The sequence below is a fragment of the Mytilus edulis genome, chromosome 7 (assembly GCF_963676685.1).
Source record: "Mytilus edulis chromosome 7, xbMytEdul2.2, whole genome shotgun sequence".
NCBI lineage: Eukaryota > Metazoa > Mollusca > Bivalvia > Mytilida > Mytilidae > Mytilus > Mytilus edulis.
In genome coordinates, this window is record NC_092350.1 from 4,712,713 (window position 1) to 4,856,891 (window position 144,179).

Here is a 144,179-nt window from a genome sequence, read left to right on the forward strand (position 1 = left end):
CAAGCAATGACAAACAACTGCAAGTGTCAAATGATTGGAACAGTCCTTTCTGGTCTCGGTAACTACGTCTAGTGAGCTAATGCAAGCAATGAAAAACAACTGCAAGTGTCAAATGATTGGAACAGTCCTGTCTGGTCTCGCTGACCAAGTGAGCTTATGCAAGCAAATAAAACAACTACACGCGTCAAGTGATAGGAATAGCCCATGCTGGTATCACTGATCTTGTAGACTTATTGAAGCAAAGAAAACAACCGCATTGATACACCAGTGTTAGTAAACAACAGAACGACTCCTATATAAATTACTGGAAAAGAAAGGCAAAAGATACCAAACTCATTGGTCGAAAATAAACTGATAGTGCCATGGCAAGAAACGGGGGTGTTGTCAGGTTATTCGGAAGGGTAAGCATATCCTACCTACATGTGGTACTTGTCGTGTTGATCATGTAAGTACATATAGGTGCTTAAGTATTTCAGTGGGTCACATCCGGGGGAAAGTGGACGTGATTGTGGTAACGACTTACTTTTAAAAAAAAGTTTTGAATTGTATGATCAATACATCATTGTGACATATAAAATGTATCATATTCATCGATTACATGACATATCATATTTCCCGATTACATGACATATCATATTTCCCGATTACATGACATATCATTTTAAATTACATGTAATTCATGTATTGCATGCTTTACCATTCATATATAAATGTAAAAGTACAGTTTTGCCAACATCTTTTCAGCACACATACAAATAATAACAAAGTTAACAATATGGAGGTATAGTAATATTTAATTGTTAACTACAAATTGTATTGTCGCAATGTTTGTTTATCTATTGTAAAACAGTGCACGTGTAACGTTGAAATGTATAATAGAAAACTTAATTTTATTCAATACAGATGGACTTTAAAAATGCTTTGTCCTTATTAATGGCAGTCTTAACCAATAGCAATGACTGCTTGTAACCAAAAGCCAAACGACTGACAGAGAAGTTTCCCCATTTCTGTGCCGGTTATTTTGAGTTCAATTTTGTTCCTGATGGTAATGCCTCTGTCTCTGTCTGACTTCTGTTTGGCAATTATGTTAACCTTAAACAGTGATTTTGCAGTGAATTATATAGATTTCCAGTATATCGGAAACATTTTGGTGATAATCTATTTGCATCCTGCGACTTAGTATATGTAGTTGACGTTGTAGTCGTAAATCTCTATCGCTAATAATTTTGCTTTTTTCATTTAACATTTTCACATCAGAAGTAAATTTTCAATCGTGAGAATTTAATTCAACAGAGTACTCAGCGATCACATTTTTATAGTAAATACCATTTATAAAGTGAATGTATTTAGGAACTTTTACAGAAAACAAACACATTGTATCATAGAATCAACTTTCAAACAAGGACCGAAGCTCGAAACTCGAATATAAACGTAGTTACAAGAACTGACGAAATTGTTTTAGTTAAGTGATAATGATAAAACATTAGAAGTGCCCACGTATGATCATTTTTACTTTGACATGCAAATGTTAGTAAGAAAAGCTACAAGTATTATTGTTCTTAATTCCAGGGTTTCACATACGTGGTGTTCCTTGCTTTGTTTCCTTTGTTCTGGTCTCCTGCTCAATCAAAGAAGTGTTGTAGTAACAACAAATTGATGAGGAGTATAAAATACCAGTTTAATCTCATGAATCCTGATGAATGCGGAGGTGAAACAAGCGGTAAGATATTTTAATTTATCAGTAAAAAGTAACAAGCGGGTTAATGTATGTGAAGAAAAACCTAATATGGTATATATTCAGCTATAATGAACTAGAAAACTGGTATGCTATAACAATTGGCAGATACCGGATAGCCAAGTGAACTCTTTACTCTGTACTTTAATTACGGAATTGCTCTGTACATCACAAAGTCAAATGATTACATTAAAAAAGATGTTCAATGCTGAATAGTAATTAAAAATTAGTTAAGATAATAGTTAAGATTTTCTTTACCAATGAATACACGTCGTGCATGCGAAGAAATGTTGCAACATTAATAGAATTGAGAATGAAAACGGGCATTGTATCCAAGAGACGATAACCAAGAAGCATGTTTTTGCTATTGGTCTTTACCACCGTGGGCATTAGATTTTTTGCATCGCATATCATTGCAATTTTACACACTTTGCATTGTGTTTATTTTTATTCAATATTTCATATTTGATGCCATACCATAAGTAATCTACTCCACTGATCAGGGAACTTTATAATATGATGCATGTAATGTCATCATTATTTTGATATGAATTTTAATATTTGTTTAATGTTTTAAAGCATTCAATGATATTCAATGATTTTTTTCTATAGATCGTGTAAAGTCAGCTTTCTCAGCCAATTTACACAAACATCTGTCAAAGGTAACACAGCATACAAAAATTATTTTTGGCACCGTTATAACAAACACTGGGGACGCGTATGATAAAGCAACAGGCGTGTTCACCAGCCCACGTGATGGTACATTTTACTTTTCCTGGACAATGTTTACAAACCCTGGTGGAAGCTGTCCTACTGAACTTGTGAAGAATGGCAATTCTGTTGGGTTAGCAAATCATACTTGGAATGATGGTAGTAAATGGAACCATTCATCAACACAGTCGGGTGTCCTTTCTTTAAAGAAACATGACAGCATTTGGATTAGAATGATAGCAACTGGTGAAGGATACTGCTACAGCGGGGTATGGACTTCATTTAATGGATTCGAAATTTAAATTTAAATCAATAAATCCATTTCAATATGAATTCTCGTTACTATTAAAATGTGTGTGGTAATTATTTTTTAAATTGTTTCTCAAACTGAATACAGAAATATGTATAAAGGTATTTTGTGGTCTTTGATATTCCGGTTATTTAAGAAAATGTTGTACTTTTTGGTGATTCTTTATTTCTTGATGTATGATTTTTGATTGCTACCTTGGAATCCACTTACGACATATGTGCTATTATTTTTCTTATCTATTATAGCAAGTACCTTTTATAAGTTGATATACTTTTATAGAAAAACAATCCACTTTCTTTTAAAATTAAAGATTAATTCATAAACGACAATCATTCTAATTTCGTTTTATCATAGATGTTCTTTCCGTTGTTGTTTTTAATATGAACTTTCAAGTACAGATTCTACCAAGCCATCCCGTTCACCACACAACTTGTATCTGATAAGTGTTTGCATGCGCATTGTAGTTAAAAAACACTAGTTTCAATTGGAAAGTTCAGATTATACAATATCCAAACATCTGATAGAAAAAAAACTAGATTCAACAAAATGTATGCAAAGTCTGGGACTAGTATACATATAGTCACAGACAAAGGCAAAACGAAAAGAGGAAGGAGATACCAAAATCGTAAGTCAATTAAAAACAAACAACACCATGGGCAAGAGGCGAACTATACCAAAGATCCTTTTAAATTCAGTGACACGTGATCTGTACATTGATCCTTTCAAATTCAGTGACACGTGATCAGTACATTGATCCTTTCAAATTTAGTGACACGTGATCAGTACATTATATATTTTGAATGCAGTTATAGAAGATAATGTGCTAATTCTCAATCTTTTGAATAATCCTTTTGTGAAGTTTTCATCATACCAGTAAAGTAATAATTGTGGGTTTTGTTTTTTTGCTGTTTTTCATATTTGTTTTTATTTTGTATTGTTGTGCATTGTTTTTTCGACTGTCGTGCCGTCACACCAATGTCCCAAGTAAGCGGAGGGTTGGTATCTTTCATGATGGTTTATCCCGCAAGATTCAACATGTGCCCATCCCAAGTCAAGAGCCTACATTTCATTGGTTGACGTTGGTGCATGTTTGTTATATTTGTTTTTCGTAATTGTTTCGTTACAAAATTAAAAAAAAATTTAATTACTTTGAGAGATGTATTATTGTTAACGTTTCGAGATTCTTTTCTGCGAACCCGTCTTCAACTGAATGTGTGATTTCAATATTACTACGCAGGCCTCAAAGGATTTTGGTTAGAAAATAATTGCATTAAATGTGTGTTTTTCTGTATTTTATAGCAAAAACAATATCCAAAATTATTTGGAGGATAAACTGTAGTAATCAACGTGGTCACCGCCTAACCTCTTAACTTAATTTGAAAAAAAATGATTGACTAATATGGTTACATGTAAAAACGATTTTGGATAAAAAAAAAAAAAAAAACGTGCAGAAAATCACCCCCCCCCCCAGTATTTGATTTTAAGTGTTTTTATTCTACATTTATCTTTTGATGTCGTCCCTTAGGCCGTTACTTTTCGATTCTCAATTGCATTTTGTCTTCTTTTTCATGTCGGGGTCTTTTATAAAGCCAACTATACGGTAAGGGTTTCTCTCATTATTGAAGGGTGTACGGTTGCCTTTAATTGCTTACATCCACTTCATTTGAACTTTGTGTGATAGTTGTCTTATCAACAATCATACTACACCTCATAATTCTCATATCTTGGATAAATATTTTTATAATTGTCTTTATTTGGTCAAGATAATAACATGAAAACAAAAATAATCAGAAAAAATGTGTATACATAAATATTAAGATAAGTAATATAGCAATAGTTGGGTAAGATGTATGCAGCATGCTTGTTCAAAGACATCATGATTTATTATGATTTTAATATTTCAATAAATTGATTATATTAAAAACACCGTAGCAAAATATAAGGGGCAAATGCAAATAATTTACTTGCAGATTCGTTCAATAGACAAGACGTATAGTGTTGTGTCATCGTGTTTTCACACTATAGACGTATTAATATTTGTCAAACAAAGCATTGCATGTTATGAAAGATTTGCAAAGTTTGGCAGACAAAAAATATGAATTACTGGTCAATAGGCTGAATCTGTTCCTCTCGATTGGACCTTTGTCTATTGTCATTCTATCGACAAGTCGTCGGTATAACATTTTAAATCATTTAGCAAATTTAGCAAATAAAACTCATTTAGCAACTAAATTTCACAATCAAACCGTTAGATGAATTCTTTTCAGTTATCATATTTTTTACTTCGTGTCATCCTTATTATTTTGAAATATGGAACGCAATTATCAATGCGGTTATCTTATCAATATTTACAGTAAACAATCATAAAAAGTTATTGTAAAATAAAACCTGGTTATACAAAATAGAATCTTTTAATTCTTAACAAAGATCTGTAACTCTGTTTCAAATACAACAATTTCTGTAAAACATCTATGATTGTGGCGTGCAGCGAAAGTTAAGTTTAACCTTTCGTACAATCGCATAGCACAATGCATGGTTCTTTTCTTGGAAAGATATGTTACAAATCGTGAAGTTACCACCAACATGTAGCTGTAACTGTCTGTAAGCTGGTTCTCGAATGACTCCTACATTTTGTTTACATAAGCGATGTGTTAAAAGTTAATTCAATAATAATTACATTAGATGTATGTTTCATTAAAATACGTTATTCTGAGTGGCTAACTGTACACCACGTGTAATTCCGTAAGCAATTGCATTACACAATACAACTTATCATTCATGGTAAAACGAGGTCCCACAATAAAGTACACAGGTGAATAGAATAAAGAAAAATGATAAAATTCGTGTTTTCATGATCCTAGCTAAAAATTATGTAATTATAAGTATTGAATGCTTCTTTTTGTAACTTCATAGGGTTGTAAAAGCGTTGACCATGAGCCCATTTTTAGACATACAAAAAGTACTTCGGCCAACGCTTTTATACCCTAATGAAGTTACAAAAAGAAGCGTTCAATCTTAAATACTATCGCTACTGACGGGACTAATAGATATATAAGATAAAACTCAAAATGTGTAATAAATTGATAAAAATAAATCATAAAGGAGATAACAGGAATCATACAAAATAAAGATCAGGATGATTACACAGGACAACAAAAATCACATCTGTAGAGTTAAAAATTGATGAACATTAATACAAGTCATTTACATTTTCATTTATTCCTATTACCAAAGTTTAATGTTAAGCCAGAATTAAGATGTGATTAAAAATAAACTCATCTTAGATACTGGACTAAATTTTGCATATACGCCAGACGCGCGTTTCGTCTTCAAAAGACTCATCAGTGACGCTAACAGAATGAAAACAAACGCAAAAATTATTAACAACCAAAAACATGAACAAGTGCAAAATTGAAAAGCAACAAAAAACAAAAAACAAAACAGAAAAAATGCAAATGTGACAAGAAACGTAAAACACGAACAAGTGCAAAAGAGACTCTTAATTAAAGGGGCACTAGCTGTCAAATTCATGGTCACCGATTTGACTCAAATTCTCATATTTGATTTATAACAATCTAAAACATTTATCCAAACTATCAAAAGTCTAAAATAAACTGTTTACAGAGCATGGGGTAGATAATATATGGGTCGTTTCGTGTGTATTTAAGCCCAGACGCCATCTAATTAACTATCGACCTCAGATGACCATATAAGCGATGTAAACATAAATAAAGATATGAATAGATTAAACCAACACGTGCAATGGATTGTTTTAGGTCTGTTTGATTTATTTTATAGATTAAAAATAATTGCTAAATTAACCGTATAAGAATGATTTTATGTGCATCGAATTAGTAATCAAATGATTTACCGTAGTTTCACTTTCATTGTTGACATTCTTTTTCTTTAAATAACCAGTACAGGTACAATGCATGCGTTGTCAATCTCTAGCTAGTGGTGAAATTGAAGTTCACATGAATACGGATTTAAAGAGGTCGACTCATTCACTTGCAAGTGAACAACTAATTATCAATGTTTCTTAGCGTAATTTGACAAAATTGAACCTTTTTGGCTGCAAAAAGCGAATTGTTATTTAAAACTATTTCACTTTCATTATTGATTGAACAAAAGTGACAGAAATATCCAGTTTGATAAAAACATAAAAAAAGAGTAATCTTGTCAAAGACAGGATGAAAATGTATATTATGCGCCTCGGATAACGCAAAAAAATCGAGAAAGAGTAGAAAAACGACACCAAATATTTGGACGTAAAAATAGTCTTCAACAATAAAAATGTGTCAACATAATGTTGATACTTATGTGCTACTTGGCTGACGCTACCCCACTAAATCTTTATATCTTGCATTGTGAAGTTGTAACTATCTATGAAGATAACACAAAAAAAATGAAATCCCTTACAATCCCTCTACCTCAGACTATAAATATACAATGAACATGTTTGTGTATATGCACTTAAATTTATCGATAGCTAGCTTAGTCCGGTTATAATCAGAGTTGGCGGCCACTAGTGGATGATAATACACGAATATTTCATTTTCGTACAAATCTTTATCTTTTTCGTTTTTCAAATGCAGCTGCACTTTTATCATCAGAATAGACATACATTAAAGGCCTGATATATCAAATCGATTGGTTGACATAGCTTTATCTATTTATAGATTACCGAAGAATGTAAATTGTTATATAATCTCATTTAGAAAAACAATAACTAAGTCACTTCGAAGGAGATATGGGATAAATAACATGTATATATGACAGTTTTTTTGAAGAACCTTAAGTTAGAAATGTTTGCAGTCATACAAATTTGTTGTTTATCATCAAATGCTTCACATGAATAAATTAGGGATTAATTGAGTAGGCAGCAACCATTTGATATTCGGGGGGGGGGGGGGGGGGCTACGGTTTTTTTTGGAAAAAAAAGTTTGTTTCCAGTTTTTGGAGAAAAAAATAGTTTGTTTTTGATTCTGAGAAAAAAAATTTGTTTGTTTCACCCTCAGCTGCCACTATATGTAATGCTAAAATTGAAAGTAAAAAATTGTTTTTGACTTGTCGCGAAAAAAATAGATTGTCCAGAAAAAAAAACCATAGCCCCCCCGCCCCCCCCCCCCCCGAAAATCAAATGGTTGCTGCCTTAGGACTTGTCGACAACCGCACAAGTTCTTATTTAGAAATTCAAGCATATTACTACTATACAGTAACACAGTAATACATTGCTTGGTCGAATTTTTATAAATAAAAAGGTTAAAGTCAACCAAAAGTATATCCTAAAACTATTTCTATTGGAATTATTTTGCATTCAGAGTTGTCTTTCCTTCATCAAGATTTTATTACAACTAAATCGATTCGAAAAATATCAGCTTTACTTCCGAAAGGTGGTGTCGTCAGTGCACTCTAGTTCCCTTCGTCAATAAAAGCTGGCCGCCATGAAAAAGCAAAACACCAATAAAAAACAAAACAAATCTGAAGTTTTATGTTAGCGGAATATACAGGAGTTGTAAAAGGTGTTCACAAATTTTTCATGGAAAGCTTTGTCCCTTATAGAGTTATTTGATTAGCTTAGTACCAATATCAAAGGCTCGGACCAAAGGTTTTGCATAACTGAATAATTGGTTAACATTCAGTGGGAAAATATAGGCACTGCAATGTGCTGAATCGCTAATTTAAGACGACGAATTTTTACTGCACAACAACAAATGTTTTGGATAGGAGAAGCTATATAGGTCACTTACAGGCTCCTCGATGAGTTGTTTCAATGATTTCTTTCAATGGCAGGCCTACACGCACCATTGGATTGAGAGAAAAAACAGGACAAAGATAGTGCAACAAGAATGTGATTTAAATCGCTGTTATATCTGGTCCCAATTACTAGCAGATTGTTACTGTCTTTTTCGTGCTTGTTAGATATTTTAATCTAGCATTCTGAGGACACAATTCTCAATGGGTCCTCAATGCAGCGCGAAACTCCCGCAACTGGAGGCGTGCTTCAGCTTGTCCCTAAAAAAATATGTATACCAGTTCAGTGATAATGGACGTCATACTAAACTCCAAAATATATTCAAGAAACTAAAATTTAAATTCATACAAGACTAACAGAGGCCAGAGGCTCCTGACTTGGGACAGGCGCAAATATGCGGCGGGGTTAAACATAAACTTATATTATGTTGACACTATCTTGACGTGGAAAACGTACCGAAACTTAAAATACACGCACTAAAGTTTAAAGCTGCATTATTCTAAATAAAATGTAAAAACGTTACAATTAAGATTATTTCAACTTACAATTTGATTATGTTATAAAATTAAGGCCTTTGGTTTGTCTGTGCTTTACTTTTTAAATACCCAAACTCAATTTAAAGATTGCTGTATCGTCTCTTTAATAAAAAAAAAAACGGCAACAGTAGTATACCGATGTTCGAAATTCATAAAGCGATTGAGACAAAAACTAGAGGCTCTCAAGAGCCTGTGTCGCTCACCTTGGTCTATGTGCATATTAACAATGGACACAGATAAATTCATGACAAAATTGTGTTTTGGTGATGGTGATGTGTTTGTAGATCTTTCTTTACTGAACATTCTTGTTGCTACAATTATCTCTATCTATAATGAACTTGGCCCAGTAATTACAGTGGAAAATATTTCCTAAAAATTTACAAAAATTAACAAAAAATTATGAAAATTGTTAACAATTGACTATAAAGAGCAATAACTCCTTAAGGGAACAGTTGACCATTTTGGTCATGTTGACTTATTTGTAGATCGTATTTTGCTGAACATTATTGCTGTTTACAGTTTATCTATAATACTATTCAAGATAATAACCACAATCTGCAAAATTTCCTTAAAATTACTAATTCGGGGGCAGCAACCCAACAACAGGTTGTCCGATTTGTCTGAAAATTTAAGGGCAGATAGATCTTGACCTGATAATTAATTTTATCCCATGTTCTATTTTTAGCCATGGCAGCTATTTTGGTAGGTTGGCAGGGTCACGCCACACATTTTCTAAACAAGATACCCTAATAATATTTGTGGCTAAGTTTGGTTAAGTTTGGCCAAGTAGTTTCAGAGGAGAAGATTTTTGTAAAAGATTACAAAAATTTACGAAAAATTGGTCAAAATTGACTATAAAGGGCAATAACTCCTTAAGGGATCAACTGACCATTTTAGTCATATTACCTTATTTGTATATCTTACTTTGCTGAACATTATTGTTGATTACATTTCATCTCTTTCTATAATAATATTCAAGATAATAACCAAAATCTGCAAAATTTCCTTCAAATTACTTATTTCAGGGCAGCAACCCAACAACCCGTTGTCCGATTCATTTTAAAGTTTCAGGGCAGATAGATTTTCACTTGATGAACAATTTTACTTCATGTCAGATTTGCTCTAAATGCTTTGGTTTTTGATTATAAGCCAAAAACTGCATTTTACTCCTATGTTCTATTTTTAGCCATGGCAGCTATCTTGGTAGGTTGGCTGGGTCACGCCACACATTTTCTAAACAAGATACCCTAATAATATTTGTGGCTAAGTTGGTTAAGTTTGGCCCAGTAGTTTCAGAGGAGAAGATTTTTGTAAAAGATTACAAAAATTTACGAAAAATTGGTCAAAATTGACTATAAAGGGCAATAACTCCTTAAGGGATCAACTGACCATTTTAGTCATATTACCTTATTTGTATATCTTACTTTGCTGAACATTATTGTTGATTACATTTCATCTCTTTCTATAATAATATTCAAGATAATAACCAAAATCTGCAAAATTTCCTTCAAATTACTTATTTCAGGGCAGCAACCTAACAACCCTATGTCCGATTCATTTGAAAGTTTCAGGGCAGATAGATTTTCACTTGATGAACAATTTTACTTCATGTCAGATTTGCTCTAAATGCTTTGGTTTCAGAGATATAAGCCAAAATCTACATTTCACCCCTATGTTCTATTTTTAGCCATGGCGGCCATCTTGGTTGGTTGGCCGGATCGCGCCACACATTTTTTAAACTAGATATCCCAAAGATGATTGTGGCCAAGTTTGGATTAATTTGGCCCAGTAGTTTCAGAGGAGAAAATTTTTGTAATAGATTACTAAGATTTACGAAAAATGGTTAAAAATTGACCATAAAGGACAATAACTCCTAAAGTCCCAGTCCCACTAGACCACGATCGCACCACGCTCACCGCGATCTAAAATAAATTTAGATCGTGGTGAGGTCGCGGTATGAGCGGCATGAAAATGTAAATTTTCGTTGCTTTCACGATCCTGCTACGTTCTCATTACGCTTCTACAACGATCCCACTACGATAATACCACGTTCTCACCGCGCTTATTCTGCGACCTCACTACGCTTGTCAAGATCTTTCTACGCTCATCACGTTCTCACTACGACCATTCCACGAGTTATCCGATTGCAACACGATCTTACCACGCTTCTACTGCGATTATAGCACGTTCTTACCACGATTATACTACGTTCATACCGCGATCTTACTACGTTCTCAGCAATAACGTCAATATCAATACCGTTCCATTCCTTCTATTTCTGATTAATACGTAGATTTCTCGGAAACAATACAGTCATTCCACCAAAATCTACCAGAACACGTGGGCGTGGAGGTAGGGGTTGATGTAGAGCCAGAGGGAGCTCTGATAGTAACGAATCCTTGGGTTAAAGTGATAAAAAAATGCTCAGTGCTCGGAGCACAAAAATCATGCTCGAAACATGAAATCCAGTTTTTTGATTGGTTGATTTTTGAGTACAAAAACTGACTCGAAAGTTTTATGACTTCAAGACCTGATCAAGCAGAGATGACCATGTCGGACCGAACAATCCAACCTAAATTACAACCTGTTGCTAGTCCATAAAGCTCAAATGACGATATTTCAGTGAACGATAGCAGAGATGACACAGATGTGTCAATAGATATAGGAAGATGTGGTATGAGTGCCAATGAGACAACTCTCCATCCAAGAAACAATCTATAAAAGTAAACCATTATAGTCCCAGGTACGGGCTTCAACACCGAACAGCAAGCTACAAAGGCCACCAAAAATTACTAATGTAAAATCATTCAATCATGGGAAAACCAACAGTATAATCTATATAAAAAAAGAGAATTATGGTTGAACTATTAGAGAAAATGAAAAAGAAGTTCTAATTACATACAAACAAACAAAACCTTGAGAGATTTAATATATGTTATGTGAAAATGACAATGAGAATGATGGTCGTAGTATGAACGTAGTCCGGTCGTAAGAGGAGCGTGATGAGGACGGAAAGGGCGTGTTAGAATCATACTATGGGCGCGAACAGCGTGGTATAGTCGTAGTGGGAGCGTAGTTGGGTCGCGGTGAGAACGTGATGGTAGTAGTGAGGTCGTAATAACGTCGCTGTGAGATCGTAGCGCAGTTTTTCCGAATAGATTCATGCTGTCGCTACGCTCTCGCTACGATGGTACAGCGACCTTCGCCATCTTACTACGATCCTAGTGCGCTCTCACTACGCTTCTATTACGACCTGATTTCGCCATGACCGCACCACGATTGTTTTTAACATGTTCAAAGTTGGCCACGCTCATCACGATCTTGAAGACCTCACCACGACCGTGATACGACCTTACTGCGATCTACATGATCGTACTACGATCATCAAAATTGTCATTTTTTTTACAGATCGTAGTGCGATCGTGGCCTTGTGGGACTGGGGTATAAAGGGGTCAACTGACCATTTCTGTCATGTTGACTTATTTGTAAATCTTACTTTGCTGAACATTATTGCTGTTTACAGTTTATCTCTATCTGCAATAATATTCAAGATAATAACCAAAAACAGCAAAATATCCTTAAAATTACCAATTCAGGGGCAGCAACCCAACAACCGGTTGTCCGATTCATCTGAAACTTTCAGGGCAGAGAGATCTTGACCTGATAAACAATTTTACCCCTGTCAGATTTGCTCTAAATGCTTTGGTTTTTGAGTTATAAGCCAAAAACTGCATTTTACCCCTATGTTCTATTTTTAGCCATGACAGCCATCTTGGTTGGTTTGTGGGTTCACGCCACACATTTTTTTTAAACTAGATACCCCAATGATGATTGTGGCCAAGTTTGGTTAAATTTGGCTCAGTAGTGTCAGAGGAGAAGATTTTTATAAAAGTTAACGACGACGTACGATGACGACGACGAACGCCGGACGCCAAGTGATGGGAAAAGCTCACTTGGCCCTTTGGGCGAGGTGAGCTAAAAAAAAATCCGGGTTACAAACTAAAACTGAGGGAAACACATCAAATATAAGAGGAGAAATACGACACAACAGAATCACAACACTAAAATGTAACACACACAGAAACGAACTATAATATAACAATGGCCATTTTCGTAATTTGGTATAAGACATTTTAAGAAAAAAATGGTGGGTTGTACCTGGTTTTGCGGCTACCCAAATCTCGCACTTTCATGGCAATGTTTACTTAAACTTGAAAATGACAACATTACATGACACGACTACAGAACAAATAAATGCAAGAATATTCAGGACAAAGAAATACACAAATAAACATCACAATAGGACAATAATATTAAAGTTTTTCCTATTCCAAAAAAAGTATATGTAGTTGATACTAGTTCCTTATTTCAGGTCAAGAAAAATCTTACTTTGTGAAGAACTACAGTGGTTACTAAAGCAATACACCAAACATGACACCATGGTAATGATGGACTTTTTGATTGAAAGTATATTTGTTGAGTTTGCTGGATTGATATTGCAACTGACAGCCGGTATTCCAAATTGTACTTATTGTGCACCTGTACCATCCGATCTGTGTTTTGTGGTTGTCATCATGAATAAGTTGACCGATACGATATGTATGTGTCCAAACCCACTACAGCGGCATGTTTTCGCAGTCTAATGAAATTAACGGTACTAATTTTGTTGCACCAGATGCGCATTTCGACAATACATGTCTCTTCAGTGATGCTCGTGGCCAAAATATTTGAAATCCAAAGCTTATATAAAAGACGAAGAGCTTTAATCCAAAAGGTCCAAAAAGTATAGCCAAATCCGTGAAAGGAATCAGAGCTTTGCATGAGGGAGATACATTCCTTAATTTATAATAATTTCCATCATTTTGTAGCAGCAAATTTTAATAACACAAAAAATCCGTATTTTCATGCCAGTACCGAAGTACTGGCTACTGGGCTTGTGATACCCTCGGGGACAAATAGTCCACCAGCAGAGGCATCGACCCAGTGGTAGTAATAAAATTAACGGTACCAATTGTGTTTCACCAGATGCGCATTTCGACAATACATGTCTCTGCAGTGATGCTCGTGGCCAAAATATTTGAAATCCAAAGCTTATATAAAAGATGAAGAGCTTTAATCCAAAAGGTCCAAAAAGTATAGCCAAATCCGTGAAAGGAATCAGAGCTTTGCATGAGGGAGATACATTCCTAGATTTATAATAATTTCCATCATTTTGTAACAGCAAATTTTGATAACACAAAAAATCCGTATTTTCATGCCAGTACCGAAGTACTGGCTACTGGGCTGGTGATACCCTCGGGGACTAATAGTCCACCAGCAGAGGCATCGACCCAGTGGTAGTAATAAAATTAACGGTACCAATTTTGTTGCACCAGATGCGCATTTCGACAATACATGTCTCTTCAGTGATGATCATGGCCAAAATATTTGAAATCCAAAGCTTATATAAAAGATGAAGAGCTTTAATCCAAAAGGTCCAAAAAGTATATATAAGATATTTAGACATTAATGTGGAGTGTAGAGTTGCATAGCAACAGATGCTAACGTTGCCGTCTCGTCTCTTTTGTGGAGCTTTTTTTATTTTTAGATGTAACATTGGAAAATTACGTTTTCTTCTAATTCATCCTCTGTTGAAACTGTCTAAGTTATAATCTAGATCACTGAGAGATAAGTAGAAAGGCATTAATTCTAAATTTCATAAGATTTATTTCCCTATTTAACACTTATAATACCGCACAAAGCTGCATTGTGCATACAAATTTTATACATAAGAATAAATTTTGATTAAAAATTAACCAAGATATCTTTGAAAAAACTCGACATTTCTATATTTCGAGACTTCATTCTATTCGAACGTTTATACGCATGTTTTAGTATAATGATATTAATCTTTTTCCGCAATATGAAAAACAATATTTTACAGTGTATTATTGAATTTCGAACAGCGGTATATGTATATATATATAACATGTTCTTTTATAGTTTTGTTTTTGTCTTAAATGTGTATTTTATTCTTTAATTTTCTATGCTGTGTTTGGTGGACTATTTTTGTTTGTCTTTCTTTCTTTCTAATTTTTAGCTGACCTGACCTGAAAGGCCAAGTGAGCTTTTCTCACCACTTAGCATCCATCGTCTGTCGTCGTCGTCGTCCGTCGTCGTTAACTTTTTTCTTCTCCACTTAAACTACTGTGTCAAACTTGACCACAATCATCATTGGGATATCTAGTTTTTAAAATGTGTCCGTTGACCCAGCCAACCAACCAAGATGGCCGCCATGGCTTAAAATAGAACATAGGAATAAAATGTAGATTCTGGCTTATATCTCTAAAACTAAAGCATTTAGAGCAAATCTGTTTATCAGGTATAAATCTATCTGCCCTGGAATTTTCAGATGAATGGGAAAAACCGTTATTCGGTTTCTGCCCCTGAATTGGTAGTTTTAATAAAATTTTCCGCTTTAGTTATTAACTTGAATATTATTATAGATAGAGATAAACTGTACACAGCAATAATGTTCATCAAATAAGATCTACAAATAAGTCAATATGACCATAATGGGCAGTTGACCCCTTAAGGAACTATTGCCCTTAATAGTCAATTTTTATCAATTTTAAAAAGTTTAGTAATTTTTTGTAAATTTTTAAAAACTATTTTCCATTTTTACTTCTGGGTCAAGTTCATAAACGATAGAGAAAATTGTAAGCAGCAAATATGTTCAGTAAAGCAAGGAAAAAAATCAAAGCACCAAAGGCGCTGTAGGCAGTTAAATAAAAAAAATCAGAGGCAAACTTGGCAGAAGTTAAGACCAATATTGGAAAAAATGATGAAAATATTTATCTCAGATATTTCTAGAGTATTGAAAAATGTTTGTACCCTGAAGTTTTCACTATCCAATCCTGCCACTTTCAAAAGTTTTGTCCAATTATTTTTTTAAATATTCAATATCTGCGATTATGCACATACTGTACACTGTCCCATGTAAGGGGAGAGTTTTTGCTTGTCCATATTGAGGACATTTTCTCATTTGAATTGTTTTACATTGTCATTTCGGGGCCTTTTATAGCTGACTATGCGTTATGGAATTTGCTCATTGTTTAAGACCGTACGGTGACCTTTAGTTATTAATGTCTGTGTCAATTTGATCTTATTTGGACGGTTGTCTCATTGGCAATCATACCACATTCTTTTTTATATATAATTATAATAATCACAAACGAATTCAAGTAAACTATAGTTCAAAGTCAATAGATCATGCATATGACTGAGGGGTAAGGACCAAATATCCTCTATGGAACTGAGATGTACAAATGCTTCTTCACCTGCATGGCAATCATCATTGATTTAAGACGATTGGTTTCCTTTATATTATAATCAAAAGCTTTATGAAATTTCCAAGTGACATAAGTTTCTAAGTAAAAATAGAATAACTGAGGGAGAAGGGACAAAATATCCTCAATAGAAATTGAAAGTGACAAAGTTTATACAACTGCACACCAAATATCATTGACCGTTCACTAGTGGTTCCCTAATACCTGACCTAATCAAAAACTAATACATGTAAACCAAGATCCAGAGTCAATATTAGACCATGACTAAGGGAGTATGGCTAAATATTCTGGTAATGCTATATTCTTATGCTTACACAACTGCTTACCAAATATCATTGACCTCCCATAAACTAGACCTAATCACAAAATTACAAACTAGTACATTGTTGATGCTGCGTAAACAACACACCTATATATATGCCTCTCTTTTTGACTCTGTCAAGGTAAGACAAGAAATGCAACAAATTTAATACATGTCCATCTTTTTTTAATATTTCTATATTCTTGATTTCTTAAATAAATCAATGCTGCATCCATTGCCAATATCATAATAAAATAATATATCTGTTCCATAAATAATTGATGTAGGAATTAAGAAAAGACTGTTTGTAACTTGTTAAAAACGTAACTTCGTAAGGCACAACGTTACCTTCTATATGGCTTATTTTCGTATCATGCGAGGTTTTTTAACAGTATTTTTTATAGAAAAGTGGTTAACCAGTAACAAGTTGCTGAAGGACACGCATAGAAAAGATTCTTGAAAAATTCACGAGTGTTTAAATATGAAAAAATCAAAAAGACACATCGAAAAAAAATGTGTTTTCATTTCCGGAAGATGAAAAGTGCTTGTAAATCCAAATCAATTACGGTGTGGGACGCGTCACAAATTCGGACTTAATATTTTACAATAATATGCGACCTTTGAAGTGAAATAATAATATTTTACAATAATATGCGACCTTTGAAGTGAAATAATGCTGTCCTTTAGCAAATTATTGATAAAGTATTTAATCTCAATATTGTTTTAAGCGCCTTTGGCTATATCAAAGCACATGTAGCAGTCTGTAACACCAAAGCCTTAACTAAAGACACGAAAAATAAAACCATCTTGAAATGACCTTGACATCGATAAAATCTATAAATACGTATTCAAATGAGGTCCCGATTGAAATTGCAAAGGCCCCGATCTAGTATAATGATTGGGGGTTTACACGATACATAGCAAGGACGCAGAGACACGATGACAAATAATAACATCAGCTTGCATAAATAAAATACATAATTCAAACAATGTAGAAATATAATAATCAAGTACGCTTACAAATTCAAGACTTATACCAGAGAGGAAGTTAGTTAATGATTTTAAATATTTACCCTTATTAGGATGAAATCCACCAACTTCAACGGCGTCACTGATTAAAAATAGCCGCAAATTAATATCCATGCGCTATTTGGAAAATTTTAATGCCTTCATTACAAACATTTTCGGCGATGAAATTATTCTTACAATAGTTCACTTACATCTTCATCAAAAGAACAGACGATAAAAAGCTATGTTTAACTTTTTAATTAGCACTTTTTCAAATGGGGAACATCAATTGTTTTTGGTGATTCGACGATCATTTAAGGTAATCTTCCTTATATTTATTGTTTTTCATGACAAAAAGTGTAAAAAATGTCTAATATGTTATAAAGAATCTACCAGACCTGCCAGATCAGAGCAATGGTACTTGTTCGAAAATTACCTAGGGGGGACCCAAATCCAGGGTGCTCGCATAAGGCAGCTTAACTGCCTAAAAACCTGCACGCGTCAAATGATGGAAACAGTCCATTTTGGTCTCCGGAACCTACTGCTAGTGAGCTAATGCAATCAAAACAAAAACAACTGCGCGCGTCAAATGATGGGAACAGTCCATTTTGGTCTCGATGACCTACTGCTAGTGAGCTAATGCAAGCAAAGAAAACAACTGCACGAACCAAATGATGGGAACAGTCCACTCTGGTCTCGGGAACCTACTGTTAGTCAGCTAATGCAAGCAAATAAAACGACTACACGCGTCAAATGATTGGAACAGTATATTCTGGTCTCGCTGGCCTACTGCTAGTGACCTAATGCAAGCAAAGAAAACAACTGCTCGCGTCAAATTATGGGAACAGTCCATTCCGGTCTCGGTAACCTACTGCTAGTGAGGTAATGCAAGCAACGAAAACAACTGCGCGCGTCAAATGATGGGAACAGTTTTTTCTGGTCTCGCTGACCTAGTGAGCTAATGCAAGCAAATAAAACATTTATACGCGTCATGAAGTGATGGGAACAGCCCATTCTAGTGTTACTGACCTAGGCTTATTGAAGCAACGGAAACAACCACATTGTTACACCAGTGTTAGTTAACAACAAAACGACACCTATATAAATCACTGGAAAAGAAAGTCGAAAGATACCAAAGGGACATTCAAATTCATTAATCGAAAATAAACTAACATTGCTATATGCATGACAAGAATCGAAAACAATAACCAAAGGGCAAACAACAATAAACATAACACAATATATCGAAAGCAAAAACTGAGCAACATGAACACCGCCAAACTAAAAAGGTAGGTGGTGTCAGGTACTTCGGAAGGGTAAGCATATCCTGCTTTACATGTGGCACATATCGTGTTTCTCATGTAAGTACAACCAGGTGCTTCAGGAATTCATTAGGTCACTTTCGAAGAAAAGTGAACCTGATTGTGATTACGACTGACTTTTAAAAAAAGGTTTGAATTGTATGATCAATACATCATATGTGACATACAAAATGTATCATATTCATCGATAACATGACATGTCATATTCAATTACATGTAATTACTGGATTGCATGTAATACCAAGTATATAAATGTAAATGTACATTAATGCAAATATGTTTTCGGCACACATCAAAATAATAACAAAATCAACAATATGAAGGTAACATTATATTTATTTGTTCACAGCGTTATGAAATACAAATCTTATTGTCACAATGTTTGTTTATTAATTGTAAGATGGTGCATATGTAACGTTGAAATGTATTGTGATAGAAAACTTTTTTGTTCAATACAGGCGGACTTTACAAATGCTTTGTCCTTATTAATTGCGGTGTTCATGGCAATGACTGCTTGTAACCAAAAGCCAAACAATTGACAGAGAAGTTTGCCATTCCCATGTCTGTTGTTTTGAGTTCATTTTTTTCCTTATGTTGCTGCCTCTGTCTCGCCATCTGATGTCTGTTTTTGGAAACTGTAAACATTTAGATAGTTTTTTGCCTTGAATTCTATGGAATATGGAATTTTAGTATTTATCGGAAACATTTTTGGCGAATATATTTGCGATGACAACCATCCTGTATAATAGTTGACGTTACGGTCGTAAATCTCTCTCACTAATTCAGTTGCTTTATTAATTATTGACATTTTCACAAACAAATATACAATGTAATAAATATTTTCCTTTGTAAGGATTTCATTTAACGGAAAATCAGCGATCACTTTTTTATAATAATACTATTTTTACAGTTAACGAATTTAGGCACTTTAAAAGAAAAAATCCATTTTAATCGTAGAATTCATTTCCAAACAAGGACCAAAGCTCGTGATTATCAACGCAGTAGCGAACACTGACGAAATTGTTTTAGTTAAGTGATGACGAAACATATGAATTGACAACTGATATTTTTTTTACTTTGAAATACAGTATTTTTAAGAAAAGCTACAGGTAATATTATTCTTAATTCCAGTGTTTCACATACGTGATGTTTCTTGTGTTGTTTCCTTTGTTCTGGTCTCCTGCTCAATCAAAGGATTGTTGCAGTAACAACAAATTGATGAGGAGTATAAAATACCAGTTTAATCTCATGAATCCTGATGAATGCGGAAGTGAAACAAGCGGTAAGATATTTTTATTTATCAATACATTGTAACAAGCGGGTTAATGCATGTCAAGACAAACCTCATATGGTATATTAAACTGTTATAAACTAGCAAACTGATATGCTATAACAATTTGCAGATACCGGGTAGTCCAGTAAACTCTAAGTATTTACTTTGTTCTTTAAATATAGAATTGCGCTGTGCAACACAAAGTCAAATGGTAACATTTAAAAACAGGATCAAAAGTAAAAAATAATTAAAGAATGGTCATTAAGATTAACTTAACCAAATAGTACACGTCATGCATGCGGAGAAATGTTGTTCCAAGAATAGAACTGATGTGTATTTCCTGTATGAAATGCCAATATCATGAGTAATCTAATTCCTTGAGCACAGAACTTTACAATACCATTCATTTAATTCATCAACATTTTGATATGAATTTACTTGTTTAATGTTTCACTGTTTATCTTTCAATAGATCGTGTGAAGTCAGCTTTCTCAGCCAAGTTACACAAACATCTGTCAAAGGGAACACAGCATACAAAAATTATATTTGGTACCGTTATAACAAACACTGGAGATGCATATGATAAAACAACCGGCGTGTTCACCAGCCCACGTGATGGTACATTTTACTTTTCCTGGACAATGTATACAAACGCTGGTGGAAGCTGTCCTACTGAACTTGTGCACAATGGTAATCCTGTTGGGTTAGCAAATCATACTTGGAATGAAGGTAGTAAATGGAACCATTCATCAACACAGTCGGGTGTCCTTTCTTTGAAGAAACATGACAAAATTTGGATAAGAATGGAACGAACTGGTGGAGGAAACTGCTATGCCGGGGAATGGACTTCATTCAATGGATTCGAAATTTAAATTTAAATCAATAAATCCATTTCAATATGAATTATTGTTATAATCAAAAGTTTTGGGGTAATTATTTTTAAATTGTTTATGTTTATTGTTAAATGTATGCAAAGCCCGGGACTAGTTTACTTATAACAAAGGCAAAACGAAAAGAGGAAGCAGATAACAAAATCGTACATGTAAGTTAATTAAAAACAAACAACAACATGGGCAAGAGGCGAAATATACCGAAGATCCGTCCAAATTCAGTGACACGTGATCCGTACATTATATATTTAGCATGCGGTTATACAAGATAATTTGCTAATTCTCAATCTTTTGAATACCCCCTTTGTGAAGTCTTCATCATACCAATAAAGTAATAATTGAGGGTTTTTTTGCTGTTTTTGATATTTGTTGTTATCTTGTATTGTTTTGCATTGTTTGTTCGATTGTCGTACCGTCACACCAATGTCCCAGGTACGTTGAGGGTTGGTATCTTCCATGATGTTTTATCCTGCAAGATTCAACATGTGCCTATCCCAAGTCAAGAGCCTGCATTTCATTGGTTGACGTTGGTACATGTTTGTTATATTTGTTTTTCGTAATTGTTTCGTTACAAATTTATTTAAAAAATATTTAATTACTTTGAGACATGTATTATTGTTAACGTTTCGAGATTCTTTTCTGCGAACCCGTCTTCAACTGAATGTGTGATTTCAATATTACTACGCACAGGCCTCAAAGGATTTTGGTTCGAAAATAATTGCATTAAATGTGTTTTTCTGTCTTTCAAAGCAAAAACAATATCCAACATTAATTAAAGGACAAACTGTAGTAATCAACGTGGTCACCATCTAAACTCTTAACTTAATTTGAAAAAAATGATTGATTAATATGGATACATGTAAAATCGATTTTGGATAAAAAAAAAAAAACAAACAAAAAAAAACGTGCAGCAAATCCCCCCAAACTATTATATTTAAGTTTTTTTATTCTACATTTATCAAAGACGTATAGTGTTGTGTCATCGTGTTTTCACACTATAGACGTATTAATATTTGTCAAACAAAGCGTTGCATGTTATGAAAGATTTGCAAAGTTTGGCAGACAAAAAATATGGATTACTGGTCAATAAGCTGAATCTGTTCCTCTCGATTGGACCTTTGTCTATTGTCATTCTATCGACAAGACGTCGGTATAACATTTTAAATCAGTTAGCAAATAAAACTCATTTAGCAACTTAATTTCACAATCAAACCGTTAGATGAATTCTTTTCAGTTATCATATTTTTTACTTCGTGTCATCCTTATTATTTTGAAATATGAAATGCAATTATCAATGCGGTTATCTTATCAATCTTTACAGTAAACAATCATAAAAAGTTATTGTAAAATAAAACCTGGTTATACAAAATAGAATCTTTTAATTCTTAACAAAGATCTGTAACTCTGTTACAAATAAAACAATTTCTGTAAAACATCTATGATTGTGGCATGCAGCGAAAGTTTAACCTTTCGTACAATCGCATAGCACAATGCATGGTTTATTTTTTGGAAAGATATGTTACAAATCGTGAAGTTACCACCAACATGTAGCTGTAACTGTCTGTAAGCTGGTTCTCAAATGACTCCTACTTTTTGTTTACAGAAGCGATGTGTTAAAAGTTTATACAATAATAATTACATTAGATGTACGTTTCATTAAAATACGTTATTCTGATTGGCTAACTGTAAACCACGTGTAATTCCTTAAGCAATTGCATTTCACAATACAACTTATCATTCATGGTAACACGAGGTCCCACAATAAAGTACACAGGTGAATTATATTTTTAAAAATGATAAAATTCGTGTTTTCATAATCCTAGCTAAAAAATATGTAATTATAAGTATTGAATGCTTCTTTTTGTAACTTCATGGGGTTGTAAAAGCGTTGCCCGTGAGCACATTTTTAGCTAACAAAATGTACTTTGGTCAACGCTTTTACACCCCATGAAGTTACAAAAAGAAGCGTTCAATTCTTAAATACTATCACCACTGACGGGACTAATAGATATATAAGATAAAACTCAAAATGTGTTATAAATTGATAAAAATAAACTCATAAACGGGATAACAGGAATCATACAAAATAAAAATCAGGATAATTATATAGGACAACAAAAATCACATCTTAAGAGTTAAAAATTGATGAACATTAATACAAGTCATTTACATTTTCATATGTTCCTATTACCAAAGTTTAATGTTTAGGCAGAATTAAGATGTGATTAAAAATACACTCATCTTAGATATCAGGACTAAATTTTGCATATACGCCAGACGCGCGTTTCGTCTTCAAGAGACTCATCAGTGACGCTAACAGAATGAAAACAAACGCAAAAATTATTAGCAACCAAAAACACGAACAAGTGCAAAATTGAAAAACAACAAAACCGAAAAAATGCAAAAGTGACAAGAAACGTAAAACACGAACAAGTGCAAAGTGACAAGAAACGTAAAACACGAACAAGTGCAAAAGAGAAAGAGTAGAAAAACAACACCAAATATTTGGACGTAAAAATAGACTTCAACAATAAAAATGTTTGAACAAAATGTTGATTTGCTGACGCTTCCCCACTAAATCTTTATATCTTGCATTGTGAAGTTGTAATTATCTATGGAGATAACCAAAAAAAATGAAATCCCTCACGATCCGTCTGTCTACCTCTTTTTGCACAAACACATGATGACTTATTGCACCCTGTTATTTATAAAATGCAGCGGCACTTAACTGTTAGTTAATATCAGACTATAGATATACAATGTTTGTGTATCTGTACTTGATAACTTCTGATAGCTAGCTTAGTCCGGTTTTAATCATAGTTGGCGGCCACTAGTCGATGACAATACACGAATATTTCATTTTCCGTACAAACCTTTATCTTTTTCGTTTCAAAATGCAGCTGCACTTTTATTATCAGAATAGACTATCTGCACATTAAAGGCTAAATATATCGAATCTATTTGTTTACACTGCATTATCTACTTATAGATTACCGAAGAATGTAAATTGTTAGATAATCTCATTTAGAAAAACAATAACTTAGTCATTACTACGGAAATATGGGATACATATCAGTATTTATCAAGAACCTAAGAAATGTTTGCAGTCATACATTTTGTCGTTTGTTAACAAATGCTTCACATAAATAAATTAATGATTAATTGATTGGAACTTGTGGACACCCACACAAGTTCTTATTTAGAGATACAAACAAATTACTTCTATAACAGTAATAAATTGTTTGGCTGAATGTGTAAATAAAAAGATTAAAGTCAACTTTAACCATTTCAATTTGATTTCAATTGCATTCTGGGTTGTCTTTCCTTTATCAAGATTTTGATAAACCTATACTGATTCGAAAAATGACAGTTTTCCTGCCGTAGACCGATGGTTCCTTGAGAGCATTTCGGTTTCGTCCGCCATCAAAAACTGACTGCCAAAAAATATCACAAGAGTGATGAAAGTGGCGTTAAACATTTATCAGTCAATCTATGCAAAACAAATACGAAGTTAGAAGTTAGTGCGATAAACATGATTCTGTCATTGTAAAATACAATGCCTCTTATTCTAGCTATGTTCCTAGTAGAGTTATCTGGTTTGATTAGTAACAATAACCAAAGGTTTTGCATATTAGGAATAAATGACTGATTAACCTTCAGAGGGAAATATTTCATTCACATTCAGGAATGGAACTAGTTTAAACAAAATGGTAAAAGTATAGGAACTGCAATATGCTTAACCACTGATTTACCACTAAATATTTCTACTGCACTGAAAAAAAATCGGATAGCGTTTGATTTATGGCCTTGTCATAGCTATATAGGTCACTTACGGGTTCCTCAAAGAGTTAACTTAGCAGTCTCTTTACACGAAACAACGGATTTAGAGATAAAAACAGCACAAAGTTAGTGCAACACGAATGGGATTAAAAGCGCCATGACGATTTTAATATATCTGTTCGCCGATAACTGATCATAGATGATTATTGCTGCCTTTTTAGCGCTTTTTTGATATTCCATTCTAGCATTCTGAAGAACTCATTCTCAAATTGAGAATGAACTCGTTTCATTTACTAGTATGCATTATGTTGAAATTATTTTGCCACGGTCGGTAAAGTGCCAAAATTTACTACAATTTAAAACTGTATCTTTGAAATAAAGTGTAGAAACCGATTTTGCGGTAACATTAAGGCCTTTGACTTTTGACCTTAATATTGCAAACAACAGTCGGTATTTCCAATGGTACAATTTGTTGACCTGTACCATCCAACGTGTATTACAGTTGCCATCCCGAATTGGTTGACCAACACTATAGTCTGTGTCTCAACTCCCTACATATTTTAGCGGTCTTAGATATTAAGACATTTCATTAGTGGGGGTGTGAATTTTCATGCCGGGCGATTATTGCATAGCAAGAGATACTATGTTGCGTCTCGTCTCTCTTAAGAGCTTATGCGGTTCCCTCAATTTTTGTTGTTTCTTTTTAGCTTGATTTGATTCGATTTATGAGATATAACATCGGTAAATAACTGTTGCTTCTTAAGTCATTTTTTTGTGGAAACTGGAAATTTAGTTATAATATAAAACACTGAGAGATACTAGGTGTTTAGTATTTTTGTGATTTTACTTTATACATGTAAAAACAAAGTGGTATTAGTAAATATGATGTTTCGGTCATTATTTCGAAAATTCATCAGGTGAATTTGAAAGATATGTTTAACACTTATAATAACGAACAAAGCTGCATTGTACATACAAAACTTATGCGTAAGATTAAATTTTGATTGAAAATGAAACAAGATATATACTGCAAAAACTCTATATTGTGAGACATTATTCTATTCAAACTTTGATTTATACATGTTTCGTTTATAATTATTAACCTTTTCCATAAACACAAAAAACAATCTTTTTTTCTTATCGGGGCCTTTTGTAGCTGACTATGCGGTATGGGCTTTGCTCATTATTGAAGGTCGTACGGTGACCTATAGTTGTTAATGTCTGTGTCATTTTGATCTTTTGTGGATAGTTGTCTCATTGGCAATCATACCACATCTTCTTTTTTATATTTTACAGTTTATTACTTTAATAGTTTATACTCGTCGTTCGAAAAACGAATAAAATGTTCAATTTTCGTTTTTTTTTTCCTTAGTTATCTGTTGTTCAGTCTTTAGTTTTTATATGCTGTGTTTGATAGACTGTTTTGTTTTTTTATGTTTCTCATTTGTTTGCTTTTGTGTTACTAGTTTGTCCCCCAAGACGGTTGCATTGATATGAAGAACAACTATTTAAATGCTGTGTTTTTGCTTTTAGTTAAAGGGAATACAATAAAACTCCAAAGTAATTCACAAAGTCCTCAAAAAGTCGATGCATATTACTTTTTAGGGGTCATATTTGAATGTTTACACAAAGGGTTTTCCCTGATTTAATATATACGATGAAATCGCAGATATATTTTTTCACATTTGCATATTATTGGCAATAATGAATTATTATATATCAATAACTTACTGCGAGACCAGATATAATGATTTTATAATCTTAAAATCGATGGACATAAGTATGTGTTAAACGCATAGAAAGAATTATAATTCAAAATTTGGTGACTATGTGGAACGCATCTATCTAATCGAGCTAGAGATAAAGGATACTACAGATACAGTTAAGTCGGCCTCATATCTTGACTTACATCTAGAAATTGACAATGAGCGTTAGTTGAAAACAAAACTTTACGACAAAAGAGATGTTTTAACCTTTAAATTGTGAACTTTCCATTTCTAAGTAGCAACATTCCAGCAGCACCTGCATACGGGGTATATATTTCCCAATTGATACGATATTCCCGTGCTTGCATTTCCTATCATGATTTTCTTGATAGAGAGTTGCTGCTCACAAGGAAGCTATTAAACCAAGAATTCCAAATGGTGAAGTTGAAATCATCCCTTCGTAAATTTTACGGACGCCATCACGAGTTGGTTGACCGTTATTGAATAACCGTTTCACAAATGATATCGGATATGTTCCTTACGTCGTAACTACAATCCCCTTCCCTTTCATGAATGTGACCTACCGAATTAGACTATTTGCCGGATTTGTTATCACATAAGCAACACGACGGGTGCCACATGTGGAGCAGGATCTGCTTACCCTTCCGGAGCACCTGAGATCACCCCTAGTTTTTTGGTGGGGTTCGTGTTGTTTATTCTTTAGTTTTCTATGTTGTGTCATGTGTGCTGTTCTTTATTTGTCTTTCATTTTTAGCCATGGCGTTGTCAGTTTGTCAGTTTGTTTTAGATTTATGAGTTTGACTGTCCCTTTGGTATCTTTCGTCCCTCTTTTATGCTAATGTGTTCAATCTTAAAAGAATATCGGGAATCATTTTAAAAACCAAATTCCCATTTATAGAAAAACAAGAAATTAATTAATGTAGTGGAGAAAAATCATCAGAAGAAATTAGAAAGGCAATTTGTCTTTAATTTCATAGTTCTGACTGGATATGACTGGGTATAATCACTATTTATACATCCCGCACAGACACGGGTTTCCCTTCATGATAAGGGATTCAAATAAACACATAAGATATTTCGATCAACTCTTGGGATGGATCTTCAAGTAAAGCAGGATGATAAAGTGAAGCTCATCATTCTTATTCTCCAGATTTGTAGTTGGTAAGTGTCTTAGTCTTTAGCGTATTAGATTTGTAGTTGGTAAGTGTCTCAGTCTTTAGCGTATAAGATTTGTAGTTGGTAATTATCTCAGTCTTTAGCGTATAAGATTTGTAGTTGGTAAGTGTCTCAGTCTTTAGCGTATACGATTTGTAGATGGTAAGTATCTCAGTCTTTAGCGTATAAGATTTGTAAGTAGTAAGTATCTCAGTCTTTAGCGTATAAGATTTGTAGTTGGTAAGTGTCTCAGTCTTTAGCGTATAAGATTTGTAGTTAGTAATTGTCTCAGTCTTTAGCGTATAAGATTTGTAGTTGGTAATTGTCTCAGTCTTTAGCGTATAAGATTTGTAGTTGGTAAGTGTCCCAGTCTTTAGCGTATAAGATTTGTAGTTGGTAATTGTCTCAGTCTTTAGCGTTTAAGATTTGTAGTTGGTAAGTGTCCCAGTCTTTAACGTATAAGGTTTGTAGTTGGTAAGTGTCTCAGTCTTTAGCGTATAATATTTATAGTTTGTAAGTGTCTCAGTCTTTAGCGTATAAGATTTGTAGTTGGTAAGTGTCCCAGTCTTTAGCGTATAAGATTTGTAGTTGGTAATTGTCTCAGTCTTTAGCGTTTAAGATTTGTAGTTGGTAAGTGTCCCAGTCTTTAACGTATAAGGTTTGTAGTTGGTAAGTGTCTCAGTCTTTAGCGTATAAGATTTGTAGTTTGTAAGTGTCTCAGTCTTTAGCGTATAAGATTTGTAGTTGGTAAGTGTCCCAGTCTTTAGCGTATAAGATTTGTAGTTGGTGTCTCAGTCTTTAGCGTATAAGATTTGTAGTTGGTAAGTGTCTCAGTCTTTAGCGTATAAGATTTGTAGTTGGTAAGTGTCCCAGTCTTTAGCGTATAAGATTTGTAGTTGGTAAGTGTCTTAGTCTTTAGCGTATAAGATTTGTAGTTGGTAAGTGTCTCAGTCTTTAGCGTATAAGATTTGTAGTTGGTAAGTGTCTCAGTCTTTAGCGTATACGATTTGTAAGTGGTAAGTGTCTCAGTCTTTAGCGTATAAGATTTGTAAGTGGTAAGTGTCTCAGTCTTATAAGATTTGTAGTTGGTAAGTGTCTCAGTCTTTAGCGTATAAGCCCTTGAGTCTATTTGCTTTAACGAATAAATGTATGGATGAATGTCGCTTCCAACGCTTTTAAAAATAGTAAAAGAAAACATATATTTGTTTTGTTCACACAATGCTGTCAATTTAATAGAATTGTATGGGACTGTTATACAAAGAAGAGATTTAACTAGCTACAAAACCAGGTTTCATCCTTTATGTTTAAATAAGAAAATGCCTGTACCAGGTCGGGAATTTGACAGTATTTATCTATTCGCTTAATGTTTTTGAACATTAGATTTTGCCATTTGATTCCGTTTTGAATTTTCCTTGGACTGACAAATCAATTTAGACGGACAACGTATGTAGCTTTATATGTGGCATTTACCTTTTATGTTGTGTGATTTTTATGTTGTTTTTTTATGATATAAGATAATTATCCTACGTCATCTGTGTAGCAGCTCATAACTATAATTAGTTATACGTGTCAAGTTCAACGGTTATGATTATGAGTGAGTTATACAAAGGACAGCAACCTCGGGAAAATTAGGATCGAACTAATCGTTATTCCAAAGCATCAGTTTGTGTTGCTGCTTGGCAGATACCTGGAAGGTTTTATAACATTGACCTGAAAAGTTCAAGTCTTACAGCAACTCTCTCTCTCTGATAGTGACCGTACGATGAAGAAAACAGAAGTATGGACTTATATATATATGTATGGTACTTCATACATATCTTGTATGGTACTTTATACATATCTTGTATGGTACTTTATATATATATAAAATTGAGAATGGAAATGGGGAATGTGTCAAAGAGACAACAACCCGACCAAATAAAAAACAACAGCAGAGGGTCACCAACAGGTCTTCAATGTAGCGAGAAATTCCCGCACCCGGAGGCGTCCTTAAGCTGGCCCCTAAACAAATATATACTAGTCCAGTGATAATGAACGCCATACTAATTTCCAAATTGTACACAAGAAACTAAAATTAAAATAATACAAGACTAACAAAGGCCAGAGGCTCCTGACTTGGGACAGGCGCAAAAATGCGGCGGGGTTAAACATGTTTGTGAGATCTCAACCCTCCCCCTATACCTCTAACCAATGTAGAAAAGTAAACGCATAACAATACGCACATTAAAATTCAGTTCAAGAGAAGTCCGAGTTTGATGTCAAAAGATGTAACCAAAGAAAATAAACAAAATGACAATAATACATAAATAACAACAGACTACTAGCAGTTAACTGACATGCCAGCTCCAGACTTCAATTAAACTAACTGAAAGATTATGATTTCATCATATGAACATCAGGCACAATCCTTCCCGTTAGGGGTTTAGTATCATACCATCATAACATATATGAGAAGAACATAACCCGTGTCATGCCAACAACTGTTTTTAGAATAAATGTGTTTAGTTCCGATGCAAAGACCTTATCAGTGACTCAATATTAACGCCAAAATATGCAATATTTAATGACTTGACAACAGTATCGTAATTATATCCCTTCTTAATAAGTCTATTCAAAGGTTTTGTAAGTTTCTAAGGTGAATACTGACACCTTTGTGCTTTATAAAGAATATTTCCATAAAAAATTGGATGTGAAATACCTGAACGTATTAGAAGTCTGCATGTTGAGCTATATTTACGAATGATGTCTTTATACCGATGATAAAATTTAGTAAATGTTTTGACTAGTTTGTGATATCGAAAACCCTGGTGTAATAATTTTTCAATAATACATAAATTTCTCTCTTTAAAATCTAAAACATTGTTACATACACGAGCGAATCGTACAAGTTGAGATATATAAACACCGTAAGATGGTGACGTTCCCCACGTCACCATCTAAAAACGGATAATTAACGATAGGAAATGAAAAATCATCCCTTTTATCATAAATTTTAGTATTCAGCTTTCCATTAGTGATATAGATATCAAGATCGAGAAAAAGGGCAGTGGTCATTGTTAGTATTAGCTTTATTTAAAGTAAGTTCAACAGGATAAATTTCATTAATATACATACTGAAGTCGTCATTATTGAGAGCCAAAATATCATCCAAATATCTAAAAGTATTATTAAATTTGTTTATCAGATGTTGTTTCGATGGGTCTTTGCTTATTTTTTAAATAAATTGTAACTCATAACAATACAAAAAGAGGTCCGCAATAAGTGGTGCACAGTTAGTCCCCATTGGAATTCCGATAATCTGACGATATACGGAATCCCCAAAGCGAACAAAAATGTTATCTAGTAAAAATTCTAGGGCATATATAGTATCAAAGCATGTCCAATTAACATAGTTTTTTTGTTTATTGCTACTAAAAAATGACCTAAAAGAGTTTGAACATATATATTCACATTCTGATTTTTTGAATGCCCATTTAATTAGGTGTGTGAATTTTTTCTTAATGAGAATGTGAGGCAATGTGGTATACAGGGTAGAATAATCAAAACTTTGAACAGATTCAAAATCACCAATATAAGCATGCAATTTATCAAGTAATTCCAACGAGTTCTTGACACTCCAAAAGTAATTTATTCCACTATTTTCGAAGGCCTTATTTGAACAATTTATTATCAGGTTTTTAATTGTACCAAGTGTGCTGGTAAGAAGAATAGACAATTTAGAAGTTGAACAATGGCTTGAAGACGAAATAAATCTATATTTGTAAGGGGTTTTGTGTAGCTTCGGAAGCCAATACATAGTTGGGACTTTCATTGTATTTGGCTTTGCTTGTAAAACGGTGGCTAAAAGTTTATGTTTGTTACAGATTTCGTTTTCTGAAAATGGAGTCGGTTGGAATGTTGGTGAATTGGTGATTTCCTTTTTCAGAACCTCAATGTAAAATTTACGTCAAACAATAATAATATTATTAGCAGCTTTATCGGCCGGGACAAAAACAAATTCCTTGGCTAGTATGGTACTTTATACATATCTTGTATGGTACTTTATATATATTTCTAACTGCTATACATGTCTTTGCGGTTTATATAATTATTGAGTATTGGACTATACATCTAAACAGCTTACCGAATCTATAAACATCTAGTCGAGAAACGTGAAAAGGACGATATATGATAAGCATGGAATTAAATTGAATTATGATATGGATTTGTGATGGTACATTTATGATTATGGAATTTTGACTGGCTCACAAAATATTGAATGTACAAAACGGTCGATCGAAATGAGCCGTCTCTTGACGATGTGGTTCGTGTGAATTCTTTTTCGTGTTAGAAGCATGTTGCTTCCCTCAATTAGTCCCTTCCAAATAGACAGTTTGCTTATTCGTATATATCGTGCAACCATGTATACCCCATACACCATTGAAGAAGCTCGATCCTGTTTCTTTCTTCATGATTTATGTCATTTTCGTTCACATTGTAGCCATGTTATTCTGTGAGATACAAGCTGTTTGGGTTTTTTTTGTTCGCTAATTTTAAATCGACACTTTCGTATAACAAGAGCATATTAGTGTACATACACAACTTGCACGTGTTTTACCCTCTGTTTACGATTTTCCTCAATCTTTGTCTGTGAAATGTCCACTATGTATCCTCCCCCTCTTTTTGCTAGTATGTTTATGTATTTGGTAACGATGTTGAACTAACTCAATTCAGAAATTATGACAATAAAAATATAACAAATCAGCATCGGTATAACGTATCAATATCCGTATAGTGCTAAAAATAACCATTTAGGAATTTGTTATGGGGAAGTGTTAAACGATTAGAAATCAGCTTTGATGTGAATTAAATAAAATATTTGTATTATTATGCTACATGTTTATTTTTCTGGTTTTCGCTGACGTAACTAAGGAAGAACATATAACTAAGGAAGCGCTACTACCAGTTGTAACATTTATCTTTTTTTTTTCTATTAAAATGTAGTTTTCTTTTAAATTGTTCTACATGTTTGTATTGCTTAGGTTTTGTTTTTTGCAATAATATACATATGTTTTCTCAATGCTCAAATTCAAGTAATTTAGTTTATTAGTCTTGTTTTTGTCTTTTAGCTTGTCGGTTCGACTTTCTTTCAACCATATCGTTTTTTATCTCGACTTATTGCTTTGTCTGTTCCGCCGTTTTTCCCATTTTCCCGAATTGCCCCCTTGATATATTGTTTTTATTTATGGTGCTTATTTTAGTAAATAATACTAAGCCCGAAGTAAATATTTAACGGATAGTCGTTTGAAATGTGATACAATGTTTGGTATAAAAATGTTTTGGTATAATTATATATGTACATGTACCCTGCAGGATACAATTCAGAGTGTGTAATATACAAATATTGTTGTAATTTTGTTTGTATTTATTACACCTTTCATCCAAAAAGTTAATGTTTGATAAAAATGTTGATATCTTGACAGATAGATCAAAGTATTAAGAGATTCAGCTGATAGCATAAACAAAATTACACAAATATTCAGCAACAAAAAATGTAGAAAGATTGACACTGATGAAGATTGTTGTCCCAAAATATTTGCCCATTATTACAATACAATATTACTTCATGTTTGTTGTGAACATCTCCTCCTAGGGTGACTTGGGAATAGAAATATGGCCACTCATGATCTTCTTCAGACCAAAGCATTGCCTAAATAGGACGTTCATTTGGTTGTGTGGGATGTACAAGTACACAGCCACATCCGGTCAGAATGAGGACGTTAAATCCGACTTCTCATGTAGAGAGAGTACCACGCTCTGTACATGCATCTACTGTTTAAGGGTAAATATCGGTCCCTATCCAATCATCCCTCATATAACAAACGAATATTTCCTCCAGAAGTAACTTAATAATAGTCACCCATTTCAAAGATCTTCAAACATCAAACGGAGGAGATAGTGACCAATCATTCAGGGGTGCACTCGACTCCAATCTTAATTGACCAGGATTGTCAGTTTTCCCATCAAAGGTCAGTGGTTTTCTCCTGGCACTCCAACTTCCTCCACCAATAAAAACTGGCCGCTACGAAATAGCCTAAATGCGGTGCTTAAAAGTGGAGTTGTTAAAACATCAAAAAATCAAATCATTAAATTACTAATTTGGAACAGGTATTTTAAGTGCGATTTTTTTTTTTTTTACAGATCTCCAATACTCCCACTGCAGTAACAGTTTGTGAATAATATTTCAGTCCAATTGACTAGGGCTGTGTATTTATAAATTCCTTTTATTGACGAACAGCTCTGCTTAAGCAAGCTTAAGAGCAGTTGGGAAAAACGATCCACCTCTCTTTCCCTCGGGTCCTTATTCCAGAAGGAGGTTAAGTCGGTATTCTCATGGTTAGAAACAATTCGTTGATTTTTCTCGGGAAAAAGGATAAGATTGGATAACTGATGTTATACATAGTTGTATGTGTCACATAATTCCGACCAGATCACGGCAGATGAAACATAAATAGTTGTATGTGTCACATAGTTCCAACCAAATCATGAGAGATCATTGTGCTTATTATACCACACCTAGTTAGAAAACTGTTCAAATAAAATCAAACAAATAAAGTACAAGATAATAATATGATTGTAATATTACATCCAACCTATGAGATCTGTTATAAAAACATCTTAAAAATTGAATTGAGTATACCATATTATCTAACATCCTTCCAAACATAAAATCCATCAGACTGAGAAACGTCACCCCAAAAGTAAAAATAATAACAGACAGTTTTAACACCTACAATAAAAAGTCTTTCTACGTCAGTAATTCATGATGTATATGCAAGTTATATTTCGTATGTTGTACAATGTTCCGCTAGATTTATTACTAATACATTTTGTTTTCGTTGTCTGACAGAACATCATTATGTCAACTTCTAGTCGAGTTTTTCGTCCTTTTTTCGTTGGTCTATTGTGATAATATTTTGGTTAACATAAAAAAATAAAGAAGATGTGGTTTGATTGCCAATGATTTATCACTCCACAAGAGACCAAATGACACAAAAGTTAACAACTATAGGTCACCATACGTCCTTCAACAACGAGTAAAGCCCATACCGCATAGTCAGATAAAAGGCCCCGAAATGACAATGTAAAACAATTCAAACGAGAAAACTAACAGCCTAATTTATGTGCAAAATTGAACGAAAAACAAATATGTAACGCGTAATCAAAGACTCATGACTTGGGACAGGTACATACATACAGAATATTGCAGGGTTAAACATGTTAGCGGGATCCAAACCCTCCCCTAACCTGGGACAGTGGTGCAACAGTACAACATAAGAACGAGCTATAAATAACACTATATTTATGGAACATAATAAACTTGATTTACTCAATTATTTTGCCCGTATTGAAATATAATAAATGCATAAAGAAATAGATTGAGCAGCAAATAAATAAATGTTCCGGTCCGTATTACATGTACTAGTAATACACAAAAAAGGTCATTATTCAAACGACTCAAGATTTCCATGACATATAACATAAGTTTTGAAATCAATTACAGGTTATAACTGTTAGGATAAGCATATCACGACTGATATCAAATAGATATGACAACAAGCCGTAGGCGAGTATCACAGCACAACTTGTCAATCAAGTTATTCCATAAAAGGTCAGTGGTATGCTATAGACGATATTACTGGAATTATTACGAAGTTTTGTAAACCAGTTCTATTACAGTGTCATAAAATAATCGCAATATTTTGTAAGAAATTTTGGACTTGGATTTGAATAAATGTATGCAAACACGTTTTAAACATACTAGTAGCTGATGTCTTAAATTTGACATCTCTCGTTGTTCTTATTCAATACATATTTTATGCGGGAAAGGTTGATCACAGATATTTCAAATTATCGCAACTTGGTTGTTTTGTGCCAACTGAGTAACTTTTAAGATATTAATTAAATACTACTAAATCATAGTCTATAGATTTTATAAATATAGAAATAACACAAAAATGGAAAAATTGACAAGTTTGCATTGCTAATTTCGATTTGAGTATGTATGTACTAAATTTTAATCGTCAGTTTTCATTAAGTATTTATTAATTTCAAACAAATAATATATCTCTAAATCTGACTTCGCCATACTAATGATCAATGTAATATCTGTATTAATTTTAATGGTTACTTTTTCAACACAAGCATATCAAAACTAGGTGACCGACTAACACTGGTCATTCAGATGACCCACTCGTCTCTTCAGTCGGTTAAAGAGCTCTTAAGAGCTCATGTTCTTTGTTATTATGTATATATGAAACCCCGACTTTAAATAAAGATTACTTTACTTTACTTTACTTTACTTTACTATAATTGACTTAATACTTTAATTATATATGTAAATTCACACTAAATGAACTTTTGACAATCAACATTCTAATGGTCACGTTTAAGCTTTGTAAATGTCCTACAGTATGGTTACATTTGCCAAACTTGACAATGGATATTCGTTGTCTTTTCTATGCAGTCACTGATATACATGCACAAAGGAGTTAATAGCCATTTTCACAATGCTGAATCCTTGTACCGTCTTCGTTTAAAGTACTTTCAAATTTGACTTCAAAACCGTTATTACTTCATTTGAACTCTCGTAGATATTAGTCTTATTGGCAAGCATACTACATCTCCTTTTTTTTTATATATATAAACAGTAGTTCAAATCAAGAACAAAATGTTACGTATAGGTCTTTTTTCCCCACGCCACAAAAACATTTACATAGAAAAATTTGTTTCTATTTATATATGCGTTTTAGGTGCATTTCCTCCAACTTCCCTTCATACAAATATGCTATTGTTGTTTTTAATAACAACAATCCTTTTTTATGTCTTGCGATAAATTTCAGTAACACCATAAACTACAAATAGATCGGGGTTGCTGTCATGCATGTGCTCCGGAAGGTCTGCAGTTGGTCCTTCACAAGCAACATCCGTTGTTCTACTACCCGATAGCGAGAGGTACCTGTTGAGCAAATGTATTCAGAGATTTTGGCTAATATTCTTTCTTTTACTAGCTGTGACAAGTATTGTATAATGTTAATCAAAAAGGATCAGAAACGTCAGTATAGTCTTATATGGTTGAAGACCCTCCCATATTTGCAAAGATAAAGAACAGCAACTACAGCTTTATGTCATGAATAAAAGTGTTGACAAGTATATCTTTGGGACTTTTTCGTCTTTGTTCACCTAACATGCCATACTAGCTATATATAGTATTCCAAAATTTTGAAGAAATAGGGTACGCAGAAAACAATTCTTAACCTGACAGGACTCCTCTCATTTAATTCGAATATCATAATACTTTAAGCCGTATGGATTTTGTTCATTGTTAAAGGCCGTACACGTAGCCTCGAGTTAGTAACATTATCGTCATTTGCAGATTTATACCAGGAACATAGATATACTGTTCCCATGTTATACCAACACTTGGCAAACTTGGCCTTGAAAAAAAACGGGTATTGTATTATGGGATTAGTCTACATTGTGAAATGTTGTCCGCGTCACCATTGACATCAATATTGGAAATTTCCACACAGGAAATGACATTATGAACACCTTATTAAAGTTTACACATACACTCCTAATGATGTGATAATTTTACTTGTCATGATGTATTGAGTAAGACCATGTGTTATATCTTATAGACAGGGTCTCGAGACATGGTCTATATATATCTTTATTCTCACAAACCAAATTACAAAGGTCTGTATGCATGATAAATCTTATGTAGAGAGACATCAAAAGAAAAGTAGGATCAACAATTTATAAGTTTGACTCTTTTATATAAAAATATACAAAAAAATAAATATCAAATATAAACAATCTATAAATTATGAGATTTTTACAACAATATAACAATAATAGGTGGATTATCAACTCCTTTGTAGAATACAATAATAGGCTACATGCTAACGGAGAACCTAATTCCCTCTACAGAGATACAACACTGACAATCTTAACTAGATTATCAACTCCAATACACCACGTGACTTCAGTCGGATTTTTGATTCGATAGAACCTTTACGATGGCCAATGTCGGATTTCAGATTTTATAGAAAATGATTGTCATGTATGATTTGAGTCACGAAATGAGGAGTGGCCATACACCATTACTTGGTTGCTGATTTATTTCTATTCCTCTAATACTGATGTTTTGAGATTGTCCTTGGGCGGAATCTACCGAGCTCAACTCTCCGAGATCTTTTTGGTATTTCTCGTCATTCATCGTCATCTTTCGGAATTAACTGAAGCGGTTAACTAAGACTGGCAACCTAATGTTCTCATTCTTTCCAGCCAGTGGAAAATGGTCCAAATTTGTAAACCAGTCGTCTACCGTCGACTCGTTCGAGAATGCCTCGTTTGTAATAGTACCTGAAAGTGCAAATAAACGGACGTTTAACAAGAGATAATAAAAGCAAACAAATCTCATTTAATATGATAAAATCATCATGCACAATTCTACATATAATCTCTCACCAAATCATGCAATATTGAGATTAGTTATCGATTGGTCTTTAAACTTACTGTGTTTATTATTTGACAAAATGTTTATTATGTAATTATATTTATTTACACGTCTATATTTAAAAATTGCAAGTACAAAAATTAAACTGTTGACTACTTAATACATTTTTCAATTATTCAATTTCTATATTTCTTTAACATAAGGAGATGTGGTAACTATTTAAATAAAAAGAAGGTGTTATAGAATAAGAAATAAAAAAAAAAAATAGAATTAGCAGTTTGGAAGAAAAAACGAAAAAAAGAATTAGTGCAAAAAAGAGGTTTAAAAGGAAAAAATAAATGAAATTGATTAAGTTAGCATGTGAGTAGAATTTAAAAAGAGGAAAAGAAAAAATAGAAAAGAAAATGTGTTGCAAAAAGTAAAGAAAAAAGAATGTGTGAACTATTATAATTTGTTACGAAGTTAGACACAGAAAAAGACAGATACAACATGAAGCCCATAACCAAGCAAGCTTGTTAGTGCACATTATATATAAATATTAACCTAAAGCATTCTCTACACCTCTTTCCATCCATAAGCTTTTGGACCGAATCTAAAGCATAATTTCTTCGGGAATTTGCCAGATTTTGGCACTTCAGCGAAGTAGCCAGCTGATCTACAGAACCTGCACATGGAAAAGGCAAACATTAGATATTGTCTTACTATGGAGACCCTCTAACCTCATAATCTTATCAATTATTCCACTTTCTTTTAAATAAATACAAGTTTCCTTACAGTCAAAGAGTCAATATTTTGTCACTTTAAGTGGATATAACCATTGAACAAAAAATAATAAATATTATTGAACAAATATGCAACGATACATTTGACATCGCTTCCCATGCTACCATTGTCTAACTTTAACATGCTTTACTAGCTCTGTATATAAACACCTACCTCATTGCTCGGCTCAGCTTCTCGTAAGTCATGCCTGGATTGTTCTTTTTACGTCCCCACATCTTGGCAACAGCTTCAGACTGCACGAATCTGAAAACTCCTGCTTCTTTATCTTCCCATCTCAATAATGTTGGGTTCAAACTGGGATCTTTTAATAAGTCTCTCACAAATTCCCACAAATGATTGCCCTTTGAACCCTGACCAACACGTCGTCCCTTTTTCGGTTTTGTTTCTGTTGGGGACACTGGTTCGTCCATAAACACACCTTCGTCACTCGATACACTGGATTGTGGACGTGTTCGTTGATATGGCGGTAATAATGGAATGTCGGTACAGGAATGATTTGATAGTGACAAAAATCGTGATCCGTCGTTGCTGATATCGCTTGATCGGTCAGATTCTGGAAATAAAAATAGAAGCCATTAAGTTTAATTTGATAAATAATATAAAATGAAATATTTGATACTAGCTATATAGTTTATTTATGTATACTAGTTAAAATTGTTAAATTGTTTAAATGTATTATGTAAGTTGTCCGCGTTCAAGCATCATTTTCCCATAGTAAAAATCCAGCCTTTTCAAATTAATCTCAATGTACTGATCAAGAATAAAATAAATGGACACGACCAATAAATGTTGACCCCTTACCATCTTCACTGATATAATCTAAGACTTGATCTCCGATTTGTAAGAATGCATCAGGGATGTTAGATGGATCGTCGTCAAAGGGGATCCACATTCCTCCGATCTGTACTTTCCTCATACCATCCATATCGTCAATCTTTGTTACAAGGTTTAAATTCTCCTCTAACATTTCTATAAAGAAAGATATAAATAATAAATAAATAGAATACAAATTATCATTATTATAATAATAATAATAACAGACTTACTGATTTTCTTAAAGTAAATTGATAAACAAAAAGGTTGCCTCCCCCTTTTCCCTTAAATTGTATGAGTTATTCTCCTTTTCACTCTCTTTGTTATTCTATTTACTTATTTTTAAACTACAGCTATATAAAATTTATTAAATTTATAGCGATGAAAATGTTTTGTAAACTTACTTTCTGTTCGTGTATCTATGTTGACTGGTTCAATATTTTCTGAGATTTGGTACATTTTGTAGAACTCTGGAACATTTGTGTTCAAATAATCTGTTGTATAGTCACATGGTGCAGGTTCAATAAAACGTCCTGAAATCATAAATAACCGAGAACTGCAAATAATGTACTCAACTTGTAAATAACAGTTTATTGTATAAAGTTATTCCTAATTTATGTGTAAATCTAGACAACATTTTGTGAACACTCTGACGTAAAATGACACCAAAAATGATTTATCAAACTGTTTTAATTAGTCTGCACTACAGAAATAAACTTTTATCTTTTTTTGTCACCCATTCATTATTTTTCATGGATTTTGAATAAAACAAGCATTAATCTGAAGAAATTTACCTTGATTAAGACAACTACGGAATGTGTCGTACAAAGACTTTCCATAATAACTATCACAGTCAAGGAAATCGGCTAGAGTCATTCTGCAAAGCTGAGACCCGGTAATGTTCTGGAATTTCTCGCCTCTGATTGGTGATTCACTTTCTGGGAACAGTTCATCAGCAACATAGTACACCCAGTCTAAAACTTCCCTGCTTTCCCAATGTTCTGGATGTTTTCGTGTCCAGCTCAATAATTGTGTATTTTCACTTTGTTCAGTGTATTCTGAAAACGATAATCATCAAGAATATAAATACCATGTTAAAATTTAACTTTAGTTTTTAACTTTATCTTTTTCAAATAAAAATCATGTTTACTTAGTTATTTATGAAAAAAAAATTCTTTCAAGTAATTGATTCAAACAGTCATCAAAGTATAATAAGTTTAGTATATATTTACCCATTTTGGTTGATAAATCCATGAATGTTTTAGTTTCGTATTCTGCTGATGGACTGCAGCAGCCGTATATTTTCTCTTGTTTGATAATCATTGGTTCTTGTTCATGGAAAGACAATTCAGATTCTGACATGTCGCTATGGTAACCTTCAGATGGAACCTTCAAAAACAAACGCAATAATTGTTCAGTTAAATTCATTTTCAAACAAGTCTTTATAAACAACGAACTGATCACTTCACACATGTAAGGAGTAAATGAACAAAATTAAATTTAAACACTTATTTTATTCAATTATGAAAAAATTCACCAAACTGGATTAGATATTCGGGGAAATGATTTAGAAATTAAATGATATTACAATTCTCACAGACTATAAGATATAATCCTTTATTTATATTTTAATAAATCCATTATGACTAAGGCATGATTAACATATAGCCTTTGTCCACCTTTTAAAAACTATAAGTAAATACAATAAATGTGTGCAAGTTTTCTTTTCAGCATCACATAATAGAAATAAACCATCCATGCATTATGTTGGTAATTTGTATTGATTTTTATTCTTGATTTTCATTTCTTCAATTTATAACATTCTTCAAGATATTGATTATTTAATATTTTTTTCTTTATCCTTTTTACGTTTGTTTATATTTGATTTATACTTACTATTTGTGGAGATGAAGCCATATCAATGAGATCGTCCTGACTTAGGGGGAACTGTGGTGAAATGGGTCTGAAATACATAGAATGATAACGATGTAAATCTCCTATGTCAGTGGTATAACTAGTTGTAGCACTCATACTGTACATTATATGATTAAAGTCCGTTAGTCTGAGAGAGATGTTGTATAGATGGTAACTTATTGCACTGTATGAAGTAAGCTTATAAGTCCGAATGTTTTATAAGATTTCGGTCTCTTTACACCGTTTTCTCATTAATTACAAATAACAACTATGAAATCTTACGGCACGCGGCATCATTTTATAAACCGACAGCCCTCCAATAATCAAAAGACATTAAAGGCCTAAAGCATTTGTAAGATTGTAACCAATATATGACTACAAAGTTTTCGGAGTTCCATCCCACGTTTTCTGCGACGATTCTACCCGAAATTCCTGTAGGCCATATATCTACCTGTCGTAGGTAAAACTTTGATTGATCATTTGACAAGAGCTTTAACACTGTAAACAGGCCAAATCTTGGAAAACTCTAATCGCTATCATCTTTAAAATTGAAAAATAGCCTCTGGTCATTTTATGAATTTTATGTAGATATGATGATCCTTTATGCAATTATCTGTGCATAAAAACGGATCACTGTTTACTTATTAATAAGATAACATCACGCTTAAAAATGTCAAAATTAAAAAATTTCCTGAAAAAGTGTAGGATTTGATGTTAAAATGTCAAAGTGCATTTGGCATTTATCGATTAATAAGACATGGCGAAGATTAGCATCACGAAAATCGATGGCAATATTAGGTCAAATTATGTTGAGTCTTCAGATTATTGTTTTCAATCATTATATATGTTAGAATCTTTGTGTATACATATGTTCATTAAAAGCAAACTGTACTCTTCAGTGCAGACATAGTTATGTTTTATGTAAAATGACATCGGCTTGAAATAGCAGTAAATATTAATGTCTCTTTTGTTTTTGTAGCTGCCATTACAAAAAGGATAGAGTAAAAACAGCATGTTTATTTATTAAATTATATCAGAAGAATAACTTTGAATTAAATAAATAAATAAGTTTATAATTCAGATGACATTCATAAAATATTCTAAAAATATATAAATAAAAAAAGTATAACACTAAAAAATCAATTATCTATCATATGCAAAATATAATAAATAAATCACATACCGATTATTAAAGATGCTTTTGACTGCTGATGTTGCAGACGGTTGACAGAATATTTTAAAATTAACACTTTACTATCCTACATTTAATTCATTTGTAATATTTATATGTGTATTAGTTTACTATATACAATCTGAAGCCACGTGATACAGAAATATTGGATTGAAGGGGAAATTCCCGTTCTGAGTACACTGGATCTCATTGGTCTGACGTGAACTGCTTTTTAGGTCATCGATTTAGCTTTTTAACTAGCTGTACAGCATTATTGTCTAGTCTTAACCTTGGATGATTGAGTTACAAATAACGTTGCTTTAAAGTGTCCATTCATAAATTACTATTTTGTGAAATAATTCCGATAAAAACAAATTATTTTATTTTCAATAAATATAAATCGTATTCCCTTTAAATAGTATTGCCCTGGTTTTAGGTCAGTCAGTAAGGACATTAAGAAACAGGTGGGGTGTTTTGTGGTTTATGACAATGATACAAGCTATGAATTATACATACAATATACATCTAGGTTATAACATATAAATGCAGTACATTGGATTGTTTTTTAAAGCTTAAAGTCTTTAAGCTAAAATACGAATTAAGGGTACATGGTAAAGAGCCAGCAACCATACAACAATAACACAGAAAAGACATTTCAAGGTATAATTGTCAATCATATAAATTCTAACTGTTTATTGGAGGGTCAAGTTGATTGATTTTTGAAAAGGGGGATGGGATATTCATTTTTTATCTTGCTAGTACGGGGTATTTATTTCCCTTCTTTACGCAACTAGTTCCTGCAATGGCTTGCAATTCATTTTCATGCTATTTTGTCAGTTTTCGTAATTTTTTTCAGTTATCAGCAGGCCAGCTTATTCTTTTTCAAAATCCTCCTACCCGCCTCCTATAATAGCAAATGGCCATCCCTTAGGGGAACGACCACTTAACCTCAAAGGTGGGTTGGGGAGGGGGTTATGTTTTTTCCTAAAAAAAATATTCTGATTCCAAAATGATGATAAAAAAAAAATCTTCTGAATCCTGATTTTCCCCATACCTCAAGTACCTTGTAGTGTTAAATTTTGAACCAAAAATGTTTGATTGTTAGCGTTGAAAAAACTAAATAAAATTCTCTGACAGAAAACCATACCCCCTCCTCTTGAAGGTAACAGCTGCTTCCTTTTGCAATTTATTAAGCCTTCAACACTCCTAAACCCCCATGTTAGTTAACAGCTGATACTTTCAATACTTTTACATATATATTCCATCAGTACCAAAATTCCGTAAATGATAAAAGTAAAGTAAGTTAAAGTCAAATCAACTCATTTTTCCATCAATTCGTGCAATAGTACAATTTGAAAATTGGTGCATTTTAGAACTACTGTAGACCATCTTTTATGACCTTTTAAATTTAGAAAAAAAGAAAAATGACTATAAAAAAAAATGACAAGAAGTCGATAGACATTTTTTTTTTTATTATTAATTTATAATATAAACTCAAACGTGATTGCATATGTGTAATACACTACAAACGTGATTTCTTTTCAGCTGCAATTTAAATATTTGAATGCATTTTTCTCAATTTGCTTTTAAAAGTACCTATTCAGGGTGCTCCTATAGCGTATATCGTGAACAACTGCCAGCAAAGAAATTCTTTCAATTCAATTTGACAATGAACGGCAAAAAGGGGATTTTTGTTAAACAAACTAAAATCAATTTTATCAGCTTATAGATTGGTTTACATTACCTGTATTTTTAAACTCTGTTGTACAGGTACTAATCAGCTGACTAGGGAAATCTACCTAAAACTGATCAAGCGAGGTAGGTACTAGACGTATCAGTAATTCTCAGTGTTTGTAATCTATAATTATCAACGATTATAGAGCTAAAGAGCTGTGTGTATTGCTGTACAATGTTAAAGAATTTCAGAAAAAAATGCTTTGACAATAAAAAGTGTTTATGCAATCTAGTACATTATAGGTGTCGATATATTATATCTATATGTCAGACTAAAATGACATCACCAGGGCGTAATGCTAAATTCTAGGGTTGTTAACTAATTTATTTCTTTATATAAGTTCAATTTCCTTAACAATCAGATTTTTCTTTTTCATTGCAATAAAATTTGAAATACTTTGCTTATAAATAAAAGCATTAGATACTTAATATATCACAAAAGAAGTTCTAGAACTAAGAGACAACTGTAGCTAGATTGTTTAATGGTAAATGACGGAAAAATTGCATGTTAGAGGCTTAAAAAAACGAAAATTAAAACCCACGATTGTTGACTAAGACTACATTTTATAAGCTATGCAATGATCTCAGATTGAAAATAAAATTCGAGAGGGAAATTATAAAAGTCCTTGATGGAGTGATGATTGTTTAACGTCCAGTGGCAAGTATTTCATTCATGCATTTAAGGACAAAAATAATTTCCCATAACAAAACAAAACCATATATCAGTCATAGTGCATCTGCAGTACAACAGCTTCAACATGATGTATTATAGACATACACATAAGTCATAGTGCATCTGCAGAACAACAGCTTCAACATGAGATGAAGTGTATGTCCGTCAGGAATTGATTTTTTCAGTCAGTTCTCTCATTATTCTTAATAGAATGGTATTTTATATTTGTATATTGTCTGTTTTATATTGTGTATTTATTATGTATGTTCTGTATATGTATGTATTGCAAGTAGTGAGACTATAATAAAATATTGAATCTTTAATCTATATACAATCATATATTGATCATCGAATTCGTAATTGTATGATGCAAAATTATGGGATGTTGTTTTTGTTTTTCTAAGAAGATCTGTCTTATTAAAAAAAATAATAATTAGCCAGACTTTGCATAGACTGCTGCAAAGATATCGTATGATTTTTTAAAAGACTTTGTTTTACTTATTGTTTTAATCGTGCTATCAGGTTTATCGATATTGATCAGTAAATAAATCAATGATTTATATATATTGGAGAGATTGGTGTAATAAATACATACATTATTGTAAATATTAATATATTACATCTTTTGAACTATATATCCTGCAGGCTACACAAAATATTCAAAAACATTGTAAAACACCTGATACTTTTAATCGTAAATATTTTTATAATACACACTTTGAAGTGTTACTCCAGGCATACGTTTGTAAGTATAACACCAACACCAAATTCAAATATTTAACTTGATATAAAAACAAAAACAAAATAAAAACAAATTGTTCCCTTCCTAGAAAGCTTGAACAATAAAGAAGCAAGGTCCTTCACATTACCGCAGAAATATATTTCTATAAATGAAACTGAAGTACACTGATACAATACAATTGTATTGATAATAAATGTAGGTGTATATAGACATTTGTACAAATTCATCTATGTTTCTAAGTATCCATTTAGGAACATAACACTTATACTGATAGAATTCGACACGGAAAATATCCCCCACAATAATCATTATCTATTCGACAAGGAGTTTTTCAAGTTTCTGTACAGGCAAAATAAATATACATGCAAGAAGATGTAGTATGAGTGCAAATGAGACAACTGTCCACCAAAAAGCATTATTCGCATTAAATTGGTCTTCTTTCAATAAAAAGTTCAGACAAAGTCAAATGATTCAAAATAAAGCAACTTTAAACAGCAAATTACAATCACCACTAACCAATTCTAGAAAAAACAAAGATTAGAACAAAACCTTTCGGATCTCGGGTTAGCGTTGCGTCTTGCTTTTTACACAGACTAGACTATAAGTGTTTCTTTTTTTTTATATAGATTTGACCTTCTGTTTTTCCGTTTGAATGGTTTTTGCACTAGTAAGTTTTGGGGCTCTTTATAGCTTACTGTTCGGTGTGAGCCAAGACTCCGTGTTGAAGACCGTATAATTTGTTACGTTTATAAATTGTGACTTGATGGAGAGTTGTCCCATTGGCACTCATACCTCATCTTCTCATATCTATAGAACACACATGTTTTAAACATTATATAAAAATGTATAACAAAAATAATGAGCTCTAAGGTTAATTAAAAAAGGGAGCCATAAAAACCTGACAAAATCAAGAGTTATCAATCAATGTTCCGATTGAAAAGCTTTTGTCATGTTCCTGACTTGGTACAAGATTTGTCTGAAAAAATGGTCGGTTAAATCTGGTGTTATTGTTAGCTTAACTTCATACTTGTATTAAGGTTGTTCACATATCTGCTATATTATCAAAATCAGCATGATTAGGGGAGCAACCCAAAGAGACATAAACGGTAAAAGTGACATTAGTTGGAATCAAACAGCTAAAATTGTGTAAACATACGTCACAAATGCCCCCGCAACATTCTGATTTTGCAATTATAAAGTCTTATTTTGCGTTTTATTCAGGGATTTGTTGTTAGTTGCTGTCTATCTTAATTCTTGTTTTTTTTTATCATCAGTTGGTTGCCTTTCCGTTTGATTTCTTTAACATGTTGTCATTTCGAGCCTTGTATAGCTGTGGACTTTACGGTGTGGGTTTTGCTCATTGTTAGAACACTATACAGTGACCTATATGACTGTTTCAGTTGGCTTGTGTCGTGTTAGGTTGATTTCCTATGCACCTTCGGAATACACAAATATTTTCACATATTTGGAAATTAGTTAAATAACGGATGGGATCAAAGCAGTTTATTGTCGATTAGTCTTAATTTTAAACACTGTTATAGAAATTAAAAGTGTAAACCGTTTTTATACTTTCCATTTCCAATTTCTTTTTTCTTTGTTTAAATGATTTTATAAAAAACAATGCTTTGTCTGAATGATTTAAAAAAAAAAACTTGTTTGAATGATTTTATAAACCGACTTATAGTCTACTACGTTCCTTTTTCCTGCACTTACACTAATTCAGAATAAAAAGTAGAATACAGCAATGCATTTATAGGACATTTCGATTTCAATTGTATTACATGCAAACAATGTAAAATTTATGATTTCCGTACTATAAATTTCCTCTGTAAAACAAACAAAAAACAATGGACTATTTTTATCTTCCGTACTGTAAATTTCCTCTAAGGAAATAAAAATGTGAACGATAAAAAGATTATTTCATTTTTATGCAAACTTGGATTAAAGTATTAGTAGAATTGCCTTTTTCAAATACAAATGAGGTGTGTAAATGTTGATTGTATATAATATTTTCTCAACTATGGTCTCGTAAATGTAACACAACCCTGCTAAAAAGGATTTCGTTTGTTTATATTTTTTGCTATATGTTGTTGATATCTTGGACTAATTCATTGAATCTATTTGTCCAAGCTGATAAAACTGCTTTTTTTATGTATACCAATTGTTTGTGGTTTTTTTTCTATACACCATTGAGAAGTGCCTTTACTGACATATACAATGTAGATGCCAAACGACTGAACAGATAAAGTAAAGAAGTTGATGATATGTCATTACATGAAACAAAATTAATACAAGCACGTCACAATAGCCACAGCAAAATACATTATTTTAGAGGAATGACACAGTTTTATATAGCTTTAATATGCACCAAAACTAATGATACCACACTGTGCACTGAAAGTTCATGACGGCCCTAAGCACCGATAAGAGCAGAATTCTTTGATAAATTTCGGTAAAGCTACATCTATATGTTTTTATTTAAAAACCTGAATATCAACACATATATTGCCTTATTCTGTAAAAGTATAGTTGTCTCTTAAGCCAAATATTTATGACACCATGGTGCCATAAAACAATTAAATTATATATTGACAAGCTGGAATATAGCTGCAGGCTACACTGGTATAGTATTATAAAATTTGTTAAGAAAAGCCATAAAAAAAACCCATATATTTTACCAATTCTTAACATGTCCATGAGGTTAGATTTATTTTAACGCATGCATTTTCAATCTTTAATATGAGTAAGTTATACATGTAACTCACTTAGTTATACATGTAACTCACTTAGTTATACATGTAACTCACTCATGTAAAGTTGGTCTTAGATGGATTTGACTTTTTAGGTTTATGTTGGTCGTATAGCTCATCAATTGTTTCGGTTTATATGAACTTTTGGCTTTCAAATATTTGGTTCGAGCGTTTCTGATGAAGTTAAATTCAGACAAGCGTTTCGGACGCATGAAATGAAGTTAAATTCAGACAAGCGTTTCGGACGCATGAAATGAAGTTAAATTCAGACAAGCGTTTAGAACGCATGAAATGAAGTTAAATTCAGACAAGCGTTTCGGACGCATGAAATGTATATATATAATAATTTGTTGTGTTCATATTTTATCAACCGTTAACCATTTGATATTGGGTTCGTATTTTTTTCAAATACGTTATATTTTACTTTTTCTCGAAATTCTCGAAGGTTAAAAAAACATTATTGTTTTCCGGAGGAATTGGATGCTGGTGGTTTAAATAGTCTGTTGTATTACAAACATATTTTATTGTCGAAATAATACATGACAAAAGAATAGGACACAAGTTATATTCGGGGGGGGGGGGGGGGGGGGTGTATTTTTGCGACTTCTATAAAATCATGTCAGTGGCGGAGCAACCAAAGTTCACAAATATTTAGATTTCACAGCCATTTAACATATTTTGATAAGTATGTGAGAGCGGTTATTCCTTTCGAGAGAAAACAGTCGTTTTCTTCCATAAAGAGATGCACTTAAAGACTGACTATTACATATTTATCAATAGTAAGTTCTAAGTTTACACAAAATTCTCAAACTATTGTGTAATGGTGTAATTTGGAAGTAACAAACAAATCTATTTATTGTTATAACTAAAGAGTCTTTCAAAGAAATACGATTCTACGTTTCAATACATTTAAGAGTATCTGATGAAATGTTCAAACTGAAATTTGATTGTATAGATTCTTGTAAAATAACAATGTCAAACTGTTTCTTTTGTTTTAATATTTACACGGTTTGTTTGCGTGTACTTATGTTTGCAACAACAATATCTATTTTAAGTGGAACTTTTATTTTTTGCTTCAAAGAATTGAAAAGTCCTTCTTAAACCACAAACCTTTCCCTTTGTTTATCAGTATGTTTATATTTTGTCTGTGGGGACTTATGTTTAAACTGTTATGACACAACTTAGAATGCCACAACTTAGAATGCCACAACTTAGAATGCCACAACTTAGAATGCCACGAACAACTTAAATCAAACATAAATATCAAAAAGAAGATGTGGTATGAGTGTAAATGAAACAACTCTTCACAAAAGACCGAATGACACAGAAATTAACAACATTAGGTTGAGTTGTATAATTACTGCACTATATAAAATCTTTTTTATTTGTAATAGCTCCAAATGTTCATTATTGTAGTTACATGTAGTGGGGGTAAAGAATGTCGTTCTAGAATGGAAGGTCACAACTACTTCTGATCAAGATCAGTACCTAAAACAAAACTAGTATGGTTATCATTTTAATGAGAATTCACCTGCCTTATCATAATTAATTACAAACTTTAAATGAAATATATCACTTCATAAATTGATTAAATCAAAACGCTTTTCTGAATTGACCTTCAGCAGCAGCGATTTACCACAATCATTTGCAAGCCAGCGTTTTACAATTAGTTGCATTTTTGAGCGATATGTCACCAAAAGGATAAAAGAAAATTTTTTAATTCCCTTCAAGTCAATTTGCCTAAAGGAATTCGAACCTCAGTTTCTTATAATTCCCAAATTTGTTCAAGTTGAATGTAGGAAAGGTATACTTTGAATCATGTTAATGCTTAGGCACTGACTAATGAGCTGATGTTGCCATCGTATACTAGCAGTCCAGCAGCTGCGATATCGACCCAGTACTATATGTAGCATATGCAAATAACACCATAAGATTGGTGAAACTGAATCGCTTTAATGAATTTACTTTCGTCAAATATTAAATAGCTATTTTATTTGCAATAACAATTTTTTTTATGGTAATTCCTTTCGGTGAATATGTGGACATTTTCTAGTAAGAAGGTCATTTTAAAAGTCCTGATGAAAGACATTTAAAAACTGACCTTTTCATAACTTGGTCAAATTTAATTCACATAGTTTAAACTGGAAGTACCAAATCTATTTTTAGTGGAAATTTTCACCTAAACTTCAAAGAATTAGAAAATCTTACCTTCTTGGGCCTCAATTTTTTTTCTTTGTTTGTTAGTATTTCAAAATGTTTGATTGTTGTGCGAATTTATGTTTGAAATTATCAGGACATAGTTTACATAGATACGGACAACTATAATCAAATAATTATTTTGAAATTAAATAGAGTTGAATTATTAATCAAGTATATATAAACTTCTTCAAAAGTAATAGATCCCCATGCTTATATGTAGTGAAGGTAAATATTATTGTCTTTGAAGGAAGGTTACGATTTCCTCTCATCAAATTCAGCACCTGGAACAAACCTATGCTGACTATCTAAATATGATTTGACTAGCCCTTCTAGATGTACACTTCACTTTAGTCTGATGACTTATGAAATCCTGATTGTTTCGCACGATAACAATTAGAAATGCTTTCTCGAAAGTTATTATTGTTATCATTTTATTCATAGGTCTTTAACTTGAGCATCTAAATACCGGTATTTGACTTGTCATTCCTTCTTTCGTTTGACTATGACATATTATTAACCAACTAAGTACATTATTGCCAACAATGACTGTTTATTAAAAAATTTCTGTAATGGCCCTGTTTTTCTGTAATGGTCCTGTTTTTTCTGTAATGGCCCTGTTTTTCTGTAATGGCCCTGTATTAATGCCTAGCTTGTCTGTATTAAGCCCAGTTTTTTAGTATTTTATTTAGTTTAGTAACCAGCAACCACCATTAAGGAACCATATAAAGGGATCACTGTTCATCCTGTTTTTCAACACATAACCTCTTTCAACTTAATATCTTGGATATTTGGTATATTTAAAGCTTTATCATGAGTGTGAAGTACAATTTCTTTTTCAAACTAAACTTTCATTAAAAGAGCAAGAGGATACATATAGTTGGCAGCAACACATACACTTTTGTTTAGTTGGTTAATTAATGTATTAAGAATGGATGTTTGCTAATGGCCCTGTTATATGTCCTCGTGCAGCAATAATGGCCTCGGATGTCTGTAATGGCACTCGGCGTTGCCTCGGACCATTACAGACTTCCTCGACCATTATTACAGACCTTAGATATATAACAGGGCCATTATAAAAACACCCATTCATTAAATACTATAGTAATAATGTAACTGTTTTATAGTATTGTATACTCATCAATGGTTATTTCCTTCTTGATTCTTCATTAGAATTAATTAAACTCATCATAGATACCCGGCTTTAAATTTATATAGAAGCGCGTTTCGTCAACAAAATACTCAACAGTGCAGCTCGAATAAAAAAAGTTAATAATTCCAAAATATGTGCTAAGTTAAGGAGTACCCTAAATTCCATATGATTTTGCAAATACAGCTAAAGTAATATTTTCCTGGGGAAGAACATCTTTAGAATTTCAAAATTTTGCATGAATGTAAACAATAAACTACATTAGCAACACGATAGCATCGATCTGCACGTCAACATATTAAAACATTTGTTTTGTGAAATATGGTGAACAAACACCTATACAAAATATTTTTGAATAACGCATACAGAACTTTATTTCTTTTAACATTTAGTGCTAACCACAAAACACCGATTTATCCCACAAATATATATCTATACTTTTTAAAAACTAGAGTAGTTAATATGTAAGAGCGTAAAACATGACAGTTTATGCCATTCGTTCCATAATTATTTTTTTTAAACATTTTAACTATTTACTGTATAATAGTAATTAGTTAAAAACAACTATTTTAACTATTTACTGTATAATAGTAATTAGTTAGCAACACCCCCCCCCCCCCCCCCCCCCCCCCCCCCCCCCAGCGCCTTTGTTGGTTTTCTTTGTCTCAAAATCATATTTTCAAGTTTTGTTTTATCTTGATTATTTTTAGTTGGAAGTACGAGATTTGAACATAAGTATACAACTATTGGTTCTTATTCACCACATTGTTCCAATATTTATTAAATAATGGAAAAACACAAATATTCTAATGTTTGAGTATTTGGGACGGGAATTAAAAAAGATTTAAACACGCTTTATGATATGAATCAAATGTAATAACTAGCTCAGTGATATTTCCGTTTAATTCTGTCCGCCTTTTCAACCATGCAACCTAGTTTGTAGCTTAATATTTCCTAATTCCGGGTACCTTGGAAATTCATGTTCTATTTATAGAGGAAATTTTCATCGTCTAGGGGAATGTTTTGACATCACGTTCACATTATAAATTCTATAACAATATTAATGAGGCTACCATGATTTATACAGTTTGTTGTATACATTTTTAAAATATCAAAATACATTATGCTCCTTCTCCCCTAACTGACCTTTACATAGGTCAAAAAGATAATCAGAGATGGTTCGAGTATCCATTATATGCAAATATGTCAATCGACAATTGGCATACAAGATTTAATAAATTTACATTAGAAGAACATACACCTTATTGTGAGTCCCGTTTTGTTGGAAATTGGTTGTTATATTTCTCTATGCATGAATGATAAAATTTATATTTTCCATACACCCCTTATATCATCCGGGTTTTGGATTTGTTTCTGTTGTAATCTTTATCAACAGCCCAGTAGTCAACACTTCGGTGTTGAAAAGAATATCAACTCTATATAGATATAGGAAGATGTGGTGTGAGTGCCAATGAGACAACTCTCCATACAAATAACAATTTAAAAAGTAAACCATTATAGGTTAAAGTACGGCCTTCAACATGGAGCCTTGGCTCACACCGAACAACAAGCTATAAAGGGCCCCAAAATTACTAGTGTAAAACCATTCAAACGGAAAAACCAACGGTATAATCTATATAAACAAAACGAGAAACGAGAAACACGTATATATTACATAAACAAACGACAACTACTGTACATCAGATTCCTGACTTAGGACAGGTGCAAACATTTGCAGCGGGATTAAACGTTTTAAATATCCAAACCTTCTCTCCTCTATGGTATTTTTTTTTTTATAAATTTGCTATTTGCAAAAGTATGAATTTTCAAAGTACTAAGGATTTTTTTTTACCCCAGGCGTATTTACCTTAGTCGTATTTGGCACAACTTTTTGGATTTTTTAATTCTCAATTCTCTTCAACTTTGTACTTGTGTTGGCTTACTAAATATTTTTTAGCTGCGCGTCACTGATGAAAGAGGGGCGAAAGATACCAGAGGGACAGACGGTCAAACTCATAGATTGAAAACAAACTGACAACGCCATGGCTAAAAAATACAATGACACACAAACAAATAATAGTACAGAAGACACAACACGACGACGAGTCTTATGTAAACGAAACGCGCGTCTGGCATATAAAAGTATAAGCCTGGTACCTTTGATATCTGTGTACAACACTGGATCGATACCACTGCTGGTGGACGTTTTGTCCCCGAGGGTATCACTAGCTCAGTAGTCAGCACTTCGGTGTTGACAAGAATATCAATTATATGGTAATTTTTATAAATTTACTGTTTGCAAAAGTATGAATTTTTAGAAAAACTAAGGATTTTTTTTTTATCCCAGGCATATATTACCTTAGTCATATTTGGCACAATGTTTTGGAATTTAGGTTCTCAATGCTCTTCAAATTCGTACTTATTTTAACTTTATAACTATTTTGATCGGAGCGTCTCTGATGAGTCTTATGTAGACGAAATGCGCGTCTGGCGTATCAAATAATAAGCCTGATACTTTTGATAACTATCTAGTTGTTTTTGTCTATATTGTGTCGTCTTTATAACACTCTTTTGCCGATAAAGTTTATATTTTATCTTTTATATTTTACTTTTTCTAACGCATGGTGTCCCTTTTGAACCCAAAGCTTCTCAGGAATTATAGTCTTTAAATGTGTTGGATTCAGCGTTCTTCATTAGGATAATCTGAGGAAAACATTTCACGCAAGCCTTAATAATAAAGCATTATTTACATATTCTATCGAACAAAAATATGAATTTGCACGTTTTGATTTTAGTATAAAAAGTAAAATCCCAAAAATACTAAACTCCGAGGAAAATCAATTTGGAAAGTCCATAATCACATTGTAAAATCAAATAACAAAACCCATCAAAAACGAATGGACAAGAACTGTCATATTCCTGACTTGGTACAGGCATTTTCAAATGTAGAAAATGTATAAAATATACTTAACTCCTATTCATTCTGTAAAATGTTATAAAAAGTCTAAAGCCAAATCAAAATCTAAAACACATCAAACGAACGGATATCAACTAGCATATTCCTGACTTGGTACATGCATTTGCCTTTGTAAACTAGGTGGATCAAACCTGGTTTCGTAGCTAGCATAAACTCCCACTTGTATGACAGTCGTATAAAATTCCATTATTTGAGAACGATGTGTGAACAAACCAAACAGACATAAAGGTAAAAATGTCAAAAAAGACGGTACAGCTATCATCATTTTTATTGTTGTTTAGGTTTAGCTAGCTATAAAACCAGGTTCAATCCACCATTTTCTACATTTGAAAATGCCTGTACCAAGTCAGGAATATGACAGTTCTTGTCCATTCATTTTTGATGCGTTTTGTTATTTGATTTTGCCATGTGATTATGGACTTTCCGAATTGATTTTCCTCTGAGTTCAGTATTTTTGTGATTTTACTTTTTATTATAATCTTAACTGTTATAAAAAATAACAAATAAGTAAACCCATGTTTCTTTCCCGAAAATTGTACGTAATAAACGTGGTTAGATACTTTTTTCATGAATTAGTTGTATAAACGTATTCCAAGTATGATGATTAACAATCTGTTACGGATATAGGAACCACACATCAGTGAGAGGTATGTTTTCCTGTGACATACACCGCACACCAACACTCCTGATCTAACAACTGTGGGTATATATTAGATCTTGTATGACTATTCTATCACTCAGGTTTTTTTTTCTACAATTATACTCAATATAAAATATGCCTCTCTTCTTTTAAACTACTTAATGTTACAAAGAAACGAAAAACAAACTTAACTAAAGAAACGTCAAGACAGTAAAACCAAACCCTAATCTATAAATAATACATTGAAACTATAACTTTTCAACATTATTGTTGATAACATTTTTTAATTCAATATAATTCAACACCACCTAATATGAACCAGAAAAGCTTGCAGAATTGCATTCATCTACAAAAAATCAATAAATCTCTTTTATATCTTAAAACATTTCATAATATTGTAATACATTGAACAATAGATCAATAGCGGAATTTGTTGATTTCAAATACCTAATTTAAAGATATTCGCTAATAAACAGTTAAGACCAATATTGGCAACTTGAATATATCTAACACATTCAATACAAAAAGGTGTAAGTCATATGATTATCCTCTTAGCATTGAAATATAATTTTGTATAAGAAACAAAAATTCAACATTTCTGTACAAAATGCATCATACCGATATTTGTTTATACTAACAAGCTCATGATTGTATTTATTTGTTTATACTATTAAATTAATGTTTGCCAAGTTATTCAATAATATTTTCTATTTTTTATTTCACTTTGTTGCTATTTTGTAATGGCGGTTTTTTAATGTTCACGTCAGTTTATTATTGTTCATTACGTAAATACGACGTTTTGTTTGAAAATTATTATAAATGGCTTCTTATACTGGAATCTATTGTGTCAATGACTAAATCTTCTTTTCAGCCTACATAATACGGTCAGACAAAAGTCCTTTTGTTACTAGGCAATGTGGTTTCTAATTATTTCTTCTTCAAAATCTTCATGCCACGGTCAATAAAAATGGCTTTCTGTCACTAAGGACGTTTCTTTCTAACTTTTTCTTTTTTACAAACCATCATGACACAGTCAGCGAAAGCCGCCTTTTGATACTTGACACGTCAGATTCTATATCTAACTATTTCTTTTATAACATCCGCATGACACGGTCAGTAAAAACGGCGTTTTGTAACTGGACACGTTTGATTTTATCTATTTTTTTGTTATTTATCTATTTTCTGTGTTTTAACGCCACTTTTAGGCACCGCTTTGGGGCTTTTTCGCTGCGGACAGTTTTTAATGGCAGAGGAAGCCGGTGCATCCGGAAAAAAAACCACCGACCTGCGATAGAAAAACTGATATTCCTAGTCAATCAAGATTGGAGTCGGGTGGACCCGTACGAGCGGGGTTCGAACCCATAACCACAGTGTTGACTTGCTAGTTGTAAAAGTAGTAAGTACGTAGACCTCGCGGTCACAGAGTCCCCTTTTTCTTTTTAAAACTCAAATGGCACGGTCAGTTAAAGCGGTCTTTTGTAAATTGATACGATTATTTCAAAGTATTTCTTTTTTTAAACCGTAATGGCTCAGTCAGCCTTTTGTAACTGGACTCGGTGGTTTCTAACTTTTCTTTTTCAAAACCTTATTAATGACACGGTCAGTAAAAGCGATCTTTTGTAACTGGACACAGTGGTTTCAAACTATTTCTTTTTCAAAACCATAATGGCACGGTCAGTAAAAATGGCATTTTGTCACTGTACACGGTGGTTTCTAGTTATTTCTCATTTTAAAATCTAATGGCACAGTCAGTAAAAGCGGTCTTTTATAACTGGACACGTTGGATTCTAACTATTTCTTTTTTAAAACCCGAATGACACGGTCAGTAAAGGCGGTCTTTTGTAACTGGAAATGATAGTTTGTAACAATGTTTCATCAAAGCCTTTCTGACACTGTCAATTGAAGCGGCGTTTTGTAACTGTTTATATTTTCACACGTTTTTGAATCATTTAATCCATCAAAGTGACAAATCACCGTAAAGACGTTATATATAATAATTACATGTACCTATGGGGCAGGTCGTCAGTTAAAGGTAAAATATCACGATTAATTTACATGTTCAGTTTACATATCATTTGTACCTTTTAATCTACATATACAGAGATACAAGGAACGCGCTACTGTATTAAAAATAGGTTAAAATCTTAAATCTTCTTAGTGTAGTGTTACCTTCTAGTCTCCAGGAGACTGACTGGAGGTTTTCATTTGTGCTCATGGATAATATGGAAACAAAATTATTGTGCATTCTAATAAAGGACCAACGATGGGATTAAACATTTAAAAGACGCTAATATCAATAATTGGATAGAGAACAACATTATATAACCCAACAAAGGTGTAATAAAAAGTAAAAGACTATTTTGATATGTCTCTAAAATACACGTATATACATTTGTATATAAAAATAAATATATAAATACATGTAAGTTCAAACAGAACGATTTAAACACATGCGATAGATATATGAAGCAACTGTCTCAAGCGAAAGCAAATCTGTGATTTTGTTAGTAGTTATAACCCTGTTTCGTTTGGTTAGTCTTACTCAGTCGTTAATTATAACTTTCTATGTAGTGGTTTGTGAGCGTGTTAGTCTTTTCGTCTATCGTCATGGTGTTGACAGCTCCTTTCAGTCTATTGCTCAGTCGTTAATTATAGCTTTTTATGTAGTGGTTTGTGAGCGTGTTAGTCTTTTTGTCTATCGTCATGGTGTTGACAGCTCCTTTCAGTCTATGATTGTCGGATTCCCTTGGTATCCCCATCATCATCATCATCATCATCATCATCATCATCATCATCATCATCATCATCATCATCATCATCATCATCATCATCATCATCATTATCATCATCATCATCACCATCATCTTCATCATCTTCCAATAACGGTCAGGAGTCGTAGACAAAACGAATGTCTTAGGAAGCCCCTCTCCACACTGGTATTTACAGTAACAACTATCTACATGAAAAGGATGTTTATTTTTGTTGTCATTAAGGCCGCAGCTACAAAGAGGCTGGCCGTGAAGTATTCAAGAGTGGCTGAGTTAGTCATTGTTGTTTGCAGCTGGTTCCAATTATGGATAATGTATGGAAAGAAGGATTGTTTGTACACTTCTGTGTTGTTGTAAATCTGCCTCAGTCTGTTCGCATCTTTAGTTCTGTTGTCACTTTTGTTGCTGATAATGTCCGTTTCTGGTATGGAAATCATGCCATTGATACATGATCAACAGGCGATGGTACTTACGTCGGTCTTGGAATGATTCCCATTAAAGAAGCTGAATCATGTGGTCCGAGTACACAGTTATTTCGTAGTGCATTTCTTTTAGACAATAAATGTAAATAAAAAAAATCCCACCTACGCTTTCTCAATAACATTTTTACAGTGTGTTGTACTACTTTTGGGACAAATTATATCAAAATTATAGAAAACTTCATCAGCTCTAACTCAAAATATGGACAATTTTGTGTTAAGGGGGTCTTGAAATCTTTTGACAGCTTCCGAAGTGCTAAATTTTGACCTTTTTCAGCTGGACCTAATCACTACTTTACCTAAATATTTATGACCCAAATATTTTTACAGTGTCATTTCACCCCCCAACTTGCTATATGAGGCATAAAACATGGAGAATTAAATTTGGAAGGGGTATAACAAAAATTGGCAAGTAACACACTGTCCACATTAAGGACTATATTCGTGAACAACGAAAATCAAAGGACGATAACTGTGTACTCGGACCATGTTAGTGACACATCCAGGTGTTTTATCTATGTGTTTATTACAGACATAACGGGCTCCCTTTCCTTGTACTTTGTCGAGGCGGTCTATGTCTTCGACTTTTCATTTTCCGCCCGTATTAAACGTTTAAAACAACATACCCGAAACAATCCAAATTGAGATGTGACAAAATGTATCTGTTGAAATAATCTTGTAGAGCATCTTTGAGTTAAGTATTTGGTTTAGCATTGTCTAAAATGTAATTAGTATTTGGTTTAGTATTGTCTAAAATGTAATTAGTAACAAATCTTATCAAATGTCAGAGTTTTATTATTCTAGGTAAAAGTTATTCAGGCGTCATTTCCTATAAAACTTGATACTATTGTATTAAATCAAAAGAAGAAAACAATCCAGCAAAGCATAAACATTCTATTTATTTTATTATCTAGACTGAATTATTAAGTATAAAAGGAAATTGAAAGATACCTAGATTAATTTGATGCATCTTATGCATGCATAATTAAAATTTTACTATCTTCATTGTTAGTTAACTAAACAATAGTACTATTACAAATGACGCGTTTATTTTTTTATGAACACCTGTGTGTAACGAAGATTACTTTACATTTGGTTACTGAAAATTTCTCCCGTATCAATATTTATTTAATAGCATTCCAGTGTACAATATCTTGGGGTTTACTGTCCATTGTCATCGATCAAGTAGGTTTGTGATGCACCCGTGCACGTATAGCCCACCAGCGAACCAGTGGTAAACATATAAAATAAAATTGAAAATGGAAATGGGGAATGTGTCCAAGAGACAACAACCCGACCATAGAACACACAGCAAAAGGTCACCAACAGGTCTTCAATGCAGAGAGAAATTCTCGCACCCGGAGGCGTCCTTCAGCTGGCCCCCAAACAAATATATATACTAGTTCAGTGATAGTGAACGTCATACTAAACTCCAAATTGTATACAAGAAACTAAAATTAAAAATAATACAAGACTAACAAAGGCCAGAGGCTCCTGACTTGGGACAGGCGCACAAATGCGGCGGGGTTAAACATGTTTATGAGATCTCAACCCTCCCCCTATTCCTCTAGCAAATATAGATAAGTAAACGCATAACAATACGCACATTAAAATATGTCGGCTTACACCTCAAAAGCTAACCAAACCTTTGTACAGACTTTTTCAAAAGGCATATAGTTTTGATACTGTTGTCAGGTCGTTAAGGATTGCACATTTTGGTATTAATATTGATTCACTCATAGGTTCTTCTCAGCGGAATTAAATAAAGGCAACAGTAGTATACCGCTTTTCGAATTTCATAAATCTATAGAGAAAAAAAACAAATCAGGGTCACAAACTAAAACTGAGGGAAACGCATCAAATATAAGAGGAAAACTACGACACAACAGAAACACAACATTAAAATGTAACACACACAGACACACACTATAATATAACAATGGTCATTTTCATCAAACACATTTATTCTAAAACCAGTTGCTGGCATGGTACAGGTTATGTTCTTCTCATATATTGTATGATGGTATGATACTAAATCCCTAACGGGAGGGATTGTGATTGATATTCATATGATGAAGGCATATTTTTTAATCAGTTGAATTGAGTTGGCATGTCATTAACTGATAGTAATCCTTTGTTAATGTATGTATCATTGTTACCTACTCTGATAGCGGACTTTTACACTGAGTTTTACTACTCGTACTGCTATGTGTGTCTTTATTCGACATTGGCTAGAGGTATAGGGGAGGGTTGAGATCTCACAAAACATATTATTAAAACCATTATCCCAAGTCAGGAGCCCTCTGGCCTTTGTAAGTCTTGTGTGTTATTTTTAAATTAAAGTTCATTTATGCTTGAAGTTTAGTATGACGTTCATTTTCTCTGAACTAGTGCACATTTTTTTGGGGGGGCCAGCTGAGGTCTATCTCCGGGTGCGCGATCTTCTCTCCGCGTTGAATATCCATTGGTGGCCTTGGGCTGTTATCTGCTCTTTGGTCGGGTTGTTGTCGCTTGACATATTCCCCATTTTACTTCTCGATTTTAAGCTTACAAGAAACCAATACTGAAATGATACACTATATAACTAATACATTGACCAGTTTAGCATCTTGAAGATGGACCGAGGACCTTTGAAGTGTTGGTGATTGTATTACAAAGTTATCTTTGATATAAATTATTTTATGACCTACAACTGGAAACCTGTTTACAATTTGTAAATCTCCCTTTTTTTAACATTATCATTATTTTCTTCATTCGTTGTTGATTGTTTTCATCCCACTTGGTTTTACATTTAAAAAACACAACAACGCTATATCATGGGTGTGAGTAGCATTTTTTGTTGTTGACAATTTCTATTTTGTGAATTTTCTGGAAGTGGGTGTCGTCCATCTTAAGCCTTGGTACTTGCTGTCATATATAAATCCCGCTAAACATCTTCATATAATGCTGGTAAATAGATAAGGTAAATTCCCTTGATAAAATCTGCACGTTATAGTATACCAAATATACTTAGAACACTTAATGTAAATGATCCCACTTTCCGATAATACAGTTCCTGACCACTTCTTTTTGAGTAGGTTTGGGTTTTAATATGTAAATAAGATACAGGAAACATGACAAGGACGATAATCCGGTTATTTCCGGTTGTCGCCAAATATAGAAACATCAATGAAGAAGCTCCTGCTTAATATGAGAACATTTAACTTTAATATAGAATCCCCTTTGGTAGGCCCCATTTCCACCTAAATTTAACTTTAATATAGAATCCCTCTTGGTAGGCCCGATTTCCCCCTGAATTTAACTTTAATATAAAATCCCCTTTGGTAGGCCCCATTTCCCCCTGAATTTGACTTTAATATAGAAAACCCCCTTTGGTAGGCCCCATTTCCCTCTGAATTTAACTTTAATATAGAATCCCCTTTGATAGGCCGAATTTCCCTCTGAATTTTTTTTACGACAGGGTCATTTAACGATATCCTTTCATAATCTATCTAAAACTCACAGAATCTTAGATCTAAATGAATAATTCAAAGGATTAATAACATATCGGTGCATTTTAAAACAATTGACCTCAGAATAAATTAATGAAGATGGCTCAATACTGTAATAATGAAAGATTTATGCAACTTCTTAGTATCTTATTCAAAAATGTATTGAAAGAAAATCCACAAAAGAATGATGCAACTGTCCACCACATTGCTGAGTTCAAAAGCTTTATATATGTTATAAATAAAAATAACAAATGTTAAATTCCTTGCGTTTGAAGTGCTTTCTATATAACCATTTTTTTAGATAGCGATATTTGAAAGCTAGAGGTGTATTCACACGAAGAGGGGGAGCTATATGATCAAAGCCAAAAATTATTAAATCACCATCAATATATGTAGCTTCTGTCAGAGATTTTCTTAGCATTTATCATATATGTAGTTGCATGTGACCCCTCCCCTAAAACTGCGTTTTTTTTTTTTTGTTGTGATGTTAATGTTTAACTATTTCAGATAAGGGCGACGGTTTGTTCTATTAAAACGTTTAAAGCCGCTGCAATTGTTTGCACCTGTCCTAATTCATGAATCTGATGTTCAGCAGTTGTCGTCTGTTTATGTGGTTTATAAGTGTTTTTCGGTTTCTTATATAGATTAGACCGTTGATTTTCCCGTTTGAATTGTTTTACACATGTCATTTTGGGGCCCTTTATAGCTTGCTGCGCCATGTGAGAGGAGGCTTCGTGTTGAAGACCGTACCTTGACCTATAATGGTTTACTTTTATAACTTGTGACTTGGATGGAGATTTGTCTCATTGGCACTCATACCACATCTTTTATATGTTTTTGGTTTGCTTTAACGATAATGAAATGAAATGATGTTCTTTTCTTTAAGTACATTCATGTAACGAATCTCATATCATATGTCCCTTGTGAGTATACACATTGTAAACTAATGACGGTTTTAAAAGCGCATTAAATCATTTGTAACAACCAGTGTAATACCAATACGCAATAACAAACATCTACAAACCCTGTTCCGGTTTTATAACTACAATGTACTTACTTATACCATCTATTAAATCAAGAACTGTCGTTTCACCTCATAATTACATAGGGTGTGACTTTGGAAACTCTACGTTTTAATTCCAAATAATTATCTTAAATCGTAATCACAAAATATCACCCCTCCAAAAAAAATAAAAAAATGAAAAAATAATTTTGTTAAAGACTTTAACGTTAAGTGATGCATGTAAATTCGGGCTAGTTCGCACTACGTTTATAGGTGCTATAGTGGTTTTTTTTTTATTGTTTTCTACCGCGGACCAGATAAACATGCTGGGGAAATAATATTATTCGAGGCAAATAAAATTTCTCAAATAAAGCAAACCAGTCTTGAGGCATGACAACACCATAATATGAATTCATTGGTGAAATAGCCGACATTAAAATGTTAAAAAACACTTAAACATAAAAAAAACATATGATCATGTTAACCGGTTAATACCGATTAAATTCAGTGTATATGATAGGAAGTTAATATAGAGACATACCAATTATTTTGATATGATAATTGTACTTTTAAAAGTTTTATTGAACAATAGTTTGTCAATTAAACATTTAAAGTGCTTTTGCAAGAAAGTTAAGATAAAATAGAAACTAGAAGATAAAAACGAAAAGTGGATGTTAATGAGAGGAAATATTCAAATTGCAATTCTCTTGTTGAAATGAATTTCTTATTATTTTAAAATGCGTTTTGCTTGCAGATATATATTTAAAGCTAAATTATCATGTGCTTATTGTGAGGGGAAAGACGGGTGTAACAAGAAGCAGCAATAGTTATCCGTATGAATCAAATAAAATCTACACTGGTTACTTATTGGTCGAGTTTGTGTTGATCAGTGTGCAGTTTTTATGCAGATTCTTTATAGACTTGCTTGTCTTTTACATGATTGTTTTTTTTTTTTATCTCTTCGACTTTGGAATCTAGATTTTCGCTGAAGTATCGTTTTCACTCTCCTTGTTTAATAATAAACGACACACTGTATTTTTTAAACGGAATATTTTAGTTGTTTGGTTTATGCGATAGTGAGAAATTTGTATTCTTATGTAATAATGAAATGTTGATGATTGAGTTGACAAAACCTGCAACAATATTTACTAAGAAGAAACGGTATTTCATATCAATAGCATTGATCGAAACAATTTATTTTACATTTTGATGAAGATGTATATATATATATACAAATGTATGTAAAAATCTCGTGATCAATTTTTTTTAAAATTTCTGCATCCTTCGCAGTTTAAAATTTTGATTTCAGTTTTATCCGTGAGTTTTACAACAGGTTTTTGAAACTAATAAAGAGCAAATGATAAAATATTGAATGTTGGAACTTGATATCTGTGGAATGAGACTCATGCTGAAACGCAGATATACTATGAAGCATCAAAACAAAAATATCGGAACAAAAGAAATACATCAGTCATTTTTTAATCGTATAATCTAAATAAAAGTTTTATGCTTTGTGCAAAAAATGATTTCATATTTGTTTATTTTCGACCAACAACATCAGACTTTGGATAACATTGCATATTTTACATGTACACATGTAGTTGTGTATTATGAGAATAACCCTGTAGGCTAATGTTCTATCATGTCATATGTACATGTAACACGCGTATCACGACATCTAATAATTAGTGCATGTCAATATTATGGCAATACTAGAAAATTTACTTTTTAATTGATCGCTTTTTAAATTAACAAGATTAAAAAAGATATTGACAGAAAGTATTGTTTCGTTGAATTCAAAAGCTCTGACACGAGGAGAAAGAAATCTTTTCAAAGTGTCCTAAAATGTCAAGATCAGGTTCTAAAATGGTAATAATATCAACTTTCAAAATGTTAATACCAATGCAACTTCATGTGTCATAACCAAATGAACTTAGACCTTACCTCTGAAATAAAGTGTTGGTAGTGACCTTTGTATGGTTAACTCTAAGACATTCAACAAACGAACACATGTTAAACTGTTTATTTCATTTTTTTTTAAATGATCCACCTTATTGTATGGAAATTATTGTTAATGTGCATTAATTGCCATTGAAATTACAAAAAAATGTATATTGCTTTCAATGAAGCTGAGTATTTTCTCTGATAAAAATGAGTTGGCTATACTTTCCTTTGAACCCCGCCATGTATGTTTATTCTAACATGTCGAACCGACCATATTGTCCCAATATATCAAATACTGACTCTTGAATTAGGCCAACTAAAATTAATTAGTAGATTTTCATCCAAATTTTTGAAAAAAATGGGGCGGGTGGGAGGATTTTATTTTTAAAATTTTATTTCATATGAAATCTTCTTGTCGCGTGTTATTCGATCATATATGCAAGTGTAATAATAAGCTTGTAAATACATCCATTAGGTATCATGTATAAGACAATAACAATCAAAACCAAGGAGTAACCAAAGACTCATAAAACCAAAAGACAAATAATAAGTAGGAAACAACACAAACTCCACTAAAAACCAGGAATGAAATCAGGTGCTCCGGAAAGGTAAGCATTTCCTGTACCGTATACGACACCCGTCATGTTATTTGTTTGTTCAGTTCGGTAAGGATGGAAGGTTGTTATGACTGAGGAAGAATATCACTGAGATATGATTTCTGACACACTTTTGTCATAATGGCCAATCAGCTCATGATGACAACCATACAATTGAGTGATGACCTTAATTTAATGATTCATAGCCCTGTCTTAGCAACTTGTGAGAAAACAGTATTCCTCGTTCAACAAAATCAGCGTACATGTACTTTTAGCTAGCTCTATAGTAACGTATCAATATTGAGACACATTTACTCCATATGCTGGTGCCGCTTTTTCAAATTCGTATTCAAGTATATATCTCTGATTGGCCACCACTGTTCTACATGTAATTGCCGCTTTAGAAACCTATTTTATAATAAACAGCAGAAATGTGAGGAAATGCTCTCTTCAGTTGGACTATCTACATGAAATATATTTTGCTTTCTAAGCTATGTTTTGTTGTCCGAATAAAATGAAGTAAATCCATTGGTATGCAACACGAGTACAATAAGTACAGAATAAAATGAAAACTCAAACAGTGTTGAAATAATAGTGTTGGTCCTTAATATGCAAGATGCAAATACAATGTATAATTACAATGTAGAACAGAGTTATTTAATAATGACTCTATCGTGGGTATTGTGACAGAGGATGTTTGCTGTTTTTTTTTTTTTACAAAAAAAAAAAAAACGAAGGCATGGATATATTTATTTCTAAGAGCTTGCTGTAAATTAATAAATTAAAAATGCGTATGTTTGTTGATTTTCTGAACTCAATATACGGTCATTAATCTAAAAAGTTCATGCTTGTGTCAATTTCTTTATTCCAGTCAAATGTGTTCCACGATTCTGACGCTTTTGGGTTTCCTTCACAGTCCAAATTTCTTGATTCCAGTCAAATGTGTTCCACGATTCTGACGCTTTTGGGTTTCCTTCACAGTCCAAATTTCTTGAAAGTCATTGTATAAATAAAATAAATCCAAGGTGTTTTACCCGCAAACATTTGTCATTTGTCATGTTTGTGACATCATGAGTGTACGGCGATTTGCGTTCTTGGACACAGCGAATATTTCACGCCCTTCTCATAATCAATCTTTTAATTTATTCTCGGTAAATGATGTTGTGATCATAGATCAGCAGAATATATCGACTTAATCATCCAGTTAGAATACTCTTAAGTAATACGAAAACCGAAATTTAAAACAAGAAGTTTTACACGAAACGAAATATCGACGGTTACAGGTAACGGAAATGAACAAAATCCGGAAATCGTAATTTTTTCAAAAATAAAAAAAATCGGGGCGGGAAGATTTCAGAGGGGCGGGCGGGGATGAAAATCTATCAATTAATTTTAATTGGCCTTAGATTAAACCGTTAAAAAATTAGTAAATTTTATACTTTCAAAAAACATATGTATAATTGATTTCTGACTAAAACTTCAATGCGCGATTTAAGATGGCACATAGTACTTAATTATGTAAAGTTTAAATTAATATACAAATGTAACTATATCTATACTACTCAGGAAATGTACAATGAAATTCACTTCACTTTTATAAGCATGCTTACACAATGATGTAATTAAATATATCCTAATTGTTATGATTTAAGATCTTATATAATGAAGCAAGGTGGATGATAATGTACTAAGGAACAAAGTTATCGCATTCATTCATTATTGTTTGCCTCAAATCCAGTGGCAAACATTTCATGCATTCAGAACGAGAACAAATTCGCAATAGAAACAAGAGGTTGAAATGTACGGGTCGACAGGGATAAAGTTCTGGAAATAAAAACTGGCACTGGAAAAAGTGCATTCGGGATAGAGAAAGACATATTGTCAAGAAACATGCCATCTACAGAACATTGAAGAGTAATGGCACTAATTCTAAACATGCAGAGAGTGTCAACTTCTACACGAGGCATCGGATTTAACTTCCCTATTCTAAACAGACATGGCTGCGAATTTATACATCCCGGATCATCCCGCATAGTGACAGAGAAGACCAAAGTAGCCATATGTATATACCCTAGTCTCCTTGGGGATTTTTTTTAACATCTGAAAGTTAAAAAAAACAACACTTAACAAAATCTTATCATATAAGAAATATAGCACATACACGAGGGTTAGATATGTCAATGTGGCATACAAATTAAGCCGACACTTTTATTAATTAAATCCAAGATAAACACGTTGATATTACAACCATCTTATCTATATAAACCTTGTAAATTTAGTATTTTGTAATTATGTCAAATTGGCCGCAAGTACTTTTTCGAGGCGATATTTTTGTTTAACCTGAGAAAGATAAAACAAAATTAGTGATGGTTCACCTGCAGACTTAAAGGACCAATAATGGTGAGGTTAATTATACAATTCCCATCAGTATATGAAGATGGCATTTATTACTGTAAATTTTTCACCATTGTTTTAAATTTTTTGAATGGGTTGTATGTTCAAATTCTTATAAATTTAAAGCGTTTATGAAACATGGTAATATAATGGTTACCCAGACCTCGATTTTGAATTTGTTATTCCTGATTTACAAATGCAACTTCATTCTTCACCCCGGAGGCAATATATGAAATATTAGATCAAGAAAGTCAATGGTTTTGTAGAAAAAAATCGGGTAACCTTCAGTTCACAGAGTACGACAAACCGACGGAATCACTTGTAACATCAAATACCTTTAGTAGACTTTGATCAACAAAATACATGTATCTCGTCTCAAATGAAAACAAGTACATGATTAAATATAGAAAGAGTGATAGTCTGGTCTATCAAAGTACATATACTAACCTTGGTTAAAGTATACATCAGAGATTATGTAACATGTGCAATACAAATTGGGTAAAAAGTCGTTTTGTGAAGTATGCAGAAAAAATATGTCAATATTATGGTCTACTTAAATATATTAATATTTTTAAAATGTTAAGTAAAACCTGAATATAAAATTCACTTAATAAATAACATACTGGTTAGCTTCTCTATACAATTTTCCCGTTTAATTCAGATAAAATGGAGAGGTTGATGCATAAAGCCCTTTGTGGCTCACATGCGTTTTTAACAGAGGTTGATGCATAAAGCCTTTGTGGCTCACGTTTTTTTAACAGAGTTCGAACCCCTCTCCCTAATCCTTTAAAAAATGTGTTCAACTAAAATTCTGTAACTATATAGTATGTAACCTGTTGTATGTCATCTTCAGTAAAAAAAAATTGTTATTGGTCAGATTGTGTTTGGCAATATATAAAAAAGAGAATAGGGAGTGAGTAGAAACGGAGAATGTGTCAAAAAGACAGCAATCCAACCACAGAGTAGAAAATAACCCAAGTATATCATTGAATAATAATAAAAAAACAAGTTTATTTACATTAACACTACATTGCATGCAGATTTCAGACTTTATTTATACACATATTCAGACTTCATCTATACACATTTTCTTTACATTACAAATAAGTAAAACAAGCAGGTGAATTATTGATTATCTATAAATAGTCTGCAGCAGCTTGTGCATGCTATGCTTACTTACAAAATGTATACATGCAGATTCCAAGTACATTCTCGTATTTTTATAAATACTTTGCGCTAGTTGTTTTGATCATTGTAGTGTTCTTTGACGTGGAAACTCATAGGCGGATCCAGGGGGGAGGCGTGACTGGAGCGGGCCCCTTAATTAGGTCAGTCAGCGCCATCCCCCTCCCTTACAAAAAGTTGTGGAGCCGCCACTAAAACTGGTGTGAAATACTTCAAGATAGTGATAACATACTATTACGTGTATTGTGTTTTGTGTACTAAAATATCTAATGATATTGGGCTTTTATTTTTTTAATATATGTTTTTTTCATAAAATATTGGCTTAACCATATATGCAATCATAACAAATGGGGTTAAGTATTTAGAATCCATAATTTGTTTTTTTCTAATATGTCATATCACGGAGTAAAGAAAATCTGCAAATACGTATTTGAAGAGGTACATGTAGGCATTAAGTATCGTCACATCATTCCACTAAAATAGCGACCAGGGGTGGTGTTCTCGAAAGTATCCTAAGATTCGTCTTAAGTCATAGATAAGACCAAATTTAGGATGGACTTAGGATTGACTTAGGACACTTTTAAGTTGTGTCTCGAAGCTATCTCAAACACATCTTATGTTAGGACGTCATAAACATATCCTATGTTCGAAATTTTAAATAGTCAAAGTAATAGTTTGATAAAACATGTATTAAAGACGAAACCAATTAATAAAATTGTTTACGAAATTTTATAATTACTTGTATCTAATTAAATGCATGATTTCAAATGTAAAATATCAAATAATATTAAAAAGGATTGTGATTTAAACAATTTGTTTTGAAATGAGAATATTGAATTCGTAGTGTCATCGTATCGTAAAACACGAAGTTCAGAGTTTAAAATCATGCACAATTTCTTTATACGAGTTAATAACCGATGGTGCGTTTCATTTCATGTTAATCTTCACGTAAAACATTGAGAAAAAAGCACACACAAAGTTAGGATAGAGATATGACGATCTTAAGACACCTAATTAGGTGTCCTAAAGTTAGGACGAAATATGTGATATATCCTAAGTTACGTTAGCTTCGAGAACACGACTTAGGATAAAGACTTGTCATAAGATGGTCTTAGGACACGTCCTAATCCTAAGATAGCTTCGAGAACACCACCCCAGATTTTTTGGGAAGGACCGGAGTGATTGCAAGCTAAGCTTAAGTTTTTATATTTTTAATTTTTTCCAACGAAGGTCCATGATTCTCTCCGGGCAATCCGCCTTACTCCACCAATAAAACTGGCCACCAAGAAATAGCACTAAAGTGTTAAAAGTGGCGCTAAACACCAAAATCAAACAATAACTCAATCTGTTTTTAAAAGTGGTTTGTGGACTATTCTGTATTACTATTCAATTTTATTTGTCCAACCTTTTACGGATTGGGAATTTGACATGAGACAAAATTCTACAAAGCCGTCTTTATATGTTTTTCTGAAGCATATGCGTATTTTATATGATGTCTTATAATTCAAAATTCTTATTTAGTATTGAAAGTTAACAAATTAGTGGACTCAAGTTTTCATTGGAGAATGCACATGAAGATATTTATCATTTAGGAGCATTCCCTGAAATTCAATGTTATACTATATTCCGACATTTTTCGGATCATTGGCCTTCAAAAAATCTCTCTGTTTATGGTAAACTCAGGTTTTCATTGGAGAATGCAAAGGAAGAGATAAAAGTTATCATTTAGAAGTAGTCCCTGAAATTCAACGTAATGTTATCTTCCGAAATTATTCGGATCTTTATCATCAAATAATCTTTTTTGTTTTGTTTAGTGGACTCAAGTTTTCATTGGAGAATGATAAACGAAGATATTCATCATTTAGAAGTATTCCCTGAAATTCAACAATACTTTCTGCTTTGAGTAGGACAACAACAAAAAAAGAAAGATTATTTGAATGTTAATGATCAGACAAATAGATGGGTAAAAGTATACCATTAAATGTCGGAATATAGTACTAGTATATCGTTGAATTTCTTGGAATACTTCTAAAGTAGAAAGTATTATTTCACTGAGAAGGGTGTACAAGAGTTGATTGGTCCAAAACTTAGCCAAAGCTAAACATTTGTAAATATATTGAACAAATGACCTATTGAACATTTTAGGAAGCGTTTTATGTACACCATCTTTCTTGGTATTATTTGTGTGTTTTTTAAAAAGCGACACTCCGTCAGTTTGTACAATGACGGGAAGTATAAGTTTCCCTTTCGTAGTCTTACTACTGATGTAATTTATGATGAAGGACTGGTCTTATACAAAAGGAAGATGATGAGGGACTGGTCTTGTGTGAAAGTAAGATGATGTAGACAGAAATTTACCGATCAATGTTCAATGATCTAAAGAGGTAAACATAGACGGCTCGGTTGTTATTTATAAGTTTCCCATGCAATCATATACACTGAGACGTGTTAAGTGGCCACTTTCATTGTCAAGTTGTTTTTAGTTTTCAAAAATTATATTTTTTTCTCTCTCAAGTTTACAACCTGGTAAGCGATACTATATTGTAAGTGCTATGACTGTTATTATTATAGTGATTAGTATTATAAAAGTATTATGTTTTATATTTGAATAAGTAATAAGTTAAATTGGTACTTAATAAACACATTTACAGAAGTAACAGTTAAATGGACATTGATAAATAAATAGCTAAAATATGTTGTGATAGTATATGAATAATGAAATGTGGTAAGTGTGACAATGAGACAACTATCCATCAAAGTTCAAAATAACGTGGATGCAAGCAATTATATGCAACCGTAGGTGCTTCAATAATGAAACAAAACATACCGTTTAGTCGGCCATAAAAAGCTCCCACATACAAATGTGATCAATAACGACCTAAATTATATAACAGAACAGTTTACCTTGCTATCAACACATAATAGTAACAGAAACACAGCATAGCAAGAAGACAATGAAAAACAACAGATAGTATACATTGGTTATAAAGAGGGAAGACTAACAGACATACAGATAGTATACCTTGGTTATAAACAGGAAAGACAAACAGACATACAGACATACAACACATTACAACATATCTAAAGATTAAACTGCGAAAGTACTTTTTTTTTTGCATTTGTCGTTTTTTAATAAACCATCTTATACATGTAACTATTAAGTCTTTGGATAATTTTATTTCATTTCATTTAAATTAAAATTAAATCAATTCTGTTATAGTCAATAAATATTATAATACGTTGTACAGTATCAATATGGAACTAATCTTGACTATTTGCAAGTCATTTGTCTGTTTATAGAATTTGAATTATAAACTTGAATTTTTATCTGCTCATTTATGTTATTGCTAACTCAAATTTAACGAAGACAAATTTGCATGGCTATTTAATTAAGCAGAGCTATTCTGTTAAATAAAATGTTGATTTAGTCAGAGAAATTAACAAATTAAGATAAATAGTGGATTCGAGCATGAGTCTAAGTGTTTACAGACAATGAACTTGTGTTATCAATGTTGATCTACCAACGAATTTAAGATTATGTTTTAATCTTCCGGTATTCAGCCAAAACCTAAAAGTGGTATCTAGTAAACACGGAAGCATCCATGATGATGGATTCTTGACAATTTTACTACCCGTAATGAAATGGTCATTTTCTCAGGTTTTAACAACAGAAAACAAAACATTACATAATTTAATATGATATTATAGTGCTTGTGTTACCGTTATACATGTTGACCTACAGGTGTAATAAATTTAATTACAGGTAGATAAGTGATATGACAATATAGTGACAGTTTTATGCTTATGAAATTAAATATTTTAACATAGAATAATCACTTATACATATATTAAAATTAATTTTATTCACCAAAAATAATGTATTTTTTTGTAGTCATGGTGCTCGCGAAAATATTTCTTCCTGCACGCCTACCTCTGACACAGAGCTAGCAAAGGTCGGAATATACCAAACAACAACAGAGAAATGAGGACAATACAATTTATCCTTTTCGCCTTCTTACGGAAGCCAAAGATGCATAAACTAAAGGAGCTTCCTTAAATTTACTTTTTGTTGTCCCAATATCAGGGCGATTTCCTTCACATTATAAAAGAAAGTGTGAACAATTAACGCGTTCAAGTGTTAATTAAATAAACGTCAGTGTTAATATTTCAGGTAGTAGGTGTTATTTTTCTAATATCTGGGTTTGAATGTACCAAGACTCCGTGTTGAAGACTGTATTTTGGCCTATCATGGTCTACTTTTACAGATTGTGACTTGGATGAAGAGTTGTCTGATAGGCACTCATACCACATCTTCTTATAACTATTGAAGCAAGTGTGTGCAATCATTATTTATTAAAGATCCTTTAAAATTGTGCTTCCATATTAAAGCTGTTTAGCTAAGCTTTATTTTGAAATAAACATTTTTGCAAACCAACAATTGTAGGGAATGCAAAATTTTAAGAACCAAAATTTTATTAACAACTCAAAAACAATTGTGTATTCCGTTAGTTTTCTCGTTTGAATTGTTTTACATTGTCCTATCGGGGCCTTTTATAGCTGACTATGCGGTATGGGCTTTGCTCACTGTTGAAGGCCGTACGGTTACCTATAGTTGTTAATGTCTGTGTCATTTTGGTCTTTTGTGGATAGTTGTCTCATTGGCAATCATACCACATCTTCTTTTTTATATTGATTAGAGTATGGGGGAAATTTTTTAAACCAAAACAATGAAAATCAAAAGCATTCATAATCTATAATTTATGATATAGACAACTTTATATATTCAAATATAATATTGAATATTATAATTGCAGAAAAGAAAGATGTTTGATATACGCAATGACAGCAAACCAACAAAAGGGTAAACGAAAGTAATCAAAATTTAACAAACAGTTGGAAAAAAAACACGTTTTCTACATGATAAGTCAAGAATAGTTGGAGTGTTTTCTAAAATTAAATAATAAAAAAATCCATCTTAACATGTCAAGATTTAGGACCAATAAATTTCCCTGATAAAGTTAGAAATTCACATATATTGAATTACAATCAATGCCATTAACCCAATAACATAAATTCGTTTTATCTATATTGTACATGTCAGGAGTTTTAGTTAAAAGTCGTTAAGTGTTAACTTTAAATCATGTTTTTGTTCGGATATCACTTCACATTATTTGATTAATGCGGGTCGAATTGTCGGAAAAGGTATCTGCAAAGTCATCTGTATACTCATAAACTCTTATTAATGTGAATGTTTAGAATTAGTGATCATATTAATGTTGATCATTTACGATTTGTAAAATTTCAAATATTCAATAAATGCTATTTTTTTTTTGGACATGTCCTATATTGTAATTTTGTATAGCATATAAAAATTCATGCTGAATTTTGCCGTGTTTACACATACAAGAAAATAAAATTTCATAAATTTCACTATTTGCAATCGAATTAAGTGTAGTTAAACATAAATTTATCCATAGGAATTTTAAATTGGTTTACACTGTTCGGTGTGAGCCAAGGCTCCGTACTTTGACCTATAATGGTTTACTTTTATAAATCGTTCCTTGGGTGGAGAGTTGTGTCATTGGCACTCATACCACATCTTCCTATATCTTCAAATCAAACCAGAGGCCTTAAAAATCCTGTGTCGCTCACATGTCGTCAATGGTCACACTCGGCCATTACACAAAAACAAAATGATGAGTTTGTATTACTGATATTTTTTCATGTATACAGTATATCTACATCGACTACAGATTTGACAAAAACAAGGACAATAACGCTGTCATCTTGAGCATAAGATTAAATGGAATAAAAATAATCCGCAGTATTTGACATAAAGTAGACATTACACTGTTCAATTAGGATTTACGTCATTAAAAGATTGATTGAATGATTATTGTTTGCTTAACGTCAGATGACAAAAGGTTCGTAGTTTTTAGGACGAGAACAAATTAAAAATAGATCTAATAGGCACGATATATCAATGTTCTTTTCACTTTTTGCAAAGTGGAACAACTGGGCTTGCAGAAAAACTGAAATGCGGGGTATATTGGTTAGAGAAATAAGTCATGCCTTTCAACAGGCAAAATAAGTGTCATTTAAGTAGTTGGTATCATGGTCATTTAACAAACAGGAGAGTGCATGGGTTAACAAATGGTTCAATAACTGAACACATAGATATAGGAAGTTGTGGTATGAGTGCCAATGAGACAACTCTCCATCCAAATAACAATTTATAAAAGTAAACCATTATAGGTCAAAGTACGGAGACTGGGATTACACCGAACAGCAAGCACAAAGGGTCCCAACATTTACTAGTGTATACCAATTCAAAATTCCTATGGATACATTTATGTTTAACTACACTTAATTCGATTGAAAAAAAGTAAACCATTATAAGTCAAGGTACGGCATCAACACGGAGCCTTGGCCAACACCGAACAACAAGCTATAAAGGGCCCCAAGATTACTAGTGTAAAACTGATCAAACGGGAAAAGGCATGCATGAATGATAAAACCATTATATTATTATATAATAAAAAACATTGTAACATCGTCACTAATATTTCTACAATTACTGCTCCTGCTTTATAGAGTAAAATAAAACTTTTTCCCTTAAAAAAAACCTTGAAACTTAATTTTCTTTTACATGTATATTGCTTTTTCCTGAAATTTAATCTACTTCAATCCTACGCAAAAACGCAAAACTGTCCAACATATTGAAGCAAGACAACATTACAACCTTATTATATTATATAAATAAAAGGAGTTGTTGGGTATACGCTAACGAAATAAATTATCAATAATCATCTAAGAGTACAAGACACAGACGTTAACAATTAACAAATGCTGTTTTACAGTACGTCAAGCTAAAATCGCCAAATTCTAAACTAACATTAAAAAATTAAAACTCCATAATCCTAATACATATCTTTTGCCCTTTTATTCTATTTCTGTTATTATTTGAGGGAACAAAATTAATTAGATATAAAATGCTAATATGAAGATAACTTACCATTAATGGAAAGTCCATTATTACAGAAGTAAAATTGAGTGGTCTTGGGAACAAGGAAGATACCTTCATTGGTGTTTAAAGTGACATGCAGTGTTAAATATTAACTCTTTATAAATCTTTACTTCCTAATTCTTTAAAAGTCAGATTACAAGCACCGATTCATTTGCTTGTCAGTTATTTATAGTAACAGTAATGCATTTTAATTGCAATTTTCTGTTGCTTGTTTGATTGCATAGCTAAAAGTTAGTTTGGATCAGGAAGAATTAGTTTGGAGCACTATTACCTGTCTAACCAATCTAATTTCAAGGCTACTTATACATACATACTCTTTGAATCTATTTATGTATATCCAACCAAATTTTAAGAATAAAAGTATATTTGTTGTATTGAAAGATATCCCTGACCGAAATATCAAGTCACAAAAACAAGGAAGACATTTCATCGAATAAAGCGTATCACAAATAGTCATAAAAAAAGTAAAACTAAAAATGGAATGATATATTAACAATGTGTTGATCACATGGATGTTTACAAATCCAGAAGAATCCAGTAAATTTTAGGCCGTATGTCATCGTTGTGGAATGTCAGCAATGCATTAAAACAAGTATTCAAAGTCAGTTTAATACTGATGCATTTTACTATTTAAAAGTATAGGACATGAGTATAGCAATATAAGTTTTGTAAATGCTGACAATATTTTAATAAACTACGCATTTTAATTATAGATCATTATAGTTTGTATTTTTCACCCAGTCGAGTTTTGGAGAGAAAAAAAATAGCCTTTTTTTCACTGCTAGCTTGGACTTTAAATAAAATACTTTTGGGTTTCCTGGCATCACTCAACAGACATTAATTGTCAAATGCGCATCTAGTGCATTTAAAAATATCAGCAGTAGTCATACCATGTTTTTGTAGTGATAAAGTTTAATAGTGTTAACGCATGCTGTCGCTCCTTACCCACAATCTTGTGCTCTGTTCGTCAATCATGACACCATATAATTATATATTTGTCATATGCAACACGACGGATACCACACGTGGAACAGGAACACTACTCTTCCTTAGCTTATGCGTTATATTCACTTTTCAGTGGAGTAGGTGTTTTATTTTTTCTCTGTAATGCGGACGGATGTTTGTCTTTTAAGCTGGGGTCACACATTCACGATTTTTACTGCCGTCCTTGACAGGACCATTCCCGATTAAAATTTGTCAAAAGTCTGATCAAGATCCTGTGAATCGTGGATGGAAATTCGATTTGTATCTTTCGCCAGGTAAAATTCGACCGAGTCTGTCACGACTGCGTCCCGATTCTACCGAATGTAATCCGACAGAGATCAGATAGTGACAAGACAGTGGACCGACGCTGACGGAAGTTATCCGATCGAAAACTGTCGGCATAATCGGGATGATCAGGTACTGTCGGAACGTAATCCTATCACGGTCCGCTCTATCGCATTGCAAACGCCTTTGTCTGGTCTCAGTCGTATTGTATTCTGTTATTGTCGGAACTTCTCCAGATCATTCCCGTTCCACAGGACACCGTCCCGAATACACAGAACATTGTTAGGAATTCGATCCGATACAGCAGAATCTGTCACGACATAGGCACGATTGTAATCCGACTAGACAAAATCGGCTGAGTTTCCCCGAATGTTACGGGACGCACCTAACTGTCGGGGTGCTTTGCCGAACTATTCGGACCCTTCCCGACCAGTAGGAATCTGTTACGAACTAAAACGACTGCGTTCAGACAATAATAGGACATTCCAGATAATTGAGGATACTAATCCGACTTTTTCACTTTTCGTGTCGTATCGCTGTCTGATCTCAAACGGGAGCAATAATCGGCAATGTGTGAACCCCGCATTACTTAATTTGTTTATGCTATTGCGATGTAAGTTTTCCTTCTACTCTAAATTTTTGATTAGTATTTCTTCCATGATATCTTATCTTCTTTTGCATGATAAATACAATGAAGGTCCATAAGGTGTCAACGCATGACAAATATAAAAGTATGTTAACATCATCTATATGAAAATAAGGAGATGTGGTATGACTGCCAATGAAACACCAGACAAATATGAAAGTATGTTAACATCATCTATATGAAAATAAGGAGATGTGGTATGACTGCCAATGAAACACCAGACAAATATGAAAGTATGTTAACATCATCTATATGAAAATAAGGAGATGTGGTATGACTGCCAATGAAACACCAGACAAATATGAAAGTATGTTAACATCATCTATATGAAAATAAGAAGATGTGGTATGACTGCCAATGAAACACCAGACAAATATGAAAGTATGTTAACATCATCTATATGAAAATAAGATGTGGTATGACTGCCAATGAAACACCAGACAAATATGAAAGTATGTTAACATCATCTATATGAAAATAAGGAGATGTGGTATGACTGCCAATGAAACACCAGACAAATATAAAAGTATGTTAACATCATCTATATGAAAATAAGGAGATGTGGTATGACTGCCAATGAAACACCAGACAAATATAAAAGTATGTTAACATCATCTATATGAAAATAAGGAGATGTGGTATGACTGCCAATGAAACACCAGACAAATATAAAAGTATGTTAACATCATCTATATGAAAATAAGGAGACGTGGTATGACTGCCAATGAAACACCAGACAAATATAAAAGTATGTTAACATCATCTATATGAAAATAAGGAGACGTGGTATGACTGCCAATGAAACACCAGACAAATATAAAAGTATGTTAACATCATCTATATGAAAATAAGGAGATGTGGTATGACTGCCAATGAAACACCAGACAAATATAAAAGTATGTTAACATCATCTATATGAACATAAGGAGATGTGGTATGACTGCCAATGAAACACCAGACAGATATAAAAGTATGTTAACATCATCTATATGAAAATAAGGAGACGTGGTATGACTGCCAATGAAACACCAGACAAATATAAAAGTATGTTAACATCATCTATATGAAAATAAGGAGATGTGGTATGACTGCCAATGAAACACCAGACAAATATAAAAGTATGTTAACATCATCTATATGAAAATAAGGAGATGTGGTATGACTGCCAATGAAACACCAGACAAATATAAAAGTATGTTAACATCATCTATATGAAAATAAGGAGATGTGGTATGACTGCCAATGAAACACCAGACAAATATAAAAGTATGTTAACATCATCTATATGAAAATAAGGAGATGTGGTATGACTGCCAATAAAACACCAGACAAATATAAAAGTATGTTAACATCATCTATATGAAAATAAGGAGATGTGGTATGACTGCCTATAAAACACCAAAGTATAAATTACGTGGATTTAAGCAATTATAGGCATGCATGTTACTAGTGTGTATAATTACTTCTTTTGTTAGAAATCGCCAGACATAATTATATACGTTATTTTTCACAATTTTTCAAATCGATGCGCATACGTAAACAGAAAAGGCAAAACATTGTTTAATTGTTTTGCAAACAACATACAATGCACATTTGATAAATATAACGACGACATGTAAGCTGTTGTTACGCACTGTATAGTACCCTATTCATCCTCGGATCAAATCAAAAAGTACAGATTGAATCGTAATCTAAACATTATCACACTTGTTTTTGTTGAACCTAGTAATCATTGACTTTTAATGAAAAGACGCCCATCATTTAAAATAAACTCGACCGGTAATAAAGAATGAATGTGATAATGATTACCATAGAACATAATTTACAAAACGAAAATAGGATGAATGGAAAGAAGTACAATCACCAAGATTCAAAGGTATACACCGCAATTTTGCGCCTGTCCCAAGTCAGGAGCCTCTGGCCTTTGTTAGTCTTGTATGATTTTTAATTTTAGTTTCTTGCGTATGATTCTGAGTTTGGTATAGCGTCCATTATCACTGAACTAATATACATGTTTGTTTGGGGTCCAACTGAAGGACGCCTCCGGGTGCGGGAGTTTCTCTCTGCATTGATGACCCATTGGTGGTCTTCGATTGTTGTCTGCTCTATGGTCGGGTTGTTGTCTCTTTGACACATTCCCCATTTCTATTCTCAATTTTACCAAAAGAAAAATGATAAAACAAAGTAAAAAACAATGCGAGATAACCCCCAAGAAAACCCTCAACAGAGAACAATTATTCAAAAGGATAAAGGACAGTTCAAGTTTGACCATGCGCTCTGTTTTCTTATTATTGTATTTGTATATTTGTTCGTTATTCCTTTAGATTAAATTAAACATTGCTAACTAATCGTAAGAATTTGAGTGTTTGCAGATTGGACAGATCTTGATCTGCATTTGTTACCGTGAAATTTGTTTACACGAATTTTTATGCGAATAATAGACGTAGGGTATACTGGAACGAGAAACTAAATCAAAGAAACAAGACAAAAATATTTTAAACAAACAATATAATACCATCACTGACGTTGGGTTGATGTCAATTGGTATGAAAAAGTTTAACTTTATTTAATTAATGCACTGCTTGTCTAAGCTGTGTAAAAAGTCAAATCACAAAAATACTGAACTCTTGGGGAAAATTCAAAAAACGGAAAGCCCCTAATCAAATGGCAAAATCAAACAATAAAACACATCAAACGAATGGACAACAACTGTCATATTCCCGACTTGATACAGACATTTTCAAATTTAGAAAATGGTGGATAAAACTTGGTTTTATAGCGCTAAACCTCTCACTTGTATGACAGTCGCATTAAATTCCTTCATAACCTGTTGGTTAAAATTTTATGATGAACTGCTATGGAAATGTAATGAAAGCCATAAAAATAAGTAATAGTAAAGTAAGGGAGACATTTTTTAGTTTGTAGTTCATAGAAAGAAATAAAACACTTTAAGCTGAGAAAAAGAACCCTGTACTCTTTACAAAAATGTGCACTATGTCAGCTTTACTAGCCTGTCATTTTACAACCTATCGTAAACGAACTCTTCATTTACCGTTGTAATAAATTACATCAGCGATATTACACATTGTTCTGTACCTATCTAATTCAGCTATTTAGTAAATTCTTTGAACTTCTTATGTATACCTCTGACACCTATTAATAATCTACCGTAAACGTGCTGTAATCCTCGTAAACTATTTCAACAGAAGTCATCGCACTAAAACAAATTAATTTTAGATAAAAAAAATTATTGCTATCATCCAGTATTTGAACTTTATAAAAACACGTCGCTTTTCTCAATAAGAAAAAGAGGCAAAACAAAAAAACCAACAAAAAACAAAAAGCAGCATAAAATAAACAGATATTCATGTTTTTATAATGATATAAATGTCCGCAATTCTATCAACTATAACCATGAAATTATAGATTATGAGTTTAGATGTTATCTATACACCATTTCTCCATATGAACTTTACGCAACAAAAAACAGTAATCACAATAGTATAGACTACCAAATCACAGTTTTATAATTTGTAGCCAAACCACCTAACGAAACCAATTGTCCATGGAAGAAATATCTTAATTTAGCAAGTCTGAGGCACCGAGAATCACCGCATCGAAAAGATACTCAGATTCATCGTAATGAGGCTCTCGTAATCTGTGAACATTTAATTGCATTATTAGAAACATGTATTACAATATTGTATTATATTATTAACACACACCTCAGCTGATCGACTGACGTATGACAAGGGTATCACACATGGTAACGATAATTGTAATATTCACACGTTCCTCTGCTAATTAACTGTCGTATCTTAGGGTATTACATATTGTACAGGTAACCATTTATTAACACACACATCAGCTGACTGACTATTGTATCTGATGGTATCAACAGCCTAGTAGTCAGTACATCGGTACGATATATGATATATTACTTGTCCAAATACGTATCTGGCCATTAACAACGGTACCGTTCATGTAAGTGCATGCATACAATTGTGAATGGAAGCGGGAAATGTATCATACGGGTATCAACTCGACCGAAGAGCAGAAAACAGTCGACGGCCACTAATGGGTCTTAAACACAGCCAGAAAATCCAGCATAATGCGACGGACTTCAGCTGGGCCTTTAACAAAATATGTGTACTAGTTCAGCAAAAATGAACGTCATACTAAACTACGAAACATATAAATGAACCAAATACATCTTTAGTCAAATATTGAAGTACTTGCGTTGGCTCGCAAGTTAATACTATTAAGGACAAGCTAGGGTGACAGTGTGGAGAGGGCATGCATCTTAAAGTGTAAAAATGTAACACATATACGCGTCAATAGTACATCATATAGCAAATCACACTTGATTAGCGCTACGTATTTGGTAGAAAGATCAAGTAAAGTATACCGAAGATGACAAAACAGTTGTTTTACTAATTCCCACGCATGAAGTAACAACTTGAAGTAAAACAAGTATTTTAATATATTTAGTTTATTTTTCATAAAAAACCCTGCAAATGTTGAAGTTTAAATTATTGCAAGAAAAAAATCAACATGTTAACGTCGATTATGTTCACCTCCCCCTTAAAAAAACTACAGGAACACTGAGAGGCATGTATTTACCATATTTAACTAAACCTATTTTTCATTTATATCAAAGCTAAACATAAAAGTAAAAAGAAACTGTCATGTATGATTAGATGTGTCAATAACAATAAATTGTCATAAGTTCAGTTATGACGTGTGTACAGATAGCATCGCTGTTTGGCTAAAGCTTTTTTTTCTGATATCCAATACATTTCTTATATTACTTAATTTACGTAATTCCAAACAGTTAAAAGGCCGTAAAATACAGGATTTAAAACATTACAAAATTTACCATTGTTTTTTTTACATATTTCGTCGAAAAAGTGAGAAAGTCATTTATCTTATTTTCACAATTAATGTCACTGGTGTGACAAGTTCGTCTAAATAAAGATAGCTTCGAAGTTACTATCTACAGGTAAACAAACTGGCTTCGAGCAAATATTCAAAACAGTTATTCTGGTTAAGAAAAATGAGATTTTATAGATCTTCGTTTGAAAGTTACATGTGTGGTCTAAAAAAAGATAAGGTTCGAAGCTATTATCCACAGGTAAACAAAACTGTCTTCCAGTAAATATTCAAAAAAGTTATTCTGGTTAAGAAAAATTATATTTTATTGGTGTACGTAGTCAAAATAATAAAATTTTATGCGACTGTCATACAAGTGAGAGGTTTAGCTAGATATAAAACCAGGTTTAATCCACCATTTTCTACATGTGATAGTTGTTTTTCACTCGTTTGATGTGTTTAAGCTTTTGATTTTGCCATTTGAATAGAGACTCTCTGTTTTTAAAATTCCCAGGAATACAGTACTTTTGTTATTATTTTTTTTAGGTTACTGGTTTGATATAATGTACGTCATTTCTGACATTTACAATAGAATAACACTTTTTGCAGTATTATTATCAGATTAAGATGGACAGACGTTCTTCTTTGTTGGTCTGAACAATCTTTTGTCAATATTAACTATCTTTACAATTTCTTTGTATATTAACACAGATTAACATATACCATTTGGTATTGTATTTTAAGTGCATAAAAGTTTCACATAATTTTCAATTTGACGCATACAATGCATGTAAATCTACCTTTAGACTGAAATACCATGCAATTAATTTGCAATTCAATTTACCATGAAATTAATGTGCAATTTAATTCAACGTTAATTAATGTAAATAAAATGCACTTATAGTGTACAAATTTATGAACCAAATTCACACAAAGTTCGCATTTGTATTAACATATTGGGACGCCCTGTTTATATTAGCTTTTGTATTGTCCATACTTTAAAGTCATCGTTACCTGAAGCTACAGTGGTCGCTATAGAGCATGACTTGGGACTACATATTTGTCGCGATCTTCAAATTGATATTGCGTTTGAAAAGTGTGCACCTTTTGTATATTTCCCGGCCTTGTAACTATATGAAGCAGAATTTATCTGATAAATATCTAATATGACGTCCAGACATTTGACTGAATAATCTTTTCTTTTGAAGTGAGTCCTTTCATATCAAATAATGACTTGTTTTCCCTTCCGAATCACCCAAATTCACCGGATGTGCGGGTTGACCCAAGCTCACCTGATATTCGGACATCACCGTATTGAATTTTTATGCAGAGTATTATGAAGTCCAAATATTCAAACAAATTGGAACTTCGAAATCAAAATTGCATTAGATAAAAACTTTATTCGGCTTAAGTGGTAAACCTCAATTGACATTAATAAAAAGGAGTCGAAGATATACAAAAAAAGACTTTTAAAAGTCGGTGAAAATGACAAAGCCATGGCAACTTATACATATAAAAATGAATAAACAAATAAGCATTGTTGAAAATATAAAAAACACAATATACATAATTTGTTTTTGTAAATGTCACAGCAAAAAAACAAAAAAATAAAAATAATAAATGCACAAAACAGTGCATAATTGTTCTGGTCGAAAACAAACAAATTCTGGTTCTTCAATCCCACTAACTTTGACAGTTGGTATCTTTCAGAAAAACCACTTTTGTTTATGTAAACTAACATACGATTATTCACATTCATTCAACCTATCCTATATGCACTAACGCGAATGACGTATGTCAGTTATGCGTCTTAGTTGTCATCTAAGTGATTGCTCCATATGTGTTCTATTTATAGTCAGACGGTTGTTGACCTAACAATAAAAAACAAATAAGTGTTATTAGCCTGAGGTTAACAGTTTATATAATGTGAAATTACTGCATTGTTACCAAAGTATAGTTATGGTAAAAACATCGGAATCAATCTCCCCCTCTGTTATACCATACTGTATACTTTGTATTTGACAACACTTTTAGGAATTTTGGTCCTCATACTCTTCAACTTCGTACTTTATTTGGCCTTTTTAACTTTTTTGGATTCGAGCGTCACTGATGAGTCTTTTGTAGACTAAACTCGCGTCTGGCGTAAATACAAAATGTAATCCTGGTATCTATGATGAGTTTAATTCTATATTGGCTTTTTGATTTTCTAACTCCCAATAATTGGACATATTTCATAGCGGGTACTTTTGTAGGTGAAGGAAGCGAATGATTAAACCATTATCTCTATAAACCGATATTTTTGCTACATGTGATACGTACAAGTGGTAGGGTCGACATAATACTTAACCTTTACAATATGACCACGACACATGTCGTTTGTAGAACAAATCAAACCGTGACGAATATATAAAAGATATGTAATAAATATTGTGACGAAATTATTATCACACAGATATACTTAAGTGGATCTAGAAAAACCACATCAAGTCTGCTCGAGGTCTGGTGTTTAAGAAGCTAAATTCATCAGCATCAAATCGCTTATATAATCATCAGAAATCAAGTAATGTAAATTTTACTAAAGGGAAATGCAACTTTATTCTTAATCTACACATACACATTTCAAGAACAATACTCAAAATATCAACAAAACAAAAATCGTGAAAGGCCAACATTTATATGGACGAACTAGCGCTGCACCCTTAGTTCTTGTACGCTTTTGAATATTAAAATATATAGTATTAAGAAGTAGGCTGTATTATTCAATGCAATGCTTATATAAGGTACCCGAGGCAGCTATCGTTTACACATCGATGTTAATATAATGAAATTTTATGTGACTGTCATACAAGTCAGAGTTTTAACTAGCTGTAAAATCAGGTTTAACCAACAATTTCTACATTAAAAAGGCGTGTACCAAGTTATGGATTTGAAAAGTTGTTATTCATTCGTTTAATGTGTTTCAGCTTTTGATTTGGCCATTTGTCTAGGGACTTTCTGTTTTAATGTTCATCGGAGTTCGGTATGTTTGGTTTTATTTGCTTTTTACTATCAACTGCGCCCATCATTTCCATCATTTTTTTATCATACAATTTGTTTTTGAATCCCAAAGGTTTAAAGTGCCCCAAATGACTGAACTAAATATAAGTTTTTAATTTAAACCATACGGCACTTTTATCTCATCAGATCTAATGATGAAGAACATTTTTGACATTCCTACAATCTGATGTTTTGAAACGTTACTCCTTGTCTGCATTTTCGTTTTCTGAATTCGTCGTGTTTTTATTGGCTTAACAGTGTAGAAGATGGAAAATGGACTGACCACAACATAATTACCATTTCTTAAGTGTTATAACGACGTTTCTGAATAAGTTAACAATAGATGATGAAGTGTTATGATAATATTATGCAATAAACAAAATCTTATGCATTACCCTCAAAATGAACCAAAAATCCCCCCATCTCCATATAAAAAAATACTTAATGAATTTTTCCTCCGACCTAGTTATTTTTCGGATATATATTGAAACCGATATACTGGACGTAGTTTAAATGAAATCACAAATATGCTGTTAACATATTGCACACTGAAATTTGATATGTTTGCTAGATATAAGAGGCAACTCAGTTTCGGTTGGGTTCGTGTTGCATTTTTTAAAAATGAGTTCATATTGGCCGTATCTAAATCACGGGCTTTATTAAGAATTCTACAGGTACATCAAAATTTCAAATTTGCATATTTGCATTTGAAAGAATTTATTAAAAGTTTTAAGCTTTAACGAAATCCCTTACAGTATTCCCTTTTCCGTAAGTTGGAACATTGAAATATTAATGGAAATTCGTGAACATATTTTGGACATCTACGATTCATAGTATGAAGCAAGATCTCAATTATCATGCAAAATGTATACAGCCTTAATCAGTGAACTTAACCTTCACTTCTTCAAGTTAAATATACGGTCATGTAAAGATAGCGTGTTTATTTAAAGAATGACAAAAAGTAAAAGATCATTTAAGGTCAAATTAACCTGGACGCGTGATAAATGTGAAGTGAACTTATATCGCTGTAATAACATTCTGGGGTCTTTCCGACAATAAAATAAGATAAATAGGGTCAATATGATAACACTGGACCGATTGAAAGGGAAATTGATTTAACCTAATAGGAAATCCATTTGAATTTCTTAGTAATGTGAAATATTTAAAGATTCATTGAATAGTGAACTTTCGAACTATGTCACCCTGTTGGCTCTTGTATGGTGTATGTACTTTAAATGGATTTTGATCATCGTATAAAGCCTAACAGTAACTTACAGTCGCTTACATCTGTAAGGTGGTGGATAATTGTTTGATTGGTAATTTTGTCTCTCTATTATTTATATATTAAAATCCCGAAGATGTGATGCAACAAATTTTTCTGATGAATATTAAATAAAAAAAAAGTGTGTAGATGTGAAAATGTGAAATAAATAAAACATATATATGGTCAATGGTAAATGAAATAATTAAAATAACACAAGTGCATATAAAGCTGATGCAACCGGTCCCTCTACTTTTTGAGATCATTCGATTTCCCTTAATTTTTTTTAATTGGAATTATATATTCCGGGTTATAAACTAAAACCGAGGAAAACACATAAAATATATGAGGAAAACAACGGAACACCAGAAACACTGAACTACAACAAAACCAAACGCCAACCTCCACTTAATTAAGAAACGATGCTCACATTTGCTTATAGCGATTGTTGTTTGTCTTCTATTTGCTGTACGAACAATTTTAGAAATTGTTTCAATAGTTTGAACTGAACTTTTTTAACCCCTTAGCTCGATTCTTAGTTAAACAGTGTAAAGAATGCAGATGTCATTATCTTCTCTTACATAAAATCTGATATAAAATTCAAGAGAATAGATTATTGGTAAATAAACTCGATTTCTTGATTAGCAACCAGTGATGTTTTAATATGAAAACGATACTTCGAGACAACAGGAACCATAAAAACAGAGACGAACAGTTTAAAGATACATTCAGGCATATTACGAATGTAACTGGGTTAACATGTTTGGGCACGCAAATTACCCCCTGTATGATAAGACAAAAGACAGGCAAAATTTACCAAAGGGATATCCAGATTTATAAGTCAAAACACGAACAACACGAACCCAATAAAAAAACCGGGTGATCTCTAGTGCTTTTGAAGGGAAAAAAACATCACCATTCAATTATGACAGCCATCATGTTACCCTTGTAAGTACAAATACGGTAATAAGTCTAACACGGTATGATAATTTCAGCGAAAAACGACGGGATTATTGTTACTAGAATTGGAGCATATGCGTAGTCATGTATTCGCTTCTGCAAAAGTTGAGACGGTTTGATTACAACTTCACCACCTGGAACTCTTGGTTTAATAGCTTCCCCAGGAGCAGTTATCCTCTATCAAGGAAATCATGATGGAAAATGTACGTCCTGGAATATCGTATCAACATGTAAATGTATAATCCGTATGCAGGCTCTGAAGGAATGTTGTTAAACAGAACTGGCAAGTTCACAACATCTCTTTTATTTTCATTTCAATATAAGCAACATAAGGTTTACCCTTAATATCCTCAACTTTCGGTTTTATCAAAAACACTTTCACATTTTGTGCTCATCAAATCATGCATAAAAAAAAATCATTATTTTACAATTTAAGACAAACAGAGATGCCTGATATAGAAATGTGCTAAACTGTCGAATTCTGTCATATTTTCATGCAATGAAACAAATGCTTAAAGAGGGAAGTCGTTCGACTTTGAGGGATTTTAAAAATCAAATACAGTAGAAATATGGAAACTAAGTGCTTTGCTGTTTTTTCGATGCAGAACACTTACAGAAACTTTTTGAGGAGTCCATATGCGGCATTTGTGCTCTTAAAAAATTTATAACGTATTTTCACCAAAAGTGATATCCATATATGTTTAAAAATATAAAAGATGTTATCATCGCAGTTCAATGAAACAGAAAAAGTCAAAAATCTTTAACATTTTAACTATATTACCTAGTTATTGCATTAACCTAAGAACACTGTTTATACCGTTCAATAAAAAAATATACTATCGTACAGCTTGAAGACATAAAAACATCCTTTTAGTCATATTAAGGTATCTATATAGCCTTGTCTCCTAATGTTCCACTCTGTCTAAAATGATTTGGGAGCACGCAATTTATAAAATTTTATCGATAATGTTTTGTACCACAGGTGATGATATTATATTTTAAGAACCATAACAATATTGTCATTGCAGTTCACTGTACCGAAAAAAGTCAAATATCTTCAACATTCTGGTTATACTACTTAGAAATTGCATTGACCTAACATTACTGTCAATATGTCTTTAATAACAAACAGCTTTATACATTATACAACTTAAAGACGTCAAAACATTCAAATAAAATCAAATGCACTACATAAAAACTAAATATACAATAGACTTATATAAGTATCTTTTTTGGATGCCTTTTTGTAATATGCCCAATGTATTAAGGTATTTATAAATCATTGTCTTCTAATGTTGCACTGTGCTTAAAATGATTTGGATGCACTACACTTATAAAATTTTGTAATTATTTATAGACGTCTTTCCTTTTGTAATGTAAAATACATGTTCAAATAGACGTAGAATGTATTGAAAAGCTTTAAAACACACTGAAAAACCTTTAAATAAGGTTAAAAACACCAAATTCGCTATATGGGACATGACCTTGACCTTTGACCTTTTGACCTTTGTCAAGGTCATTAGTCCCCAATGTCATTGCCGAAGACCCTATGGGTCTAGGACCTTTGGTTATATAGTAAAACCTGATTTTGTCTTACCAGAAACCTAAAACAGGGGTTATGCCCCTTAAAAAAAGGTCAAATCTCTTTGGTCAAATGTAACAAAGTTGCGCCATAATGACCCAAACATTTTCCACTATTTAAAACTTCTGTAAGTATAATAGTTCCTGAGATTATCCCATAACAAGGTGGTAGGTCAAAGGTCAAGGTCAGCATACACATTTGACCTTGAGTTATTTTTCAAAGATACATGAATTGATGATGAATGGTGAAGATCCTAGGTGTCTACGACTTATGGTTTCTGAGTTTTGGTGGTCAACCGACACCGGTTAATTTTCATAGGGGCATAACCCTACCAATGAGTCGTTGAATCTTTTCGATCCAAATGTAACGAAGAACCGGGGTCTGGTCCTGAACAAATTTCACCCTTTGTTTTTTCTCTACCTTTTACGGTTACGGTGTTGGAACGATAACAAGGTTTTTTGGTTTCGGAGGGATAACTCCGAACCGACAAAATTTTTCGACTAACAGGGTGAGTTCCGGATAGGTATTCATGACACGAATACAAAGTGTGAATATGAAAGCGACACGTCTTACGGTTACGGAGGCTAACTTCGTCAAAGTTTGGCGGAAAAAGAATAATAATAATTAAAATGTCAATTGTTCTTGAACAATTGAGAGGTCTTTCCTTTTATAATGTAAAATATATGTTCCAATAGACGTAGAATGTATTGAAAAGCTTTAAAACACACTGAAAATCCTTTAAATAAGGTCAAAAACACATAATTCGCTATATGGGACATGACCTTGACCTTTGACCTTTTGACCTTTGTCAAGGTCATTAGTCCCCAATGTCATTGCTGAAGACCCCATAGGTCTAGGACCTTTGGTTATATAGTAAAAGCTGATTTTGTCTTTTCAGAAACCTAAAACAGGATTTATGCCCCTTAAAAAAAGGTCAAATCTCTTCTGTCAAAATATAACAAAGTTGCGCCGTAATGACCCAAACATTTTCCACTATTTAAAACTTCTGTAAGTATAATGGTTTTTGAGTTGTTCTGATAACAAGGTGTTAGGTCAAAGGTCAAGGTCAACATACACATTTGACCTTGAGGTATTTTTGAAAGTCTCATGAATTGTTGATGAATGGTGAAGATCCTAGGTCTCTACGATTTACGGTTTCTGAGTTTTGGTGGTCCACCGACACCGGTTAATTTTCAAAGGGGCATAACCCTACCAATGAGTCGTTGAATCTTTTCGAATCAAATGTAACGAAGAACCGGGGTCTGGTCCTGAACAAATTTCACCCTTCGTTTTTTTTTCTATCTATTACGGTTACGGTGTTGGAACGATAACAAGGTTTTTTGGTTTCGGAGGGATTACTCCGAACCGACAAAATATTTCGACTAACAGGGTGAGTTCCAGATAGGTATTCATGACACTGATACAAAGTGAGAACATGAAAGCGACACGTCTTACGGTTTAGGCTGCTAACTTCGTCAAAGTTTGGCGGAAAAAGAATAATAATAAACAGAAGAAATACAGTAAGGTCTTTCCTTATAGAAAAAGGAAAGACCTTAATAATAATAATAAACAGAAGAAATACAGTAAGGTCTTTCCCTTTTGTAAAAGGAAAGACCTTAATTATCGCAGATCACTATACAGAAAAAAGTCAAATATCCTCAACAATCTGACAATATTAACAAGTAATTGCATTGACCTTACAGCACTGTTTATACGGGTTTAATACAAAATAAATCTATTTTAAAACTTGAAGACGTAAAAATATTTAAATAAATTCTGATGCACTAAATAACCAAAGACTTAAATAACTTCCTTTTTGTGATTCTTTTTGTCATATTGAGATATCTATACATTTTTGTCTTCTAATGTTTCACTTTTGCCTAAAATGATTTGAATGCACGAAATTTATTAAATTTTAGTATCCTTAACAGACTTTACTCTTTTAAGATCAATAATGTAATAGCACAACAGGTGATAATATTAGATCATTAAGAACCTTAACGATATTGTCATTGCAGTTCACTTTAAAGAAAAAAGTCAAATATCCTGAACATTCTTACTATATTACCTAGTTATTGCGTTGACTTAACAACAATTGTAAAAATCTTTATACTAATTTACAACTTTAAGACGTAAAAACATCTTTATGTAATTAAATGCACTACGTGAAAACTAAATTTATAAAAGACCTAAATATGCATGAGAAAACAAAATTTCTTGTTATTTTTCACTTGACCAATTTTTATGAATGAAGCACTGTCAACTGATTTCTGTATCTAGAAACATTATCACTTGTCAAATTCTACCTGATAACTTTTACAAAAGTAAGGTCGGAGATGGGTCACAGCACATAAAAGGTGGTTTTAAAGGGGATTTTTCCTTTTCTAAATATAGAACAACAGCACCTAGGGTATTACCCGAGGTAAGATTGCAGAATAAAGAATGTTTATGTAGATCGCTCCGTGAAGGAATCGTGTTGATTTCAAATTTAGTACTCAAACAATATTTTGGTTTGAATTTAAATGGATTTTTAACGTCATAATAGGTATAATAAAGTCATTTTGTTCAATGAACATGCCTTGGTGATTTATAACATTTGAATAGCATTGTGATGTTATTATGCCAAGGGTATACACCTAGAAGCAATGTCGGCCTATCGGACAAAAGAAGTGGACTTTATATATGATAATTAGAATGTGCAATGTCATTATGCTTCTTTCTCATCGTTTCATGTTTATTCCAATTGATGTATATGCTAATTTGTTGTTCGCTAACGAAAAAAGAGAAATAATATAAAAATTTCTTTTGAGCTTCCAAATATTCTGAACCGTGGTGTATGAAGTGTATTAACATTTTTATTATAAATTATGCCCTCATTGATCAAATTGTACTCCAATTTTCCTATTTCAACTATGATATGATGCTTATTACGTATACCAAAGCGTTATCCATTTATATACAAGTAACAAGATTAATTGTATTAGGTACGGCATATGCAATATGATGTTAAAATTTGGAATGCAAATGGGGAATGTGTCAAAGAGACAACAACCCGACCAAGAGCAGACAGCAACCGAATGCCACCAATGGGTCATCAATGCAGCGAGAAGTTTGAGTATTTATATTTTACAAATGTTATATTATATTTTTCGGGATTAAAGTTATGATTATGTCATTTATTTTCCAGTTGTTTCATGTTTCTTAGCTTTTGATTTTACCATTTGATTAAAGGACTTCATTTTAAGAAATTTCCAGTGGAGCTCGGTATTTTTGTTATGTTTAACCATTTTTTCTTGTTGCTCTTTTGTATTACGTGTAGTGTTTTGTGGACTGTTTTTTGTCTTTTCGGTGTTTATTTCTCTTTTTGTTGATGGTGCTGTGCTGTTTGAATTTGACTTATGGTTTTCGATTCTCCCCATTGCATATGCAAAGATTGTGATATAACATGTCTGGACAGTTTAATAAGAATAACAAAGAATTACGGGGTTCACTTCAATGTCAATTCCAACCACACATTTAGCTTTTTTAACATTTTTTTATTCGAGCGTCACTGATGAGTCTTTTGTAGACGAAACGCGCGTCTGGAGTAAACATAAAATTCAATCCTGGTATCTTTGATGAGTTAATTTAAATACAGAACGTTTACATTGTTAAATTCCGTTCCGGTTGGATGATTTTTGCGGAAGTTGTGGAACCCTTACATGCAATATTGCTTGAAAAACCAGTTTCCTGCTTCTTTTTTCGGCTATTCCTAAATTCACTGCTCGTACATTGGATAGAAATAAATCTATATTTAGGATTTTGAAATCATCTTTTTTATTTCGTTCTAGTTTAGCAACAGTTTGGTTCATTTTACAATACGAATTAATGAACTGGAATGATTTTAAAAATTTGGTTTATCGTCCTTAAAATTCTTGTATTTCTTCCTCGTTTTACTAATTTTGCAAGCGAATTGGTCCCTGGACATAGAAAATTACATTTTCCGCACTTTTGTCTAAATCACTTAATTCGATATTTGGTATAAAATCACATCACATGAATGTACTGGCTGAGATTAAGTTTAAATTTATTCAGCTTTGATGTATGACGTGGGATTTGGTCAAAGCAAATTAATCAAAATATAGCTTTGGATGTTAACCATTGATGTAAAATGTTATATCACCAAAATACTGAGGAAACATCCGAGGAAAAATTAAAACAGAAAGTCCATAATCAAATGGCATAATCAAAAGCACAAACACAAACATATCTAACGAGTGGACGACAACTGTCATATTCCTGGCTCGGTACAAGCATTTTCGTATGTAGAAAATGGTTGATTGAACCTGGTTTAATAGCACTAAACCTCTCATTTGTATGACAGTCGCATCAAACAGATGTTGGGTTGGCCTGAAGTTGTTTAAAATATCAGCTCATTTTTTTGGCTCATATTTTTACTCTAACAGAGCAGGATTTATAGAAAAACAACATTTAGCAATAAAATCTTCCGTTTTGTAATTATACTGCATGCATATTCGTAATATGTGTGAAAATTATAGGATAATTTTGTTAGAGTTTCTTTTTTAAACATAAAGATTACAACCGTTATGATGATAATTATAAAGAAAGTCTTCTTGGTCTGGAAAAATTAAAATAACAAAATACCGGACTCCGAGAAAAATTAAAACGAAAAAATCCATATCAAATAGCTAAATTAAAACCTGTCTTTTTATTGCTAAAAAATGTCGTTAGATAATGAAAAATGACAATATAAAGTGGTTTAGGCGTTCCTTTTTGATTTTTGTATAAGAACTCAGTTTCATATGCACTTTTACAAAGGACAATTGACTTTTTTTTTTACAAGATCACAGATACCCATTACTTTGTCCAAATGAAAGTTGACTTTTTTAACCAAAACGCAGAAACATAGTGATATATCCTTGTACAATTGATTTTTTTCCAAAAGAACGCAGATACATATTCCCTCATCCAAATATGAATTGAGTACTTAAGTTTAATTTTAAATTTTCAAAAAGGAGATAAAACGGGAAACTACTTTACAATCCTGTAAACAAATTACTAATTTCATGTGACTTACTACAAAGGTTTATAAATTGTATTTTTACTTATATCTTAAAAGAATATCTAAAATGTACATCACACTGTTAATGTATCTAATTATTGATACGGATGTAAAGCTTGATGCTGAAAACACGCCATCACCAAAAAATCCCCAGGTAGAATTATGATTTTTATATATATCTTGACCAAATAAGGAAGAAACAGTCCAATTAATATGACATACTTCAGAGGCACAAGAAAGTACTTTGAGATATTTCCCTTTTGAATACATATTTCCTGAAGTGTAATTAACCCTTCCTTCAGAGATTACATAACATAAGCAAGTAGTCCATGTTGCATGGTTTTTAAAAAAATTGAATAAAAAATGAAGAAAGAAGATTAAATAAAAACAAGGGAACATTCAATTTTAAGAATACGAACACAATAAAAAAAAAAAGATAAAATAAACTAAAACCGAGATTCAAATTTTTAAAGGTTTTAATAATTAACAGTGCCAATACAAGTAAGCATAAAATTGGGAATGGAAATAGAGAAAATGTCAAAGAAACAACAACCCTACTAAAGACCAGAAAACAACTGGAAACAACCAAAGGGCCCTCAACGCAGCGACAAAATCCCGTAGCCGGAGGTGGGCCTCAGCTGGCCCCTAAATACAAATATGTACTAATTCAGTGAAAATGAACGTCATACTAGATTCCAAAACATTTAAATGAACTAAAATATTTAAAAATAAACAAACAGAACTACGAAAGGCAAGAATGATGTTGTTGTTTGTCTTCCTTTTTTTCCAAATACATTTTTATCTTTTATATCTTTTATATTTGTTATTCTCGTGGGATTATGTCTGATGCTTGGTCCGTTTCTGTGTGTGTTACATTTTAGTGTTGTGTCGTTGTTCTCCTTTTATGTTTAATGCGTTTCCCTCGGTTTTAGTTTGTTACCCCGATTTTGTTTTTTGTCCATGGATTTATGAGTTTTGAACAGCGGTATACTACTGTTGCCTTTATATATCCCCACAGTATGAAAGTATTTATCTTCTGAACATTAATGAGTATACTTAAATATGATTTTATCAGTTTTATAGTTTAGTATTTTACGAAATGAGCTCAACTGTTTATCAAAAAGAAGCTACAGTATTAAACGATTTTCAAAACTTGTAATTTCAGTCAAACATGCAAATCTAGATAAAACACTAACTAAAGTAAATAAAATATTGTTCATATTTGTTACATGCATATTCCCGATTTTCATTCTCAATTATTTTTTTTTCTTTTTGATAACCTTCCAGAAAATCTCAATTACTTATAAACAATGTATATTTGATGAGTTTTAAGGGTAATTAAAGTGAAAGGTCTGAATAAGACAGCAAACAATAATATCAGATTATTACATGGCATTTTTCATATCGCATGTATTATCAGCCCTAGGTTCATTATCAGCCCAAGAGCCGCATGGCTCGAGTGCTGCATGGCTCGAGTGCTGATATTGACAGAGGTCTGATAATACATGCGATATGAAAAATGACATGTTATGATCTTTTTTTCATATGCTTCAACAATGGAGAAAAATAACAGATTTATATATTGATCCTTTTATGATGTTATATTTGTTATTCTCATCGGATTTGTCTAATGCTTAGTCCGTTTCTGTGTATGTTACATTTTAATGTTGTGTTGTTGTTCTCCTCTTATATTTAATGCATTTCCCTCAGTTTTAGTTTGTTACCCCAATTTCGTTTTTTGTCCATATATTTACGAGTTTTGAACAGCGGTATACTACTGTTGCCTTTATTTACGTGGTTCCCAAATAGAAGTTCAAAAGTTGAAAAGTTCACGGACGTCGGACCCCAAATTTAGTACATTTGATATGAAATCTTTCTATCATATGCCTTAACAGAGAAGAAAACATTTTAATATGGACGAAACGACAAAAAAAAAAATAAATCAACAATATACATAATGAACACAGTTTGAAAAAGTCAACTTTTTTTAAAGTAATTTTTTAAATTGGCACAACTTTTTGGAATTATGAATACTCAATGCTCTTCAATGTTGTATTTGTTTGGCTTTATAACTATTTTGATATGAGCGTCAATGATGAGTTTTATGTAGACGAAACGCGCGTCTGGCGTACTAAATTATAATCCTTGTACCTTTGATAACTATTATGTTTGAAACTTTTAAAAAATGCATTTATTTAATAATTTAATCGGTTTTTTTTAAATTATTTTACCAAATATACTTTCCAGTATCCAAATGATTGTTTTGTACACTACTTTGTAATGTTTTTCACTGAAAACGTAGCATTGAGGTGTATTTCCGGAATTTGCCGAGTATCACCAGAATACCATGCGATAACGTGACGGAAAGGCATGTGATAAACTTTTCATATCAGCCCGCTAAGCACCAATTCGAAAAATATGGAGTTTACGTTAATTTAATGCTATTATCATACAGTAAAAATCATATGTTATTTAGTCTTATTATATGATACCAAATTGACATAAAGTATTAAACCTTAAATCTGTAAAAAAAAACCGTACACTGAACAAAATGCATTTCCCAAACATGGTATCTATAATGCTAGTATCTCTTTTTATAATTTAATAAGGAATGAAGTTGGTTTATTTTACTTTTAGTCGATGATGTATTTCAATTAAAACTATGAAATTTTAATCATGTATTAAGATTATATATATAACGATTAGAAGTTGAAAATTTCCATCTAAAATTAAGGTAAATTATGTGATTTGATACTTTCTATAGTAGACTGTTATGTAATCACTATTATCAATTACATTCAGCGTATAACAAAATCATGCATTATTCATATTAATTTGATTTGTTTATTGTTCTAAAGTTTCTATTCTTCAATACCTCCCAAGGCGTTTTTCTAAATATGACCTAAATATAATTGAGAATGGAAACTGGGAATGTATCAAAAAGACAACTATCAGACCAATAAGGTATACTAGTTCATCATTCAAGGGCAATTACTTTAAAAGAATTTTACGGACAGTGTTGTTTTTGTTTGCCAATTTGTAGACCATAATTGCCTTTACAATGTTTTTTCGATATAGTTTTGCCTTAAACATTAACAAGGTAAATATCGTCTTCAAGGAGTAGTTACTCCTATAATGGGTATGTTAAACCCGCTGGGTTTGTTTGCAACTATCATCATTCAGGAATCTGATGTTCAGTAGTTGTCGTTTGTTGGTGTTTTTATAAGTGTTTCTCGTTTCTCGTTTTTTATATAGATTAGACCGTTGGTGTTCCCGTTTTACTGGTATTACACTAGTCATTTCGGGGACCCTTTGTAGCTTGGCAAGTCAGTTAGATTAAAAGATTATTACAAAAAGATGAAAATGTTTTTAAAATAATTCTGCACAACACATATAATGTGAAAAATGAATACGTTTGTAAAAATGAGCTGTTATGTCGTTACAACTATATAGCTTCATACGTCGTATGATTTCTTTGTTTTTAGTTGTTATAACTGACTACCGTAATTTTCCATCAAAATATTCCGATATTTCGTCCATGAACTGTGTTCAGGTATATTATCTATATTTAGAATTAATTCGGCGAATTGAAGTTGATTTCTAATTAAAAGTTGACAAACACGCCGGCTCTAAAATCCCCTTTTTACTTATTCCTACCTATCCCACACTTGGACTTAATCTTCTTAAGAAATAAAACAAATTTTAATGTTATTTCAATATCTTAAGATTTTTCCAATCACTGATTTTTTTCTTACACAAACTATATTAAGATCTATATTTAGAATCAATTCGGAGAATCAGAATTTATTTTCCGTGAAAAGTAGTGGGAATGGGATAAAATCGATGTTAGAATTTATCGTTATTTGTTTTTTCATGTCCTAAAACAAACTCCAGCTTTTTATTAAAGTTTAATGCATTGTCATTATCTTAGGGTGTTTTCTTTTTATTACTTATTAGTTAAGCAGAATGGAATAAATATTTGCAGAGTTAAAAGGTCATGTAACTACAAATACATTTTACAGGCAATTGCCCGTAAAACAATGCTGTAAAACGAAGCTGCACGTAATTTATTTCTTTAATGACAATTGCTGTGAAATTATTTTTTTCAAAAATGTTCGATTAGTTCTCACGTTTTATATGCATGCAGTATTCGAAAACATAATGTGTAAGATGAAAATGTCCTACCTCACATTGACACTTGGGTTCATTAAACTAATGACCAAATTTATTTGATAGGGTTATTTTTTCCAAAAATCTTAATTCAGCGCAATGTCGTCTTTATTTGCATATTTTAGAATAATTGCAAATTTATTGTGACGATATGGTATGCGTTTAATTCATTATACCATCATTTTGTTTGTTTAGATTTAATTAAAGTAACATCTACAATGAACAATAACTGTCATTCAAACTAAGCAATTCGTTTCTCATTTATATTTTTGACTGATTTCCGCGTGTAACTCTCAATTTTTCGGTTGCTGTACATTTTTGTAAATATACATTGCTCCTTTTTAAGCAGATGAATAAAACCGAAACTTTCAATTTTCCATGTACGCCGTATGCACTAGATATTGGCATTGTTTATATCCTAGTTTCCAATGTAAGTTGTTTTGGTTGTTGTCGGAATACAAAAACAACGGATTGGATTCAAAATATTTGGTAGGTCGTAATAAAATTGACTTAGTTTTTTTTATATTTTCTGTTCTAAGCTCATGCGAAACTGGGTTGAAGCAAACACACTTACTCTATGTTCATTGAAATGAGATACATACGTACATGATGGTTGTTTCAGAGTTACATACAATGATTAATTGATGCTTTGAAATAAATAGAAAATCGTAAAAAGCTTTATCAAATTATAGAAAGAGCAAAACACTTTGTAACTAAATAATAAACACATACGATAAACAAAGGCAACAGTTGGATACCGGTGTTCGAAAGTCATAAATCGATTGTACTTTATGTTAGAAAAATTACTAGACGTTCTATGATATACCACTGATTCATTAACTTTCTGCTCAGACACTGGTTACGTTTTATAAAGTCTGAGTAGAAGCCGAAAGCTCTTAAATACCGAACAACTTGGTAACTGTCTATCCCATATGCGGAGGAAGTTGGTTTATTGCTACTAAGCTGGAGGAATTAATAATTTAAAAATTAAAATTGTCTCTTTTGTCACATATTCGACATATTCTGGTACTAAGGTGACCGTATATGTCAAATTCGAGGTCAATGTATAAATCACTTGTTTTATTAAAGTAGTTAGCAAAGGTACCAGGATTATAATTTAGTACGCCAGACGCGCGTTTCGTTTACATAAGACTCACCAGTGACGTTCATATCAAAATATTTATAAAGCCAAACAACTACAAAGTTCAAGAGCATAGTTGATAGAAACAACAGACAACAACTTCGACTTACATTGTTTTAAATGATAGAAACTTTACTTAACAGTTATCTCATTAACCGTACGGAAATATTTTCTTATTAATTATTTTCTTTTTTTGGTTACTGTTTTTTCTTTTGATTTCCTTTGTCAGCAGTTTTCATCTAGCATCTGTAATTACATTAACTACCTCCCTGCGGCGACATTTTGACGTGGCTTTATCTCTGTTAATTCCCTGTACAAGCTAGTAGTCATCCTGTTGGTAGCTGGACGTAGAAGGTAATTTGTGTGTTTGACTATTAAAAAATATGGCATGCATAAGAAAGCAAACACGTTTGTGCAGATGTGTCGCTACAAAGTTAAGGTATCCGTACCAAGGACCGTTCATTTTATTCTCACTCTGTTTGTTAGTCTGTTTTTGCGGTCTGTTAACGTTGGTGGTAAATCACTTGGTAATTGAAGTCCGTTCAACTGTTCAATATAATTTAAATTATGTTATACTTTTTTTCTAATATATCTAAATTCATGTTTTTGCCACAACATAATGACCAAAGTTTGAAAAGCTATAAACATCAGATAATATCAATGTTGCATTATATTTCGTTGTAGCTGTATTATCTATGTTCCAACCTATTTCATTTACTCGTGGGAGACAACCACTGATCTGATCATAATATTGATTGTGTTCATATTTTTAGAGCAGTTCTGTGAAATCATTTACATTTGAAAGTAAAAGTAAACGAATCGCTGAAGAACTTTAAATAAATCTCCGATTATAAAATCCCCTTTCTACTTGCTACATTCTGTGAACGTGATTTATTCAAGTTGTTATTGATGCATTGAGCAATTACAGCTACATTGAATTCTCTTTTGATCGATTTTTATTCTGTACATATAAACACAATTTGAAACCACATACGTGTTTTTAATAGCTACTTACATATATTATTTTCCAGTTAAATATTCATTTTTCTTTTGTCTAGTTTTTAATTTTGTTATTTTTATTGAGATGTAAAATCATTCACGTTTGAGATGAAGACAGATAAATCATTTTAATACACCAGCAATTCGGAAAAAAATATTGAATCCAAGTACGATTGATCAAATCTTTAATTAAAAATATTATTAAAAAATAGACAAAGATCATTAAAGAAAAAAAAATCTCAATCGAAGGGGGACCGGACCGACGTAAACATGGCAAAAACGAAAGTCGACGAGAAAACAATCTTCAGACTAATACCTTGATGCATTATATATTAAGGGGACAACATTTGAAATGTTTCTCCGAATATTTTGTTTTCACAACGGTCACCTGACGAACACAATATGACTCCTTGTATATTTTGCGAGTTTACGTAGTATACTTGTGTTAGTGCTTCTTTTTGATCTACTGAATTTAAACCGTTTGTAATTGATTTTACAGTTTGTTCTTATTTTGTTCTGTTATAACATTATTACAGGCAGGTAGAGGACTGTATGTCATTATGATTTGATTCAAAAATGAAATAAAGTTGACTGCGAGTATCGCATTTATGTCCCTCGTGTCGTAGCTAAAATCCAGTTCTATTTAACTACATTTGATTTAGACTTAGACGCATTGTCGTCATCTAACGTTCACTTGCAATGAGCAAAACATCGACAACCACTGCTGGATCTGCTTACCCTTTTAGACCAAGTGGTCCACCACCAACTTTTTGAGTGTTTATGTTCCACAGTTTGTCGATATGTTTTCTTACACTGCTATTATATATGTTTTGACATGCTATGGCTTATTATTTTCATTAATTAGTTGGACAAGTCATATCGGTACCTTAACAAAACACAACTGATAAAAAATCTAGGTGTTAGTTACTTGATTTTAAATAGTTGTTACTGGCTTTCGAAAATCTCAGATCTGTACTACGAGTCAATTGTGTTTTTTTTGTGAGTTGTTGTTATGCTTTGAATTGATCTGATGTGTTAAGCACGTTTTAAATAATTTTCCTTGTAAAAATGTTACACAACTGTCCACAACAAAAGATACAAAATACCGATTGAAGACTTAAAGCACTAGTTATTTTTCATGAAATATTTATCTCTTGGCGGATTATAAGCTACACTTAATCGCCGTAAATAAAAGAGTGACGGAAGATACCAGAGGAACAGTCAAACTCATCAATCGAAAATAAACTGACAACGCCATGGCTAAAAATGAAAAAGACAAACAGACAACAATAGTACACATGACACATAGAAAACTGAAGATTAAGCAACACGAACCCCACCAAAAACTGGGGGTGATCTCAGGTGCTCCGTAAGGGTAAGCTGATCCTGCTCCACATGTGGCACCCTTCGTGTTGCTTATGTGATAACAAATCCGGTAAATAAAAATATTCTGATTACTAGTTTTGTTTCTAAAGCATGCATTCTTTTTATTTTATAATGTTATATTTTCTGAATTTCGATTCACGATTGGCATTGTTTGCAGGAACCACGTTAACCTTTTGTTGCTTGAATGTGTACACACACAAATATTGTTAAGAGGTAGAAGCATATTAAAACGATGATTTTAATTAGACATTTAGACTTTTGAAGAGCTTTTAAGTATGGCTAGATATTTAAAAAAGAAAATATAAAACCTTGATTAAAGTGCTATTTCTTACCACATTAAAAGTAAAATGATGAATGTATCTATTTAAAAACATGCGTTTTGCATAAATAAATCATTTATAAATAAATAATTAGAAAATACTCTTTTTTCTATCATTGACACAGTTTTTGAACCCTTGAGTTTTATTTTATTAGTTTATGGACTGTGAAATGTTTAATATTTGCATGCATGTCCATAAGTCAGGTTAAAAGAAACTGGGACTAAGTTTGACATTTAATTAATAACTGCATTTTTTATGTTTTATTATAAATGTAACGATGATAATGTGCTGATACAAACACATAGATGAAAGAATTTAATTGCATATAAAGCGGTTCATGTAAATAAGAACGACATACTCAAAGCTTATGTGTCTAGACACGTACAAAGTAAACCTACAAGATTCCTTTGGGCTTTATTAACAACAGATTTAAAAGGGAAAAGGAAATTTTGATAATGTTATAGAGACAGCTAGTAAAGACTACAGTTAAATACATATGAGATGTGGTATTAGTGCTAATGATAACACACCCCATCCAAGTCACAATTTGGGGTAGTAAATCATTATAGGTCAAAGTACGGTTTACAACACGGAGCCATTAGCCAGATACAAATAGTCCCAAAAAATGACTAGTGTTAAACCATTCAAACGGTAAAGCAAACGGTCTGTTAAAAACAAAAAACGTAGCATTCATGATATTGTTTAATTGTGTGTTCTTCATCCTGACTATATACAATAATGATGTTAAAACTAATGGCATTACATACACATGGTTTATGTGCATCTTTGACTAATAAAAGGTAGTTATGGGAACAGAAAACAATCGTTTACATGATTCCGTTCTAAGGATCAATATTTTTCACCTCACAATATCATAGATCACTCGAAATAACTCTTAATAAGGTAACATGATTTTTTTCATGTGAGGTTGCATTTGGAAGACATACAATAATCCTAACCAACGCTGGACTTTTTGTAATTGGGACGAAAACCTATAAATATTGTGTTAGAAACATGGTACGAAAAAAATAAAATCACAATAATACTGAACTCTGCGGAAAATACATAACGGAAAGTCATCAAATGACAAAATCAAAAGCTCTAACAAATCAAACGAATGGACAACAATTTTCAAATTCCTGATTTGGTACAGATAGAAAATTGTGGATTAAACTTGGTTTTATAGCTAGATAAACTCTCACTTGTATGGCAGTCGTATAATATTCTATTATTTTGACAATTATGTGTAAACAAATTGCAGCATCATTGATATTAAAATGTGTTATCAATGTTTATCTCCTTGTGTAATTAATTTTGGAATATTGTAGCAATGTCTTATATTTTGATATAAATGTTTGTGTAAGAGGAAGCGACAATGGGCCTTTTTGCATTTGCCATACAAGATTTATCTAGTTTAAAATATGAATTGAATATATTTATTCCATTCTCAAGGTTATAAGAAAATGGGACTAAGCTTGACATTTGAAAAGTAACTGTACTATTTATTGCATGCTTTATAACATATAACATTGATCATTTGTTGATTCCCTCAATACAAACAACTAGATGAAAGACATGAATTAAATATGAAGCGGTTCATACAAAAATTATAAAAAAAATATACTGGAAACTGTTCAACATATGCACAAGGTTACTTTTGTCTTTTTTTTTAAATAATTTAAATGCAAAAAGTAAACGTTATAGAGAAAGCTAGTAAAGATTACAAATGGACAACAACTGTCATATTATATGTGGAAGCTGGGTACGGCAAAATTCGAACACTATTGATCTTGTTCTAAAATTTGTGTATTTGGTGTTTATCTTCGTTTGAAATCAACCTCGAAATAGTGTTAAACTTTCGTATGTTTGGAAAACAACATTTATGTAAGAGCATGGGGAAAGTGTTTCCTTTTAAAGGAGATATTATTTTTTTCGAAATATTAGACATTAAAATTTTGGCGGGAAAATATCCTCTCTTGATTTTCCATAGCTTTATCACTGATAAGTTTATGTTCTCAAACACTATTAAAAAAAAACAACGATTTTATAATACTTTTACAGATTGCTTATAAGTATACATGTAAAAGATTTATAACAAGAAAAATGGGGGTCAATGTGCAAATTTTTTTAGGGCATTCACATGGATAAAACCAGAGGACTCCGAAAATCTGACGAAAAAAAAACATGACAAGCGAACATCCTTAATACATGATACATTGAGTTAAGATATATATTATCTACATCAATTACATCTTTATTTCAAAATCAGCTACATGTTTGTCTGGATATATATAGTTTTATTTTTAAAATGTGTCTGATTTATACTTTCTTCATATTTGGTACAGCAACTTTGTTGACGCATTCATCGTAACATTTAGAACTGTTAAAGAATAAATAAATTCATTTTAAAGTCTAATAAGTTGACAACAGGGGCATTATAAAAACAAACCCTTACTACACGTAACAACCAACTTAAAAAATCATAACAAAATAAAAGTTGAACTATACGAACTCAAACCAACACCCAGGGAGAGGTTATATACCTTTGAAAGCTGTGCAAATAATAACATCTATCATATAGCTCATTGCAATTGAAACATTTGGTAATAGCTCAGTAAGTTTGTAATAAAAGGGAGGAAGAGGAAAGGATTGTTGCTACGACAAGTGATATATTTCCGTTGTCGTCTATGATCTCTTCCATAATAATATCTAGGTGCTGGAGTCCATTAAAGTTGAAAACCATTGATTTCAATGTTACCATTTTGAACAATGCTTCGAGGAAATGGTCTCAACTAGTTGCAACGGCTGTCGAAACAAATGTCAATAACTGATAGATGGAAAAAGAAAGATGATATGGCCTCTTCCTTTATGTCAGTTAAATAAAAGTTGTTTCCAAAATGAAAGTGCGTTTGAACTGTAGAAGGGCATAAACAGTGGGAAAATGTTAATCACGCATATTAATGGTTTATATTATTTGAATGAAGTAAAGTATACAAGTATAAAAATATTAAGACGACGTTCTTCTTTTGTTCTTACTTATTAACTGAAAGTAACTGGTGCGTTTAACATCAACTTGTATTACAAAATATAATAATATGCGACCTTGATATGTATATCCGGTGACTAAGGACAATATATAAACTATCGGGTATAATAGACTGAAAACATAAATAACACAAATGAATTATTGTTCTTAAACTTGCTTTCTACATGTTATGCAATCGACATGGGCCGTTTAACAAGAAAATCACAACAGGTCAAACAAAGCAAAATGTTAGCACAAATAAGCAGATCAAATCGCAAAGCATTACAAACAAACTGAAATTAGGGGAGAAAGAGGTGTATACGTGTATATGCATATATGAATTGAAGTAGATAGCAGTAAAGGCTCATTAGACATCAACTAATCCACATAATATAGTTATCAAAAGTACCAGGATTATAATTTAGTACGCCAGACGCGCGTTTCGTCTACATAAGACTCATCAGTGACGCTCATATAAAAATAGTTATAAAGCCAAGCAATACAAAGTTGAAGAGCATAGAGGATCCAAAATTCCAAAAAGTTGTGCCAAATACGGCTAAGGTAATCTATTCCTGGGACACGAAAATCCTTAGTTTTTCGAAAAATTCAAAGTTTTGTATCAGGAAATTTATAAAAGTGATCACATAAAACATGCCAACATATATTTGAGAATAACAGTTTCCAGCCAGGTTTTGACAGCAAGTCTTTGTTAAATTCACTCAAACCATTTCCCGACCAGTTGTGATTTAGATCTGGACATATTTTGCAGGGACATGCCTATAGCTATTTTTGAAGACATTTTCCAGATGTGTTTTGAGTTCTATTTTTCCGTCGTTTTCTGTATTTTTTTATTTGTTTTATTTGCATTTGGAAAAATCTCTTTTATTCTCATCTCAAAAAATACAAATCCACATTGTATTAATACCTAACTCTAAGCATACAAATTTAAGGCGTTTAGATCAATTATGCGCTAATGACTGATAAAACATTCGCCTTCGTTTTCCGACTGTTTTAATTAGAGTGTAATTGATAAATCTTATGTAAACGAAACGAAATTCTGGCTACTACATGATACTTCAAAGTCTTCAATGCTCTTCATTTTAGAACTTTTTTTTGTCTCTTTAACATTTATAATTTGAACGTCTCAGATGAGTCTTTTGTACCAAAATAGCGTATACATTTTTAAACTTAATACTTACGATGAGCATGATTATTAGTCTAGTATCTTACTAGTCTTAACTAAACCTGCAAAACAAAAGATCGAACATGGCGAATGTGTTCCGTTCAATGCAACATATCATCAAAGACGTATGTAAATCAGAGGGTGATGCAGACAATATCCTTACATCAATATGCGTTTGTGATTTCGATAAATATATGATACTTGAATAAATAAAAAAGGGGACATTTTACTAATATAACTGAAACTTAACTGAAGGTATCTACTTAATGAAAATAAAGAACACATTTGGTTGTGTCAATATCTAGAGAACTACCCACAAGTGCCTGTAATAAATATATGTATTGTACACTTGCTACTTAAAAATGTTTAATTTTTGAAATGTTGTATTGCCATTATGAAATACATATTTAACTCTATTTAAATTAGAAAATATTATGTAATAGAAAGAATTCTGTAATCATAATAAATTATTTAAAATCCTTTAGTTGAAGTACATGTATTGACATATCAAATATTGACACGAGGCTAAAAACTTTTAATTGTACAAACATTGCATAGAGGATAAAGGACGAATAACTTAGATTCAAAGATAGTATTCACATAGCAATTAAGTCACGACGGGCCAATCAGGATTAGTTCTAGTGGATACATTGACCAATCAGGATTAGTTCTAGTCGCTGCAAACGATTCCCCTTAATGGGAATTCCAGTCAGCATAGGTCTGGCTATTGTCCAAACAGGTTTTACCTATGCGCTAATCTTTAGTTTAATGATATGTTTGTATTATATTTTTGGACAACATGTATTTGTTTTTATAAGGTTTGAAGATAAATCACGTTCAATATACACTCGAATTCTTTAGATAATTTGTATACTTTTGTCAAGATATCCAAACATCTCATGAGATTACAACACGGCGAATCAGGTTTCCGTTACTTATTATTTTGAAAACATAAACATTATAAATATGTTATGGGTGATTTTGAAATTAGATTGGTTCTGAAGCATGGGGTTTATGTCCATGGTCATAAGGACATAAATTACAATGAAATTACTTGCTTCCGTAGGTACCATTATCGTCCATAGAAGGGAACTTTTCTCATGTGCACCAAGATTTCCGGATTTTTATTAACCTGGCTAACAGGCATGTGTCGCGATACAATGTATTTGTTGTAATACCTCTATTAATTTTTCCGCATGCAATATGGGAAATTTAAACTAGGTGACTTATAACAAATCCATATTTCGTTGTTATTGATATGCACAAATCTACCGCCATACGAATTAATAAACAGTCATATACCCTATCTTTTTCGGGTAATTAATACGGATAGCGTTTGATATCTTTAGCCGAACAGATTTATAATTTTTACATAACTTAATTCATTGTATGCTGGTTCATATTCTGGACGCCAGTCTTTGCTCCTTTCTAATATAGCCGGTTTTTTTGCGCCTGTCCCAAGTCAGGAGCCTCTGGCTTTTGTTAGTCTTGTATTGTTTTACTTTTAGTTTCTTGTGTACAATTTGGAGTTTAGTATGGCGTTCAATGTCACTGAACTAGTATATATTTGTTTAGGGGCCAGCTGAAGGACGCCTCCGGGTGCGGGAATTTCTCGTTGCATTGAAGACCTGTTGGTGAATTTCTGCTGTTGTCTGCTCTATGGTCCGATTGTTGTCTCTTTGGCACATTCCCCATTTCCATTCTTAATTTTATTTTAAAGTTTCACAATCGAAAATAATAGATAAGATGACAATACTGGTATAAAAAGAACTAAGATTTCGTTTCACAGATATTGTTAAGGACACACTACTTTTTGATCATACTGTATTTTGTTGGTTGTGCGATAAATCGTTTTAAGTGAACCATAAGTTTGCAATATTTGCTTTTATTCGTATTTGACATTACAAAAGATACACTTATCAGTCTTAAACATAAAACGTGTTCATTCTACTCGGCCTTTGTATTAACAATGACAATCTTACTTTTAAATTGACAATTCAATAAGGACCTGTACATTTTCCAAATCTACTTTGCACTGTTACGCAGCACTTGAATTGCACCAGATGCGTATTTTGACAAATGTTGTCATTTCAAAGAAGCTCCAAGTCAAAGTTTTTTTTTAAATCCAAAACAAACAAAAATTGTTGAGGAGATGCAACTGGCACATATATTCCAGCAGCACTTGCATATGGAGCAAACATCGGTTGACCCCAGTGTCTCTTGAATAATTCTCTTGATTCAATGATTATTCAAAAGCTATTTCTTCAACAATTTTGAATAGTTAAGTTCAAGACATCCTTTCGAACGTTGTACGGTTGCTATCTTTACATAGTTGACTTTCATGGAATATCTGTGTTTATGTATTACCGGGGATATGTGTCATTGATCTACTTTTGTTTAATTTTATATTCACACTTCTGTTCTCCTTTCCACTATTGTGACGTCATCGGTTACAACGTTTCACTAGTTATTTACTATTTGCCACCTTTTTGCTAACCATTATCATTAGGTTGGTTCCTTGTTATCAAAGGTACAGAGAGTAGAAACGGGAAATGGGAAATGTATCAAATAGACAACTACGCGAAAGAAAAAAAAAGAATCAGTCAAGGAGCACAAATATGTCTTTAACGTAGCGAGAAAACCCACACCCAGAGGTTACTATTTTGTTTCCAGTATAGTGTGTTTTTATTTCATTTAGTTGAAAACATCTTCTAATTGTGATGTTTTAAAGACGTTTCTAGATTATAATTTTTTCAAATTTTATATATTTGTAGCTGTTAATTCCTGTGTCCTTTGGTCTTATGTGGAGAGTTGTCTTATTGACAATCATACCACAATAACATAAAGCAATGTTTACAAAACGACGGAATATACCGACATATAATAAGATAAACGGTACAAATTAGTCGGTTCAACTATAATATTTCCATCTTGTGCTGTTGTGCTGACACAACAGTATGCACTCATCAGTCAATAATACTAAATGCTCGACTGTGCAATTTAACTTAGGAATTTTAGATGGAATCAGTTAATAATACCTACAAAATCTTACGTTCGCAAATGTTATATTAATATTTGGCTTACATTGAGCATTACATATACATAGATAAAGGAAGATGTGGTGTTAGTGCCAATGAGACAACTCTCCATCCACGTATGATTTATAAATTAAACACATGATTCATTTTATAACTTTTAATAATAAAAAAAAAATACAACCGTGTTACATTATTAAGCCGCTAAATTTTAACATGCAAAATGATCATAAATCAGTTTGTGATAGTCCTTGAAATGCCAAGTAATATGAATTATGCAAATTAAGTTGATTAACGCATGTGGTAGAGACATTAAATGCTTGTTTGCCTTCTTAAAACGTTAATGATTTCAATCAGAGATATACCTCAGTGGAAGACATTTGACAATTCAACTAATTGTTTCTGCCAATTTGAAATTTTTAAAACTTTAGACTGTTTAGCAAAACGTCCGCGAACGTTCGATATTTGTATATTTTCTTTCTGTTTGGCATTTATCAGTCCTACATGTATGATGCTTTAATTGTCTTGTTGTGAATTGTTCAAAATGTACTTTCAATTTACATACCAAAAATAATACAGTGATAACAATGGACATGCTTGTTATCCTTACATTAATGCAACTTTTCTTCAAAAATAAAATGCTCCAATATCTTCAATGAATTCGATGTTTTTGGGGTGTTATTTGAATTCAAAATCAGGGTTTCGGTATAAGAAAAAACGCTCAAATCTTGAACAAAAACGTATTAACAAATACACTATAACCCAAGGTAAATTCGAACATTGATAAGCCCATAAATACAGAAACATCAACGTTAGACTGTACTAACCAACGGAAAGAACGGAATCAGTACCTCGTATTTATAATACCTTTCTAGGACGACAATAGTATGTATGTGGAAAAGCAATAACAACAAATGTAAAAGAAACTATGTCTAGTAAAATAAACAACTTTTTCATGGTTTTTTTTTTACCGTATTAACAGTATTTACGCAGGTTCAGACACATGCAATGTATTAAGATCTATTAAGTGGGCTTTTTTTACAATGACAACGATGCCGAATGGTTCAAAAGTGTAGTGATTTATGCTTGTTTATAGTTCCAGTGTCCTTATCAGTATGTGTGTGTCCTTGAACGATATCTAGGCCAACATGTATATTGATTATAGGTAGATCTTAATGATAATAATATATGTGTTAAAAACTTCATTTCAACCTTGTAAAATAATAAAAACAAACAATACCATATAGATAATTAAGCTTACATGCATGCATGTAATGAATAAAATCAATTAGATATTTCTAAAAATATAGGCAACCAATCAATATAAAGCTGTTATAAAGTAAACCCCCTGTATATCTTAAGTCTGTATGTCGGCTGGCATGTCGCCAACGGTGATTTACCTACATACCCGATACTTATAAAGAGATATTTTTAATTTTGCAGTTTTACACATTGTCAAACAGATCGATTATGTACAAATTATAATTTATTACTTATTAATATTCAAGAAAGACCTTCACATATCCGTTTTTTTTCATATAAAATTGTAGTCCTAAGATCAGGTAATATAATTATCACTTTGTTCATAGATAAAAGACCATTTAAATGATGATATACAGGAATGTTAGTAATGCGATCAAATGTCATAACTTTAATACAAAATGATAATGACAAAAACCGCTGATGTTATCAATAATTCTTTCCGTATATACTTTTTTGACCGAAACACTTATATTTCTGCTACTTGTGCTATCTTCAAAACAGAATGCATAAACCATATCATTATCAAGCATCAGAAAAGCAGTTACTAAAAGTTAACATGAATGAACAGAACATTATGTTAGTTTTACCAATGATTCAATAAAGGCAACAGTAGTACACCGGTATTTAAAAGTGATAAATCGATTGAGGAAAACACAAATACTGTTAACAAGACAAATCCGAGAGCAACAGATCAACTTTAAGAAGAAAACAAAAACAACAGGAACACCGAAATCCAACAAAGGAAAAATCCAAATTCCAATAGAAACGAACTATTTGATAACAACTGCCATATTCCTGGCTTGGTACCTGATATTTGAAGACAGAATGGTAGGTGAGCCTAGTTTAATGACAAACCAAGCATCCCGCTTTGACTATCTCAGACAATTTCGCTAAAAGACAACGTGACAGAAATACAGCACAAACGTGCCTGCTTCAATTCCTATCAAGCTGATAAGTATAACTATCAATATATGCGTTCCTAATTTTATATGTTAAAAAAGCAATCCATTTAGTTTTAAAATTTGAAAAACGTAATAGCTATTTCATTTGACAACAATACCTTACTCTGGCTTGAGCTTCAACTTTTTAAACGTCAGTTTCGTGGAAATTAGAAAGGGCAAAATACAAATTCAGAAACAGTCGAAATATGCAAATCTATTTAAAGTTAAGCAATAATTTGTTAATTCGAAATAAAACAAGGAACAAGGCTTCAACATTCAAACCTATAGTTCAAAAATAAACTGACAACATCCTGGCCAATAAAGAAAAAGACTTACAGATAAACAATAGCATAAAAAGACACAACATAGAAAACTAAAGACTGAACAACACTAACGCCACCAAAGCCTGGGGTGATCTCAGGTGCTCCGGTGGGCTAATCGTCCTGATATTAAACTACCATTTTATTACTTTAACTGTGTCTGCTCCTTTGCAGTATCAGTTGCATATCCCAGTGTAATACATTGCAATAAATAAGTTTAACGTTTAATGTTTTAACCTATTCTTAGAAGAACGATTTGCTTTGTTTAGATAGTATTTGTTTTCTTGTTTGAGAATTGCTTTAAATTTGTATCGTGATTTTTTAATAATCATCTTGAATTATTCTAAGTAAAATAACAAAATAACTGAACTAATCAAAACGAAAAGATTCTAATTAATTAGCAAAATTCAAAACAAAAGAAGGAATAACAACTAATCTGCTTGTTGTATTATCATAAAAATACTGATATACTAAAACGATTTCAGGAAAATGGTATAAATCAAGACGACAATAGTTTGCAGATGCACACATCTCACAAATGGATTTAAAAGACTAAATAAAACGAAATCCGATGGATTCGAATGAACTGATACCTGAAGTGTAGACAGGGTATTGTACAACACATTACAAATTTGACACTTACTAACTAATGTAAACCACGATCGACCGCGCCATTCTTTAATTAATTAGAAATTAACTAATTATTGATTTGTGGTCAACAATATATTATGGAATTACCGCCCGGTTGGTCAACAATATTCAATATTACCTGTAAGAGTTATTGTCTACTGAAAGCCTGTTTCAGAGCTAAATATTTGACAATGTTATTTTGAAAATGAAATAACTAGTATTCATTGATATTGTGTTTACGTATTGAAATTATAGAGTATGTCCAAAACAGAAACATTTCACTTATTAACGTTTAAGTAAAAGTACAAGTAAGCCGATGAACACATTTCTCCTGAATCCTACTTGTTGGTCTTTGTTTTTTGATTTTCTCCCAAATTTCAATTAAAAGGATAACTTTGATAAATATGATGAAATACGGTGTAATCAAATTCATTATTGATTGTTTTGCTTTCATTCATATCTAAGTGAGAGCTAGCCTTGAAATTATATATTTACTTGACGATTTGCATTTTGTTATCGATTGATTTGACCCTGGCTTTAAAAACCTTTATTGTATTTACACAATGTATTTATATATATGTTACATGACTTTATCTCGTTTCAAGATATCAACTTTGGTATATATAGGTCAGCAATGTATGTGAATACTATAGATAAAATTCTTTTTGTTTGAATTGTAACTTTTGAAGACAGGTGATACAGCCTATGTGAATAAAGCTATATATATATGTATTCCCCTCGGTATGTTGACAATGGATCAATGCATTGACGGACAAAGTATGCATATACTAACATTATTAGCAAACGAAGGGAATTTCCCGGCCTTTAATTAAGACAATGTTATCAGGTAAGAGAGGTTCAGTAAAGGTTGTGTTTTCAGAAAACATATTCTTTTATGTTGTTTAGTGATTTGTACATACAACCTGTGTTAAGACATATTCCCAAAAATGATTCTTGATTTAATTCAAAGCATATTGTTTCATAATCTCTTTAGTTGGTAGAACTAAGAAAGGTACCCTTAATGATGTGCAGCAATTTGATTGGCTTGGAGTAATCCAATCAGTACCATAGTAATTGATCTAACAATCTCACCTTGATAGGTGTACATTACTAACCGTACAAGGGCATGAACACAATGACATAGTATAAATATAATGTATTGTGTGTTATAAATAAAAGGTTTGTTTACAATCCTGAGATGTATGACAAAATTACTTTCTTAAGGTCATGTGATATATCAACAAACATTTATTTCTAAAACTAGACATGCATGCTAACCACAAGACTGCACCATGATCAAAGATTAAAGGAATTAAACAAACAGTGTGTCTTTTGGGTAAACAAATTATGCATAAATACTTTCGTTATCTCAAAAGTATATATATTAAGTGTCTTATCTCTTTATAAACGGAATTTAAAAAGAGGAACTTTCTTATGTTCGGACTATATAGAGAAACACCTTTTTTAAGGAAACGGTGCTTTCAAAATTGAGAGAGCTTCGTATTGAGATGATTTTTATCAGATTTTCGTCAGATTATCTATTGATGAATCTAGAAATTTTTGGGAATCTACTGTAAACCTCAGGCAAATAATATACCGGTGTTCAAAAGTCATAAATCAACCAAGAGAAAAAATCCGGGCCACAAATACGAGGAAAATACATCAACTATAAGAAGAAAAACAAAGGTATAACAGATACACTGAATTGCAAAAAAAACCGCTAACATATGTAGAAACGAACTATTTGATATCAACTGCCATATTCCTTTCTTGGTACAGGACATTGACTTAACCTGGTTTTATGGCTAGCCAAACCTCCCGCTTATATGAGAATGTTAACAAATATCGTTAAAACGATAACACTACGTGACAGAAATACATACAAACCTCAGAACAGCAACGGTTATATTGAATTAAATACAGACACCACGTGACCACTTATGTAACGAACATACAATCTCGAATTTTAATAATTATTATCACAATACCAGTCCGAACAGTTTTCCTGACAATGATGATATTGTAAGGCAATTTTATAATTAATAAAAATTCTTAGAAGAACTTTACTTTTTCTTTATGTCTGATTTGTCATATTGTACTCCAGTATTTATACATTATTGGATGATTCAGATTGAAAAGGTTCGGGCGTGTTAGGAAGGTAAATCTTAATTTGTATGACAATCTGATACATTGTAACAATTTGTAGATTCTGGAACCAACTGTATTTGAACTGATGAGTGCAAATCTTTATCTATTTTGAGAAATATAATTTGTACACTATATTTATACCCACAAAAAAGTTGTAAAAGACTAACTTACTATTTTTTTCTCACAAGTTTTATGATTATCGGTAATAGATGGTACAATGAGTTTTACAATGTGTAATCAGTTATGTTAAGTTTACTGTTGAAACAGGTAAGTATAATGTCACCTTTGTAATGCACTCCAGTGCACCTTTAATGGCGACATGTCTTGTAACGCACGTGCAGAAATATACATAACTTGCCAACCACAAAATCTTCATACAAGATTTATATGTCCGGGACAAAATTGGACATTTGTCATTGTAATGGATATACTCTTGATATAATGAAGTAAATACAAACATAAGTATATTTTCAGGGTCTAGACAATAGGATTAGGCAATGCCTTAAATACAAAAAAGGCATAATTTGACTGGCCAGTTAATTATTTTTATCTTTAAGTAACGCTGAAATTATTCATTTTCCACAACCATTGTTTAGCCATCTGTTAAATAGGATAAAGACAATGGTACATAATAATTGGCAAAAATTAGTAAACATAAACAATTGGGTTTTTTTAAAGTCATATGACACTTCAAAAAACTAAAATTTGTTTTATAAACTTAAATGACAAAGTTTTAATCTGAAAGAAGTGAATGTGAACATTTTTTTAGAGACAACCCTTTATTTTATTAAAATCTTCATTAATGTAATGATTTTGAATAATGACTTCTAAGACAGTAATTCGGCGATATTTTCTTGAATGTAATGACCTTTACTACGAAACCCCCAGTTGTAATAAATGTAAAAAAGAAACGTGCATGCAAGATTTGGTTTTGTATATATGCATGCATTGGTTCAATAATTTCAATATCACTAAAAATTTCAAGAAACTCGTTTCATATGACTTTAAGAAAAATGTTAAGTAAATATCTACGACAGAGCTACAAAACAGCAAAACACATTATAAAACAAGTTTAGAGAGCAGCAGTAAGTCAGGAATCAGCAGATGGCGAAAAACACTAGTATAACGATGTGCCGTCATTAGAAAACCACTTATGTTGATTATAAATTGTGGCTGTGTAATATTTAAGGCAGCAGTATTGTACCGATGTCATGTTTCACAACTCCATCGAGACCGGGTTTATCGACAGGATAGGCGTTTCCCTCTAAGAATTTATCACCAGCCATGCTAATTTATTCTCATTATGTAAGATCAGAAAAGGACACTACCAACAAATTTACAGATGAGAAGACTTTATGATATTATAAGATCTATACAGAGACACAGAAACGTCACATTTGTAAATCAATTCGTAATGGTGTTCTTAAAGCTTTTACGAAGCCGTATTTGAACTGGAAAATTAGATGTGCATTTCAGACAAACAAAGAAGGTTCTTTGAATAAACTAACTCTAAAAGATGTTATTATCGCTTGCATTCCGTCTGTTTTACTTTATGCATGAACAGAAGCTTTTATATATATGTGAACTTTTCATAATACACATTCAATAGTTATGACAAATATCGTGGTATTACTTTTTACCACAATTCTTTCCTATACGCAGCATCAGTTTTTAAATTTAAAACTACGTCTTATTAAAACAGTAAAATTTCACGCCAATCCTTTCAGAATAGCATGCCCGCATTGGTTCATTATTAAACTGTTCTACTTGCACCATTTATTATAATGTGTAAAAAGGCAATAGTTAACAAGTTACAACAGTTTTTGAGTTTAATTTATGATCATGAGGGAATGTCATATAATTCTATATGCGCAAGAGCTTTTCCAAATGAGTAACAAAAAATAAATTAGTAATAAATGAACTTCACACTTTAATATACAGATGATTGATGCATCACTTGAATGGATAAATATATGTCAGGATCATATATAAGTAAAAAAGCATCCTTACTGACTTTTTAAATATGAACAGGCTAAAACGTAAAATCATACGGTTATAGTTTGTTGATTATATCTGTAACTCTGAACATACCAAAAACAATGAAATGGTATAAAGACTAATTTGACTATCACGAGATTGATGTTTTTCTTTCCAAGAACATTACGACGGGTGCCATAGGTGGAGAAGAAACCGATTACCTATCTGCATCACCTGAGATCAAGGTGGCAGGGTACGTGTCGCTATGCGTTGTTAAAAGCTGTACGGTTACCTATAGTTGCTTACATCTACGTCATTTTGTCTCATTGGCTGTCATACCACATTGTCTAATTTGAAATTCAATTACAAATGTGTATTCTTCTGAACTGTATCTTATACTTTGTATTGACTTAAAGCGAAACTTTTAATCATCTTTATCGAAATAACAAAAGATGTTGTTACTAAGATATTTTGATGAACGTCTTGGAGAACAACGATAATTTACACAGGTACATGTCACGTACAGGAAGACCTAAAATACCAATCAAACCGTAATTGTTTTGTTGAAACCATTTTAGTTTGAATACTTTTTATCAAATGTTTACAGATGACAAATATACAACAAAAACATAGGGATTCGGAAACCGCGAAAAAATCTCTATACTAGTATATCTGTTTTGCCTTATGTTATAATCTGGCGTTAAAAGGGAGATTTTATGAATTGTTTATATTCTACGCTTGGAGAAATTTGTAAGATATATAATTGTGTTAGTGTGGACAAGAGGAGGAACAATGATACATTTCGATACAATAAAATAATGTACAGATTTGAACATTTTAAAGATCCGTCGATTTGGGTCCTCTTGCATTTCATTGGAACTGTATATATTCCACGCTTAGAGAACTTGCGAGATAATTGTGCTAGTGTGGACAACGGGACGCAACTCTGATATATTTCTATGCAATAACTTTATAATGTACAATTTTGAACCTTATAAAGATCCGTCGATTTGGATCAGCGTGCATTTCATTACCAAAATAATAATACATGATCAATAATATTTGTCCAAAAGTATTGGTCTAAAATGGTAACAATTATATTTTTGCTTGATATAATATGTTAACATTTATTTGATTGATCATGGTTAGCCATTCTTTCTATTTCATTCAAGATTCAAGATTCCATTTACTGTATATAATCCTTCTTCATACATGTTTTGGCCTTTATTGCATGATAACGTAGTTTTACCATAGTGAGCAGTCCGTGAAGTGTTTTTAGTAACATATGCCCTTATGGCTAGTGTGGACAACGGGACGTAACTCTGATATATTTCTATGCAAAAAAATTATAATGTACAGATTTGAACATTTAAATGATCCGTCGATTTTGGTAGGAGTGCATTTCATTGGAATTGTATATATTCCACGCTTAGATCACTTTGAAAAATAAATGTGCTAGTGTGGACAACGGGACGCAACTCTGGTATATTTCTAAGCAATACATTTATAATGTACAGATTTGAACATTTAAAAGATTTGTCGATTTGGGTCTGTGTGTACTTTAGTACCAAACAATTATCAATTAGAATTGTCAAAATGTATTGGTCTGAAATGGTTACAATTGTATTTGTACTTGATATGATATGTTAAACGTTATTTGATTGTTCATGGTTATCAGTGACAGCAAATTGATATTGAAGAAATGCTTCCAGTCTTTCTATTCCTTCTTTGTATATTAATTTGGCATGCATTGCATAACTAATTAGTTTTATCATATTGATCATTCCCTTTGGTGTTTGAGTAGAGAAAAGAGGGGCGAAAGATACCGGAGGAACAGTTATACTCATAGATCGAAAAGATACTGACAAAGTCTGGGCTAAAAATGAAAAAATCAAACAGACAAATAATAGTACTGAGAATTTGTTTACTCTGAATAAATAAATATAAAATTGAGAATGGAAATGGGGAATGTTTCAAAGAGACAACAACCCGACCATAGAAAAGACAACAGCAGAAGGTCACCAACAGGTCTTCAATGTAGCGAGAAATTCCCGCACCCGGAGGCGTCCTTCAGCTGGTCCCTTTTTTCTCGTTTTATATATTGATAGGACCGTTAGTTTTCCCGTTTGAATGGTTTTACACTCGTATTTTTAAAGGGCCCTTTTTAGATTGCTGTTCGGTGTTAGCCAAGGCTTCGTGTTGAAGACCGTATTTTGACCTATAATGATTAACTATTATAAATTGTGACTTGGATTGATAGTTGTATCATTGGCACTAATAGGTGTAATACCATCATTGGTTTTCCCCTATTTGTCTTTGTTAAATTTACACTTTTAAAAATTGCAGAATTTATCTTTGTTTCAAATAAAAAAAATACTTGTCATGAGTGAAGTTTTATTCTGTCCAGTACTATAGAAAAAAAAAGAAAGTAGCCATCACTGGAAGTTAACCAATCAACTTTCTCCCCTTATGTAACCTGTGTAGAAGAATTAGTAACTATGTAACCTCAAGTTTACAAAATATTCTATAGAAACTCCAAATAAAACAAAAAGTGTGCTTTGAAATACCCTGGACATTTGTTTATAACACACGATATGTTTTACTGCACTTAAATGTAGGATTAATTACCTACAATTGCCAAATTCAAGGGAATGTTTGTTTCGACCAATAGCTCTGTCAGGTATACGTGAAAGGGAAACCAACCATTCCTGTCATTGTAAAATAATCGTCAATATAATAGCAATTATTTCTGGTCTCTTGATATACGTCAATGATAGGCAACCATTTTCTGTTGCAGCTATACATCAACAACTAAGCCACAATTTTCTGTCACAATTAGTTAAAAATCATCAACTTAACAACTTGCTTACTGTCACAACTGATTAAACATTATCGACTTAGCAACTGCTCTGTCACAGCTGGTTGAACATCAATGAATTAGTAACCTTTTTCTGTCACAGCTGGTTGAACATCAATGAATTAGCAGCTAATTTCTGTCACAGCTGGCTGAAAATCAATCAATAAGCAACCATTTTCTGTCACAATCTGATGTTCAGTAGTTGTCGTTTGTTGATGTGGCTTATAAAAGGCAAAATCACAACAATACTGAACTTAGAGGAAAATCAATTCGGAAAGTCCATAATGACATGGCAAAATAAGAAATACAAAACGCATCAAAACGAATGGACAAGAACTGTCATATTCCTGACTTGGTACAGGCATTTTCAAATGTAGAAAATGGTGGATTAAGCCTGGTTCTATATAGCGCTAACCCTCTCACTTTGATGACCGTCTTGATTTTTTGTGGGCCCTTTATAGATTGTTGTTCGGTGTGTGTCATGGCTTCGTGTTGTAGACCGTACTTTCACCTATAACAATTTAATTTTATAAATTGTGACTTGGATGGATAGTTGTCTCATTGGCACTAAAACCACATGATATAAGTGTTTCACTTTTCGCGTTTTATATATTGATTAGACCGTAGGTTTTCCCGTTTGAATGGTTTTAAACTCGTATTTGTGTGGGCCCTTTATAGATTGTTGTTCGGGTTGTGCTATGGCTTCGTGTTGAAGACCGTACTTTGACCTTTAAATATTTACTTATATAAATTGTGACTTGGCTGGATAGTTGTCTCATTGGCACTAAAACCACATCTTCCTTTATCTATATACATTGTATTATGATAATTCTCTTTGTTAAGTGTCGTGGATATATTTGTAATTCCCTAATCAGGCAGTTTCAGAAGCACCGACGAATTCGTCCGGTTTTTTTTTTGTGTGTTGGGTACATATTGTTAATCTATAATTTTATTTGCATTTTTGGTAAATTGTTGTTCATCTGTTCGTCGACTTGATATACATTATTTGTCCTCAACCTGATGATTTGGGTATGATTGCACTGCTTTCATGAAAGAAAGTAAGATTCGCAGATTTGCCATGCTATCAAAATTATCAATCTGCAGATACCAATATCTCTTAAACAGAACCAAATAGTTCTGAGGTAAATATGTTTATATAATTGATTTGCTTTAAGTAGTCGCCATACACGTAAACACTAAAAATGCCAAATTCGACCAACCCAAAAAACACCAACTGAACTTGAACAGACGAAAACATAATATTTTCCCTTTTACATCTTAAAGTATCACAATTTCATTTTCACTTTTTCCATAGAAAGAATTAAGCAGTAATCATATATTTTATTGACTTCTTCGACGAACAAAGTTAAAATAAATGTAACTTAAATTCAGTATCGAGAAATGTTCACATATTGAATTAAAAAATCAGTACTAGATGTTTTTCTATTAAGAATAGAAGAGTTTAAAAATTTGACTTTAAAGTACAAATAAGAGTCGCTTTCTAAACCTGTTCATTATGAATTAACATTTTGAAAGAAGATCATCCGTAAAACAATAACATACCTGGTGATTATTACCAGTTATTGTTATGTAGGTGAAGAAATTGAATGTTTGAAAATGTCGTTTACTTGAATAGCGTCAAATTGTGTGATTATTTTATGGTTTAAAAAAAAGAAGAAACGAAACAGCATATAACTTTTGATAAAGAAGCTTTACTGTCATTTAAAAATATTTGACGATCTAACATGCCTGGTGACTTTCATTTTAAATATCTTTGTTCCATTTAATGCATATGAACTACATGTACTAGAGGTATTTTAAACATGTCAAACTAAATACATGTTTATACTTTTTCATAAGTACATTATAGCATAAAAGTGCATAGGCCGATATCATTTGACAAACGTTAACGATCTCACCGTTGTCTTATAATAAACTTTATATGTGTAATGATTGCAATTTTGCTTATAAATGTTGTATCTGCATACAAATGTTTTGTTTGACAAATGTCATATACGTGATTACGGGTAAGAAAGAAGTCATACATATTGTAATACGAATTAGGAGTTGTGCCAAAAACAAGATAGAGAAGCTAACCATGTCCATGTTTCGAGGCAGACAATCTTATAAGTTTCAATTTGACATTTTGCATGTACATATACAGACACCAACAGATATTTAAGTGTTAGCAATCATTTTCTGTCTCTTGATTTACGTCTCAATGATCAGCAACAGTTTTCTAATGCAGCTATACATCAACAACTAAGCCACCATTTTCTGTCACATTTGGTTAAACCTCATCGACTTAGCCGCCATTTCCTGTCACAGCTGGTTATACATCAATGACATATCAACCACTTGAGGCTTCATGTAAATGCACTCAAAAATAATTAAGTTCTCCATAACTATTTAATTACCGCATCCCAGGTTAAGGCATCCTCTGAACAGATGACGGTCCTTTATATGTTTTTGTTTTGTTACTAATCGGCCCTAAGCTCTAAACCTAAATGTAATCCTTGGTATAAACGATATGTTTTATTATGAATTATACAAAACACGTTAAAAATAAAAAAGGGAAAATAAATAATTCCCATTTTGGCCCAGTTTTGATATTAACTTTTTACATGAAGAATATGTACATTAATTTGTACAACAGGGACATTAGATACAAAAATAATCATCAATTCTATAAAATTCGTCAGATTCTTCTCATTTTATTTGTAAGAGAGTTTTGATACTCAAATATAGTTACTTCAATTTGTATAAAACAGATTTTCTCCACATTATTTGGTACGTTTACTTCTATAACAGTCTTTTCTAAAGAGTATTGACACTCTTTGTTGCATGCGGTTCTTTTATTTCTTGACTTCAAGAGTACGGTCTAGTACTATGAGTAACATTTATAATACCACAAAGTATTACTTTTCTTGTTATAGCTCTTTTTACTAAAGAGTATCAATATTGCTCTCATTTTTTAAGAGTAGCAATACTCAATAAAGCGGTACCTACCTCCAACGTTAGAAAACTCCGGTGATTTTTTTTTCTAGAACCATTTTTTAGCATCTAGACTAGAGTTTTTTTTCTGACAGAGTATCGATACTCTTTGAAACTGTTTTCTACTTTAAGAGATTCGAAATTCTTCAAAACAGGTTTCTACAATGAACATAATGATAGTATTGATACTTTTGGAAATAGGTTTCTAACTTGAAAAATATTTAGAAATTAGAATACAAACGGTATTCGTTTAAGGTTGAAAATTATATAAACACTTTTTTCACCTGCATAGCCGTTAAAGTCCAATATCGTATATTATAGAATGAAATTTTCTTTGATTTAGTAACGTTATCAATTAAAAGAATCTAAATAACTTATATAATAATATCATAACTCTAAGGTATATTTTTTTTACAGGATACTTTGTTAAATTTGTACTTGATGGAGTAGAGAGAGTTCTCAAGCAAAAGGACATAAAAAAGAAGAAGACTGGAAAAAGATGATACTTTTGCTGTCAAAATCCATATAAAATGTTAATAAACAAAATGTGTATATATTTATTAACTTTTGTTATATGTTTGTATTCCCCTGTTCCGAATGGAGGAGAACATGAGTTTCATTTATTTCAGAAACTTCTCTCAATTAATTTTAAAAATGTGATATCAAGCCGCATTTCATCAATTTATACACTGTCATGCACTTAAAAATTTCAATGCTCCTCAACTTTTCTTACTACTGGTTAATTCTTAATAATAATGGTTCTGTAGGAATTTTTTGTTGCATTCTTCCCAGAAATCACACATCAAGGTCTTCGAAATTTTTAATGGTGTTTTATGTGAGCCTTATATACATCCATCACTTATCAACTTCCAGTTAACCAAATACATAAAGCTGCCCTTTTTTTCATTTTTTTAGCAGTACTTCAAAGTTCAACTGGTTAAGTTTTAAGACTCGTTAGTGTATTCCATTCTAATCTATGGATCGAAGAAAACAATTAGTAGCTCAACTTCATTAACGCTCAGATGATGTAGTATGATTGTAAATGAGACCAATCTCGCTACAAAAGACCAATTGACACAGCAATTAACAATTATAGGCCACCATACGGTCTTCAAGAATGAACTAGGTCACAAAAAATTTCAAGGAGTCTCTCAAGGTAGAAACCTTTTTAAATGATATCGATACTCAGATAGAAACCTCTTTAAATGAGTATCGATACTCTCAAAGTAGAAACCTGTTTAAATGAGTATCGATACTCTCAAGATAGAAAACCATTAATAAGAGTATCGATACTCTTAAGGTAGAAAACTGTTTAAAAAGGTATAAAACACTCAAGGTAAAAAAAAAAGCTGCTTTAAGAGTATCGATACATCCATGGAAGGAAACTGTTTAAAAAATTATTGGTACTCTCAACGTTGAAAACTGTCGATACTCTCAAAGTAGAAACCCGTTTTTAAGAGTATCGATACTCTCAACATGTTCAACACACTCAATGTAACCTGTTTAAAAGAATATTGATTCTCTTGAGGTAGAAAACAGTTTCAAAGAGTATCGATACTCCGTCAAAAATAAACTTATTTAAAGTGTAGATGTTAAAAAAATGCTTCTAAAATACTACTTCTCATGGACCATAAAACTTTTTTACCGGAATATTCTAAGACTGGAGGTAGACAATGCTTAATTGAGTATCGCTACTCTTGAAAATATATTTGCAAATTTTTTTTATACTCTTTAGCAAAAAGAGCTATAACCTAAGAGTGGCGATACTCTGTGGTATTATACTTGTGACGTATAGTACTAGACAGTACTCTGGAAGTCAAGACATACAGGAACCGGAAATGACAAAGAGCGTCAATACTCTTTAGATAAGACACTTATAAAGAGGAGATGTAAATTAAAGTAATCGTATTTGAGTATCACAACTCTCGTACATATAAAATGATAACTTGATGATTTTGTTTGCATTGATGATAATTTTTGTATTTACATTTCCTGTTGGACCGTGAAATCAGTACTCATTTCTAAATGAAAAAAAAATCTAATACACAATGTTTCAGCACTCATTGAGTTGGAAATATCAAAACTTGACCAAAACGGGAATTATTTATTTTCCCTTTTTTATTTTTAACGTGTTACAAGTACATTTTATAAACACATTCACAAAATGACTTCATAAACAAGAAACATGTGCTTATATATTAATTTGTCTTCTTTAATGTAATCCTTCTGTGCTTTTCATTAGCTTCTTCATAGTTATAAAAGAAATTTAATTAGTTTATGTAATAAGAAGTATAAAAATAATGGTAATTACGGAAGCGTATTAGCGCCACACATTGTTTTTTTATTTTTCTTCCTATGTTTGCGTTATAACGCAAACCTTTGCGTTATAACGCAAACATTTGTTTTATCTTATTTCTTATTCATGATCCAAAAGAAACCGTAGTTATTAATGGAGGAGGCTGTATATGGTATATATTAAAATTTATCACCTTTGTAGTAATTGCAAAGTAAAATGCTTGAATAATTAGATCATTTCAATGACTAATAATGAGCAGAATAATATAAGAAGATGTGGTATGAGTGCCAATAAGAAAACTCTCCATCTAAGTCACTATTCGCAAAAGTAAACCATTACAGGCCGAATTACGGTCTTCAACACGAAGCATTGGCTCACACTGAACAACAAACTATAAAGGTCCCCAAAAACGATATCCATGTTTCTATTAGTATATATATTACAAAGTAAATTGAGGTTATACCTAAGAAAAAAATCAACCCTGGTAATATAGCTATAACCGAATATAAATATACTTCCAAAGTAAGCTCTCGTTTGAGAACTGTGTAAAGTAGGTTAGATTCAAACAAGCTACCCTTTTGGCAATAAATGTATATCTAATGAAGATGTTTTATAAATAAAATTATGTTCTCTCTATTCAAATTGCTACCCAAGCATCTTAAAAATACTTTATTATACTGAAATGAAAATTCAATGACTTTCTATCAAAGAATCTTGATCATATTCTGAGATTTAAAAAAAAATGTTTCCTTATTAATAATTCATTTTAAAGCAGAAAGATCATTTTGTCTATTTGACTAGGAGGTTGGTTTCACAATTGTATGACATTATTTTTTATCTTTCAAATTTAATATGACTATATACTAAACTATATCTATTTTCTTGTTAAATTATATACTTTTCTGATGCACAAATCAGTCTTAATTTATGTATAATTGCACTTCAATTATTCCATTATTCCTATGCATATTTATTATAATGATTTGGCCTTGTATGCATGTTTCTTTTTTTATCTACTAGTAAATCACATCCGAAATGAATGACAGACGGACATATATACAAAACTTTATGAATAATTGAAATCAAGATATTTGCGTTAAATATCTTGATATTATAGCGCAAAAGGTTTGCGTTATAACGCAAATGTTTGCGTTACAACGCAAAGGTTTGCGTTGTAACGCAAACATAGGAAGAAAAATTTAAAAAAAATGTGTGGCGCTAATACGCTTCCGTAGGTAATAGCTATTTTGGGTCTTTTAAAAAAATCTCTGATTGCAAATTATTTGTTGTAAATTACAGATGTAAACTTCTTTTGAAACAAAATTGAAATATTTTTAAGACTTCAATCTCGTTCCCTTTTTAGAATATGATCACTGAATTAGACGATTTACGGGGTTTGTAATAAAACGAGGACACAATGGATGTCACATGCGAAGCAGGATCTGCTTACCCATCCAGAGCACCTTAGATCACCCCAAGTTTTGTTGGGGTTCGTGTTGCTTAATCTTTACCTTTTTATGTTGTGTCTTGTGTACTTTTATTTGTCTGTGTGTGTTTTTTTTTACTTTTTAGCCATGAAATTGTCAATTTGTTTTCGATGGAGTTTGAATGTCCCTCTGGTATTTTTCGCCTTTATTTTTGCTAGATTCAAATATTTCAAAATATCCTATCCTATAGTTTATAAAACCAGGGATTTCATTATCGCATATAACTTAAAAATGTCACCAAATTATCCTCTAGATGCAAAGTTTTTGGATAGCAAGTTAATAAAATATTTATTATTAACGGGGCCTCACATTCTTATTTGTACAGTTGTGTTGGTTTAGAGCCCTTGAATATTGAACGGTCTATTAGAGCATATATATTAGACCGTTGGGTTTCCCGTTTGAATGGTTTACCTCAGGCATAGATTACTTTAGCTGTATTGGGCAACACTTTTAGGAATTTTGGATCTCAATGGTCTTCAACTTCGTACTTTATTTGGCCTTTTTTTTACTTTTTTGAATTTGAGCGTCACTGATGAGTCTTTTGTAGACGAAACGCGCGTCTGGCGTATATATAAAATTAAGTCCTGGTATCTATGATGAGTTTATTTACACTAGTAATTTAGGGGCCCGATATAGCTTGTTGTTCGGTGTGAGCCAAGGCTCCGTGTTGAAGGCCGTTCATTGATCTATAATGGTTTACTTTTTTAAAATTGTTATTTGGAAGGAGAGTTGTCTCATTGGCACTCACACCACATCTTCCTATATCTATTTATATACACTCTTTGAAAAAATCAGTTCAACACTTTAATAAAATCTTTTAATATTTTTTTTATCGGTACTAATATTGATTTGGGAATTAGAATATAATTAGATATGCATTTATCCATTTACACTTACGGTTCTAAATCTTGTCGATAGTTATGTTTCGTACATACAAGATCATGTTTTGATTGACCGTTTATGACTCCTTTGCACTGAATGCATATCGTATTTGCTACATGTATTTGCCATTATTTGCTATAGGATTTTAAGTATCTTCCAGTTGATTGAGTTTCTCACAGATCAGTACTTTGGTGCTTCGTTTAGTTGTTTATATGGTTTGTTTTTAATGGATTCACTCGTTGTTGCAAGCCATGCAAATTGTCTCATTGACAACTATACCAAAACTTCTCATTTTATATAATTTGGAAAAAAGTTAGGTGTTCTTTCTTGCTTATAAATATGGTGGATCATATTGATTGGCATGGAAATAAGAATGGAAAAATCAAAATCAGGTATAAGTTTACTTTTCATCTTCTTCAAACTTGAAAATAATTACTCAAGTCATCCATAAAAGAGTTTCATATTTTGAAATATAAACACCATGAATATCACATCTATATATTTATCTATTCCCTGCCATTTGTTTAATGTTTTAACAGTGCACAGGTTTTGCTTGTATTCGAAATAAATAAAATAAGGAAAACACCACAAAATCTCTCTTGGCCTTCTGGTATCACTATAAGTTTTACAGTTATATAATGTATATAAACAAACGTGAAACATGAACGATATCAGAAAAAGAGGGGACTAAATATTATTTATAACCGCACAGTGCTCTTTTCAAATGTAATTTTTTTCATTCGAATTTCCTTTTATAAATATAACTTTGGTACTGTTTTGTGGGTTTCCACCATGTATTTGCTGATTTTGATTTATAGGAGGTGCAGGTCCATAAAATCCCGAATATCCAGCTTGCATTTGCGGATGATATACTATTGGAGTCATATATCCCATCATTGTTGGCTGTCCAACGTTTGAATTATTACAACCAAATGGATGAACATTAACGTATGACGGATTAACTGTATTTGCATTGCTTTGTTGATGGTTTTTGTCAAACGGTTGGCTTATCTTTGTATTACGGTGATGTTGGTTTCGAATAATGTTTCGGGATTGATCATCATGCCGTGTTATGTCATTGGTTTCATTTCGAACATTTATGTTTTCAGTATCTGCATTTTCATTTGGACTAACTTCTTGTTTAGTCTTCTCTTTTTTGTTGTAAGCTTTCAACAGAATATATATTTCAACTATATCAACTACTAATCCAATAATGTCTACTACAAAAAGTACAAACAGAAGAATCGGAAGCCAATATGATGTATCGAGGAGACTTTCGCCAACATCCAGATCTAGGAACAATGTGAATAGAAACGCAAATATATCCATAAATATCATCAAAAATTTGAAGCCTATTTTCCGTTTGAAAAGTGAATCGACATTTTTTGTCTGGGAACGACATAAACAAATTTGACAAGCTATTAAAATTATCAGCATAAGAACGGCAAAGTCTCCGAAAAAGAACACAACGGTTCCAAGAGAAACACCTCCTGCCTCATAAGTTTCAAAGATCGATCCGTTGAAGTGGGCGCTGTACACTAAAGAAATTACGGTTATAAGTTCTGCAAAACCAAATATCCACTGTATGAATAGACGAAAACATAGGATTTTCCCCGCCATTACTGTAATATCGTCACTTTTACCACAACAAGAACCCATAACGCAATAGCCACATTTTTTATCGATTTTGTCGACATAAAAGTATATGATCAAAGTAATGATGTCGAAAAACTCGGGACCAAAGTCAGTACACATTTTTAACCAAAGTGATTACATGTACAAAACAATTACTACTCAATAAAACTAAATTTGCATTTAGGTCTTGAAAACACCAATTAGGTTTGCGTTGTTAAAAATTAACATTTCTAAAGATGACCTTGTGTAAAACAATATAATTATTGTTAATTGTTATCGGTTCTTGGTAATCTATGGAGGTTAACTAATTGAATATAAAAAAAGTAAACTTTATACAGCAAATGAAGACAATAAACGTGTTTGTTCCAATAGCGAACATAAACTTTTATTTAATATCATTGTTCTATTCAACGATTTTCAAAACAAACAGTTTAAACTAAATAGTTTTTTGTACTGTTCATCCATAACTTTTGTGTACTTTAGAAAGATTATATTTGACCAAAATTCTCAATTTCAAATTACTAATTTTCAATTGATACTCTTTTAGATAGCATTTTCAACAACATAAGTAAACTCTTAACTCTATTCCATATATAGATGTGCCTTTTCAAGAAGACAATTTTAAATATATAAAGGAAGATGTGGTGTGAGTGCCAATGAGACAACTCTCCATCCAAATAACAATTTAATAAAAAGTAAACCATTATAGGTCTTCAACACGGAGCCTTGGTTCACACCGAACAACAAGCTATAAAGGGCCCCAAAATTACTAGTGTACAACCATTCAAACGGGAAAACCAACGGTCTAATCTATATAAAATAAAAAAACGAGAAACACGTATAAATTAAAAACCAATTGTTCAGATAACAATTGAAGGTCTTTCCACCAGTCAATATCTATTTTGTTATCAAAATATTAAAAATCAGTAGTAAATGTCATTTCCTATGGCTTTATGATGAATAAATATGAATTTAAAGCAAAGGTCAAAATTTAGAACGTGCAAATTACCTATGACTTTTACTTCAATTTCAAGGTCATAAACCAAGGATCTCAAATCAAAAGACCCTAGGTCTTTATTATGTATGGTTAATGAGTTATATCACTTTACGCATAATTCTAAATATAAGATAGGCGAAAACTCGTATTTATTGTTTACGCACCCTTTCAACCACAATTTATAAGTAACGGCTTGTCGCAGCTAACAATTTAGTGAAAATAAGATGTTGATATGTTATAAGGTTTTGAAAACTAGTAAAAATAAGCCAAAATAAAAAAAATACAATATGACCTTGACTTAGGGAGCTACCATTTGATTTTTATGGGGGTGCTAGGATGAAATTTGAAAAAAATAGGCAGGACAGGAGTTTTGAGTAAAAAAAAAAGGCAGGATGAGAAACTTGTTAAAAAAAAAGGCAGGATGACAATTTGTGTAAAAAAAGTCAGGATAAACTAGTAAAAAAAAAGGCAGGACTGAATAGAGTAAAAAATAAAAAGTCAGGACAGAGAATACAACCAAAAAAAAAGCAGGACAACATTTTTCATCCTAGCCCCCCCATAAAAATCAAATGGTAGCTCCCTTATTTTAATTTTTTTGGACCAGGCATTTCAAGTGGCCACAAGAAAAACAGTGTTTGGGGAGATAACTCTTAAAAGCAAATTATTTAGTTACGCGGTTATCAGTTTAAAAGCGTATAAACTATACGATATCATATTTCAAATATCTTAAGGTCTTTCCACAGAAAAGACCTTATTACATAAACAAACGACAACTACTGTAAATCAGATTCCTGAAGACTATATTGTCAAAAATGTAATAAAAAAATGAAAACAACGCTTTATAAAATTTTATGTTATGCGTCCGTACTGATTTTCTGGATTTACCTTCATCAGGAATGCTCAATGTCGAATTTTATGCAATAAGATGTAAATAATTCGACTGATCCTGCTGATTCTAATATAAAATCGGTACATCAAATTGTCATTATAATTACCTAATGAAAATAGGGGATAGGTCATATAGACAACAACCCAACCTACAAATTAAAAAAAAAACAGCCGAAGGCCAACAAAAAGTCTTCAACACAGTGCGAACATCCAGCACATGGAGGTTGACTTTAGCCGACCCTTAAACAAAAATGTGTAAAAGTTCAATAACAATGGACATCATACTAATCTCTCAAACAAATAAATGAACTTAAAAAAAACCAACAAAAGACTTAAAAGGTCAGGGCTTCTGAATTGGAACAGGCGCCAACATGCAGCGTGGTTAAACAAGTTTAGTAAGATCTCAACCCTCCCCTTGTACCTATGCTAGCTCAAGACCTCAATTAAACTGATCAAAAGGTTATTTTCTCATCATATTATAACCAAGCACAACCCCTCCAGTTAAAGGCCTAATTTTTAGTATCATACCATCATAAAATATATGAGAAGAACGTAACTCGTGTCATGCCAACAACTGGGTTTTGAATACATGGGTTTATTTTAGATCAATATTAATACCAAAATATATCATATTTTATGACCTGACAACAGTATCGTAACTATATATATCCCTTCTGAATATGTCTGTCTAGAGGTTTGGTTACTTTTTGAAGTGGATGCCGACAGTGTTGTGCTTTGTAAAGAATATGACCCCAAACATGTTCTCCGAAGAATACTTAATTTTATTGATAAATTTATACCCAGAGATAGTTATCAAAGGTACCAGGATTATAATTTAATACGCCAGACGCGCGTTTCGTCTACATAAGACTAATCAGTGACGCTCAGATAAAAAAGTTATAAAACCAAACAAGTACAAAATTGAAGAGCATTGAGGACCGAATATTCCCAAAAGTTGTGCCAAATACGGCTAAGGTAATCTATTCCTGGGATAAGAAAATCCTTAGTTTTTCGAAAACTCAATGTTTTGTTACAGACAATCTGTAAAATGACCATACAATTGATATTCATGTCAACACCGAAATGATGACTACTGGGCTGGTGATACCCTCGGGGACGAAACGTCCACCCGCAGTGACATCGACCCAGTGGTGTTGATAGTTATCAAAGGTACCAGGATTATAAATTAATACGCCAGACGCGCGTTTCGTCTACATATGACTCATCAGTGACGCTCAGATAAAACAAGTTATAAAACTAAACAAGTACAAAGTTGAAGACCATTGAGGACCCAATATTCCCAAAAGTTGTGCCAAATACGGCTAAGGTAATCTATTCCTGGGATAAGAAAATCCTTAGTTTTTCGAAAACTCAAATTTTTGTTACAGACAATTTGAAAAATGACCATATAATAGATATTCATGTCAACACCGAAATGACGACTGCTGGGCTGGTGATACCCTCGGGGACGGAACGTCCACCAGTAGTGGCATCGACCCAGTGGTGTAAATAGTTATCAAAGGTACCAGGAGAGTCACACCATTAACGCACACTTTTTTTAGTAAATCCATTTTATATCAATCAATAACTAAAAATACAAAATTCCTAATTAATACTTAATCAACAACCACATGCACACATATTACCTTAAAATAGGATAGAGCGAAGCATTCCACAGAGAGCTCAAACTTGTTTCCCAATGTATTACGCATTGAATGTCAACGGATTTTACGTAGCTCATACGGTTATTAAGTAAAAAATGGTTAAAACAACTACTGGAAATCACACCTTGCCACACTTTTCTTAGGGCATTTAATATTGTTTTATCCAATCGAGATGAATTTTTACAAAATTTTCCTTATTTTCATATCTTTAAAGAAAAAGGATATTAATTACATTTACCGTGTCCAAATCCTAACTGCGTCCACCTTATAACTGTGTACACTCTTTCTTTTAACATTTACCCAATTGTGCTGTGATTTCGCGTGCATCTCCTTGTATTATAATATATTATTTAGGTTTATTCTTTCTGCAGCGTTATGAACAAAATAGTATTCTAAAAAAAATTTATTGTTTCTTTACATACGTTAATTTTTCCTTCTGACGCATCACTACTTGTCTGTCGCTGTTAGTTATACACCAATGACAAAGCAACCATGTTTGTCACTGTAGGCTGAACATCAGCGGTGAGAAACCCTTTTATGTTGATCGTTGTTGCTCTTCGCTAGAACCTCTTGATCTTTATGAGTGAAAACATTTCCGGTTTTTTCTTGGATTCCGAATAAGACATTGTTATAAAGGATAAAATGACATACTATTGACTGCTAGCTGTCTACTAGAACAAGTTAAATACAGTATCTGGTTCAAACTGCAGCATTGAATTTCAAAATGTTTTCTTCGTCAAATGCATGAGGTATTTGCCTCGATACGTATACGACAGGACGCATGATGTCGTAGGCTCAGCTGGTGATCCAATACTACCGCTAAAGAAACAAAACAAAACCACTCCTTATATTTAGTCTGATCATAACATTTACTTAGTAATTGAAAATATCTTATTTGTGAGAAGCCTATCGGAATAATAAATTCGTTAGTTCAACGATTAAAAGGACCGTTTTAACAAAGTAAATGAGTTAGTACTTGTAAGGTACATCATAAGCCTTTGTCTTTGAAAGTAGAATAATTGACGGTGTGCTCATGTGTCTGTGTGGAATGTATAAATACACAACCACATCTGGTGGGAGTGAGATGTTTAGTAGGACGCATAATTTATGCGGAATGCATTGTATTTTTGTACAACTAGAAACAAGTCAAAATTCAAGCACACAGCAGTCAAAAACAAAATTGTCATCTGAGATGCAGTGACATTATCTCGACTTTTATTACGCTGATTGTGAAGCCTTAGTGGTCGAGTGCGTCGGACATAATGCAAGGCGATTTGGTGCTAAGATATCGCAGTAGCATGAGTTCAAATCCTGGCGAGGGAAGAACAAAAAGTTTGCGAAAACACAGATGTAACATCTTTGGTATTAGGTTTAGACGAATTATGTACTAGTATACAGAATATATTTTCAGCCTTGTATCACCATCATTGCAGCAGAATCGTCACTGGTTTAGACGTATTTTTAGATTGTATGAGATAACGGTAGTGAAATATTTGAATTCAAAGTTTGTAGTATAAGGTATCAATCAATATTCATCCAAAAATGCTATAAAAGCCTAATACACACATGCTCTTGTGAAATGCCAAATATAAGAAAATGTTATCGACAGGATGTAGGATCATTAGTACTTATAACTGTACATATAAAGCAAAATATATATTTAGTAATATTTTATTTTTTCAAAAAAGAAGAATCGACAAAATAAAACGATATAAAAAGATTTTACTATCTTTAAGAATTTTATTTTGTAAGCAACAATAAGTTGATCATGTTATTATACATTTAAAATTCGGATCTTAATTTCGATTTTTATTTTCTTCGGTTTAATTCAAGGGTATCAGCCCTGCATATTAGTATACGGTAAAGATGGGGGCACATATTCTGTCAATCCTGGATGTCCGACGTAGTGATGATTATAACCATATGGATATTGATAATTATAACCACCGTGATAAGGAAAGCCGACATATGACAGCTGGGGTATATTTCCAGTTCTTTGTTGTTGGTTTTCGTTAAACATGTCAATTCTTTTACGGCCACATTCATCGTACAGGGTTTCAACTTCGATTTGGTTTTCATTAGGAGGAGTTGTAGCTCTATTACCAGCTGCAATTGTTATTGGTTCGTTTTGTTGATTTACGATTGCACTGACTTTATTTGTAGATTTAATGTTGCAACGTAGTAGGTGAATTAGCTGAAACATGTCTATTACAAGTCCACAACTTTCCAGAATAAAAAATACAAACAGAAGAATCGGAAGCCAAGATGATGTATCGAGGAGACTTTCGCCAACATCCAGATCTAAGAATAATGTTAATAGAAAGGCAAATATATCCTGCAAAAACATTATCAATTTGAATATAACTTTTCGAAAGAAAAGTCGAGCGGGATTCGTCGTTTTAGATTTGCATAAGCAGATTTGGCACGCTATCAAAATTATCAATCCGAGGACACCATAGTCTCCGAAAAGGCACACAATAGTTCTGAAAGAGATGCGCCCTGCATCATACATCTCTGTAAACGTTCCATTAAAGTGGTTGCTCCATACTAAAGCATTAAAGACGCAAGTTTCCCCAAAACCAAACACCCACTGTATTAAGAGACGCAAACAAAGAATTCTTCCTTGTAATACAAATGAATTACCAGTTTTATTTTTACCGCAACAACATTTCATAAAGCAGCTACCACATGTTTTGTCAATGAAGAAGACATAACAGGTTATAATCCAAGAAATGAAATCGAAAAATTCTAAGTCGAGTTCTGTACACATTTTGAATTCTCAATCATAGATAAGTTTATAAATTTAGAATACCTATTCATATACTTCGTATTTTGTTCTGTAATAACAAATGAAATTCCGATTTGAGGGACAAAACGTACAAAAATAAAATGTCTAGTCATTATTTGTGAGTGTTAGAGGTAAAAAAACATATGTCTGTATTCAATTTATTCCAATAGTGTCACATGGTACGGTTTAGGTCTTTTCTTATTTCTTTTAAACTTTCAATAAAGAATCTTTCATTTTACTTTTATAAGCTATTTGTCATGTGAACAAATCTGACAACATAAACTACCTTTACATTTTCTATTTCATATCTTTATTTCTTCAATGGCTTTGAAGTACGAAAGGTATTTTTTTTTTTTTAATTAAATCCATTAATATACTTTGTTATGCATTATGTACAGCATAATAGTGCTTACAAACGTATCAATTTATAAAAAAAAGTTTATTTACTGATGGGTCTTTATTAAAATTATAGTTTGGTGTCAAACAAACATACCTGTTGAAGTACGTAAATGGGAATAATTATAACACATAAATTTAGATATATATGTGGTATGCTTCTATGACGCAACAACTAAACAACACAGAGAAACCGTATTGCATATTTTTGAATAAACATACAGTCACTTGTTTTAACAAGAAGCAAGTTTTAATTTTCCAAAGTTAAACAAAAACAATAAGATTAAATACATGTATATATAAAAAGAAGATCTGGTATGATTGCCAATGAGACAACTCTCCACAAGAGACCAAAATAACACAGACATTAACAGCTATAGGTCACCATACGGCCTTCATCATTGAGCAAAGCCCATACCGCATAGTCAGCTATGAACGGCCTCGAAATGACAATGTAAAACAATTCAAACGAGAAAACTAACGGCCTAATTTATGTACAAACAGTGAACGAAAAACAAATATGTAATACATAAAAAACGACAACCACTGAACTACAGGCTTCTATCACACATGAATATCATACAAGTGACAATTCAAAAATGTCTTAATGTACAATATTTGTTATAAAATGCTATTTTTCTGATGATATTTATACGATATGCAGATAAACTTAATCGTTCATTCAAAAGCTCTGCAAAAAGATATTTTCTTTCGATGGACATTCACTAGGCATATTCGCCTTTCTTCGATGCGACAAAATAGAAAATTCAGGAAAGCAAGATCATTTTACTCTTATTATAACCAATGAAGAACTGAAAACAAATGACTCACATATTGCTCAAATAAAACAAAATTAACAGGTCATGAAAAAGATAAATCGCTTCTCATTTTCATTTTTTTCAAATTTAATCTCATTTACATGTTTCCGAGAACAATGTCCTATGTTACGGTGATAAAGTAAACCAGTTTTTTTTATAGTGAAAATGATCATGTGGTATACTGGCTTTATTTAAGGAATAACTATTGGAAATTTAGGAGACCAAAAAGCAATTTGAAAACATTAAATGATCCCAAATATAGTGAATAAAGATGTACTTGCTTGATTTTATTTGACAATGTACGGTATGTATGAAGTATTCTCAATCTTAGAATTATAGTTGATCTCCCCTCTTTTATAAAATATTAAAATTATAATTAACTATAAGCTCATACATCCCGATGCGTGAACCTATCTTTTTTAACTAAATTCAAGACATTTATTGTGCGAAACTTAAACCAGACAGTTGATTACCTCCTTAGGCCTTCAAAGTTTGAATAACAACTTTGCATTTTCGAAAAAGAAAGGATTTCTAACCAAGGAATAGACTACCTTAGCTGTATTTGATGTCAACCTTTCGGACATTTGGGTCATAAATTCTCTTCAACTTCGTTTAATTATTTTTTTATTTTGACAAAATCTTTTTAACAAGTTTTTGAGTTTAAGGTTTCGAACATCCAATTCATAGCGATGACCTATAACCGTATTTAGTATCGCGTCTTCTTCATAACTTTTGCCCGACGGCATCATCAGCTCAGTTTACGTAGTCAGATCTTTGGTACTGACATGATTTATAACAAACTTTCGGAATTACTTTAAAATATTTAGAATTCTTTTAAATGTTTTCTTTTTCTTTTGAAAATTCCACCTGACAACCATTCAGACAACAGTTTTCGATAGACTAAATGCTAAAAGGTACATGATGTTCAATAGCTAGTAGATACATTTGTCTTTTAAAATACAACTGTTCTATAAGGATTGTAATGATGATATGTGGATTAAATCATAAGTTTTCAAGAACTTAATCGGTAACGCGTCATCCTAACCATGGCTTCCAGTTTTGCGATAGTAACAACTAGCTGACCTATAGGGGAGATAATTTTATCAAGATAAATATGTCGTCTCTATTTAATAACAGATTGAAATTTTAACGAAATAATATTTGTATGGTATATTAAAATTAATTCAAGCTCACGTTTTATTGATAATCCTAGAACGTCGATAATGAGGTAACAGTGTTCAGCTCGAATGTATTAACACACGCTCAGGAAAGACACAAACAACTGATGTTATTCACATAATGCATGACAAAAAAGTAAACAATCTATGATACAATAAATCACTTGTTTTTTATTTGTAACACAAATAATAAATTGTTAAAATAGTAAAATGAAGGCAATAGTTTTATATAGTTATCAAAGGTACCAGGATTATTAATTAATACGCCAGACGAGCGTTTCGTCTACATAAGACTCATCAGTGACGCTCAGATCAAAACAGTTAGAAAGCCAAACAAATACAAACTTGAAGAGCATTGAGGACCCAACATTCCAAAAAAGATGGGCCAAATACGGCTAAGGTAATCTACCCCTAGGGTTGGAAAATCCTTAGTTTTTCGAAAAATTTAAAGTTTTGTAAACAGGCAATTTATAAAAAAATGACCATATAATTGATATTTATGTCAACACCGAAGTGCTGACTACTGGGCTGGTGATACCCTCAGGGACGAAATGTCCACCAGCAGTGGCATTTACCGTTGTTCAATAAATGTTTTGTAGCTTAATCTACTAATATGGTTTACATCTATCGGAAGTGTTCTTAATATCTGCATTACATATTTCTTTGAAAATTCTAAAAATAATGATTTTCTATGAGTATTTGACACGTTATGTAAAAACAATCAACGGTGCCGGAAAATAACTACTGTCAACTTAAAGTAGTTAATAAAACAATTTACTATTCACAGATAAAAAAATTCGAAGGTTCGAAAGGAAATCACGAAAGAGCATTTCTATATATTTACAGGCGATAACACATTTTAATACAACATATCAATGTTTGCCTATATAATTTCGCGTCAATTTACACATGAATTAATTGCTATCTCGATTTCTCCATTTACGATAGTTTACTTGACTTATACAGGTGAGAGGTTTAGCTTGCTATGAATTCAGGTTTACCAACCATTTCAAACATAAGGCAATACCTTAGCACGTTAAGAATATAAAATAAATCCATTCGTTTGATGTGTATTAGCTTTTGATTTTTGCAATTATTTTGTTAGCGGACTTTATTATTATTTTTATTGAATTTTGGTATTTTTGTTATTTACTTTTTATTTTTTTTAATGATTAGTATAAAATATGCATTTGTTATTGGCCATAAACATTTATGACATTTCGGTTTTCGATTTTATGTATGTGTTTAGTTAGAATAAATTTGCTGTTTTGTTAGTTTTGTTATGCATTTCATCAAAACAACCAAAGTTTTCAGTCGTGGAAATTAGCACTGGTTTAATGAAAAATAGCCATTGACAATGGAAGCTGTAATATGAGCATATTCATGAATGTTGTAATGTTGTGTTTATTTACCGAAGAATATCTAGACATCAACAGTAGACATCAACGTTACATAAACGACCGAGTACGCAATAGCAACCAAAAACTATTTATAATGGCTGTTTGAATATAACACGTGTTAGTATAACGATGATCAAATAAGCAAACGGTGCTTCTTAATTTTTTTAACATACTGAATTCTATAGAGAACATTCAAAACTGAAAAGCGTTTGTAACCCATCGCACTTTAGTGTTATCATCAACGCTATTCGGTGTAGATATCAGCAAGTTAACGTCACAATGATCATGACACTGAAGTACTTCGAAACTCTATTAATGTTTAGAATGCATCGCAAATAAGGGTCATTTATATATAAACTATACAGTATAATACATCTCAATACAAAGAAGTAAAAGTTTTTTACAACGTTCCTAGCAAAAATTAATTATTGTAATATACAACTTCAATTTTGCACGCAATTTAAAACAAGCGAGATTAAAAAAGAAATTCAGTCATTTATGGTTAGGAAATGACTTGGTATATTTCCATGCATTATATAACCAGTTTTAATTTCCGCTTACATGAACAATACAAATTAAAATGCAGTTGTTTTAGCCTTTGTATTCAGGGAATTTGTGTTAACATTTATGGTAGGAAAATGAAATTTTAAGTTATAAATATGATACATTTAAAAAAAAAGAATTTTCTTATTGGCTTAACAATTGTCAGGAAGTCACTAAGACAAAAAAATTTAATTCTATTTTTAATTATTTCAGCTTAAAATATTTTTTTACCCATATAATTTATATACACATGAACGAATGTATAATAAACTACAATGTGTACGTTATACGTTGGAAAAAGAAAAAATGAAAAAAAATCATCTGTGTTTTCATTGCTGCTGGAGTTTTTATCACGTGCTTTTTGAATTTTAAAGACGTCATAATAACATGGATTTATATTGTTACAATTAATGAGGTGCATCTGCAGGACTTTGTTCTTTTTTAATATTTTTTTTTAGATCAACAACATTTTGAGAAGACAATCTATAATGATGCATGCATATGTCTAAAAATCAGTTTAACTAAAATGGAGACAAAACAGTTAATATCGCCAAAGGGAATTTTCGCCTGAGGAAGTAAAAAGACTAATTGGATTCCAAAACAGCAGGTGATTTTGTTAGCATAAGCAGTATATTCAACCAAATTTTTGATTTAATATGTAGCTGAACTTACACAGTCTTGTTTACCATACATATTTGTCAGTAAACCAGTCTATTTGGATGTTAAGTATCTCAGCGAAATCAATTAATATCATTTTAGTTCATATCAGACGACTTTTGCGTTATTTTCATATCATATTTCTGGTTTTTTTGTTCAAACATTGCAGGTCAAGTATATGGTAGGTTAAACAGCCATTATAAAAACTGTCTTTTGTTTAATCTGTTTTAAGATTAGTCAATACGATTTTAATATCCGTTTGACCTTTTTTGGGAAATATTAAAATCACGGAAGGAAACAGGGTTACTATCTAAACATTCAATGATATATTCAACCAGGAAAATTTTAAAGTGTCATGAGGAAAAATATCAACCGATATAAAGAACATGCAAATGTATAATTTGTAAAAATATTACACCAGTATATAAGCAATGTGTATACATTACTAAATGTTTATTTATAAATCCTTGTTTGTTCATTAAATTAGGCCATTAGTTTTCTTATTTGAATTGTTTTACATTTGTAATTTCGGGACCTGTTGTAGCTTACAACATATAGCAAAATAAAAAGCACAAACACATCAAGCGAATGGACAACAACTGGCATATTCTTAACTTGGTACAGGAAAAGTTTGTGGATCTGTGTTTTTGGTTTTTTTTTGTCGGATAATCTTTGGCAACTTCACAACGTTTAAGATATAAGAATCAAAGTCAGTCTGACTTTTACACACTGATGATACCTGACAAAACTACGGAACTTGGCTTTTTCTAACACTCAGACTATTTTACATTGTCTTTTTACGATACCTACGAAGGTAAAAAAACAGTGATCTAAAAAGTTCCAAATGGAGAGCCAACTAACAATTAAAGATCATGGGACAAATATGTTAACAATATCACTTCATCCTACAGCCTTACAATATTTTAGATCTATAAATAGGAAACTTCACTAATCTGCAAGATACAAGAAAAGGCACGGTCTCATATTATACTGCGTCAACACCAATAGAATGATATTAACATGTATTCGTTTTTATTTCAGCTCATACTTATCCAATCAAGGCAATACTGAGGACCATTTTGAGCAACTTGTTTGTAATTTATTTCATCAACAATGGTATGTATATGTAACGCTATACTTTGTTTCTTAAAATTTTAAGAAATTTACAATAACATATAGCAGCCCACGATTGGAGATGACTAAAAAAACGAAAATGTGGGCAGTATGTTCAATAAAGCTCCTCGATTGTTCATCTATGAAACGAACGGCGTCTCCACCATATACAATTATATATTTACAAACATATGTAGTGATGAAACTCCTTTAACTTGAAGTTTATCATTGTAAAGAACACAATATTTAGGTCAACTAAGATTTTTGCAGGCAAATGTGCCTAGAACATTTTCCCCTGTTATACACAAAACCAGGTTCAACCCACCATTTTTTTTTTAAATATCCTGTATCAAGTCAGGAAAATGGCCATTGTTATGTTATAGTTCGTTTCTGTGTGTATTACATTTAAGTGTTGTGTTTCTGTTATGTCGTAGTTTCCCTCTTATATTTGATGTGTTTCCTTCACTTTTAGTTTGTAACCTGGATTTGTTTTTTTTTCTAAATCGATTTATGTGAATTTAAAACAGCGGTATACCACTGTTGCCTTTCTATACAATATGAAATTCATCCTCACTAGCATATAATCATTACTTTTTTTATATTTTAGTAACAGGACAAGACATATGCAACACTAATATTTGCCTTGATTGGGAGATGAATGTAAATTCGTTAAAGTTGTCTTGCAGGATAACGAATTTACATTTAAGAGTTTTCATTGATGATCCATATGGCGAGACACAGGCAGTCTGTCTCCCGCCTTATCCGTTCATCTGCGAAGCATATTATCAAAACGGTAGTATATTGTATAGTACAATAACACAAGAAGTAACATTTATGTTAGGCAGACGAACCAATCGGAAAGTTGAAGGCTTCTGGGCGTGTCGTCATGGAACTGGCAGAGACATATCTAGGGTTTTTGTTTCTATGATAAACACGACAGGTAAATTACAAATATAGCATGTCTTATATATTATTAGACAATTAGCAAAACTCCATCTAATATTTGCTGTCTCTTCTTTATAAAATTAATTCATAATCTACTGATGCTTCAAGTTTTTAGTAAAGTTTGCAACAATTTAATTTTAAATTTCATCTGTTATATTCCATAGTCTCAGAGACATCGTAAATGAAAGTTAAAAAAATTGATGATCAAAAGTGTTAAATCAATTGAGAGAAAAATATTGGTTACAAACTAAAACCAAAAGAATCACACATTAACTATAAGAAGATAACACATGAATAGCAAGAACATTGAATTATACCCCAATTTGAAAAGATTTACTTGGAGGAAAAAAAAAACCTTTAAACAATCTCGTTTAGATTTTTTTCTGATTTCTGATAATATTTTTCACTTTGTTAGCGATGTTAAAATTGATAATAGTTACAGGTCTGATCATTCACCTGTGGTCTTTTCCTTCAAGATTAATGAATTTATAAAAGGCAGAGGCCTTTGGAAGTTTAATAATTCCCTTCTTCATAATACTGACTATGTTAAAGAGATAAAAAACCTCATAAGTATAGTAAAAGAACAATATGCTGTCAAGATATATAGAGATGAAAATTTACAAAATATTGACAACTCTGAAATTGAATTTACT

The 144,179-nt window shown here is 32.2% G+C and overlaps 3 protein-coding genes across 7 annotated transcripts; 2 read left to right on the forward strand and 1 right to left on the reverse strand.

Moving 5' to 3' along the window:
• The first annotated feature begins 752 nt into the window (after window positions 1–752).
• Window positions 753–2,775, forward strand: LOC139482752 (complement C1q tumor necrosis factor-related protein 3-like). Its single transcript, XM_071266821.1, has 3 exons — window positions 753–781; window positions 1,570–1,720; window positions 2,348–2,775. Exons 1-3 carry the CDS (start codon window positions 776–778, stop codon window positions 2,746–2,748), a joined length of 558 nt encoding a protein of 185 aa, XP_071122922.1. The 5' UTR covers window positions 753–775; the 3' UTR covers window positions 2,749–2,775.
• Window positions 2,776–19,292: 16,517 nt separating this feature from the next.
• On the forward strand, window positions 19,293–21,182 carry LOC139482753 (complement C1q tumor necrosis factor-related protein 3-like). Its single transcript, XM_071266822.1, has 3 exons — window positions 19,293–19,329; window positions 20,138–20,288; window positions 20,751–21,182. The coding sequence occupies exons 1-3, from the start codon at window positions 19,324–19,326 to the stop codon at window positions 21,149–21,151; spliced, it is 558 nt and encodes a 185-aa protein (XP_071122923.1). The 5' UTR covers window positions 19,293–19,323; the 3' UTR covers window positions 21,152–21,182.
• A 16,446-nt stretch (window positions 21,183–37,628) lies between these two features.
• LOC139529773 (ETS-related transcription factor Elf-5-like) lies at window positions 37,629–77,035 on the reverse strand. Of its 5 annotated transcripts, none has more exons than XM_071325655.1 (9): window positions 76,751–77,035; window positions 41,825–41,891; window positions 41,161–41,317; window positions 40,723–40,986; window positions 40,333–40,461; window positions 39,917–40,084; window positions 39,269–39,668; window positions 38,876–38,996; window positions 37,629–38,238 (listed from the first exon to the last, which is right to left on the reverse strand). In XM_071325655.1, exons 2-8 carry the CDS (start codon window positions 41,843–41,845, stop codon window positions 38,888–38,890), a joined length of 1,248 nt encoding a protein of 415 aa, XP_071181756.1. In that variant the 5' UTR covers window positions 41,846–41,891; window positions 76,751–77,035; the 3' UTR covers window positions 37,629–38,238; window positions 38,876–38,887. The 5 variants fall into 5 exon arrangements, with proteins under 5 accessions (XP_071181756.1, XP_071181755.1, XP_071181760.1 ...); XM_071325654.1 differs by lacking the exon at window positions 76,751–77,035 and adding an exon at window positions 43,026–43,206; XM_071325659.1 differs by lacking the exon at window positions 76,751–77,035 and adding an exon at window positions 43,026–43,123 and having other exon boundaries at window positions 41,161–41,469; window positions 41,798–41,891.
• Window positions 77,036–144,179: the final 67,144 nt, after the last annotated feature.

Bases quoted from the DNA above. Each gene is read 5' to 3' on its own strand.
- LOC139482752 (XM_071266821.1), top strand. The intron at 1,721-2,347 runs GTAAGATATTTT...TTTTTTCTATAG, and splicing joins ATGCGGAGGTGAAACAAGCG to ATCGTGTAAAGTCAGCTTTC.
- LOC139482753 (XM_071266822.1), top strand. The intron at 20,289-20,750 runs GTAAGATATTTT...ATCTTTCAATAG, and splicing joins ATGCGGAAGTGAAACAAGCG to ATCGTGTGAAGTCAGCTTTC.
- LOC139529773 (XM_071325659.1), bottom strand. From the start codon at position 41,401: ATGTGTGAAGTGATCAGTTCGTTGTTTATAAAGACTTGTTTGAAAATG. The intron at 40,987-41,160 runs GTAAATATATAC...TATCGTTTTCAG, and splicing joins GGATTTATCAACCAAAATGG to AATACACTGAACAAAGTGAA. The intron at 40,462-40,722 runs GTAAATTTCTTC...TTATGATTTCAG, and splicing joins CCGTAGTTGTCTTAATCAAG to GACGTTTTATTGAACCTGCA.